This window comes from Gobio gobio, assembly GCF_949357685.1.
Source record: "Gobio gobio genome assembly, chromosome: 17".
NCBI classification, from domain to species: domain Eukaryota; kingdom Metazoa; phylum Chordata; class Actinopteri; order Cypriniformes; family Gobionidae; genus Gobio; species Gobio gobio.
Window position 1 is genome coordinate 9,612,855 of NC_137110.1, and position 144,179 is coordinate 9,757,033.

At 37.8% G+C, this 144,179-nt stretch overlaps 5 protein-coding genes across 6 annotated transcripts; 3 read left to right on the top strand and 2 right to left on the bottom strand.

The window, feature by feature from the left end:
- Nucleotides 1–438: 438 nt before the first annotated feature.
- Nucleotides 439–63,504, top strand: LOC307141261 (immunoglobulin-like and fibronectin type III domain-containing protein 1; the record flags this gene model as incomplete). Its single annotated transcript, XM_079841317.1, is given in 63 exon segments — nucleotides 439–484; nucleotides 698–820; nucleotides 1,673–1,812; nucleotides 1,905–2,004; nucleotides 2,097–2,132; nucleotides 2,223–2,268; nucleotides 2,574–2,760; nucleotides 2,838–2,951; nucleotides 3,040–3,086; nucleotides 3,088–3,206; nucleotides 3,286–3,481; nucleotides 3,483–3,557; nucleotides 4,716–4,723; nucleotides 7,202–7,500; nucleotides 10,217–10,274; nucleotides 11,851–12,042; nucleotides 12,171–12,470; nucleotides 12,615–12,783; nucleotides 15,891–15,910; nucleotides 18,087–18,185; nucleotides 22,249–22,386; nucleotides 31,468–31,590; nucleotides 31,879–32,018; nucleotides 32,140–32,239; nucleotides 32,380–32,421; nucleotides 32,507–32,558; nucleotides 32,671–32,860; nucleotides 33,040–33,153; nucleotides 33,227–33,395; nucleotides 33,476–33,748; nucleotides 33,856–34,269; nucleotides 34,395–34,519; nucleotides 34,589–34,730; nucleotides 34,843–35,121; nucleotides 35,210–35,509; nucleotides 35,597–35,776; nucleotides 35,956–36,084; nucleotides 36,157–36,236; nucleotides 36,330–36,522; nucleotides 36,935–37,228; nucleotides 37,315–37,635; nucleotides 45,310–45,432; nucleotides 45,703–45,842; nucleotides 46,188–46,287; nucleotides 46,382–46,405; nucleotides 46,506–46,551; nucleotides 47,304–47,490; nucleotides 47,572–47,685; nucleotides 48,038–48,206; nucleotides 48,418–48,690; nucleotides 51,171–51,875; nucleotides 51,971–52,095; nucleotides 52,706–52,847; nucleotides 53,202–53,495; nucleotides 53,740–54,036; nucleotides 54,148–54,327; nucleotides 55,200–55,328; nucleotides 55,447–55,755; nucleotides 55,842–55,927; nucleotides 57,806–57,998; nucleotides 58,264–58,560; nucleotides 63,029–63,355; nucleotides 63,500–63,504. Coding segments are annotated over 63 exon segments (10,437 nt in total).
- Nucleotides 63,505–65,982: 2,478 nt separating this feature from the next.
- Nucleotides 65,983–69,930, top strand: LOC307140570 (uncharacterized protein). The gene is made up of 4 exons (XM_079840175.1): nucleotides 65,983–66,400; nucleotides 67,795–68,273; nucleotides 68,367–68,514; nucleotides 68,596–69,930. Exons 1-4 carry the CDS (start codon nucleotides 66,134–66,136, stop codon nucleotides 69,568–69,570), a joined length of 1,869 nt encoding a protein of 622 aa, XP_079696301.1. The 5' UTR covers nucleotides 65,983–66,133; the 3' UTR covers nucleotides 69,571–69,930.
- Nucleotides 69,931–71,381: 1,451 nt separating this feature from the next.
- On the top strand, nucleotides 71,382–78,078 carry tarbp2 (TAR (HIV) RNA binding protein 2). Its single transcript, XM_079841242.1, has 7 exons — nucleotides 71,382–71,610; nucleotides 73,119–73,430; nucleotides 73,558–73,627; nucleotides 75,788–75,905; nucleotides 76,035–76,162; nucleotides 76,251–76,452; nucleotides 76,629–78,078. The coding sequence occupies exons 1-7, from the start codon at nucleotides 71,558–71,560 to the stop codon at nucleotides 76,784–76,786; spliced, it is 1,041 nt and encodes a 346-aa protein (XP_079697368.1). The 5' UTR covers nucleotides 71,382–71,557; the 3' UTR covers nucleotides 76,787–78,078.
- Nucleotides 77,948–98,898, bottom strand: tespa1 (thymocyte expressed, positive selection associated 1). Its single transcript, XM_079841241.1, has 12 exons — nucleotides 98,748–98,898; nucleotides 96,026–96,182; nucleotides 94,960–95,002; nucleotides 94,407–94,454; nucleotides 90,854–90,894; nucleotides 87,868–87,921; nucleotides 85,938–85,977; nucleotides 85,718–85,813; nucleotides 84,905–85,113; nucleotides 81,138–82,075; nucleotides 80,662–80,746; nucleotides 77,948–80,229 (listed from the first exon to the last, which is right to left on the bottom strand). Exons 2-12 carry the CDS (start codon nucleotides 96,168–96,170, stop codon nucleotides 80,135–80,137), a joined length of 1,794 nt encoding a protein of 597 aa, XP_079697367.1. The 5' UTR covers nucleotides 96,171–96,182; nucleotides 98,748–98,898; the 3' UTR covers nucleotides 77,948–80,134.
- Nucleotides 98,899–107,403: 8,505 nt separating this feature from the next.
- Nucleotides 107,404–118,295, bottom strand: oxtrb (oxytocin receptor b). 2 transcript variants are annotated; one of them, XR_013818335.1, is made up of 4 exons: nucleotides 118,168–118,295; nucleotides 116,197–117,256; nucleotides 109,580–110,391; nucleotides 107,404–107,659 (listed from the first exon to the last, which is right to left on the bottom strand). XR_013818335.1 is itself a non-coding variant. In XM_079841243.1 (3 exons), exons 2-3 carry the CDS (start codon nucleotides 117,116–117,118, stop codon nucleotides 110,165–110,167), a joined length of 1,149 nt encoding a protein of 382 aa, XP_079697369.1. In that variant the 5' UTR covers nucleotides 117,119–117,256; nucleotides 118,168–118,295; the 3' UTR covers nucleotides 109,292–110,164. The 2 variants fall into 2 exon arrangements, 1 of the variants encoding a protein (XP_079697369.1); XM_079841243.1 differs by lacking the exon at nucleotides 107,404–107,659 and having other exon boundaries at nucleotides 109,292–110,391.
- Between the last annotated feature and the right edge of the window lie 25,884 nt (nucleotides 118,296–144,179).

Below are 144,179 nucleotides of genomic sequence, written 5' to 3' on the forward strand. Positions count from 1 at the left end.
CAACGGTCAGTATGAATATAGTGGTTATTTGGAAATGCACATTTAAAAACAATTTATCATCTGTCATCGGAAATGGTTTATTTGCTTGGTAAATAAACAAAAGTGCAAATCTTTCACTGCTCTAGTTTGATAAATGACCCTATAATTAGCAGTACCAGCTCTGGTGATCACCCCTACAGGTTATTATAACGGACTATATTTACAATCATGCAAGAAATTAAAAAGCTTTTAACACCAGAATTTAAAAAAAAGAGTAATTTGCCATCTAAGTTACCATCCATTATAGATTATTCACACGATCAAACAAACTAATCAAATTTATAGCCTAAATGCCAGATAGATTGTAATTCTTTCTGCAAATAAGCCTTTTAGCTTTGCTATTTCTGTTTGCAGAAAAACTGCATTAAATCCTATTCCAGAGGAAATAACACAATCAAAATGTGGAAGAAATCGAAAGTATCTGACCAGACCGCGATAGAGCAAGGTAAAGCTTCAATGTTTTCATTCTTTTTCCTAATAAATTAATCTCAGGTTGGTACATTAATCTTATGAAAATCACTAAAGAAATAAATTCTCTCTCTCTCTCTCTCTCTCTCACACACACACACACACACACACACACACACACACACACACACCTATATATATATATATATATTATACTGTTTGTTACTATTCACATATTCTGTGTCATTAGTGGGCATCAAAAAGAAATCGAAAGTCCCGGGAGTCATGATCACACAGTTCACAGAAGAACTCCCTGAGGGAAAGAGCCATCCAGATTTTATCCGCAAACCTATAGCTCTCACCATTCAAGAGGGTGTGCTACTCTTTTCCTTGCTTACAAATGTTTTTACATACACACAAAATTTTTTTAGATTAGGGTCCAATTCTCACTACTAACTAACGATTGACTACGACTTTTGCCTAAATAAACTCCTAATTAATGTTTATTAATAGGTAGTTAAGTGTATGGTATTGGGTCTGATTAACGATGTAAAATATGATCACAATATGTAAGATTTTTTGATTAATTTATCCAAAAACAACTAGAACAATGTTATATATTTTGTTGACTTGTGTACTTACATTATCCCAAATGTTTCCAAGAATTTTTAATCCAGAGAAATAAGCAATTTTAACCAGGACATGGGCCGTCATTGACATAATTTCTGCTTTACCCTTGATTTCCGGAACCCCATGGAAACAGCAAAAACGCTTTAATTGATGTGTTTTATTAGACAGGTGAGCAACTGTTTGGATACATTCATCGACAGAAAACTTATATAGCTCAACACGGTTAGTCTTATTATCTTGTTTTCTTGATTTACCGCAAGTACCATATTTTACCATGCCTAATATCGATCTATCTTACTGCAGAGTCAACAAGTGCAAGTAGCATTATAACATATTTTCAACACACTCAAATAATGTATCTAATATGATAAAACAGCGCTGCGTTTCCCCACATACGCATAAGCGGAAGAAGCAGAAGCGCTCATCTGTGGCATAATAAAAGCTTGTGAAATCAAGCGACCTCTAGCAGCAAAAAAATTTAAGCATTGGACCCTAAACTAAAGTGTTACCTTTTTTATTAGTAGCATGCAATATCAACTAGTTAATCAAATGATTTGCATATACCAATTTCTGCCATATTTTTGTAAACTTGCAGGTAAATTGGCTAGTTTCAAGGCCATAGTAGTAGGGGATCCCACTCCTATTGCAACATGGGCAAGAAACAATGGTGATGTTTCAGATCCAAAAAAATATCAAACCAAATTTGACCCAGATTCTCCTGAACACACTATCGAGGTGAGCTGAGCTTTTCGTTTCATCTCACAAGGTAAAAGTATATTCCAGAATGTGCACTCCAAGTTAGACTCTACTCCATGTTCTTTTTCTAGATGGCAAATGTTTCTCCAGACCAAGCAGACACCTATAAATGTTTTGCTACTAACGAATTTGGAAAGGCTATGGTCACTGTTATCCTCAACGTCATTGAAGGTATGAAAATTAGGAACTTTCCATTCTCAACACAGCAATAAATCATACCTTTACCAAACATTTGATATGTGTGCGTGTCATTTTCTGTTCAGTGGGTTTCAAGAAAAACAAAGCAAATCAGGAAATTAGTGAGTATTAATAATAAGTGTGATACCTTATGTACTGTTAGAAACTTAATAACATCATTGATTTGATTTGATTTTTTGTGTATTTTTCAGCTGCAACTGATCCAAAACAGCTCAAGGCTGTCTTGAAAAGGAAAAGGTGTTGTAAATCTCATGCTGTTATTATAGAGAAAGTTATTTTTGGCAATCTCGGTGACTAATGCATTAACAATACTGCATCTTTGTTTTCATTCTAACATATGAACTGCTTTGGAGAGGTAGGGAGACATGGTCCCCCAAAGCTTTAATAAAGTTCAGTTGTTGAAAAAAAAATATTGTAAGAAATTAGGTTTAAAAGTTTGATATCCTTCTCAAACCTTTCCTAAAATATATCCCATATCCTCCTATATAGATATAGCTATACCTTTCCTTTAATCAAATGTGGGATGCCTTTTAACCCTGCAGTGAGGTTCGTCCGAAAACCGAAATAAGGAAAAATTGTGAAATTGACCCACAGTTCTGGGAGATTTTGCTGAGCTCCGATAAGAAAGATTATGAGCGCATCTGTGCAGAATATGGGGTGACTGACTTCCGCTGGATGTTGAAGAAACTGAATGAGATGAAAAGGGAGAGAGAACAAGAGCAAGCAGAAGTGCACTTTCATTTTTTTTTTTTTTTGGTGACACATTTTTATGCAAAATGATATTGTAATGATATTTCTACTCACAGTTCATCAACAGCATTTCCAACCTCAAACACATTGATGTGAATCCTGATGGAACTGCTTCTTTTGAACTTGATCTTAACCTTCTAGACCCCAGCAGTAGGATTTTCATCTACAAGGTAAATTGACTGGTTATTATAATATATGTGAGCTCATATCTCCATAAGGTTTCTGTGCATCTCTGTGAGCTTTTGGTTTGTCCCTCAGGATGGTGAGATGATGCCATATTCTCAAGATCCCGATATAGAAATGAAACAACCTGAATCAAGTAGGCAAGAAATACATCTTCACAATTAGGGACCTTGTCCCAGGTGATGCTGGCCTTTACCAGTTGGACATAGAGGACGTCAATGTGTTCTCCACTGAATTTACGAGTGAGTTACATTCAACCTTACCTAGTTTATTTGCAGAATAATTAAGAGATTACCAAGTAACCAGAGCACTTTTTCGTAGTTCCAAATGTGGACTTTCTAGTCAATTTAAAGGATGTGAAAGCCATGGAGAGGGAAGATGCCCTTTTTGAGTGTGTTCTCTCCAAACCTTTATCTAAAATCATGTGGGTTGGAAAGAACAATCAATTAGAACAGGGAGAGAAATATGACATCACTGTGTCCGAAGACAAACTGATCCACAGGCTGGTGGTGAAGAACTATGCAGGTGGATAAAAGCATATATGCGGCTATGGTTGGAATCAAGTCTTGCAACGCCTGGCTGATAGAGGAAAGGTATGATTTCAACATATCAAAACATCTTTGGATGTGACTGCAATAAGTGACTAAGATCAGTGTTGGGGAGTAACTGGTTTCAACATCAACATTGCTACATTCTAAAAAATGCTGGGTTAAAAATGGACTAACCCAGCAATTGGGTTGTTTTAACCCAGCGGTTGGTAGGCCTGTCGCAATAATCAATATATCGATATATCGCACAATATATGCACATGGCCTCAATCATTTTTTTTTTCAATAATTATGTTTACATGATAATGAATGCCACCAACATTTTACTCGATTGTGCTGTCATCTTGTATGCTTTCCGTGACGGAGGCGAAAGTGGTTCTCGGCAGTTCCTTCATACACAGAGCAGTTATCGACAGGTGAAAAAAAGGCACCATTAGAGGCATAACAGTGTTTTCCTGACAACTACTGACACTTTGGAAGAATAAGCCCACATGGACGCAATCCCCTGTTCCGGTGCACATATAAATGTCAATGCAGAATGATGAGTGTTAAAGCCATTTCACAAGGGAAAATGTTTATTTACTATTTATTCATTTTTTTTTATTTAGGATAATATATTTTTTACCCCTAATTTCCATGATCTAAAGAATTAAAAGGTTGTCATTTGAAAGTGTGTAGGTCTACTTGCATTATTATGCTGCAATATTAGGATTATATATTTAGTGGCATAAAATAGTCTTAAAATGACAATAATATCATTTATCGCAATTATTTCTGGGACGATATATCGCGAAACAAAAAATAGTTATTGTGACAGGCCTAGCGGTTGGGTTAAATGTTTGCTTAAAACAACCCAATTGCTGGGTTAGTCCATTTTCAACCCATTTTTTAGAGTGTAACATTTTTAGCAGCATTACAACAGTTCAGATGTTTTGTGAAAGGTTCTTCAAAGAACCATTTTTCTAACCATTTTAAAGTCTAAAGAACCTTTCTGCTTGTCTGGCTATATATTTAAGATTGAACATTGGTCCGGGCAGTCTGCTGTGTATTTTCTACTGCACAAGAGGCATGATAAACGAGCATAAATTAAATGACTCAATACGCAATTGGATAGTCCTTCAACCAATCAGACCACAAGAGGCGTGATCAACGGGCAATGACCCGTCACTTCTCTATCCATCATTGTGTTAAATCCGCTAATAGCACGCCAGGTGGATAAGCCAGTCTGTGATTGGTTCCCGCAAAAGTGTAACAGAAGCAATAGAAATGAATGTACTGGTTTCCAGACTGAGTTGCAGGGCGAAATCAAATCGCCGGCGGATCAGGCTGGATTTACCCTGTCTACCTTTCTGCGCTACGAAGAACCTTTTGTGCAATGGTAAGGTTCTTTGGATATTAACGGTTCTTCATGGAACCATACACCCCGCCAAAGAACCATTTAAGAACCTTTATTTTTAAGAGTGTAGCTCAGTGGTTTTCAACTGGTTTGGCCATGGGATCCTCAATTTCCCACCCAGCAAGAAATAGCCATCATTTCACCGTCTCTGTTAACTATAGACCTGATATAGCACGACTATGAGTAACCCAAAATAACTTTGAATTTGGTTACATGTCCTTTTTGCCTAAATAACTTGTGAGATGTATGATATTCCATCATGTAAGCAAAGTCAACAGTGATTACAAGGTGTTTGGTGTAATTTCTTTGACATGTAATAGACGTCTAACCATAGCCCAAGAATAGACTAGTCATAGAACATTTTCACTGACAGCCCAAATTTTGGCTTGTTTGCTTGCTGGGCAAGGTCATAATATGACTAATACTGATGAATAAAAAGTAAGGTAAGAATATTAAATAGTTGGTTTTTCTGAGGTGTTTTCTGAGGTACAAGATACAAAAATAATGTTAGAAAAATGACAGGAAATGTCAGGAAAACACACTCTTGTCAGGCACAGCTTCCACGTGACTTTTTAAATAAAAGCATCAGAAAAACATGTAACAAAGAAAAAAACTAAGTTTTTTGTTGTTGTTTCTTTGACTGCACATTCTGCGACTCACTCTAAATGGTCTTGCAACCCACCAGTAGTGAAACACTGGAATAGTATGTCCAGTAAGCTATTTTCCGAAAATTAACAAGGTTTTTATGTCTCATTGTATTGTGCATAATACAGACCAGTTGAGAGAAGAAAAAAAAAGAAAAAAAACACAAATTGTAAAAAAAATACTCATTTTAGTTAATCAGTTGATTCATATGATGAATCTTCACTCAAGAGCATGCCATTTATTAATCTTTTTTTTTAGAAACATATATTTGCTATTTTTTTTTACTCTTTTTTTAATCAGTATTTCAAATTTGTAGTTCTGTTAGTTGAACTGGCTGTTAATATAAGACTCATTATTTTTATAGCAATGATCATTATTTTTGTTTCAGATATACTGAGATACTGATGGTTCATATTCTTTAGAATAAATTATATAATTTAATAATTATATAATCCATATTGTCCCGGGGCCTGCAAACCCCGTTTGTGGTCCCGTTTATAGAAACAAAGTGTAACAAATGTAAAATAATTTAAATAAGACTTAAAGGGATAGTTCATACAAAAATGAAAATTAGCCCATGATTACCCTCAAGCCATCCTAGGTGTATATGACATTCTTCTTTCAGGCGAAAACAATCGGAGATATATTTAAAAGTATCCTGGCAAAAAATAGAATAAAACAAAACCACGGTCACGAATTAGAAGTCTAAAGCAAGAATTTTTAAAGAGAAATGTCAGAGGATTTCAATATAAGAGTAGAGGAGCTTGAGTTTGTTGCACAACCCCGTTTGTTTAAACCGCGAGAGGCGTCAAAGCTTACGCTACTCCTTTGTTAGCGCAAATCTACTTGCACAGTATGCATAGTTTATAAAGTTTTAAATATGAATATTTTTCTTACAAAAATCCATCACTTTGCTTCAGAAGGCCTTTATGAACCCCCTGGAGTCATATGGATTGCTTTTATGATGGATGGATGCATTTTCAAAATTCAAAATTCAAAATCACGACCGCCATTCACATTATAAAGCTTGGAAGAGCCAGGATATTTTAAATATATCTCCAATTGTGTTCGTCTGAAAGAAGATAGTCATATACACCTAGTATGGCATGAGGGTGGGTAAATCATGGTATAATTTTCATCTCTTTAAATAAATTATGATTAAATAATTTGACTAAAATGCATTAAACAAAATCAAATCAAATCAATAAAATTATAATAGTACAATGTTATAGTGAATAGAAAAATGCAATAAGGAAAAAAATACTTAAATATTTACAAAAAACATATTTTACACATTTTTAGTTTTTCACAATAGGTCTTTATACGGGAAAATATAGCTGCCTTTTAAAATGGGAGTCCGTTGCACTGATGATGATATTTGGGACCCCATGAAAAAAAAATGATATCTACTCTTTAGTCACTTGTTGTGAAGTTAGCTACTTCTCTAAAAGATTAGCTTTAATGTAGCTGAACTACTGTAAATTAAATGTAGCTTTTCCCAACACTGTAATAGTCCACATTACAGCAATGTTTCTGAAAAGACTTGCATATTGTGCACAATATATCTTATTTTTTATTCTTGTATGCTTTGTTGTTTTGTTTTGTTGTGTCACGTCCTATTTGTCATTTGTTTAATGTCACGAACCAGCCGATAACAATCTAGATTCTAAGGGCAAAAAGAAACCCCGAAAAACAACCCAAGCCGGAGGGCCAGGAGTTGACTTGGCAAAGGTCGCTGCAGAACAGCAAGTCAAGCTACAGAAGGTAAGAGATGAGAGAATTGCAGCTGTCAAAACAGCCAGTGCTGAGAAAGAGGCAGCAGGTGCGGTAGACGGCGGTGCTTTACCATCTTTTTCTGGAGATGATACTAGTTCAGATAAAGAGGTCAGGAGAGATGACTCTGTCAACACTGGGCCGGTGAGGAGTGCACCAGAGACACAGGGAAAGGTAGGAGAACCACACAAGTAATTTCAAAAAGGGAAATTGTATCTTTTGCCACAAAGACACTATACATTTGCATTGATCTTTATACTACAGGCATTCATACATACAAGTGTCCAAAAACAGAATTATTACTCAATTTCACACTTCAAATAGAGGTTGTAAGAAACCCTCATACACTGATTATTTTATGATTGTCAGGATTTTCAGTTGAGAAATTGTCAAACACTATTTGTGTGACTACAGGTTCGGATGAAGGCCTGCTTTCTGGAGACTCGAACGGTATACAATTTGATGGTGTACTTAATACATGATGTACATAATATGAGCAAGTGTAGCTCAGACGTTATTTCAGTGCCTTATTCACACTTAGCCACAGTGTGGCACTGTATGAATGATCAGCACATGATCAGTCTGAGACAAACAGTTAGAAGCAATTATTCACTACACATTCAATTGACAAGATTAATGGCCCTTACTGGGGAAGGGATGTAATTTAGGCAGTTTAGGCAAGTGATTTATAACTCAAATATAATTGATCTATCCCACTGTATTAATACGTTTCCATTTGGCTGGGGTGAGTAAATCTGTAAACTTGCATATTTTCGATGTTATTTGTTTTTCTTACAGACACAGAGCTTTTGTGTAATCCTTCTTTCTTTTCTTCCATTTTCTGTTAATTGCATAATTATGTTTATTCGATACTGTTTAAATCATGAATTACTCACCCCTAATGTCGTTCCAAATCTGTAAGACTTCAGAAGATATTTTTGATGAAATCTGAGAGCTCTCTTTTCAATTTAATTACAACTTTCAAGGTCCATAAAGATTGTAAAAACTATGTTAAAATAGTCCATGTGACTGCAGTGGTTCAACCTGTCTATCTGTCGGAAGCTATAGTTATTTTGGCTTGTAACGTTTTTTAAATATGGATATTTTTCTTACAAAAACCCGTAGCTTTGCTTCAGAAAGCCTTTATTAACCCCCCTGGAGTCGTATGGATTACTTTATGATGGATGGATGCACTTTTTTGGACTTCAAAATCAGGACGGCCATCATTATAAAGCTTGGAAGAGCAATTGACCTATCGGTAAGCCCCTCCCATCGAACGCCGATGAGCCAATGGCAGTTGAGTATCAGTTGCGCTGGGACCGGAACTCGGACATCTTTAGGTTTCAGCGCCATAGAGATGCATTGGAAAATCCGAAGCTCTCATCGTTTTGATGGTGTTTATGCTACAGAAATGGTAAACGTCGTGCCTGAGGTACTGTAACACTGATTCCAGGGATCCTGAGAGGATTTTCTGGTTGTCATACTCTCATTAAGTTACGATTAAAGTTAGTAATTCCCTGCTAACGTACAAACTGACTAACTATAACTAACTGTTCTCATGCAACGTTGTAACGTTAGGTCAGAAACACGAAGGTCTACATTTCAGTGCATCTCTCCATATTAAACTGATTAAATGTGAATTTATGTAATCTTACCCTGTGGTACATGAACAGTGTTGATCCTGGATGTTATCATCTGCGATCGTAACAAGAGGCTTCTCCCGTTTGCATTTAGATCTGTAAACCATCGCTTCCAATTAAATTAATCTCTCACCATATTTATTTTATTCCCGTTTTATTTCTGTGAGTTTAGATATGTTTAAATGTCTGCATTATCTGTCTAATAAAGAGTCTCTTATTTTGATGGGTATTATAGTCTCCGGGTAGTGAAAAGGAGAGCTTGCACGCAGTTTATCGGAGTTGTTTTGCAGATACAAAGTTCACCAGTTATTAACTGCACCCCCGAAAAGCATAAGGTCTGTGTATATGTTTGTTTACTGTTAATTAGTTTACTGTTTTTCTTTGAGTGAAAAACGATGTAATAAACTTGATAAACCATCAATAAAGTTTGGCCATCAATCGGACGGGATATACGCTACATTCTGTGTCCAAAAACATCTTGGGATAAGGTTTTCACACTGACAGCTGTCATTGTAAGATATAGCAACTCCGTTTGTTTGTCCGAGTTGGCAACAGTAACTAAGGGGGACGGGGCTTACCGATAGGTCAGTTATATGTTTCAATTCCAATTGTGATCGTCTGAAAGAAGATAGTCATATACACCTGGGATGGCTTGAGGAAGAGCAAATCATGGGATAATTTTCAATTTTGGGTGAACTATCCCTTTAAGTTTTAACCTGAAAGCACAGCTGCAACATGTTGTGTTAACAATATAATGAACTACTGTTGATACAAGACAAACATTTCAAGCCCACATTAACTTGCTTGATAAACTTGAGTCTTTCCACCTACACAATATTGCATTTCTCCTCCCACTTCTAAGCTCAAGACACTAAATCTCTGATCCATGCCTTCATTCCTTCTTTCCTCAACTGTTTCAGTTCTCTCTTAATCGGTTTGCTTGCTAAAATCCCTGCCAGATTTTAAATGCAAGTTGTCACCAACACCAATCAATCTGCCCACATCCCAGTTATACTCTGCACTGGCATTATTCACTAAAAGATTCTGTTAACTTCAACAAGTCTCAGTAGTTCCATATGTTTCTAATGTATGCCAGTTACATTTGTGTTTGTTCATAATTAGTTTAAGCAAACATGAGCTGTGAGAAAGGCACTGAATAACAAATTAAAAATAATAAGCAGCAATATACACATTATATAATTATTATTAATATTATTTATAATATCCTCTAAATATCTTGTTTTTTCTAGATGATAGATGATAGAACTCACTTCACCAGTGGAGAGTCAAGTGTACATATTGTCAGAGGTGAACCAGCAAAACTAGAACCAGTTTGTAACCTGAGCACAAACAGAGCCAGCAGGGATGGGGTGGAGGTGAATTAATGATACTATACACTATCGATTTATGTGTTAAAGTCTTTTGTAATTGTTCTTTATTTTTCATCTCTCACTTTGGCTAGTTGTACTCTAAAGTTGGAGATAAACAAGAGTTGGTAATACAAAGCTGCAAAGATTCATCCTCAAGACAGAATCGGGCTGAAGTGATTGAGTGCCCGTCTTGGCAACAGCTGGAGGTATAGCTATTACTTTTTCGCAATGGTATATTACTAGTTTAATCATCAATAAATGTGTATTATAAGAAAACAGACTCATAGGCCCAGTTTCACAGACAGGGCTTAGATTAAGCATTAGGCAATAGTTCAATTATGATATTTAAGTAGCTTTTATAAATGTGCCTTGAAAAAAAAAACATTACTGGTGTACATCTTGAGATAAACAATGGCAGTGACATATTTTAAGATATGTCAGAGCAAGTTACTTTCAGTTAAAACAGTTCAAACATGCATTTTAGTCTGGGACTAGCCTTAAGCATTGTCTGTGAAACCAGGGGATAATGTTAATCAATTAAAGGATTAGTTCACTTTTAAATCAACTTTTGCTGATAATTTACTCACCCCCGTGTCATCCAAGATGTCCATGTCTTTCTTTCTGCAGTCGAAAAGAAGTTAAGATTTTTGATGAAAACATTCCAGGATTTTTTTCTATATAATGGACTTCAATGGGCTCCAAACGGTTCAAGGTCCAAATGACAGTTTCAGTGCAGCTTCAAAGGGCTTTAAACGATCCCAGACGATGAATAAGGGTCTTATCTAGCGAAACGATCAGTTTCTGCGAGAAACCGAGCAGTATTTATGCTATTATTTTACCTATTATCAGACAAACGTGATCATCTCTGAGCTCCGCCATAACTTCCGCTAAGTGAGGTCAAAATACGAGCGTGGTCATAGATATATCGATCGTAGATGCCTCATTCTACTGATCCGTGCAAGCGCCAATGAGGCATCTACGTATACATCTATGACCACGCACATATTTTGATCTCACTTAGCGGAAGTTATGGCGGAGCTCAGAGATGATCACGTTCGTCTAATAATAGGTAAAATAATAGCATAAATACTGCTCGGTTTCTCGCAAAAACTGATCGTTTCGCTAGATTAGACCCTTATTCATCGTCTGGTATCATTTAAAGCCCTTTGAAGCGGCACTGAAACTGTCATTTGGACCTTGAACCGTTTGGAGCCCATTGAAGTCCATTATATGGAGAAAAATTGAATATTTTCATCAAAAACCTTAATTTCTTTTCGACTGCAGAAAGAAAGACATGGACATCTTGGATGACATGGGGGTGATAAATTATCAGTAAAAGTTTATTTAAAAGTGAACTAATCCTTTAACTTTGGAAGTAATTATGATGAATTAGGGTTAAAAACATCTCTAAATATTACAGATATTCCTAAATATCTCAAAGTTAATGTTCTCCAAAAATGTACTGGTTTAAGTTGGCCAGACTGCTTCCTTTAAAATGCCATTTCCACCTCAAGACTCGTTGGAGATCAACTGGTTTAAGGATGACACAGAGCTTTTTGATGGAGGCAGAATAAAAGTAGTAAAGGAACTAAACCAGAGCCGACTTCAGATAAAAGAATGCCTGCGATCTGACTCTGGGGAAATTAAGATCCAGCTTAAAAACTCCTTCGGTGCCGCAGAGGCCTTTTCTAGGCTCATTGTGGTCGGTATGTTTCTACTCCACTGTATTTTGAATGTATTCTGAGATAAATATTTATAAGCCTTCCGCCTTTTACATACAGACTCATACATTAACATTAAACTGACACATTAAGATTTTCAAAAAACTCTGCAGACAAACCAGGACCACCACAAGGGCCAGTAGAAGTGATTGACAGCTCATCTTCTGTCATTGAACTTAAATGGAATCCACCAAGTGACACCGGTGGCTCGGAAGTGACAAACTACTTTGTTGAGCGTCAGCAGGTAGGGCCGAGTGTGTGGAAGAAGGTGTGGGATACTTCAGCCGAGCGCCTGTGCTTTCGAGACAGAAATGTGTCCCATGGCAAGAAATACAAATACAGAATCTACGCTGAGAACTCGCTGGGTATCAGTGATCCTCTGGAGACGGAAAGCATCATGGCTGGAACTCTGAGTGAGAGACTTAAGGGACATAAATTAAACATATTATAAATAAACGAATACATAAATAATACATAAATAAAACTAAATGCTCTGTTTTTTGATAGATTTTTTTTCTTCTACTTCTATCAAAGTAATCAAAACTTTTATGTTGCAGCTTTTCCTGGTCAACCCGCCCCACCGAAGGTGGTCAGCACGTTCAAAAACTGTATTAACCTAACATGGACTCCACCAGAGAAAGATAGAGGAACCAAAATACTGGGCTACCAGCTGGAGAAACGCAAGAAAGATACAAACCAGTGGGTCACTCTGAACCAAGTTAAAGGGTTAGTTCACCCAAAAATGAAAATTCTGTCATTAATTACTCACCCTCATGTCGTTCGACACCCGTAAGACCTCTGTTCATCTTCGGAACACAAATGAAGATATTTTTGTTGAAAGCTGATGGCTGAGAAAGGCTTCAGATAGGCCTCCATTGGCATTCAGTACATTTACACTCACAAGACCCATAAAAGGCACTAAAAACGTCGTTACAAAGTCCATCTCACCACAGTGGCTCTACAATAATTTTACGAAGCGACGACAATAGTTTTTGTGAGCAAAAAATATCAAAATAACGCCTTTATCCAACTTGTTCTTGTCTTCCGTATGTGCCTCCACGACGCATGCGCGAGAATATGATGCAGATCCGGCGCTCGGACACATGAAGCGATTTGTTTACAAGCAGAGGAAGACGCGCGTGTCTAAGCTGTTGAATTCTACATTGATCGTGCTTTAGGTCTCGGCGTAGTTCTCAAAATGGGGCTTAAGTGTGCATTTCATGGATTCCCGAACGCTGGCGCTACGTCATATTCTCGCGCATGCGTCGTGGAGGCACACACGGAAGACAAGAAGAGGTTGAATAAAGTCGTTATTTAGATTTTTTTTTTGCGCACAAAAACTATTGTCGTCGCTTCGTAAAATTATTGTAGAGCCACTGTGGTGAGATGGACTTTGTAACGACGTTTTTAGTGCCTTTTATGGGTCTTGTGAGTGTAAATGTACTGAATGCCAATGGAGGCCTATCTGAAGCCTTTCTCAGCCATCAGCTTTCAACAAAAATATCTTCATTTGTGTTCCGAAGATGAACGGAGGTCTTACGGGTGTCGAACGACATGAGGGTGAGTAATTAATGACAGAATTTTCATTTTTGGGTGAATTAACCCTTTAATGACCCTATTCAAGGTACCTTTTTTCCCCAACATTGGATCATCAAAAGAGTTCCTCTACCTACACTTCTGCAAAACATACTGATCCACACAATCCACTGCAGTTTTCAGATTAAATAAATACTAGTGACAGTAAAACACCAACAACTTTTATTTCTTTCAGCAAATGGCTTTTTATCTTAAGTTTGCTATTGGTTAAAGTCCCGCTATTATGGTTTTTTGAATATTCCCTTTCATGCAGTGTGTAGTATAGCTGTTTGTGAATGCAAACATTCTGCAAAGTTGTAAAGTCGAAAGTGCACAATAAATAAAGTTAGTGTCTCCCAAAAGAAAGAATCGACTCTGAACCGCCTATACGTTCTATGACACTAGAAAATACATTTGCATAATGCCTACCTGTATTGCACAATTTCCGTCCGCAAACAACTTGACCAGCCCTCAAACGTCCTTTTATTGACGACTGCTTCTCAAATCTCAAGAGTTCAAGATGGGAATCGCAAAACACTTGCTCTTGAAAGATTGGTCAGTACCCAGTTTATTCAGCCTTTATTTGGACCAACTTGCTCCTCAGAATCACAACCTGCAAGCATGAATAATTACTGATGTATATATTTTCTACCAGTTGTTCAAAATATGTAGTTTTGTGTTTTATATTGCGTCAGTTTCCGGCTAACTCACAATACTGTCTTACTGAAATACTTCTGCTAATCAGTTGTGGGCCACTATTACCTAAAACTGTGTTTATTAATGCCATTTGTCTGTCGTTCTTACTACTTTGAATGATGTAACATAAGTTTGTAAAACAAATCTTGCTCCATCTTTTAACTTTACTCATTCACATTAGTGCTCGGCTAACGCATTCGCTGTTATTGATACAGTTCCCACATGTGCACCTCAATAAATTAGAAATATACACGTGTTTGTAGATGGACATACTCTGGTAAATGGTCAAATCGACGCCATCGTTACTGTCTTTACAGTGTGTACAATCGCTGAGCTTTAGGAAGCCTCTGGATGGAGCTAGAGTTCAGTTATGGTAATGGGCATTTAGCTTCCAACAAGCGCTGTAAGCGGTGGACCTATCACGACAGACTAGGCCATCTGGCCAATCAGAGCAGAGTAGGCTTGTGGAAGATTTAGAGAGACCGATTCATCCGTCGAGTCATTTGAGAATCATTGAAAAATGTGGTGATGTGCAATGTATATTATGAGAAAGTTTGTTGAACATTCATGCATGTAAGCCTGTTGTAGGAGACTACAAAATTAGGAGCCTTTAAAAATAGCATAATAGGGGCATTTTAAGTTTAGGGTAGGGTTTAGAGTAGGTGGTGAGTTATTAGAGCATGAATCTTTTAGCACCATTCAGACATTTAATTTCCGAACTGCGTGCGATACGTACAACAACCAACATAAAACTGTTGCAGATTTATGTTCATCTGTTTTGGATAAAACTGAACACGCTTTTAGCGGTGCTCACTAGACATTTCAGTTTAAAAAAAAGTGAGCAACTACGGTTACACAAGAGTCATATGCTTTAACAAGCTAATTGTCACTTCCCAAACCCTATAATTCAGCTTTATATAGTTGTCTTTGTAAAAAGAGTCGGCATAGCTAAAGTGAAAAATACCATGAGCTTTCCGGCTAATAAACCCAATGAATGTATAGCAAGTGAACTGGAAAACCTTGATTGTAATTACTGTCTATCTTTAAGTTACAATTAAAGAAGAATTATAGGGTTTGAATTGGACATTCATTTGTGGACAGAAGCAGCTTCCAAAGTAAATGGAAATGATTTTTCCGTACCTTTAAACTATGTAATTAGAAAACAATAGTTGTATAATTAAATGAATTCAATTTAGATAAAAACACCATATAATTCATGTAAGTAATATCATAATAATAATATATCTATATATAAAGAATGATAGGATTTAAATAAAACTAGTTCATTTAGAAGTTTTCCAAGACATGGCTAACTTTTAATTGACAAAAACCTTCACAGTGTTTAGAATCGTGATGTTAGACTGTTCTAATGATTTACATATTCTTCTGGGTCTCATAAATATGCATTATTTCGTAATGTGTTTTTATGAGTACTTTCTAAACAAAACACTTCAGCACACCAAGCAGCATCTTCTCATCATTACGTTTGTACATTGGTGACTGTTGACATGAAATCCTCCATAAAACTCAGTGATTATTATGATTTCTCTTCACATTTGCAGAAATAACAAGAATAGCAGCAGTAAGCGATCTGAGGTTATTTCGCTATGAATCCCTTTTATAGACACAAAAAAATCCTTTACATTAAAAACATCAACTTTACATTATGTATTATCCAATATGGCAATATGTAGCAATATGTGGCACTGAGAGCCCATGCACAAGGCTCTCAGACATGCACTCCATCTCTCATCTGAACACTCACCCTCCCAGTGAAATCACACCAATATGTCACTGTTATTGATACACCCTTAATTTATTTCATGCATTCAAAAAAAAGGAGCAAATGTCAATTGAGCAAGATTCAAACTTGCAACTCTTAAAGCAAGAAATGTTCCTCTGAGCCATAAGAGCTCATGTGTAGGTAGAAGGCTCAGGCCCCCTAAGACTGAAATGCTATAATAGCCTCAGGTAAGGGTCTAAAAAGCCTTGCACTTTACCTGAGGGATCTCTTAAAAATTCTCATAGAAACCTCCAATCAGTTTCAAGACCTTCTAGACTTATAAATTCTCATAGAAACCTTCTAGACCCCAAACCCCAGATGACGGTTCTCCCACGATTCTGAAAACAAAACATTAGACACTAAACAAAATATAAATGTAATTTACTTGAGGTTTTACTTGAAATTTACATTATCATTTGAAAATACACACTTGCGATACATCAACTACCTGCTAATGCACTCGCATTCACGAAAAGTAGCCTCATTGACAAATTTGGTTGAGTTAGGGCAAAACGCACAAGACATAGTACCTTTAGTGCCCTTGGATGGTGATATCACTACTTTATAGCAGAAACAAACTGCTGCAGAAAAAGTTAGGTGCCATGCAAAATGTAATGTGTAATTGCATTACTCAACACTATTGGAGTAGTGTATTGGACAGTATTGGAGTAAAAAGTGCATTTACTTACAAAAAATGTAGTCAAGTAGAGAGTAAAAGTTGCTAATATCTTTGTAACTTAGTACAACTACAAAGTAGCCAAAAAGATACTTAAGTACAGTAACTAATTACATTTACTCAAATACTTTAAACCAGCGTTCAGTTTTTCTGCTTGCAAACTCTGCCATGTAAATAGCGAATCCGCCATGGCGCAACTGGCTTTTAAAGGGAATGGGAGATAAGACTCTGATTGGTTTATTGCATGTCATGGCCAAAACACACCCACCATTCCCCATTAAGAGATTAGGGACAACCCTTTTAAACCAAGCGCCGGGCGCGCCGACCATTTTTAGCAAAAATGGATTCGGATAGGCCTAAGTGCACTTGTGCCGTGTGCTTTCAACGTGATCATTAAAATAGAGCCCAATATCTTGTGTGTGCAAAGTAAACTGTTTAATTACATTCGGGTTATGACAGTATAATATAGTAGAGCTCAACTCTAGTCGTATTCGTTGGCAAATGGTAATGTTAGTAGCGTTATACAAGTTGCATTTGGAATAAAAAGTATGTTAGATTCGGTGGAAATAACGATAGCAATGTTAAATCAAAACATGTCAGCCATGTCAGGCTATACTTATGGCATTTAAATTAAGGTTATTATAGCCCTACTTTAAGAGATTCTCGTTAGTGCATGCGGGCAGACCTAGTGGAGATGGCTCTCTTCAGTCGTGCATTCACTCTTTCCAGGAGCGTTGCACGTGCAAAGCCAGGAGCATTTTTATTAATCTTTTTATTTTTTGGACAACTGAGAAGGCATAATTCTCATGATTTCATTCACCGTGACCCAATCCAAAGACTGTCCTCCCAAACACTTTCTCATCGGACTTACGCAAATCTAGTAGGGGACCTATTTTGGTCTCAAAAAGGTGAAGAGTTTGCATCCATGTAATAAACGGTGAAACATTTTTTTTAAAATTAAAGCACAAGTACTTCCTGTTCTGATGATCTCATCATGTCTACACCTCATAAATGCAGTATAACGACTCTTCATTCATTCCAGGAATGCGCTGATATCAAAGCTTATTCTCCTAATGGAATTAACACAATCACCTATAATTAAAGGACCCTCTTTGATTTCCTGTGATACATCCTCATGCAAAAATAATCCCCACGTGATAAAGGCAAGATTCAAACATGTCCTAATGAGCACAATGGTGTGATCTAACAGTACTAATTATGCAGCTCCAGACATGTTGGTTACCAAATCACTGGCTTTGACATGTTACTATGACAATTAAAATAATCTGTTTCGTACAGCTCTGAAGTATGCAGTGAAGGATGTGTCTGAGGGGTCAGAGTATGAGTTCATGAAATCAGCCATTAATAGGTCTGGAGCTGGATGCTCCCTCTGTGATGGTCTGTGCTAAAAAAACCAACAGTAAGTTCTGTTCATAATAGTTTCTTAAAAGATATTATAAATGTACTGAATTTAACACTTGATCCTTCTTTCAACTTTCCAACCATTAATTTACAGTCAGACCCCGTTTCAAAGATCCTGCAGACTTCATGGTTGTGAGAGCAGAAAATTCTATCAGAATTAAAGTCGATTATGAGGTACTTTGATTTATTGTGCATGCTGTGAATTAAACTAATTGTCAGCCCTTATCCACAAATGAACATGTCTAACATTAGTAAGAACATGTACATTTGCTCCAAAGCAAATTAATGTTAATAACTTGATAAACGTTTGCAGTTTCTACCTTGTTTAATCATGCTACTGTGTAATTTAACAGCAGATAAAATGATTTGCAATGTCAAACTTCATTCCAGCCTACATTCAAATAATATCCATTAATTTTTTACCACTTTTAGCCTGTTTTACTTGGAAAAAATTGCAGAACGTTATAGGATGTTCTGTAAAGCTTGTCCATGCAAGCAACAACAGCCAAGCACTAGCAAAAAGGTACAGCGCTGTCACTGGGGCAGTACCCTAAGGTACAAAAGTTAAAAGGTACATCTTTATACCTTACTTACCCCAAAATGATATATATTATACCTACACTCTAAAAAAAAAGGCTCGTAATCATAGGGGAACCTTTTTTAGTGCTATATAGCACCAATTTTGGTGCTTCAGTGGTTCTTCAGCGGTTCTTCAGAGGTGCTATATAGCACCTTAGTCAAAGAACCGGTGAAGAACCGCTGAAGAACCTCTGAAGAACCACTGAAGAACCACTGAAGCACCAAAATTGGTGCTATATAGCACTAAAAAAGGTTCCCCTATGATTACGAGCCAAGAACCATTTTTGGTGCAATATAGAACCTTTTTTTTTTTTAGAGTGTACGTACATACATTACGAATGGGTCAGCCACCTCTAAAAATGTTCCTAAGAGTACGCTTGTTACACACACAGGGACGCGCAGCAGCACAAGCGTCTCTTCAGAAGCATTCAGTCTTTACACTCCATGGTGCAAGTGCAACTGGCTTTTAAAGGGAATGGGAGATAAAACTCTTTCGGACACACCCTAAGTGCACCTGCGCCATGCGCTTCAGACTAGGGCTGCCACTAACGACTACTTTTATATCGATTAATCTATCGACTAATTTAACGATTAATCTATCGACCAATTTAATCACAATAATTTTCAACAATTTTACTTAAAAACATTTCATTTAACTTGCAACGTTGGCCTTCAGTAGTGTACTATAAAAAAAGTATAAATGTAAACAAGCCCTTGACAAAATGTAAAACTAAAGGAGTAAACATTTAAAAAGGTACACATTTGTAAACCAACACAACAAAAAAAAAGAGAATATCAGCAAATTCTTTTGTCACGATACCAAAATTATGACTTCGATACAATACCAGACTAAAATACCTCAATCCCGATACTGAATCGATAACATGGCAAAAAAAATTTAAAGTAATTGAATAATATGACAGAACTTACTATTCATTGTTTTATCATTGTTTTAGGGTTAAAAAACCCTAAAAACTCACTTGGCCGGCATGTTCCTGCCCTGCTTCACACAGAATATTAGGTCCGGCCCTTTAAGAGCTGCACGGACCAAATTCATTGTAACACCCGATTTCTCATTTAACTCTGTATACGTTCACTAAAGACATATCCGACTGTGTTTACCCGAATATTCACAAGGACGTGCATTTTTACAGATTTTTTACCATTCAAACCCAATAATCTGCGAAACTGGCGTCGTGATCTGTCTGAGTGAAAGCGTGCAAGTGCGCGCTGCCGGACTCTGACCTGAATGAAGCGCGCGCACGTCCCGGCCGCGCCGCACTTTTCTGTTGCATGCTTTTTCCTGAGCTGCGCGTATATATTTGACTGTTCTGCTTCCATTGTTTAGTGAACGGTGGAAGCAGAGCTCACACACACGTCCTCACTCACACATTGACCCAAATTAAGAAATACTGCTCTAATTAGAGTGCTGTAATTTTTAAAGTACTGACACTAATACAATTTCATATCGTACCCAACTTACCCAGTCGACTAAAAATGTTGACATCGACTAATTAACAGCGTCGACGAAGTCGATTGTATCGACCAATCGCGACAGGTCTACTTCAGACCATGTGCTCAGATCGTTAAAATAGGGCCTTTTATGTTTAAAACATCAAAACATTATTTATGCATTTGTAGCTGCAGGCAAAATGCATTAATGTCCCCTCTGAGCTGCATTAAACAGTCTGTGTAAATGCATCTAAATGCCACTTCAGAAGCAGCTTCTTTGTTTCCTCTGCATTGCAAAGATGAATTTTCTTGATACTGATTTCACTTGATTAGTAACAGCCCTATTGTGTCTTATTATTCGAACTGGATTAATAGATTAGATGTAAGAATTCGCATTTATTTAAAGCATTTATTTAATTAGATTAAAAATGGCTTTAAATGCCCATAAAAGGTAAAAATGTATTTAAACTAGTGGTGGGCCGTTATCTGCGTTAATGTGCTGCGTTAACGTGAGACTCTTATCGGGCGATAAAAAAAATATTGCCGTTAATCTAGTCTCAAAGTTGGATTGGGAGCTGGGTCTATACTACGCAAGCTATGATGACTTTCACCTTGATATTCTAGCGTGGATGTATACCTAGCCAAATTGCACTGTAGGGGGCGAGAGAACGAGTCTTCGAACCTGTGTGTATGCCTACTAGTGTTGTAAAAATATTGATATTTCGCTATGTATCGATCCTGAAATATCTGAAACGATACAATACTCATTTTCTACAATATCGATATCAGCTGCGCTCTCTTCTCCTCTCCGACTGACAGTGAGTTGACACGCACCCGCCTCCTCTCATTCAGTCCAGTTAATCCTCTGAACATTGCGAACGGGTGTTCTGTTGGATTTTCCCTCATGACAGCGTGTTGTGACCGGTCTGAATTTCGCGCGGGGTTGCACATAACGTTAATTCTACTAATTCCCGCAGATTTCGCGCTCGCATCTGAAGCGCACACACACATACCGTAATAAAGCCGCCTCTGACATACAAGGGCAAAAATGAGCTCCTTTTTCCAGCTTATTAAATACACTCAAAAATGTCTCAATGCCCATCTTGGTGAGATTTAATGTAAACACAGTCGTAACCAGCTCACAGGAACAGTGTTTGGGATCCATGCATGCGTCAGGTCTTAAAGGGACAGAAGTTATTTATTATTCAAACTACAAAAAGACAAACAATCACTTACGGGTACACATATTATGAATGCCTTCGGCAGAATTCAAATGAGCCAATTTAATCTAGAATAATCTAGATTAATTCCAAGATTACAGTGGGATTAATCTAGATTAAAAAAAATTATCTATGCCGACCACTAATTTAAACGTATTGGAAAAGATCATTTCTATCACTGCTGCGAACTGACCACCGCACAGAACATGAAGAAAATCAAAAACCTACCAAGGTGTCAACACACACAATAAACACTCAGAAAAATATTGTCTAATTATCGTTATTGATACAATCCAGAAACTATCGAGATATATTTTTTTTGTCAATATGGCACACACCTAGTCATATGCACTGCTCTGCCGGGGAAGTCTCTTGCAGCACCTTAAGTGACATTTATATTATGTTGTGAACAAAAAAGCAGACCAAAGTGCATAACCACTGTGAATGTGACTGCACTGTCCAGTTTATCACACTAATAATTAGGCCTTGCTGCATCCAGGAGCAGCACTAAGCAGGGGCAATGACCTTGTGTCAACAAGCAATCCTGCAAAGTCCATAAATACAGTGCCCCTGTAAATTCGTATTTAATCAAGTCATTTTAATTAGTCTAGTTTTGTAAGGCTGACTAAATTAAATTGTGCACAATATGCACAACTACCGGCTACAAGGTCCTTTGGGTACACCGTTTTTATCTGATCACTCAAGTGCCAATTTATTTATTTCATTGCCTCACGAGTTTGCCAACCCCTGCAGCATGAAAACTTCCTTTCTTTTTCTTCTGGCTACAGATGAACCAAAGCCTCCAGGCCCAGTGGAGCTAGAACAGATTGTTTATGGTAAAGTCATTATTACATGGACTCCATCTCCAAACCAGGAGAAAGACAATCGACTGCATTACTTGGTGGAAGAACGGGATTCCAACACACGTATTTTGGCGCACAATAGCCGGCCGTCTGTTTTACAACGCTTACACTGCCACTGTCCACTCCGGTCGTGAACCACTACAGAGTCTATGCAAAAAATGATATGGGATTTTCTGATCCATCTAATTTCGCCAACGTGGGTGATTAACGAGATGAGAGGTGGGTTGCTGGAGAGCACAAACAAATTACTAAGTGCTCATTTCATTCAATTGTCATATCAATAAATTTTTTTATCATCACAGTAAATCATTGTAATCTGTTGCGTGAAAGGAACAGTTTAACCAAAAAAGAAAATGGTCATTATTGACTCACTCTCATATCGTTGGATGATTTCTTTTTTTCGTGGAACACAAAGTAGACATTTTTCAAGATTTGTACTAATTGCTCATTTTGATGCAATTACAATGAAAGTGGACTGATGCTTTTAAGATTAAAGAAGGATATACAATAAACGCACCATTAGTTCATATGACGCATGTATGATTTTTTTCTGAAGCCATTCAATAACCTAGTGGGAAACAGACCAAAATAACTAATAAAATCAGGAGTTATCCTTGGTGCATAATAGTGAATGTCTGCTTCATGAATAAACTATTCTTTTGAGTTACTATAGATCTTTTCAATTACTCAGCTGACCCAATTTTCAAAACTACTCTGAATGAATCATCACTGACTCAATGATCTGTTTGGTACAGTAAGAAGGACCAGTGCAATTCTCCATTTCTTAGGTTTGGGACGACATGAGAATAAGCAAACAATAACAATCATTGATTTTCTTATTTCTCATGCCACTAGTCACAAGCTCTCCGGCTACGATAACTCTTGAGAGACCTCCTTCCATCTTGGCTCCACTGAGAGTGCACAGGGATATCTCCCCACACCACATGTCACATGGTACCTTAATGGCAGCTGCATCAACTCCGACAACACCTACTACATCACAAATGCATATGGCGTCTGCTCTATGTACATCATCCGAGTTGGGCCAGAACATGGTGGCGAGTACAAAGTGGTGGCGGTCAACTCATTTGGCAGAGCAGAATGATCCACCAAACTAAGAGTGAAAGGTATTTTACATGTAATGCTTATTTTCACATGTGACATGCTCTTTTTTGTTGTTATTACTACCATGCATAAATTGAATTGTTTCAATTTTTTATTTATTCACAGATTGAAATTCAGTGCTGACACTCGGCTAGTTTGTGTACTGCAAACAAATATAGTGACTTATTCTATGTAAAGCTATTTTTAATGTGCATTATGAAAAGCAGTACAGTATTGGCCTGGAAGATATATAAATCTATCACTCTGTGATATTTGATTAGATAAAACCAGAATATATTTATTAACAGTAGGGGAGAGCGGGGCACAACCTAACGCTTTTTGACTTTCACAGTTTGTGTAAATCCACTTGGGGTTCAGAGTTTTTATTGTTTCCCACATTAATTGTACACATGTCTAGTACAATTATGTGGTTTTGTTCCATTAATACAGTGTATACTTTTTTCTTGATTTACCCCGAAATAATGGAAGTGAAATGTGACAACATGCCCCATAGGTGGGGTACATTGTAACATGTGGTGGGGCACAATGTAACATGACCAAATAACAGCTTAAAATGTTACCTGATATAATCAAAAAAATATACAAGACAAACTAAAATATTTTGTCAACAAAATACAATTATTAACTTTTTAAAATAAAATAATGGCATTTTTTAATCATTAAAAATATAAGCATTTTTGAGTTTGACTACAAACACATCGCTAAATACAGCTATACAGCATAGTTCAAAACATAATAATAATTAATAATTTCTGAACATTAACTCTCAGTCATTATTCACCCTTTTCTCATGGTTTCTCAAAAGAGTTCATAAAAGTATAGAAAATAATGGGATATTTCTAATAGGGGCTCATTGTAACGCAGTGTTACAAAGCACCCCACCTGCACAACTGGGATGTAAATCGCGGCTCGTGTCTTCTGCTGGTTAGATCAGCATTAAAGAACGATCTCAACTGTTAAATAACAGATATAAGATTAAAATAATATCAGATTTGTCTTATTTTAAATGAACACAAAAAACAGAGATGAAAACTTAACTTAAGTAAGAAATTTACTTTTGCTATGGTTAAATACATGTTCAGTAATATCTTCCAGAGTTTTTAATTTTGGCGCTATTTTTTCTCTAAATAATGTTGATATGGCAATTAGTAAATACGCTAAGTTTAGTCATTCTGGCATGTGTGGAAAGGGTTAAAACATGCACGTTACAACTAACCCCGCGTTAGGTTGTGCCCCGCGCTCCCCTATAATAGTGGTTAGCGCTGTGATAGCTATAAGACTCAAATGTGAAATGTGTTTAATGAAATGCAAATAAATAGCTTTCTGACAACTTCTGTGCATGGTGATTTTCACAAAAAAAAAAAAAAAAAGCTTCAAAGAAAGAATACGAGCATAGGTCATTATAGAGCAGGGGTGTCCAGTCCTGCTCCTGGAGGGCCCCTGTCCTGCAGAGTTTAGCTCCAACCCCAATTAAACACACCTGTACCTGCTAATCAAGGTCTTATTAGGCATATTAGAAACTTCCACACAGGTGTTGAGGCAAGTAAGAGCTAAACTCTGCAGGACAGTGGCCCTCCAGGACCGACTTTGGACAGCCCTGTTATAGAGGGTATGCATGGATGTCACTTTCCCGCCGGAACACGCCCCCTCATCCGGACTGAGAGGCAAAAGAGCTGCTGCATGACTGGAGCTAATAGGGGAAACTGCAAAAACACGACTAAAACAAACGATTATCAGTTTAAACTAAAGGTTAGACTTGATATAGTGTTCCTTACAACCAAAGATATATATATATAGATATATATATATTATAATATTGTCCAGCCCTAAAATTTGTATAGTTTTTGTCAGTGTTTATTTAAAAACATCCAATTATGCAGGATATAAGATGGTAAATATTTAACTAATGAGTTGTCAATACAGTATATAACAATACAATTTAGCTACATTTAGTTGGTTAGTTACATTCAGCTGCCTAGGATCCAGTTGTTTCTGTGAATTGCAGCGATCCATTTGCTTCTCTTTTCTGTAGCTTTCGGCATTCTGTAAAAATATACCTCAGACTTCTTGTCAACTCTATTTGTCAAAGCTATTTACCATTTTAGATGTGTTTTTCGCAGCATTCACGCTGAAACCAATGCTGCCAGTCAGTCTTTCTGCCCCTCAGTGGGCTTAAAGGCATAGGTCACCCAAAAAGGAAAATTAGCCTATAATTTACTCACCCTCAAGTCATCCTAGGTGTATATGACATTCTTCTTTCAGACGAATAAAATCGAGTTATATTACAAAAGTCCAGGCTAATCCAAGCATTAGAATTTGATTCATAGTTGCTCTGTTTTTGAAGTCCATAAAAAGTGCATCTGTCCGTCAAATAACGTGCTCCACGTGGCTCCGGGGTGTTAATAAAGGCCTTCTGAAGCAAATCGACGCGTTTGTGTAAGGAAAATATCCATATTTAAAACTTTATCAAGTAAACTTTCGGCCCACCGCCTTCCGTGGAAAAGTGTTGAATGTTGAAAGTGAAACTCTGAATGTAACGCAACCAGTCACAGTTTGTTTTGTTCCGGCGTCATGTTGAGGGCCGTGAAAATGCTAAGTCAATGTTGTGCATCTATAAATTATTAATTCAAGATCGTTGTGCAAGTTTACTGCAACAATGGAGTCACAGCATTTGTTTCCAGGTGGACCATTAAAGAGCGGACGTCTCATGGACATCCTGTAGAATTCGACCAATCAGACGACGACTTGGAAACTGTGTTTCCAGTGTGCCATATGCATCAGACGTTCAGCCAATGGTCCGTGCTTTACCCTCTATAGTTTTCCCTTATTCAACAGAAGCTTTTAGATATCGAAACACATGCATTTTATATACCAAAATAGGTTCAAGTACATTACTATACCGCCACAAAGATCACCTGCCCTAGGCCTAGCCAATAGATTTTGTACAAAAGTGATGCAAGTTATCGATGACTTTGCTGAAGAATAAACAAACTCATTTGGCTGCATACCTTGTAGCATTGGGAGGTGTTTCAGGTTGTAGGGTGATGTTTGTGTTGTCCAGAGATGTCTCCAGGCTAACTCAAGCACAGGTCCTTGCAATTTGCCTGGCTCCAGACTTTGAGACAAGCTGTCTGGGCACGTCAAGCTGGGTAAATCCCTGTCAATGTAAAATGAAACCTTCCCTCGGGGCTGTGAGGGAAATATGCTGCCACATGAATATATATTTTTTTTACAAGACCAAGCATTCATATCAGTATGAATCCCTGAATAACTGAATTATATCTTTAAAAGCTTTATATTTAGATACATCCCAAAGCAATAGTTGAAAATCACCTGCATTCAAATAACACTTTAACCAACCATTAATGCCTTAATTTTAAGAACCATTTAAGATACAATTTAATTGTCCAATAAACATGCAATATGTTTGGTCATGTTACAAGAGATCGTCATCCTACTGTAAATGGCAAGGCCTGTATAGGGCAAGTGTCTACATTTAGGACACATGTACGACTTTAATGCTAAATACTCTCTCTGTGGTTCTTCAACTGAAATCATAATTCTAACATATCAGCTATGCAGCTAAATAAGTGCTGGGATGGAGTTCATTATCAGTTTGATTAAGCAATGACAGTAATAGACAAATGTCTTACTTTCTACAGCAAGACTTTGAGAGAAGCTTCAATTCAAAAGATAAACATCAAAATAAGATGGTAAACAGCTTATTTTTGATATGACTGACATCCCAGAAAACAATAAAAGCTGGCTTCACATTCAGTCAGGATTATTAAAAGATATATGAATATGAATATCTGCTTCATGGGCTGGACATCCCCCCCACCCCAGCTTCTCAAATAAAAGCTTTAATGTGACAGCTGATTGATTCAACTGCATGGAAGACTTCCATTCGGTCCACCGAATGTTCTTGACGCAGAAGCTGAAGGAGCAGCGGGATTTTAAAGGTGAGTTTCCATTTTCTTTGACATGCAACACAGAGAACCATCAGGAATAATTCACCATTCCAAATTCACAGCTCATCTATAGTTAAGAATTCCATCAGTCCTTGAACTATGAATAAATAATGGCAACAAATGTGGTCATTAATAATGGTTTTTATTCACTGGGAACAAACTTGAGCACCTGATTTCATTACCACAATGGGATGTCAGATGCACATTTAACAGAGCAAGAACCTCTAAGGGTGATTTGCTACATCACACAGAGCGAGAGTTAGGGTAGACAAATATGTAAGTGGTCATCTACTGGCACACATCATTAATTTCCGCTATGAGAATCTCTCCCATCCACACCGGCTTAAACTTAAATCATTATGTTTGCCTGAGGATGTGTTATAATTAAAGGCAATTTGTAAAATTTTGGGACTAAAATGTCCAAAAACCACTAGAAAAATGTTGTACATTTTGTACCTGCAGTATCCCAAATGTATCCAATAAATGTTTAAATCCAGAGAAATCAGCTATTTTAACTGGTCCATCGCCTGTCAATGACATCATGTCTGTGTTACCTTCGATTTCCAGTTTTACTTCCGTAGAAACCATGGAAAGACCAAAACACTTTAAATATTATGTGTTTTATTAGACAGGTGAGCAACAGTCTAGTGGTGAGTCTAATTGTTTGATATTCGTGTTTTCTTGATTTCAACTCAGAGACTACACTATTTAAATGTCTAAACATAGAGTAATCAGAAAGCGCTTTATTTGTAGTAACAGCATTTTCTCCACCATACAATAACAATATTTTTTTAATTAACAAGTCATTTAGCAACACAAGTCATTAGAATGAAATAAAAAAATAAAAATAAAAATGTAAAGCTCCTTCTTCCCTGAACTTTGTTGCATTTACATAAAAAAAATAAAAAAAAAACATTGTATCAAATGTAAATGCAACAAAGTTCAAGTTCAGGGAAGAAGGAGCTCAGAGATTAAACTTTAATTCTAAAACAAACATACACGAATAAGCGAATTTTAAGCATTTAAGCATAATAAAAACAGTAACGTAAAGTGTGCCTTTAGTAAGACTTATATTTTTAAATGTATGCCATTTTATTTAAATCCAAATATGCACTAAAATTTTAATAATCTGTCAACAATTTTATCAAAATATCCAACCATCTTGAAAGTAAAACACATACTTGAGAAGCAAATTAAGATGGTATGAATTGTTTTCATGGAATTTATCTTAATAATGTTTTTCTTGTTTTAAACATAAATCTAACAAATGGTTCTCAATTTACTAACCCTCATGTCATTCCAAACCTCTGTGACTCGCTTTCTTCCATGGAAGACATAAAAGTTAGGCAGAACATTCAAATTACATTCAATGAAAGAGAATGACTGAGGCAACAAAACAAAAAAAATCAATTCAAGATAAAGAAAAAAAAAAAAAAATTTGAGACATTATCTTAAATGCACTCAAAAGGGAAAATTGTTTGGATATGTTTTGTGTTTGTGTACTGGAGAGAAAATGAGAGATAAAGTGAAAAGGAGAGCTTTTTGGATAGACTGTTACAGCTTGATGCTAGATCTCTCAAGATTGATTGATTGATAAATGTTCAGGAAAGATGAGCAATCTGAATGAGGGGTTAAAGTCAGGACCCAAGCTCCTCTTCATCCCAGCCTTATAGTGGAGGGCCATTGCTTCAGATGCTGAAGAAAGTCATTTCAAATGCGCTTCTTTTCCTTTACTAAGCACCGGAAGATTGTCAGATGTTTTGTTTTTTAACTAGGCAGACCGACTAGTTTTAAGACTCACATAATTTAGTTTTGTTCATGTGTGATCTGTCAAATGTTGGATAACTGTTTCTTTCCCCTTTGGCCTTGTAAATGCATTGCTGGGGATCCTGTGAATCTTGGAATGCCAATAAGTTTTTTTACTACAAGTCTAGAATTGCGCAACATGATATGCATCAAATCAAATTCTTAATATATCTTTATTGGTTAACTTTTTAAGGTCACAGCATGATGCATCTTCTTGAGGGCCATTAGGAGCAAAAAAGGAGAGCATATAGGAACACCTTTAAATATAATCTGCAGTAAGGTGCAAACGCTCTGTCTGGGGTTTAGAGTCCCAGTGAACCGGAAGTAGCAACTGGGCTTTCTTCAGTGTTGCAACGTATTTCCAAGTAAAACGGAATATTGAATAGAGGGCAGGGTTTTAATTCAGCGCTCCTTCTCTCCATCTCTCGCTCATAGCAGACTAACAGTTGGAGGGGAGTGGTTAAGGATATTCAAACCCAAGCCGTCAAACTGACGTCATCGGAAAAGGAACTTTTCAGATTTTGATTAAAGATTACCACAACAAACAATTTTTTTTTCAACTTGCACGGATTAATTGTTCACCCTAAGACCTGTAATGTGTGCTAACAAAGTAAATTGGGTCAATTTTGATTTCACAAGGACTTTAAGACTTGCCAGTTTCATTACTTAATCTATCCTAAAGGGATAGTTCACCCAAAAATGAAAATTATCCCAAAATTGACTCACCCTCAAGCCATGCTAGGTGTATATGACATTCTTCTTTCAGACGAATACAATCAGAGTTATATTAAAAAATGTCCTGACTAATCCAAGCATTATAATGGCAGTGAATGGGAGCCCAAAATTTGAAGCCCAAAAAAGTCCATCCATCCCTCATAAAAGTAATCCACACGGCTCCGGGGGTTAATGAAGGCCTTCTGAAGCGAATCAATGGGCTTATGCAAGAAAAATATCTGTATTTAAAACTTTATAAAGTAAAATATCCAGCTTCCGGCAGACTGCCTGAAATTGAATAAATTGAATACAGATGGCGGTCCGCCGGAAGCTAGATACGTTAAATATGGATATTTTTCTTACAAAACCCCATCGATTCGCTTCAGAAGGCCTTTATTAACCCCCCGGAGCTGCGTGGATTACTTTTATAATGGATACACTGTTTTGAGCATAAAATTTTGGCTAGCCATTTACTGGCCAATAATTTAAATATGCCAATTTAGAGAATATTACTGTTGTGATCCCAGGAATAGGTCGCTGAGATTATTAAATTATTAAATAAAAATCTATGCAAAAAAATTACGGAGAATGTAGTTAAATGATTTAACTTTAGGATAGGATTTACAAAAAAAAAACTTTTGGTGCATCAGCTCAGTATTCATTACTATCTCAACACTTCAGTGGTTGTGCAGAGAATTGAATTCAAAAGAAACAAACATTCATGCTCCACTTTGCTGTTCTCAGCCACATCACTTTGATGTTACTTTCATAACAACTTCTAAGTTAGTGTGTGTACGTTGTCTCACAAGTGGATGGGATCATCAGTGTGTTCTAGACTCTGTACCACATTGATTAAAGGACAAACCCTGACTGCATTTTTAAACCCTAGTTATAAATCAATGAATATATGTATAAAATATTTGTTTTTCATACACAGCGTAAATTCATAAAGTGACTATTGGAACAAGGATAAAACATTCGGAAGATGTCACAGCCTGCAGAAGAGACTCCTGTTGGTCAGGGTAAGCTATATTTGAACCAAAACACTGTATATGCAATTACTTACATGTAATGTAAAATGTTCATTAAAATACATTTAAACTTATTTCCCAGACAAACATTTAGGCTTGGGCTTATATTGCATGCGTTTGAAAGCTTTTAGTACTTCAAAACCTCAACAGCTGTTAAGCTAACAACCGATTTTTAGAGCAGCTTCAAGTCAATTGCTAAGAGAACACTCTGAATTTGACTTTTTACACACATATATAATAAATGCACCCTCAAGCCTGAAACATGTATGGTAGGTGGGTTCAAAGTGTTAGCTTGTTCTGTATTTCGATACCCCTTCATTTGTTTTGGTCCAAACTTTAAAGGAAACATTGCCCTCATGTGGTTAAATGAATATCAATTGTAAAGGCAGTTCAATTTTGAATGACATGCATATTTATATGTGGGTGGCTTATTTACACAAAACATTCAGTGTTTAATAAAGCACATCATTTAATGATTAATGCACACATCTTTCAAGTGGAGATCAAGAAGAGATCTAGAGTGCCTGGTGTTATGATCACCCAGTACGTCAAGGAACTACCACGTGGAAAAACTACACCTGATTTCAGCAGGAAACCAATCGCTGTGACAGTTCAAGAAGGTATCAATAATGTTAATAATTATCCTCATTGCAAGAGTTGCTAGTTTAAAAGTATATTTTAAAAGACAGTATTTAAATGAGTTGCTCTGCTCAGTTGTTAATAAATGTATGCTATAATTGATATATAGTCCAATATACTATATTCTGTGGATTAGATTAAACATTTATGTGTTAGTTGAGCAGTCATTTAGCTATAATGAAAAAGTAGTAGCTTCGGGTAGTAGATCCTTCATAAGCATAAAACTCAGAAATGATGAATGGGTTGCTTCTTTTTTTTTTTTACTGCAGGCAAATTGGCCATTTTCAAAGCAATGGTGAGCGGAGATCCAGCACCAACTGTAACATGGGCTCGCAACAAGGGCGACACTTCTGATCCGGAAAAATATAAGACAAGATATGATGAAAGAACTCGAGAACATACTCTAGAGGTAACATACTGAACCAAACACCAAAAAATCTGAAATTACATTATCACACAAAGCAGTATATTAAGAAGATGGGTCCTTCAACAGCAAATTCTTGTTTAATTTGTTCTGTTGAAAACAACAGATTCTAAATGTGCAAGTAGACCAAGGCGATACGTACAAATGTGTCGCTACAAATCCATTTGGAAAAGCAGTGTGCACAGCTACATTGAGTGTATTTGCAGGTAGGCAACATATTTTCATTTAACAAAGGACAAAATTCAAGAATATTACCACATTCAATGTGCATAACTGTGCAATTAGAATATGCTGTTTAATCTGAATGCATGATTATCTTGTGCTAATTACTTTCTCTGTCTTTTAGTTGGATTCAAGAAAAAGAAAACTGATACATCCTCAAACAAAGGTGGAAATAATCATCCTCAAATGAAAATGTTTTAATTAGATTTTGTATTTGATATTGTGTGATATTTTCTTTTGATTTGTTTAAGATGGCCAAAACAATGATCCTGAGGACTTCAGGAAAATGCTTAAGAAAGCCAAGTAATTGTTTTTCTTCAAGAAATCAAGAAATGTTTCAGAAATGTCTCTTAAAAAAATAATAATAATCACAGCTGCTTTCTCTCTCGTCGAAATGAAACCATCTTCCATCTAGCATTGTCAAGAAGAGAAAAGAAAAACCTAAGAAAGAGGGAGAGATTGATCCAAAATTCTGGGAAGTGATGCTAAGTGCCAAAAAGGCAAATTATGAGCGCATCTGTTATGAATTTGGAGTCACCGACTATCGCTGGATGCTAAAACAGCTTAATCTGAAGAAAAAGGAGAAGGAGGATGAACAAGCAAAGGTATCTGTCAGGAATTTAATCATCTGATGCTGAGCTGTCAGTCCATTTCCAATCTTTTCGATTTGGCTATAGTGAAACTCTGCCTTGAGACACTTCTGTAATTGCAACAGTGCTTTAGTCAATTTCTATAATATTTCTTACATTTAATTCTTAAAACCAATTTCTTTTATGTCTTGCAGGTGGTTGAAAACGTCGACAACATGAAGCAGATTGAAGTGAAGACAAGTGGCAGAGCTGAATTTGAGTTTGATATGAAGCTTAAGGACCAAAACAGTAAAATTCATCTGTACAAAGTAAGTTCAAACGGTTTTTACGTTAATAACGAACAATGTCATCCAGTAAAGAAAAACACTTTACTCTTTCCAGAATGGTGAAATGCTTGATTATGGTGATGGCAATGATGATTCCTCTAAACATAATATGAAGAAAACTGGTGATAAGTACTCGTTTAGCATCAACAAACTTGACTTAAACGATGGTGGACTATACCAAGTGGATGTTGAGGATGTCAACATTTTCTCAACAACCTTAGCAAGTAAGAAGGCATTTATTTTTTAGATTTTTTTAAATAGCATTTTTAGCACATCTGCTTCATTAGTGATCATTTCCCCACAGTTCCTGACGTGGAATTCAATGGCATGCTAAAAAATGCTAAAGTGGTTGAGGGGCAGGATGCAGTGTTTGAGGGTGTTTTTTCTGGCCCTGTCCCTCAAATCACCTGGTGCGCCAATGACATCTCTCTTGAGCATGGAGACAAGTACAATATCACAGTCTCTGAAGACAAGCTCAGCCACAGATTAGTAGTAAAGAACTGTAACTTAGAGGACAAGGGCGTGTACACGGCTATTGCTGGGATTAAATCATCCAGGGCCACCCTTACTGTTGATGGTAAGTCTTCAAGAGGAACAAAGAAACAAACCACCATCATCAGCATACTTCTGCACTGCAATGTATATGAATCAGAATAATATTCTATTGTTTCTCTGTCATATCAGAGGATCCTAACGCCAAGGGGAAAGGTCGAGGTGGTGCGATGGATAGAACAGATGATCTTGCAAGACGTCTGGCAGAAGAACAGGCACGACTGCAGAGAGAAAAAGATGAAGCAGCTAAAAGAGGCAAGGGTACTGGCGGGAGAGGTGATGGATCGGATGGGAGCGGTGATGGAGCGGGTGGCCGTGATGGAGCTGGTGGCCGTGATGGAGTTGGTGGCCGTGATGGAGCGGATGGCCGCGGAGGACTTGGCTTGGGAGACGGAAGTGGAGGAGATGCAACAGGGATGTACGGACAAGGAGGAGATGGTACAGAAGGAAGTGGGAAGAGTGGAAAGGGTTCTGGAATGGGTTTGGGAGCAGATGGACTGGAAGGAAGTCCATCAGCTGTGGTTGGATCTGGTGGAGACGGTACAGGTATGTTCATGGCAAAAATGTACAAAAAAATTCTGTCAACCTTTTAAATTGTTTATTCTTCAATTTCCATTTACCACTTAGTCTTAGTCAAGTTATTATAATTCATTCAAATGTATTCGTTGCAGATGATAAAGTGCACTTCGCAAGCGGATTATCAGACAAAAATGCCCTCCGCGGCAAACCTGCAGAGCTAGTGTGTAAACTAAATACTGACAAAATTGACGGTGTGTGGTATAAAGATGGAAAGGAGGTAAGTTTGTGTATTGTAGCAGTACATCACTGACAGAGTTTGACATTCATGTATATAATTTTTCATCAGCTGACTTCCGAAGATGGAGTGGTCATCTCTAAAGATGGTTGTACACATAAGCTCATTATACAGAACTGCAAGGATTCTGATGCAGGTCTATATCAGTTTGAGGTTAATGGTTGCAAGACAGAGGCCATGGTGAGAGTTGGAGGTAATTCAAATTTAATTTTCCTTTTTACATTTGGCTAAAGTATAAGGAAGTTACTGTCAGTTTGGAAATTACAACAATGTTTTCTGCTGTAATTTGCTTCTGTATTTCCCAGATCTTCCAGAATTCGACCTAGATGCCTTGCAAAAGTTCTCTAACCCCGTGATAGTGAAAGCAGGCCAGACTGCATCTTTTAAGATGTCATTTCCTCCACAAACCTCACTGGAGATTAAATGGTTTAAAAAAAGCTCTGAGCTTCTTGATGGAGGTTCAGTTAAAGTGGTGAAGGAATCAAGCCACAGTCGTCTTCAAATGAAAGACTGCTTGCGATCGGATACTGGTCAAATCAAAATCCAGCTAAAAAACCCTTTTGGATCTATTGAGGCTTTATCAAGTCTTATAGTACTAGGCGAGTACAATATTTGTAATTTAACTGTTACTAAAAGTATATTTTAAGTAACACACAACTTTGCACCTAACAGACAAGCCAGGTCCACCACGAGGCCCACTAGAAGTGAACGAAAGCACATCCTCAGTCCTTGAATTGAAATGGAATCCTCCGAAGGATGATGGTGGCTCAGCAGTGACCAACTACATAATTGAGCGTCAACAGGTTGGGCAGAATACCTGGAAAAAGGTTGGGGATATTTCAGCTAACCATCTAACCTTCAAAGATAGAAGTGTGTCCCTTGGCAAGAGGTACATCTATCGCATCTTTGCTGAGAATCTGGAGGGCATCAGTGAGGCGATGGAGAGTGAAAAAATCATGGCTGGCTCATTAAGTAAACTCCTTAAGTCTTTACTGAGTAATTTTTCAAATTAAGAAGCACTTAAATCATCTAATATTCATATTAACTATGTGTTGGCAGTGTTCCCTGGTCCACCAGCCCCACCGACGGTGGTCAGTGCGTTCAAAAACTGTATTAACCTAACATGGACTCCACCAGAGAAAGATGGAGGGGCTAAAATCTTGGGCTACCAGCTAGAGAAACGCAAGAAAGATACAAACCAGTGGGTGACTCTGAACCCAGTTAGTGAACCTATCCAAGGTATTTTCTTTCAAAGTTCCACCGTTAAGGAAAAGCGCCGACTTCTAATTCTAGACTGTAAAAATGTTGAGTCTGGAAAACAATTGCTAGGGCAAATCAATAACCATTAGCAAGCACCTTACTTGAAGTTCAAAGACCTCAAAGTACAAGATACAATAAGTGGTCTCTACTTCTTACAGCTCTGAAGTATGCAGTGAAGGATGTGTCTGAGGGGTCAGAGTATGAGTTCAGAGTAACAGCCATTAATATGTCAGGGGCTGGAGAACCCAGCGCTCCCTCTGTGATGGTCTGTGCTAAAAACCCCAACAGTAAGTCGCAGTCACATTATCAAGAAATCGAGATCATTTCAAATATATTTACAAATTTTGACCAATTTCTAGTGAAGCCCCATTTCAAAGATTCTGAAGACTATATGGTTGTGAGATCAGGATATTCTATGAGAATCAAAATTGATTATGAGGTAAAAGTGCACATCTAGACATTCACATTTTACACACCCTTTGCCTCTATGTAGTTAATCATCTTCTTCAAAAAACGGATTTTCTGCACACAGGGCTCTCCACCGCCAGAAATTACGTGGCTTAAGAATGGTGAACCTGTATCACCCTGGAACAAGATAATTCATACTGATGGCACGTGCACACTTGTCATACCCTCCTCAAAGTACGACGATTCTGGTGTCTACACCATTGTGGCTAAAAACTCAATGGGGCAAGCCAGCTTTGACATAGAGGTCAGAGTAACAGGTAAAGTCACGCCACATTTGATGTAAATTATAAAAAGCTTTGCTTTATTTATTCACTTTCATTCATTTCAGTGGGATCTTTTACTGCATACAAACATTTTATTTGAATTCTAACATGCAATTTTGGGTAGCATCATTATGGGATCTAAATTTTGATAGAAAATCAGCAAGAGATAGGATATGATGTGTCATAATTCATAAAAAACAGAAATTATACAGTTTAACTTCATCTCCTGTTTCAAAAATACGTTGGGTCCGGAGTAATTTTGTGTTCTTTATTCCTATGTGAGACAACACCTTCAGAGATAGAAAAAAACATTTGCCAAAGAAACAAAGAGTTACTTATAAGTGAAAATAACTATTGAATACATATTCCTATCACTATACAATTATCCTTCTTTATGTGGCTACAGATGAACCCAAGCCTCCAGGCCCAGTGGCACTAGAACAGGTGGTTTATGGTAAAGTCATTATCACATGGGGTCCGTCTCCAGACCAGGAGAAAGACGATCGACTGTACTACGTGGTGGAAGAACATAACTCCAACACACGCATTTGGCGCACAATAGCCGACCGCCTTCTATGTACTACCTACACTACCAGCATTCAACCAGGTCAAGAATATCACTTCAAAGTCTATGCAAAAAATGATATGGGACTTTCTGATCCTTCAGATTCCCCAACGTGGGGTGTAAACAGCAATAACGGTAGGTAGCGGGACCACTACCAATGTATCTTATTATATTGCACAATGCTAAATACTTGAACCTTTTCTTTACTTCCTACCAACCAGTTGTAGCACCCTCAACTGTGCCGCCCGTGATCGCTTTAGAAAGGCCACCCTCCATCATGGTTCCACTGAAATTCCACACTCCACCAAAAGGATACCAGTGCTACATGACCTGCGCTGTCCGCGGCTACCCCAGCCCATATATTGATTGGTACCATAACGGGATTTGTATCAACTCCGACAAAAACTACTACATCACTAATATATTTGGTGTCAGCTCTATGTACATCCTCAGAGTTCGACCCGAAGATAGTGGCGAGTACAAAGTGGTGGCAGTCAACACATTTGGCAGTGCCGAATGTTCTTCTACATTAAAAGTGAAAGGTATGACAGCTGCTGTGATCATTTCGAGGCTTGAGAAGTGTTTACCAGAGTCACCTGATTTACATACTGGGTTGTCCTTTGTGAATGAGTCACGTTGCTAATAATTTAGAACATGGTTACGTAATGCAAATGGGCAGGTTGGTCTATAGCCTATGCCAGAGCCCATTAAAATGTGACCTGCAGGGCAAATATGGACGTCTATCATTTTTATGCGGTCACAGATTGATTTAGACAAATTAGCTGCCCCGCTTGATGCATTAGAGCGCTTTCTGTGCATTCTATGGTGAGTTCTGAAGCACTCAGCAATTCAAAATAACAAAAATAATCGGAAAAGACAGATTACACTAATGTCCGCAACACTGTCCCTTTTGACAAAATTAAGAATGGCATGTGTACTTGCATTGCATTATCAATTCCAATATGACTTATTTTGAAATGCAACAACAAAAAAGCTTGAGTAACTATACTTGTATAAACTATGTTTTAGTTCTGAAAATGAAAGACCAAGAGCCCTGGTCAATGCATTAAACATGTAAATCCAATTACTTTGACAGATACGATTTTCTATTCAGCTTTTACAAATAAAGCTAGGTTTAACAAAAACAAAAAAACTCTTAAATCAACAAATCTTGTTTGCATAGGTAGTCATTCATTTTATTCTTCTTTTCTCTTCTCTGTGTTTCAGATTGATCTTCATTCTGCTGGACGTGGCAATTTTTCCTATGCTTCTGCCACAACTAATTTCATGCATACATTTTAAGATAGGGCAGTGCATGCATATAAATGAATATAGCTGCTGGGTATTGCAATTCAGAACCCTTTCGATTTGCTACTATACCACAATGTGAAATACTAAAATATAAGCAATTTGAATATATTTAAGTGTATGTGGAGTTCACAATATGAAAATACATTTTCTGACAAGCATAGTTTCTACCATATTATTCTTTATCTCTAATAAAGTCCAGTTATGCACCAGTGAACTATACTTTTATCCTTGAACATGGTTGAAAAAGCTTCACAGACATTTAGCCCCAGTTTCACAGACAAGGCTTAAGCCTAGTCCAGACTAAAATGCATGTTTGAGCTGTTTTAAGTGAAAGCAACTTGCACAGGCTTAATATGACAGTGCGACTGTTTTGTCTCAAGATGCACATCTGTCATTTTTTTAAGCACATTTATAAAAGCTACTTAAATGTCCTAATTGAACTAAGGCCTAATCCTGGGTTAATCTAAGGCCATGTCCACAATAATACATTTTCGTTTGAAAGCGTATATTTTTCTCTCCGTTTTGGCCTTCCGTCCACACTGAGACGAAAGGCAACGGAAACGTAGCTCTCCAAAGTGGATACATTTGATACACGTTGATTACGGAGGTATTTGAAAACAATGACACATGTTTAGTCATGTGACGCATATTGCACCAATAGGTATTCATGTTTATACCGCTATATTGTGCCTGTTATGTGCTATGTAGTAATGGGAAGTTCGGATTATTTTACTGACTCTGATCTTTGAATCTCGTTCAGCAAAATTAACTAATCTTTTTTCAAGTCATTTAGTTCATTTCAGCAGAATCTAATTAAAATGTCAGATGCTAAATTTTTAAACACATTTAGTATTTTTGGAATAAAAAATTAACTATAAGCTAATGCAGCCATGGCCAAACTTTGAGAAATAAATTATTAATTCATTGCTGTTCCGTCATCATGTCTGATCTGGGCCGTGACAGCCTCATATGCAATACATGCGTCCGGATACATAATTGATTAGTTCATCTCTCGAATCTTCGGGTTTGAGTCATTCGTTCATCAAGTCCCAGCCCCATAGGCAAGGCTATGCAGTCACCGGAAACAGAAAAGATTAGTTCATCTCTCGAGTCTTCTCGTCCAAGTCGTTTGTTCTTTTTTCACGTGACCGCTTCCCTGTTCAATGTCTCGCAACATATACAACATTACAGTCGTATTATTGACTGCATGTTGTAATATATTTATTATTATAAAATCATCAGAAGATATGTGCAATAAACATTTCTTATGCCTATCCGTTCTGAACAACCCAATGTGTCCAGGCTTCATAGGAAAATCAAGTAAACTAGCTAAAAAACTGAACTAAACAAACATAAAAAAACGACTCACTTGTTTGTAAGGAAGGTTGTGAATTAACCATAGACTGTAAAGGAATTAACTAATTTCTGTGTCCAACACGGCTGTCACGTCACGTGACAAAAGAACGAGACTCGAGAGAATTCTGAATTCAGCCTATGGGGACTTGAACGAACGATTAGAACGAGAAGACTCGAGAGATGAACTAATCTTTTCTGTTTCCGGTGACTGCATAGCCTTGCCTATGGGGCTGGGACTTGATGAACGAATGACTCAAACCCGAAGACTCGAGAGATGAACTAATGAATTCTGTTTCCTGTAGCCTACTGAACATATGGGATGTTGCGCATGCGCAGTCAACACAAAAATGAACAAATCGCTCTCTGTTACAACCCGTTGTTCTCGAGTCATATTAAAGATTAGTTCAAAATTAACAAATCTTTCATGAACGACACATCACTAATGCTATGTATAAAATGTGTTACTTCGCGCACTCTTCATGTCACAGACCTGCAAAGATAACACAAAATTTACTCGCAATTGCTGTCCTGTGTCAAAACATGACAGCAGTTGCGTTTTAGACCAAACATACAACGGTGAGTGAGTGTGACCTGGATGCATCAGTGAAAGGTGAGATATGCTGCTTAATAAAATGATCCTGCCAGAAGTATTGTGTGATAACTTGATAATGTCTTGTTCTTTCTGTCATCTCTGTGAGCTTTTATGAGGTTTAACGCATGCACAGTAAGGTGAATTTAGCGTTTTCAGATGTTTCAATGTGGACAAGAAACTTTTGGAAAACGCTTGGTGTGGACAAAGAGTGTTTTAAATTGAAAACGCTGTATTAATGTAGAAGTAGCTGTTTGTGAAACTGGGCCTTTTTCACACTCACACACACACATTCCCCTTCTCCAATCTCCAGCATTATTCTCCTGGTTGAAATTACAATTTGAAAAACTCCAAGACATGCAGCGTTCCGTGTCAAATCAACCAAAATTGGCATATAAGCCTAATGCAACAAAGATAGCTAAAGTCAACAGATTTTACTAATAGACCTACCAATCTCTGTGTAAAAATTAAATATGCTGCCATCTTTATAAAGCCATTTTACCCTCCATAATTTGGCTCCAAATCTTAGGGAAAAATTTGCCATTTCGATCCTTCTCTACAAAATAGTAGATTACTCAATAAATATTCATCCATGACATTTAATATTTTGCCTTTCTACTTTATTTATGCATGTCTTTCACCAATTTGAGCAAGGGACCTCTGCTGAGTTGACACGGAATGACCCAGCACTCAGTGACATCCACATCTGTGATTGAACATGGATTGTTTCAAATTGCAACATGAATAGTTCCAGTCTCAGCGTGGTTCCTTACATAAACAACTCCAATGTCAGTAGGCATCTCTGACTTCCTGGCAGTTGAAACTAAAACCACTATCAAAAAGCAAGTGTGTAGCGCATAATCCAAAATAAAATGTAACCTTTTAATTTCAGAAGCCTGAGATTTTTCAAATACAATTCAATGAATACATCAAATGAACAAAACAATGTTGCAATATTTGTACAATAACAAATATAACAGCCTAATGTTTTATATATATACCTACTGTATTGGCTTACATTTACATACTACTATAATGAATTTGTAAAAGGGACTGACTTAGATTTGTAGATGACTGTTCAAGGACAGTTGTTTTTTTTTTTTCCATAGGAGTATTTCAATATAATGTAAGTGAATGAGTGAGGACTGGAGCTGTTATACTTCAAAATGTCAAACAGACCCCCAAACATATAACTTAGTACCCTGTCATAGAAGTGAGTCTCCTTTCATTGATAATATTGGACACTATCTTCTTCAAAGATAATGCATGTTTCACATTGGAAAACATACAGTCTACTAGGTTGGAACAAATGAGCAAATAAATTAGGATGATTTTCTTTTTGAGTGAACTGTTGCTTTAAGGAATGTTCGTTAGATGTTGCTAGAACAGATGTCAGTCTCGCACAACCCACATTCTCACTTTGCTACTGTCAGCTTGTGATAAACGCTCACCTGAAATCAACACTGCCTCGTCATCGCTCCTATAAAAGCAACAACAGGTCGCATAATCCTACTGGATTCCGGTATTCCTTGTGCAGGGACGAGTGTTCTCATATTCCAGTCACTAACACAGCGCCCACGCGCACTTTTGGATATACCGCGCTTCTCTGTGGAATTTAAAGTATCGCGCATGCGCACTTGCTGCTGCGCTTTGGTCGCTCACTGAGGAAAATGTTGAGGTGAATGTAAAAGATAGGAAGAATTGTTTGTATTTTCCTATTTCTTTATGTGTGTTAAAGTTGGAATAATAATAAAAAAGAAAATAATAAAGAAATCGTTGCTTCTCTTAAAGATTGTCAGCATACATAAAACAAAGGCAAGGCGGAGAAGCTGGAAGAATAATGATAATAGTCAAAAGAGATATGTAAAGGTCGTTTTTACCATGGAAATTAGTACAGCTACTACTAGCCGCACTCCTCATCATGAACTTTTATAGCCTGTATATTGGCTTCCCTGATAAAGAACTGCAGTGATGATATATTTTTGTAGGCCAACTCGGAAGTTAGCATCACATTGGTTGCCTCGACAAACCCAATAGGATTTGTACATTGGCTTTTCGATTGCAGTAAATAAGCTCACTGACAAACAATAGCTACTTTATAATTCTTAAACTGTTTTGTCATAACAATCTTCACAAATGAACAAACCTTTTATGAATTTTGAAGCCTAAGTAAGTCATCAGAAGTAAAAAGATAGATGTAGGCTATAAATGAACTACACCACGATCACATGACTTTAAAGTCACCAGTTTCCGACAACTCTTTCAGTCTTTATTTTAAAAAATATCTTATTTCAGGCATAACTTAGGGTTAATGGAAACATAAATGCTAAAATGCTAACTAGTTTCAGCCAGCAAAAATACGTCATCCCTACGGAACTCTATTGGTATCGGGACAAAGTTTCAAGTCAGAAGGTTATATATGTGTTTTATTGGGCCCAAATAATATGACCAGTAATATGTGAGAGCTGCTAAGCTGTCTGGGCAAAGTGGGCATGTAAAACATGGTCAGCTCCTGTGCATGTGAAATGGCACCTGTGTTCTGGGGCTACATACCCAACACGTATAAGTCATAATATCAATATATTTTTTTGTGCATCATTGTTATAAATAGCATATCCCATTAACACAAGAATTTAACCTAGCCCATACGAAATATGTTGAATTACTGAGATGAGTGCTGCTATTGTGGTGCCTTCCAACATCACACTTAGCTTATTTCTTATTTTACACCTATTGTAAGGTCATTACATAGAGATGGTGTAGCTAACTAGTTCAAATAGTGTGATAATGAGATCCTTGTGTTTTCTGGCAAAGGTGAGGTTTCTGGCGTCTTGTCCCTGGCAATGGCAAGTGAACAGTCACCTTAAAAGTAACTTGAATGTCACTCTCGCTATTTAGAGAAAAAGTATGACCATGAACCACGGACAGGGCCTCTGTCCCTTTGCCGCTGTAAACCTCACCCAAATAACAGATTTAATGTGACAGCTAATATGACTGCAGTGCTTGAGAGGTTTCAATTTGGCCCACTACTGTTTTATTGCTGAACAAAATAGAGAGACTGCAATAAATTGAGAGTCGAACACGGTTGTGTTGACAGAGCAAGTTAGCTACACATGAAGGTGAGTTGCCTCTCTTTCTTTATTCTTTTACTTCCTTTTTTTTCAGATGAGAACATGAAAATATACATTATATATCATTGTGTACTAATAAATAATATGCTAAATAATTGAAAGCAGTTTTTCACAAATCTTTTTACAGGCTTGACTTATATGGGAAGATACCCTACAACAGATCTGATTCTAAGTTGTGATGCATAAAAAATAGATCAGATTCCAGATGGTACTCGTGTTGTGATGCTCAGAATGCACTAAAGTGTTTTAGATGCTAGCAAACAATGTTAAAGTGCTTTCACAATTGCAAAAGTCAGACTGAATAAAATTCTAACTGTATGTTGAGTGGGTTATCAGTGAAAGATCATTACCTTTTCTTGTAAATATTACATTGCCGTTCTCCTCGGATACAGATACTTTTGGGAAATAATGTTATATAATTGTATTATCTTATTATTTTAAACATGATTTGCACTCCTAAGCTAAAGCATAATTGCTCTGGTAGCACATCTCTGATACGTTTATGAGGTATGTGACCTATCAAAAGCTAAGGGGTAAAGACTAGCCCTGCTTGTAAAATCATTGGAAAAGATCCTGTCAACCTGTCAATGCTGTTAAAAAGATTTTATGTCAGTCTTGTGTTACTTTACATGCAAAATGTATAATATCACCTCCTAATATATCTTTATTGGTTTGTTGGTTCAGTTAATGGCATCGTTTTTGGTTATTGGCGAGACAGCATGCATCAAAACAGTACAAAGTTATTATTTACATGTATGTATAGCATTGCCCATGTGGTTATGAAATTAGTTATATAGGTAGGGTTTACAAAAATTTCAACAATGTTTTTTACAGAGGGCATATTGCTTGAATTTTACTATCTTGTAAAGGGCGCATTCATGGCACACCGATTAACATCCACAAGATACTTATCAGATAGTGTTTCATTTTCCTTATTTACACATAACAGGCCTTCATCAGTGGTAAGACCTTATGATAATAGGGTTCTTAATGACAGTAACAAGAGTCTCTCTGTGAAACAAGAAAATAAATGCAGCTGTTAGAGTGAATCATATCCATTTGCTAGAGTGAATATAAAGTGGAACACTTATCTAATAATTTGTCATTGACATTTACAATTTAATTTTCCAAATGTTTCTAATATGCTATTGGCGAACTGGAACAGGGCTTCAGTTGACATGACATGACATGCCCCCTGAAATGATGTCAGAACATGAAGCCCTTTTGTGTCATCGCATCTTAGTTTAGTGCTGATTTTAGTAAGGGAAGATAAAGATATTTACGCTTAGGTCAACCTTCGCCCTATACATTTTTATAATGACAATAATAGTAATCATGATTATGCAATTTAATGTTTTCTGCCCTCTCTTTTCTTTTTTTATAAGACACTGCAACCACTCTTAATTTAAAGGCAAATCTTGCATTTTGAAGATGTCGAAGCCAGCAGAAGGAAGGGGCGGTAAGTTAAAATCATGGCATTCCAAATGACACAATTCTTTAAACCATCTGAATCATTTATTGTAGATTTGCTTTGTTCAATCACCCATGGGCTTACTGTTAATCAAGCAGTTTAGTTGATGTCAGAATCAGGAAGCAGTCTATTCATGATGAAGGCTGTGATAAAACATCGCCATCATGTGGTCAACAGCAAGTCCACAGCTTCAGAGATCCTGCACTTTCCTGAAGCGTGCATGTCATTTATGTCATTACATAAATATGCCATTTCATGTTTGTTGGCCTTGACTCTGTATAGATCCGAGAAAACATGTTCCACTGTTTTACTAAATTAAACACCATGGAATTATGAAGATACTGTTCTGATATTTCAGTGGCAATTAGGAAGAGATCCAAAGTGCCAGGTGTTATGATCACACAGTATGTTGAGGAACTGCCACCTGGATTTACTACTCCTGATTTCATCAGAAAACCCATACCCTTAACGATACAGGAAGGTAATAGTTTTCTTTCTTTTCTTTTCTTTTTAGCATGGAACATTTCTATCTATCTATCTATCTATCTATCTATCTATCTATCTATCTATCTATCTATCTATCTATCTATCTATCTATCTATCTATCTATCTATCTATCTATCTATCTATCTATCTATCTATCTGTCTGTCTGTCTGTCTGTCTGTCTATCTGTCTGTCTGTCTGTCTGTCTGTCTGTCTGTCTTTGAACATAATATAACATCACAGCTACCTGTTTCGTTTAATTTGCAGGCAAATTGGCCTTTTTCAAAGCTGTTGTTAATGGAAATCCGGTACCAGAAGTTTCATGGGGACGTAACAAGGGAGACATCTCTAATCCAACAAAATATGTTTCACGGCATGATGAGAAGAATGGAGAATATATTCTGGAGGTGAAATGAAATTTTCAGCTGTTGAAGTACTATGTTATCAGCTGTTCCATTTTTATTCTACATGTTTAAATTATATATACAGTATATATATATATATATATATATATATATATATATATATATATATATATATATATATATATATATATATATATATATATATATATATATATATATATATACTATATATATATATATATATATATATATATATATATATATATATATATATATATACTGTATATATATATATATATACTGTATATATATACTGTATATATATATATATAATTTTTTTTTGCTTTCCTTAACAATATTTGGTATGGTTTTTACACCTTTCTCCAGATACCAAGAGTAAATTCGGATCAAGCAGACACATACAAATGTCTTGCTATAAATCCGTTTGGAAAAGCTGTTTGTACTGCCGCCCTAAATGTCATTGAGGGTAAGAAATTCAAGATCTTAGTATTCTTCCATTACTGATTAAAATAAAAAAAATATCATATAGGCATGAATCAATCTGTTTCTCTTCTTTTCAGTTGGATTCAAGAAAAGAGAGCCAGGTATTTAGCTAACTCAGAGCTAACGATGGTTGAAATGAAATAAACACTATTGGAAGACCTATTGATTGGTTAAAATAACTTAAAATGTCTAATTTTTCAGCCCCCAAAAGTGACCCTGAGGAGTACAGAAAAATGCTGAAGAAAGCGTAATGTATCACTGCATCATATATAAATTTTTTTGTATATAGATTGCATGTAGTCCCACCCCTTTTCAGCGCTGCTCTTGTTAAAGGGTTAGTTCACACGAAAATCAAAATTATAGCCCATGGTTTACTCACCCTCAAGCCATTCTTCTTTCAGACGAACACAATCAGAGTTATATTGAAAAATGTCCTGGCTCTTCCAAGCTTTATAATGGCAGTGAATGTTGCTCTGTTTTTGAAGTCCATAAAGTGCATCTATATCCATCAAAACTGCTTATGCTCATGCGTAAGCATTTTGAACTGCGAGAGGCGCGGGCACTACACTTTTTCCGTAAGTTGAATACAGAAGACGGAAGTTAGACATTTTACTTTATAAAGTTTTAAATATGGATATTTTCCTTACACAAAGGCATCGCTTCGCTTCAGAAGGCCTTTATTAACCCCCCAGAGCCGTGTGGAGCAGTTATGATGGATATAGATGCAATTTTATGGACTTCAAAAACAGCAACATTCACTGCCATTATAAAGCTTGGTGAGCCAGGACATTTTTTAATATAAGACTTGAGGGTGTGTAAATCATGGGCTAATTTTCATTTTTGGGTGAACTAACTCTTTAAGTTATCTTCTGGTTTGTATTTCCACAGTATGAAGTTAAGATCTTACGGATTTATGGAAGAACCGCTATTTTTTAATCTTCCCGGTCTATAAATTTTTTCAGTAACAGTCTGATCTGTTGTGGTACTCTATTAATTTAGGGTTGTGAAGAGAAAGCAAAAACTAACAACAGAGGGAGAAATCGATCCAAGGTTCTGGGAGGTGTTACTGAGTGCAGCCAAGAAAAATTATGAGCGCATTTGTCAGGAATATGGAGTCACCGACTTCAGGTGGATGCTGAGAAAACTGAACCAGAAGAAGAAGGAAAGAGAGACAGAACAGTCCAAGGTATTTTTTTTAGTCAATTGTACAACGCTGTTTTTTATACATGCAGTATGAACAATCTCTACCCTTGACTTTTCTCTCAAGTACGTTGAAAAAGTCAACAGCACGAAACAGATTGAGGTCAAAACGGATGGCACAGCTGAATTTGAACTCGACATGAAGTTGAAGGATCCTAACAGCAAAATCCTCCTCTACAAAGTAAGTGCCCTCATTAAAGGAACACTCCGCTTTTTTTTTTTTAATCTAATTTTCTAACTCCCCTAGAGTTAAACAGTTGAGTTTTACCATTTTCGAATCCATTTAGCCGACAAAACATCGAAACTCTTTGGTAATTTTTTTGAGCGAGATGCTAACGGTCTAATCAGATTCAATGACCTATGCTAAGCTATGCTAAAAGTGCTACCACCAGACCCGGAGATCGGCTGAATGGATTCGAAAACGGTAAAACTCAACTGTTTAACTCTAGGGGAGTTTGAAAATGAGCCTATTTTCAAAAAAAGTGTCATCAACAATACTTTAAGAGTAATGCAATTAAATTTTCCCTTACCAGGATGGGGAAATGCTTGACTATGGTGATGGAACTGATGATTCCACAAAACATAATATGCAGAAATTTGGTGAAACATACTTGTTCAGCATAAGAGATGTTGGCCCAGAAGATGCTGGGTTATATCAAGTCGATGTAGAGGAGGCGAACATGCTCTCAACTTCACTAGCACGTAAGAAATTTGAATACCAATGGTTTTGTTTTCTAATAGGTTAATATTAATATTGACTATTTATTATATTATAATGGGACAGTGTTGCTATTTGGCAACATACAATATTTGAAGCTACGGTCAAGCTACTTATTTACACTGTTTTATCTTGATTCAAATTCATGTTTTACTTGTTACGCATCAATGTTTAAGAGTTGTTTTGTGCCTCCAGTGCCTGATGTGGAGTTTAATGGCATGCTGAAAGACACTAAAGTGGTTGAGGGGCACGATGCGGTGTTTGAGTGTGCCTTATCGGACCCTGTACCACAAATCACCTGGTGTGCCAATGACATCTCTGTTGAGCATGGGGATAAATATGATGTCACAATGTCAGAAGACAAGCAAGTCCACAAACTAACAGTGAAAAACTGTACAAAAGATGACAAGGGAGTCTACACGGCTATTGCTGGGCTCAGGTCAAGCCAGGGGACTTTGGTTGTGGAAGGTAGGATTCTTTATTAATTTATTTAATTGTATTTAATGTTTTATTTGAATAGGGACAGACACAATAAACTTAGATAAAACTGTGATAACAGCTAATGCTTGTATACCAGGTAGGCCAGTGAATGATTTAATTTTGTTTTTGAATCATTTACGGATGATGCTATCGGAAGCTAAGTCAGGCTAGCTGGACAGAAAAGTGCACTCACTCAGTACTCTAAATATAAGGACATAATATATACATTTAAAGTTGTTTATCAAAGTAAAATCATTCTCTTGTTATACCAATTTGACGGTGGGAGAATGAAGGGACATGTTTTTAAATTGACCAAATAAGTGTGTGGATATATCTTTCACACTCTTGGCAGGCAGGGTGGACATATAATTACTTGACATGTTTAATCTTAGTGATTTCTTAAGTTATTCAAGCCTGCGGCTGTGTACGGACGTTTTTTTTTTTTTTTTGCCTCTATTTGGTATTGAATCTATGAAATAATGAATTACACCCTTCACTTTGAGCAAGAGATGCTTTGCAAAATAAAATTTTACAATTTCCACTAAAAGCCATTGCATCCCTGCAATTTCTAAAAAAAAAAACCATAAAGGCTTAATGGCAAGACCATTTAAACATTTAAACACAAGCTTTACAGACAAAGTGAGCAAATCTTAAAATCTTGTATTTTCCCTCTTAGCTAAATTGTTTGCTTGCACTTTAAATGCATACACTACCGGTCAAAAGTTTGGAATACATTTTTTTTTAATTCTTTAAAAATAAAAGAAAAAAGTGTTATATTCACCAAGGGCAAAGCTGCTAGACTGGGTAAGCCCAGCCTGATCTGCCGGCGATTTGATTTCGCCCTGCAACTCAGTCTGGAAACCTGTACATAGAATAGAAGCTTTATTGTCATTGCAGTACAACGAAATTATAGTGCCCCATCTGATCAGTGCAAAAAAAAACTTAACAAAAAGCACACAAACACACATAACAAACCATAAAAATTAAGTAAATAACACTAAATGAATAATAATCTAAAAAGTATCACATTATATGTTAAAAAGTATATTGCACCTTAAAATGTTATTGCATGTTAAAAACAGAATAGAATATATTAAGTCATTGCTTTTAAGACTCCTGTATCGCCTCCCAGAAGGCAGGAGGCTGAACAGTCCATGTCCAGGGTGGGTGTTAACCTTTATTATGTTGCGGGCTCTGTGGAGACACTTGCTGTTTGCGATGTCCTCCAAAGAGGGCAAGGGGTAGCCAATGATCTTTCCAGCAGTCTTGATAACTCTTTACAGAGCCTTCCTATTTGCAGCTGAACAGCCAGAGTACCACACTGTGAGGCAGTGTGCAAGGACACTCTCGATGGTGATTGGTTTTTCGGAGTAGTCTCAGGAAGTGCAATCTCTGCTGGGACTTCTTCACTATGGCTGTTGCATTGTCAGTCCTGGAGAGGTCCTCGGAGATGGTTGTCCCCAGGAACTTAAAGGTGGAGACCCGCTCTACCTCATCGCCATTTATCTGGAGTGGGACTAAAACATTCCTTTTCCTCCTAAAATCAATGACCATTTCCTTGGTTTCCTTGGTACATTCATTTCTACTGCTTCTGTTACACTTTTGCGGTAACCAATCACAGACTGGCTTATCCACCTGGCACGCTATTGGTGGGTTTAACACGATGACGGATAGAGATGGATCGATGCTCGTTTATCACGCCTCTTGTGGTCTGATTGGTTGAAGGACAATCATATTGCGACAGAGTCATTTAATGTATTCTCGTTTTTATCACGCCTCTTGTGCAGTAGAAAATACACAGCAGACTCCCCGGACCAATGTTCAATCTTAAATTGAGCTTGGTCTGGTGATAGCCAGACAACAAAGCTGCATTTATTTGATCAAAAACACTGTAAAAACAGCAATATTTTGAAATATTATTACAATTTAAAAGAATTGTTTTCTATTTTGATATATTTTTAAAGCTGCAGTCCGTAAGTTTTTGCACTCTAGCGGTTAATAAACAGAACTGCATGCGTCTTGCGGAAGAACATTGCAGTCGGAGGAGCTACTTCTCTCTGTTTATGTTAATTTATCACGCAGGGACTGTGCTACTCCGCCGCGGTTCCGGTCTGAAATAGTCCCAATATAAACACTTATTGTACCATAATGATTCAGGGTAAGACAAAACACGGTTTGGAAAATGGATTCATGTTGTTTATTCTCATTATATATTTTTTTTAAATCTTGAACACAAAAAAGTTACGGACAGCAGCTTTAAAATGTCATTTATTCCTGTGATGACAAACCTGAATTTTCAGCATCAGTACTCCAGTCTTCAGTGTCACATGATCCTTCAGAAAGCATTCTAATATGCTGTATTCCAATCTTTTGACCGTTAGTGTATATTTTTGCCTGATCAATGTATTTCAGTGACAATGTATTGCATAGTATAGTGTGTTGTATATTGTAACTGATACTGTTTTCAGATGATCCCAATGCCCGTGGGGAAAGTGCAGATAAACTAGCCAGACGTTTAGCTGAGGAGAAGGACAGACTGCAAAGGGAAAATGATGAGGCGGCCAGGAGGGCAAAGGCTGAAAAAGATGAAGCAGCCAGGAAGGCCCAGACTGAAAGAGCTGAGGCGGACAGAAGGGCTCAAGCCGAGCAAGCCAGGAGGGCACAGGCTGAGCAAGACGAGGCAACCAGAAAGGCTCAGGAAGAGCAAGATGAAGCAGCCAGAAAGGCTCAGGCCGAGCTAGATGAAGCGGCCAGAAAGGCTCAGGCCGAGCTAGATGAAGCGGCCAGAAAGGCTCAGGCCGAGCTAGATGAAGCATCCAGAAAGGCTCAGGCCGAGCTAGATGAGGCCGCCAGAAAGGCTCAGGCAGAGCAAGACGAGGCAGCCAGGAGGGCCCAAGTTGAAAGAGATGAGGCAGCCAGAAGGGCCAAAGCAGAGCAAGAAGCTGCTGAAAGGATGGCAGCCATGGCGGCAGGAAAGGGAGGTGGACAAAATGGCAGTGGGGGATCTAGCCTGGGAGATGGGAATGAAGGTGATGGAACAGGGAAGAACAGAAAAGGAGGAGATGGTACCTTGAGGGATGGGTTGGATTTAGATGGATCAGGTGAAGATGGGTCAGGTGATAAGCGCAAGAAGGGTGCAAGAGTCGTTGAACTGGTTCCTAACAGCATAAAAGGTACGTTTTCATGTCTGTAATGCCATATTAGTATAAAGTCAATTGATTCTCAGTGATGATGTAATTTGACATATTTCCTGTGCACTTTTATCCAGACCATGGAGTCCACTTCCTGAACGGGTTGTCGGATACTGCAGCCAACGTTGGAGAATCAGCAGAGTTGTCCTGCAAACTTAGCAGTGAAGATAAAACTGCATTTTGGTACAAAGATGAAAAAAAGGTACACCAATTTATTATATCCTAATTTGTTAAACAAATATTTAATGTCAATTATTGTTGGAGCTTAAGTATCAATAATGTCTCTTATTATATGTTTTCCTGCTTAATATTTTTGTGGAAACTGTGATACATTTTGTTAAGGATTCTTTCAAAGGAACGGAATTTATTTGAAATACAAATCTTTTGTAACATTATAAATGTCTTTACTGTCACTTTTGATCAATTTAATGCATCCTTGCTGAATAAAAGTTTTTTTTTTACTTACCCCAAACTTTTGAATGTTAGTGTATCACGGATTCCACAAAAATATTAAGCAACACAACTTTTTTCAACATTGATAATAACAAGAAATGTTTCTTTAGCATCAAATCAGCATATTATAATGATCATGTGACACTGAAGACTGGAGTAATGATGCTGAAAATTCAGTTTTGCCATCACAGGAATAAATAACATTTTAAAATATATTCAAATAGAAAACAGTTCTTTTAAATTGTAATAATATTTCACACTATAACTGTTTTTACTGTATTTTTAATCAAATAAATGCTGCCTTGGTGAGCAAACGTTTGACTTTTTATTATAATGATTTTGTTTTTCTTATGCATCAGTTAGAGTCCAGGGATGGAATTACAATTGTCAAAGATGGGGCTCACCACAAACTAATCATCCATGACTGCCAAGAAAGAGATGCTGGGAAATATAAGTTTGAGGTAGAAGGACGTAAATCAGAGGCTACACTAATTGTTGAAAGTAAGTGTGTTTTCTTCTTTGCTAAACATAAAACTGGCACTAAAATGGCAGTTATTTGCCTTAGCCACTAGAGGGCAGTGAGCAATGTGTGTGTTGGGTGCAGGTGGTTAGAAAAAGGTGTCAGCTGAGAATAACCTCACACATGTAGAATTAGACAGATATTCCTTAGATGATATTCTTTTTTGATGTAGTGCTTTGAATAAAATGTAATGCCTTCATTAAATGAGAATCCAAACTCATAAAAGAGACATTGCTGTGTAGACATTTATTTTTGTCTTCGAATAAACAACATCTCTACCACCATGCCCTGGTTTATAGCAAAGCAATTACAAATTCTCCTTTCTCTCTCTTCAGATCCACCCAAAATTGATCCAGATACCTTGAGTAAATTCTCAGAGCCTGTTATTGTGAAAGTGGGAGAAAATGCTTCCTTCAAGCTGCCATTTTCAGGAAAAGAACCAATTAAGATTCAGTGGTTTAAAGAGGATGAAGAGTTGCTTCAGGGTCACGGTGTCAAGATCGAAAAGTCTTCAGCTCTTACCCGTCTACTTCTTACTAAGTGTCAGCGCAAAGACTCTGGAGAGATCAAAATCAAAATCAAGAATGAATTTGCCACTGTAGAGGCAACATCAAGTCTTATTGTACTTGGTATGTACTGCAAAGCTTAAGAAAAGTGTATGAAAGGATATTTTGGAAGAATATTAAATGTGCATACATCATGCACAATCCAAAACATAATTTGTACGCTTACAATGCTTTAGCTGTGTGCATGCTAATTGAAGAACCACCACTAAAAGTATAAAATCTGAGACTGATGGACCTCAGCTATTTTGGTTGTTATCATTTGTGACCCATCACTACTCCTATATATATTTTTGTTTTGTTTTTCCAGACAGGCCAACTCCACCACAAGGACCTGTAGAAATTGTAGAAAGTTCCTTGTCTGCCATTGAGTTCAAATGGAAGCCCCCAAAGGATGATGGTGGTTGTCCACTGACTAATTACAACCTGGAGCGGCAGCAGCTGGGACGAAACATCTGGACTAAAATTGGAGACATTTCTGGACAGCCTACCTACAGAGACACAAACATAGATTGTGGCCGAAAGTACTGCTACAGGATCCGGGCAAAAAACTCGGAGGGCTTCAGTGACATTATGACAACTAATGATATTGCTGCTGGCATTTTGGGTGAAATTCTTATCTCTGTCCATATTTTGATACAGTAAATTATCAGTTGTTTGCCTTTAGAAAAAGGAAATGCATTTTAAACATAATAAAATGTGTTCTTTCTGTCCCCAGCATTCCCTGGTTCTCCTGCTCCTCCTAAAATAGTCAGCGCCTTTAAAGACTGCATTAACTTGGCCTGGCTTCCTCCCTCCAGCACTAGAGGGGGCAGTATCATTGGCTACAATTTGGAAAAGCGCAAAAAAGGCAGCAATTTTTGGAGTCAAGCAAACCCAAAAGATGAGCCAATCAGAGGTCTTAAAAATTAATTTAATTTTAATTAAAGCAACCTGGTCTCCTCTCATTTTAAATACAGTGCAATGTTAAAGGGTTAGTTCACCCAAAAATGAAAATTCTTTCATTAATTACTTACCCTCATGTCGTTCGATACCCGTCAGACCTCCGTTCATCTTCGGAACAGAAATGAAGATATTTTAGTTGAAATCTGATGGCTCTGAAAGGCATCCATTGACACAATGGCACGGTTCACTCTCAAGACCCTTAAAAGGTGCTAAAGACGTCGTTACAAAGTCCATCTCACTACAGTGGTTCTAAAATAACTTTATGAATCGGCAAGGATAGTTTTTGTGCGCAAAAAAACCCTAAATAACGACTTACATAGTGATGACGATTTCAAAACAAGGCATCATGAAGCTTCGAAGCGTTATGAATCAGTGAGCCGAATGATGATTCGGATCGCGTGTCAAACCGCCAAACTGCTGAAATTTGGCGATTCAAAACGCTGAATCGACTCGCTGATTCATACCGCTTCGAAGCTTCATGATGCCTTGTTTTGAAATCGTCATCACTATGTAAGTCGTTATTTAGGGTTTTTTTGCGCACAAAAACTATTGTCGCCGATTCATAAAGTTATTTTAGAACCACTGTAGTGAGATGGACTTTGTAACGACGTCTTTAGTACCTTTTAAGGGTCTTGAGAGTGAACCGTGCCATTGTGTCAATGGATGCCTTTCAGAGCCATCAGATTTCAACTAAAATACCTTCATTTCTGTTCCGAAGATGAACGGAGGTCTGACGGGTGTCGAACGACATGAGGGTAAGTAATTAATGACAGAATTTTCATTTTTGGGTGAACTAACCCTTTAATTTTTTCATTTAATATCTAGACAAAAAATATGCAGTAAAAGATGTCATCGAAGGTGCGGAGTATGAGTTCAGAGTGTGTGCTATTAACACATGTGGCCCTGGAGAACCAAGTGGGCCCTCTGAATGTGCAATTGCAAGGGACCCCAAAAGTAAGACACAAATTCATACTCAATGCCACCATACCTACAGAAATGATGACTTGTCAGATAAAGTACAATAAACATTTCTTCATTTGTAAGTAAATATTTGTGGTGTTATTGCCCCCAGAGCCTCCTGCTAAGGTCAAAGACCTCAAGATAACTGGATCGAGCTACACCAGTCTGTCTCTTTCCTGGACTAAACCTACAGAAGTCAAAGGTGAGGAAGATGAAGCAAAAGGCTATTATGTGGAAATCCGGCACGCAGACCAACTGGAGTGGAGCCGTTACAATTCAAGCGCAGTGATTCAGACTTCCTTCACTGTTTTGGGATTGAAATCAATGGCCATGTATTGGGTTAGAGTGATCGCCACCAATGAAGGAGGAGAGGGGCTTCCACAGAGCTTTGACAATTACATCATCGCCATGCCTCCTCCTGGTAAAGATTCATAGTTTTATATCTCTTTGACTTTTAGCTTTTAGTTTCACATAAAATAAGTTAATTGGAAACTTTGTTTTTTTCAGTAAAGCCAAAGTTCACTGACAAAAAAATGAAAAGCTTTATGGTTGTTAAAGCTGGAAACACAGTTCGTGCCAGCGTCAGTTTTGAGGTAGAGTATCAAATCATTATGACAAAGCCAAAATATTTAAAGAGGACCTATTATGCCATTTTACAAAGTCTTGATTTTATTTATTCTATTTTTCTCATATTTTGCATTGTTGCAGCACCTCTCTTCCCAGTCTGTCAGTAACGTCTCAGTTACGTATGTAACCCTCGTTCCCTGAGGAGGGAACGGAGACGTACGTCAGTGACTGACGAATGGGGGTTTCGCTTAGAAGCCAATCATCTTCGAGAATTTAACAGCGCCCAATGGTGTGCCAATGCCATGGGCATGCGGAATTTGCATGCGTAACTCCGCCCCACCGTGTGGGTATATAAGGAAGTACGCTGGCAACATCGCATTATGTATCTGCTGCGGAGCCAAGACCTGAACTCCGTGTTCCAGCAGCACAGCTGATGTGGCTAAGGAACGTACGTCTCCGTTCCCTCCTCAGGGAACGAGGGTTACATACGTAACCGAGACGTTCCCTTTCGTTCAGTCACTCCGACGTACGTCAGTGACTGACGAATGGGGGTTCCAATATAACCGCGCCACTCAGCTGTCGTCCAGTGCCCTGCATAAGTGTGAGATCCCGCCACTTAAGGCCGTAGGACTCCCACTTATCACAGGATTACCAAGGTACACTGGGAAGCATATCCCAGTGAGGGAATGCCAAAGATGCCTACCCGTGGGGAGGACTTAGAGAGTACACATATGACCCGCTGTGGGCTGCATATGGGAAACTCTAGGGTACCAGCCGAAGGTGGATTTTTAACCCTAGGGGTGGCAGGGGCTTGCCAAGGGAAAGACACCTGCTCACTGAGGAGGCTTACGGTGGAAATACTTGTGTGGGGGTCGCCGGAGGGAACCATGCACACGGGGCACCTGGCCGGACATGAGGGTCTGGGCTCGAAAGGGCAGACTGAACTGATGTCGACGTCGACAGTGCTGGAGGAGCTCAGGGCTCTCGGGGAGCTCACCTGAGGAGAATATCGCACGTATCCAGTCCGTGGAGTGGAGTGGCGAGCAAGCGAAGACACCTGAGCCTGGTCCATTACCGGCCCCTCGGGGGGGCGAGTACATAGTTGGACACTGGCTCCACTCGGAGATTGTAGAATCTGGCGAATGTGTTGGGTGTCGCCCAGCCTGCAGCTCTGCAGATGTCTGTTAGCGAGGCGCCATGCGCTAGAGCCCAAGAGGAGGCCACACTCCGGGTGGAGTGTGCCCTCACACCAAGGGACATGGTCGACCTTGCTGCTGGTAAGCCAAAACAATGGTGTCCACTATCCAGTGAGACAACCTCTGCTTTGAGAGAGCACTTCCCTTCCGCTCTCCACCATAACAGACAAAGAGCTGGTCTGAGGTCCTGAAACACTGCGTCATGTCTACGTAAGCACGGAGAGCGCGTACTGGACAGAGCAATGCCATGGCTGGGTCTGCCTCCTCCAAAGGCAGCGCTTGCAGGTTCACAGTTACGCATGCAAATTCCGCATGCCCATGGCATTGGCACGCCATTGGGTGCTGTTAAATTCTCGAAGATGATTGGCTTCTAAGCGAAACCCCCATTCGTCAGTCACTGACGTACGTCGGAGTGACTGAACGAAAGGGAACAGTCTTTTTAGTTCCGTTCTCTATGAAGCCCCTCCTTCCGAAAAGTGCATTGGGCTCTGATTGGTCAGTCAGCGCTTACTGATATAGAGAATATCCCTTTGGAGTGACTTTGTGCTTTGCAGACCTTTTTCATGCTCAAACAGCAACATACACAACTACTGTAAAGAAAGTTAAAAATATAAAAAATCATAATATGCCCTCTTTAAATGGTTTTCTATAACCTGTATAGGAATATTTTATCTTATTTTACCAAAAGCATATTCATTTTATCCACAGGCCTCTCCTTTACCAGACATCACTTGGCTAAAGGATGGTGTTCCTGTAGCCAAACATGCGACGATTACTAATTTTGATAAAGGTTCTCATCTATTTATTTACACATCAGAGCTGTCTGACACTGGCATCTATACTGTCAATGTGAAGAATATGGTGGGCCAGGACACCTTCACTATTGAAATAAGAGTCACTGGTAATGAATTCATTCTATCTATCTATCTATCTATCTATCTATCTATCTATCTATCTATCTATCTATCTATCTATCTATCTATCTATCTATCTATCTATCTATCTATCTATCTATCTATCTATCTATCTATCTATCTATCTATCTATCTAATCTATCTTTCATTTTTATATAAATGTATTTAACACCATGGTACGGTTCTAACTGTTTGAATGACTAGTTAATATACTGGTAACTATATGGGTACCTGTTTATTTTTCATCTTCAGATGACCCCAAACCTCCAGGTCCAGTAGAACTGGAGCAGAATGTCCATGGCACCGTGACTCTGTCATGGACTCCTTCTCCCGATGAGAAAAGAGATAACCATCTGCATTACATGGTGATGAAGCGGGACTCTGTCAAGCAAACATGGCGCACATTGGTTGACCGCTTGTTCAACAACCAATTCACAGTCATTAACATCTTGCCTGGAAGAGAGTACACTTTCAGAGTGTTTGCCAAGAATGATATAGGTCTCTCAGAGCCATCAGTGTCTCCAGTTTGGGGAACCACCAAACAAAGAGGTTTGTGGATGACGTTTAGATTTTTAGAAATGTATTGAATATATATATATATATATATATATATATATATATATATATATATATATATATATATATATATATATATATATATATATATATATATATATATATATATATATATATATATATATATATCTCTATCTATCTATCTATCTATCTATCTATCTATCTATCTATCTATATATATATATATATATATATATATATAGATAGATAGATAGATAGATAGATAGAGAGATATATATATATATATATATATATATATATATATATATCTCTATCTATCTATCTATCTATCTATCTATATATATATATATATATATATATATATATATATATATATATATATATATTAGGGGTGTAACGGTACACAAAACTGACGGTTTGGTACGTACCTCGGTTTTGAAGTCACGGTTCGGTACGGATTCGGTACAGCAGTTTTACAAAATTGCTTTTTATACATTTTTATTCAACAGTGGTTTAATGAAAAAAAATTGTGTCTGTCCTTAAATGAATTCAGTTATAACTAAAAGTTTATTAAAGATAATGCTGTAAACTATATAGGGAGCCCTTACATATTGCTATTAAAGATTAACAACAGAGCCCAAACTATTAGCCTAAATTCATTTGCTATTTATTTTTAGAAATAATAATCAACACTCATAAGCTTCACATAAGGCAGTTTTTGCATTAACATCTAAATCTAATTATTATTATTTTTTCTCCAATTCGTTGTTGAAATATAATCATTTAGTGGCTGTAATTTTCATGACAGGTTTATTTAAACATACATTAAATAAACAAGACATCACTAACAGGCTAAGTAGAATATAAGGAAGATATAAGCTAATATAATTAATATATAGGCTATTATAATGAATATATAGGCTAATATAATGAATATATAGGCTAATATAGTGCATGTTTTCAGTGAAAGAGTTAATCTCTCTAGTGAACTCACAGCTGTGGACACTGAATGATTTCTGAGGTAAACGTGATTCTACATGACATTGTTTACAAGATGTTTTATTGTCTTTCCGCGGTTGAAACACCGATCCACAACATATGATAAGTTTGCAGTAAGTTGCAATGTATCCTCAACATACCTTCAGATATTCATTTCTTTAGGAAGAGATGCTCGCGTTCACTCGCGCGCCGCGCGCACCTGCTTGAAGTTGAACTGATACGCGTCTATCTGTCACGTCACATTATCGAGCGTTAAAACGGCATTATATATATATATATATATATATATATATATATATATATATATATATATATATATATATATATATATATATATATATATATATATATATATATATATATATATATATATATATATATATATATATATAATATGCAGCCAAAACAGCCCTGACCTGTCGAGGAATCAGGGAATACCGTTTCCATGAAAGGGTGTACATGGTCTGCAACAATGCTTAGCTAGGTGGTACGTGTCAAAGTAACATCCACATGGATGGCAGGACCCAAGGTTTCCCAGCAGAACACAGATCACACTGCCTCCACCGGGCTTGCCCATAGTGCATCCTGGTGCCATGTGTTCCCCATGTAAGCAATGCACACACACCCGGCCATCCACGTGATGTAAAAGAAAACGTGATTCATCAGACCAGGCCACCTTCTTCCATTACTCCATGGTCCAGTTCTGATGCTCACATGCCCAATGATGGCACTTTCGGTGGTGGACAGGGGTCAGCATGGGCACCCTGACTGGTCTGTGGCTATGCAGCCCCATACTCAACAAACTGCGATGCACTGTGCATTCTGACACCTTTCTATCAGAACCAGCATTAACTTCTTGAGCAATTTGAGCTACAGTAGCTTGTCTGTTTGATCGGACGACACGGCAAGCCTTCATCAATGTGCCTTGGCTGCCCATGACCCTGTCGCCGGTTCACCACTGTTCCTTCCTTGGACCACTTTTGATAGATACTGACCACTGCAGACCGGGAACACCCCACAAGAGCTGCAGTTTTGGAGATGCTCTGACCCAGTCCTCTAGCCATCAAAATTTGGCACTCATCAAACTCGCTCAAATCTTTATGCTTGCCCATTTTTCCTGCTTCTAACACATCAACTTTGAGGACAAAATGTTCACTTGCTGCCTAATATATTCCACCCACTTCATAGGTCATAATGTTATGCCTGATCAGTATATATATATATATATATATATATATATATATATATATATATGGATATATATATATGGATATGGATATATATATATATATATATATATATATATATATATATATATATATATATATATATATATATATATATATATATATATATATATATATATATATATATATATATATAGCATTTCACATCAACTGCTCTTTTTAGTTTTTTATATATAAGAATATATATATATATATATATATATATATATATATATATATATATATATATATATATATATATATATATATATATATATATATATATATATATATATATATCCATATCCATATATATATATCCATATATATATATATATATCCATCCATCCATCCATCCATCTTCTTCCGCTTTATCCGGGGCCGGGTCGCGGGGGCAGCAGTCTAAGCAGAGATGCCCAGACTTCCCTCTCCCTAGACACTTCCTCTAGCTCTTCCGGGGGGACACCGAGGCGTTCCCAGGCCAGCCGGAAGACATAGTCCCTCCAGCGTGTCCTTGGTCTTCCCCGGGGCCTCGTCCCGGTTGGACATGCCCGAAACACCTTCCCGGGAAGGCGTTCAGGAGGCATCCGGAACAGATGCCCGAGCCACCTCAGCTGACCCCTCTCGATGTGGAGGAGCAGCGGCTCTACTCCGAGTTCCTCCCGAGTGACTGAGCTTCTCACCCTATCCCTAAGGGAGCGCCCAGCCACCCTGCGGAGAAAGCTCATTTCGGCCGCCTGTATCCGGGATCTTGTCCTTTCGGTCATGACCTAAAGCTCATGACCATGGGTGAGAGTAGGAACGTAGATTGACTGGTAAATCGAGAGCTTCGCCTTACGGCTTAGCTCTTTCTTCACCACGACAGACCGGTACATCGACCGCATTACTGCAGAAGCTGCACCGATCCGTCTGTCAATCTCCCGTTCCATCCTCCCCTCACTCGTGAACAAGACCCCTAGATACTTGAACTCCTCCACTTGAGGCAGGAACTCTCCACCAACCTGAAGTGGGCAAACCACCCTTTTCCGACTGAGGACCATGGCCTCGGATTTGGAGGTGCTGATCCTCATCCCAGCCGCTTCACACTCGGCTGCAAACCGTCCCAGTGCATGCTGAAGGTCCTGGTTAGAAGGGGCCAACACGACAACGTCATCCGCAAAGAGCAGAGACGAAACCGCGTGGTCCCCAAACCTGACACCCTCCGGCCCCTGGCTGCGCCTAGAAATTCTGTCCATAAAAATTATGAACAGAACCGGCGACAAAGGGCAGCCCTGCCGGAGTCCAACATGCACCGGGAACAAGTCTGACTTACTGCCGGCAATGCGGACCAAACTCCTGCTTTGGTCGTACAGGGACCGGACAGCCCTTAGCAAAGGACCCCGGACCCCATACTCCCCGAGCACGTGATATATATATATATATATATATATATATATATATATATATATATATATATATATATATATATATATGTAAATAAAACTAAAAAGAGCATGAGAAATGCTTTTAAAATCTATTTCAAACATCATTTTACTAATAATTTTATGCTTACTATGCATGAAGATTTTAGGACTTCATTACAACAGGGACATTTAAAATGCATAAGCATTAAGCAATAATATACATTTTAATCTAAAATCTTGAAGGTGATACAAAAAATCCATAGTCGCATTATGCGTCAACTACCCAAATAAATAATTCTGAAAACAAATGGTGTTTGGGCAATCTGTGGTCTAAGCTGCAAAACCAACGGTGCAGTAGGCTAGGCTACTTTCCATTTAACAGGCACCTTTTCCCAAAGCAATTTACAGAACACTAATTGCAGTGAGTCCCTTGGAGAAGCCAGAGATGAGTGTCTTGCTCAAGGGCAGTGATGATAGAAGATCTATGAAACTCTCTTTATGGGTCACCCTTATCCAGGTTCACACCTCTGGGATTTGTGCTGCTGTCTCTGACACATAGCCACTAAACTATCTCCGCCTTGTCTTGCTCTGAAAATTGTTGTACCAAGGATGACAGCTGCAGTGTAAGGCTGTCTATTACACTATTGCTCTGGATAATTCTTTTGCCAGTGATGGTCTGCACTTCTTGTGCTTCATTTGCTCGCATCCCTCCAGCTTTCATTGTATCTTCAATTGGACAGTATTACCCAGAAGCTCAAAACAGATAATGCAGTGATGTAACTTTTCTTGTGAGGTGACTAAAATGCACATTATTAAACTGAATTCAATAGAATTACTCTCTTTCGTTTTCAGACAAATTCACATATAACATGCCTGTTTTAAGGACGCTTGACTTCCAGGCAGCCCCCAAATTTATTGTCTCGTTGAAGCTTCACTCTGCTCCACCGGGTTATGAGTGCTACATGAGCTGTGCTGCGACGGGTAACCCAACCCCACATATTACCTGGTACCATAACAATGTCAGCCTCAACACAAACCCCAACTACTACATAACAAACGTGTGCGGTGTTTGTTCTCTGCTCATCCTGAGGGTTGGACCCAAAGACACGGGAGAGTACAAAGTTATAGCCGATAGCCCTTTTGGTCATGATGAGTGCTCCACCAAACTTATAGTCAAAGGTATGCCTTCTATTTGAATAATAATTCTGCTATTTATAATTATTAGAATTTTATATTTTTGGAATGAGGTTTGTCCTTAAAATGACTTAAATGTTGAACTTTTAGGCATCTAACTACAGCTTTTTTTGCTCTCTTGTCTTACAGAGTAAAGAAAGGATGACTTCAAAGAACAGTTTATGTGATTGTATTTCTTGTGAAATAAATGTAATAATTGGAGTCTTAATAAATAAATAAAAAGATATCTCATAACATGTATGTATTCAACACCTATCTATCTATCTATCTATCTATCTATCTATCTATCTATCTATCTATCTATCTATCTATCTATCTATCTATCTATCTATCTATCTATCTATCTATCTATCTATCTATCTATCTATCTATCTTTGTGTGTATTACTATTCAGCATTGATATAGGCTAATATATATATATATATATATATATATATATATATATATATATATATATATATATATATATATATATATATATATATATATGTATATATATATATATATATATACACACCCACACGTTTTGTGTTGGCTTGGCACGTATGTTTTATGGGGACTTTCCATAGACAAAATTATTTTTATACTGTACAAACTGTATATTCTATCCCCAACTAGACATGTGCCGGTATACCGTAATACGATATACCGCAATAATGAACATGCACAATATTGTTATCGTGGGCACTTCAAAATACCGTGAATAATTATTTCTTACGAATTATACAGATTTTTGGAATGAATTTTAAGAATACTTTACCCATCAACCGTTTAAAATGAACAATATGTCAAAGAGGAACGCGCACTGATGTTAGGACTAAATTACATGCCCTAGATATTGTTTGAATATGTTCTGATTGTTATTCAATCACACACTTTACAATAAGGCTCTATTATTTAACATTAGTTCATTCATTAACAAACTGACAATGAAAAATACTTTGAACGCATGTATTAATCTTAGTTAAATGTACATTTCAGCATTTAATAACACATTATTAAAATCAAAAGTTGTAACTGTATTATTTAATGGAACTGAGCTAACACTAACAGTTGCTTTTTTAACTAACATTATCAAAGAATAATAGGCTAACTATAAAAATGTAGCTATTCGCTCTTTGTTAAGTTAATGCATTAACTAGTGAGACCTTATTGTAAAATGTTACCTATTGTTCTTTATAATTCTTTAGCACTTTAATCTGTTTTAAATATTTAGTTTACTTTATACATTTGTGTGTATTGCTTTATTGTATTTAAATGTTTTGTTCTTTTTGTTATAAGAAAGTTATTAAACCTGTTATAGTATGACACCACTTTTTTTGCAACAAATTTCAATATCGTGATAAAACCGTATACCGTGATAAAAGCTTCAGCAATTAATCGCAACACGGAAATTTGATATCGGCAAATGCCTATCCCCAACCCATATTTACAGAATTTAGGACCTCATTACCACAGGGATATTTAAAGTGCATAAATAATAAATAAATAAGCACTAATATAAATTTACATTATATATAAATTATGTGTCAACTACCCAAATAAATAATTCTGAAAACAAATTATGTTTGGGCAATCTGTGGTCTAACCTGCAAAACCAATGTTGCCGTAGCATCAGGTTACCTCTCAAAGACTAAAGGCCATGACAAATTCACATGAAAGGTCACCGGACTTATCTATCAGTACATCAAGTCACAGCAGCCTACAAAGACAATCCAGCCATTAGCTAATTTCATTTACATCCAATGAAACTGTAATGGTACCAAGATGTAAAGATCCATAGCATCAGTGTTTATCATCAACCAGTCTGAAAGCTTTAGAGAGTCTGCAAAATAGGAAAAGAGAAACAAAATTAAATTAAATGAACAAAAAAATATATATATAAATTACCAACATGACACAAAGTTCTTAATATTAATATTTCAGCAAATTATTTTACTGACTAGATCCTTGGATCAGTATCTATAAAGATGGATGGATGGATGGATGGATGGATGGATGGATGGATGGATGGATGGATGGATGGATGGATGGATGGATGGATGGATGGATGGATGGATGGATGGATGGATGGATGGATGGATGGATGGATGGATAGATAGATAGATAGATAGATAGATAGATAGATAGATAGATAGATAGATAGATAGATAGATAGATAGATAGATAGATAGATAGATAGATAGATAGATAGATAGATAGATAGATAGATAGATAGATATTAACTATGACTATTATTAGTATAACTATTAGTAGTTCAATTAGGATTTTGCACAATGTAATACATATACTAAAAAACAAGAAAATGCAATATGCAGTGCAAGAATAGGCAGAAAACCAGAAAACCCATAGGCCTAAATTCTTATCTGAAGCCTACACTTAAAAATGATTTTGTGTTATGGTAAAATTATTTTTAAAATAAGTCTATAACATTAAACCAAATTCTTATAACAGATTTTTTTCTTAGTTGAAACGATGCAATATTCAAAATAAGTGAAACTTTTTATGACATTTTCTGTAAAAACATAAGATAAAAACATGGGTACCTAAGTATTAGTACGTGCTGCACAGCTCCGTGAAACTGACGCCGCCTCCAGTGCGCAACGCCCCCTACTCACGGTCCTCGTGCTTGAAAGTTCACTTTTGATTGTTCCCCGTAGTAGTCGGCCAATACAGCGTTAAGGTAGAGCGTTGACCAAATCACTGAATACATAGTAAGTGGGAGTGTTACAGTCTGCAGTGCAGATCCTCCGCGAAAACAAGATGACCAAGCGCAAGGGGAAAAGTAGCAATAAACAGGACGACAGTTTGCTGCTCTTGGAGACGCCAACTGTAACAACACCACAGAGGGGATTTAAAGAATATGCGGTCCCTGCCATTGTTATCTTTATTTTCGCTGTCGGCGGATCAACGGCACTCTGGTTCACCATCCAGCAACAGCAAACCATCGACAGTCTAACAGAGACAGTCAATGCAATGCAACTGAGGATAACCAAGTTCCAACAGCAGTTGGGGATGGGTAATGCACAGGTATTTGATTTTGAGATACTCTTGAGTTACTTAACACGTGATATATAGGAAATTCATTTTTATTTTCTATAAATTAACTTTGAAATAAAATAATTAAGTTTCCTTATACTTTTACGCACAGGAAAACAATTTGTGCCCATTGGAACATTTTGTACTAAGCGCATAGTACTTGCTCAAGTTTATATATCAAGGTGTTCATATTATTATAATAATATTATTTGTAATTTGACTGTAAAAATACTTAATACTGACAGGTCTCAATGCATGCCACATGTGCCCTTTGAATATTCCATTTGCTGAATTGTGTCATGTGACTCCCAGGCCATTAATAGTCTGTTCTGAGCAGGATCATGTTTCCTTTTGCCAGGCTGGCTTGTTTAAAGGACATTATACAAATTGAACTCAAAGCAACAAGTAAAAGTGAAAATATATCAATAAACATGTTAAATCACTCGTCCATCTGAAAGGTGGTCAGCTCTGCTATTAGTGATCAGAAAAGCAATGTATTAAAGAAACACCAATTGTCAAGCATTTTTTCTTTCACTGATGGTCATTGTAGAACTGCAGTACCAAATGATGTCAATCACTTTAATAAAGAAATAAGTCTCGTTAACTCTGCATCCTATAAAAGATGTACAATTTTGGATTAAAGAAACAAAATCTAGCCTAAATAATGTTATTGTTAAATTATGAAGTCTTTAGCATAAATAGCACTTTAAATTCATATAATTTAATTTGAATGAAAGGAAAGTCACTATTTTAAATGTCAGTGGATTTACAGCAACTACACTCAATAGGCCCTTTGTGGAAACACTAGGGAATCTTTCCTGGTCAGCTGGAGGAGTGAGAGGTTAATCATAGCCACATGGCTTTTTTGAGAACACGCGTTTAAATTTCATTTAAAAATGTTGCTTTAAAATGTCAGTGGTGGTGGGCTGTTCAAATGTATAATATTACAATTATAATACAATTAAAATGATGCATTGTAATTACAGAAGTTTTGGTAACTATCTAATAATCTAAAGAGCAACATCAGCATTGTTTTTATAATTCCATCGTCTTGAAAATCAGCTGAATCATAAAATGATTAGTAGTGTAGCTGGCTGGCAATACCACTGACAACAGAGCACTTATAAATTCAACTTATTTTTTATATCCTAAATTATTTACGGTGACCTTGTATGCAATGATAACTGAATTACTATAACACTGTAGATTGAATGTATGATTGATGAATTTTCAGTTGCAAATTGCACCATTGCACAAACTGAACCAATACTAACAGAGGCAGCTAGGTTAGGCTCAAGAAATGGCTAAACTTGGTGAAATGTTGCATATTGATCAGATGAATAATTGAGCTTCACTGCAATTCAAATATTTTGCCTTATATTTAGATCGCCAATGTTGGTGTTTTTGAGGAGCGTCTACAAACGCTGGAAGAGGCCTACACGCAGGCCCAAAAAAAGGCAGACGTCGCACTGGCCACCTCGGAAAAAATCAAATCTACTGATTTTCAAAACCAAGTCTGGTCTCTTCAGTCTGAGATGAATGGCAAACTTTCCGAGCTCCAGCAGGAGTTTGTTTCCACTGCAACATTGAATGCAGTGGTCAAGAATAAAACTGAAGAGATTGAAACTCTGAAGCAGAGGCTTAATTCTATCCTCACTGCTAACTCTGAGGTAGCGGTTACCATTTCTGGGCTCACAGACACGGTTTTGGTCACCAAATCACAGCTCGACGAGCAGATGTCGACTGTACAGGGTCTCACATCTGAGCTGGAGGAACAAAGGATGGAACTTACAAGCCTGAAGGAATATTATGTTAGAAACAAGAAGGCTCTTGAAAGACACAGACAAGAGGTGAAAGATATCCAGTGAGTAGGGGTTTTGTGGGATTCTCTTTAGCATTTTGGGTTACTACTGAGACTTATTATTCCTAATTCATCTTTAATTGGTCTCTCTCCCAGGGATCTGCTGCAGATGGAACAGACGAGAAAATCCCAAGCTCTTGAGGAGCAGCTTGTGGCTGTCCGTAGGAGTCTGGAGGACCATCAGAAGAGTACTCACAGCCTTCACTCTCACCTTGCTTCCCAACTTGAGATCGCCCAGAATCAGGTATAGTACTGACTGTTTCGCATCTTTCCATATGTGATCCTTTTGGCATTTGGCAGAATGTTCTTTCTTTATGTATTTCAGATGGTATCTGAAAGCCAGCAGTCCAGTTCAGAGGAAAATATTCCAGTAGAAAACCAGCAAGTGGAGCAAGCAGCAGCTCAAGAGGAAGTTCCAATCGAGGATCAACAGGATCAAACCCTTCCTGAGGAGGAAACCGTAGCTGAGGAGGTTCATGTTGAAGAAGGGGAGCAAGTAGTACCTGAGGAGGAAGAACCAGCTGAGGAGGTTCATTTTGAAGAAGGGGAGCAAGTAGTACCTGAGGAGGAAGAGCCAGCTGAGGAGGTTCGTGTTGAAGAAGGGGAGCAAGTTGTACCTGAGGAGGAAGAGCCAGCTGAGGAGGTTCAGTTCCATAGAGAAGAACCTGCTGAAGAGCAAGCCGGTGAGAAGGAAATTCCTGAGGAAGCTGAAGTATCTGAGGAGCAAGTAGTAACTGAAGAGGATGAACAAGCTGATGAGGTTCCCTTCCACAAGGAAGGTGTTGAGGAGGAAGCAGTAGCTCAACAGTATGAAATACCTGAGGAGCTGCAGGTATCTGATGAGGAAGAACCAGCTGAGGAGGTTCAAGTCCTGGGGGAAGAAGAGGCTATTGAGAAGCATGTACTAACTGAGGAGAATGTGATACCTGAGGAAGTTCAGGTAAAGGATGGAGATGTTTTTGAGGAGCAAGCAGTAACTGAGGTGGATGAAATAACTGAGGAGATCCCAATCCAAGAAGAAGAAACTGTCATGGAGCAACCAGAAAGCATTCTTCCCGAGGAAGACCCAACTTCCACGGAGGAGACGGAAATTGACGCAAGTGTGGCTGAGGCTGTGGAGAACTTCTCACAAGATCATGCAGTTGAAGAGGAGGAGATGCCGCAGGAGCCACTAGATGAAACTGTGAAGCAGAAAGACTTCGAAGAAGATGTGCCCGAATCTGAGGAGGAAGAAGAACCGGCTGAGAACATTGTGGAAGAACTAGATGAAAAAGACATTTCAGCAAATGAAAGTTACTGAGATAATGATTCAAAATGAAAGACTTTTTCTGAGGACTTGAAAGGATCCCAATTCCCCACTGAATGATCTGAAAATGATTCTTCACATTTGTTGAAATGTTCCTCAGTCTTACTTTGTACTCAAAAGTGAACTTTGAACCTAGCAGCGAGGATTTTTTTTTTAATCCAATGATGAATTTGTTTTTCTAGTAATATCTTAAAATCTTGAATTGCTCCGTTTACACTGAAATGTAGAGAGGGTTGATATTTTACTAGGTTACACATTTAAGGAATTGCAGCGTTTTTTCATACAGTGGTTTGCCAGCTCACTATAACCTCAGGAGTGTCACTTGAATAAAACTGCTTTTTATGTTTTTTACTATTTCCCTTTCCCTGCCTCTCTTCTGGTGTTGAGTTGTCAGTTGAAATGGGACACGTGCTGTGTGTGTGTTTATTTGCAGCTCTTAGGTCAGGGGTTCAGGAATGTGCCGCTGATCCTGGGCACTGGGGACATGTGTGTCCCATTTGTAACTATAGTGCTGATTTAAGCTCATCAAATGCCTGAAAGACGAGATGTGTTGTGCCCTTAAGCAAAGCACAATTCATGTTGAAACTTAGTTATACGTTCTAAGGGAAGAGATGTTGCTAATTTTGATTGTCTACAGTAGAACAGCAATAGAAGTAATAATGAGAATGGACTAAGATTTAAGAATAATGCCAAAAAGGTATGCATATTATGCCTTAATTAGGAGTTGTTTAGCAACAACAGCTGTGACAACATTACAGTGATCTAAACCTCCAAATGATGCATTTTGAATATTGGAATATATTTGGGTCTAAGAAGCAATAGCAATATAACAAGTCTGCCTCTAATATATGCATTCAATACAGCAAATACACTATTTGTTGCAATGCACAAGTATACCTAAAACATTACAGTATTAGGGGAAAGGCAGCATTTGATTGAATTTGAATGTGTTTTATTAAGACAAGTTACAGCCGGTAAATGAAGTAGGCCATATTTTGATTATCTTCAATGATGATTCTCATTACATTAATTTTTAATCATCTTAATGATGCTGAAAATGCTTTATTTTCTTTATCCATGTGAACCCCAAGAATTTTTTGCGTGTGCGTTGAATTGTATTAAATCCAGATCAAAAATCCTAATAATCAAACTAATAATAATTATTATTATTAATGTTAATAATAATATAGGGAGCCCACAACAACATGCAACAACAAAATCATTAAAAAAAATTATTGTCCCTGTTTTTAATGAAAAGATAATAACAAATGAGATTTTAATGAGATTTTGACCACTCAAATAGGAAATGTCCCTGGTTTCCTTATTATAATGGCCATTTATGTCTCTATTATAGCTTATATACTAGCATACGGATAAGCGTTAGGCCTGATAGCTTATTTTATACACACATTTGCACTTATATTCTCAATCATCTTTACTGGAATTAAGTGTTAAATGTCCAAATATTTCAGTTATAAATAAAATAAATTAATGATGTTCAGTTGTTCACCTAATAGGCTATTATTATTTATTAATTAACAGTTAATCAAGTGTAAGAAATTACGTTCAGTTGGTTTTATTATGCACTAATGTGTTTTTGTACGCATTATATGCGTTATATAGTAAGCTATGCGTATTTTAAATTAATACAATTCGTATGGGAAAATCATTAACTGACAGTTTGGGGGGAGACCCGATTTTTCACGACATCGGATCATCGGACATGTTTCAGACGGGCTTCGTGGCATCCGGATGTCGAGACTTTTATTATGAAATACAATAGCCGCCCTTGTGGTCCGCTTTATAATTCAGTCCGATTGTGTTCTGTAATGCGGGACGGTGTGAGAGAGAGGGGTTCACTGTCTCCTCGTGCCTCAGTCCTCCCCGCATTGAAACCTATTAATGATATCAGGGGGGTTACAGTCACCTCGGGGGGTTTCTGCAGTCCGAAACAAGTCAGCTCTCTATCTGTTATTGGGGAATGAACGACGAGAAAAGCCCGGATAACGGCAAGAGAAACTCTGGGTATACCAGGTAAAAATTAACCACTCACCGGCTTTTAGCTCATAAATGACCACGACAAACAGATTTGTTTTTATTATTTTGTAATGCATGTTTTTAATGAGATTTGTTTTTATTATTTTGTAATGCATGTTTTTAATGGCAAGACAAACAGGACCCGTGTTTCCTGCCTTCCAAAACACATTAAATCTAACGTTTGTGTCGCTATGATTAGAACATTCGAATCACTAAAAACGGTCCTTCGATTCACTGTCTAAAGACTGAAATACACCGCACGACTTTTAAAATCTGAACCGATTTTAAAACACTAGGCATCATACACCTGCCGACTTTAAATGGTTACATAGGAAAAATTGCGCGTCATACACAACGACTGAGGACACACACCACTAGTGATGGGGAGTCGACTCCAAAAGAGTCGATTCCTCGACTCTCAATAGCCCTAGTGTCAGAGTCGACTCCAGCACAGGAATCGACTCTCGTTGTGTTTAAAATCGCTCGTAAGAGAGCTGGAGCTGGAGCAGAAGCAATGCGACACCCACTAATACTGTGATGTAACAGATACATGCATCTTCAAATGAAGGTGAAGACATTTGTCTTTTTTTTCTCGTTATATTTCATCACTTTTCTTGATTGATTTGAGTTTCTATTGTATTTCTAAAGCTAATATTAATCGTAATCGTTGCATGAAGGATGTTATTTGTTTTTTTGTTTTAAAAAAAAGTAATAGAGTCTACTGTTAACTGACTTATTCTTGTGGCAATTTTATTTTCACAAAGGTTTCTTCAAAAAAGATCTACTTTTATAGAATTCTTAGAACATTTAATCAAATCATTAATAATAAAAAAAATACTTATTTTTTTAATATGTGACGAGATCTTTCATGTAGGCCTACTGTAAATGGTAGGGTATTTTATTTATATAAAAAAAAAAACAACTTCATAGTTATCCTACATGTAGATTGTTTACAATAAAATCAGCCAATTACTCTACATTGTAATTATATACATATGCATGCCTCCGTGCCAGCTTTGTGCTTTCATCGGTTTTGTATTAATTTGGTTTGCCATGGTGTCCTAATTTGTGTTCACAATCATTAAACGAATCGTATTTAAATAAATAAGTTTTAGAAATGCATTAACCAACAACAAAAATATAGGCTCTTTGGTCAAAAAAGGTTCTTGACCCCTGGTTTAAACGGATCTCATCAGCAGTATGACTGTATAATTCGAAATGTTGAATCATAGTCTTCATCAAGCGTAAAATTAGTGATCCACAAAATGCATCTCATTAGGTTTTAAGACAAGTCATTGTGATTTTACTTCTCTTGATATGACCCTGAATATCTGGCATCTCATTATTTTGATAAATGACTTTTACTTAAGCTTGTACTGTTATTATTCAACACAGGGTGGCAATGCATACTAGTTTTGCGTAATTTCTTGACACAAGTCGTCTTCTTACCTGGAAAACTGTCTAGCTTAGACGGTAACATCCTCCATGTGTTTCTCTGTTCACAGTATTGAGCAAATGCTGGCTGTGAACCCCGGGAAGACGCCCATCAGTCTGCTGCAGGAATATGGAACGCGGATAGGCAAGACTCCAGTGTACGACCTGCTGAAGGCTGAGGGTCAGGCCCACCAGCCCAACTTCACCTTCCGCGTGTCTGTGGGAGACATCAGCTGCACCGGCCAGGGCCCCAGCAAGAAAGCTGCCAAGCACAAAGCCGCCGAAGCTGCCCTGAAAATGCTGAAAGGAGGAATGCTGGCAGGGATCGGAGGAAATGGAATGGAGGGAGAAGGGTTTGTCGGGATTGATATGGAGGCAGAATGGTAAAGATCTGATTGTGTGCTTGGAGCCCATTTGAACAGAAAATGCATTACATGACGTATAGAAATAAGTTGGCGTAGTCAAAAAAAAATGAACAGAGGTTTCTGTCTTTACATCATTGTGTTTTAGCACTCAGTCAGAGATGAAATCATCCAATTCAACACAACAAGCTGAGTGCAATCCAGTTGGAGCTTTGCAGGTGAGTGATCATGATCAAGATCCTTAGCCTTTATTGAACTGCAGATTTTATGTTAAAGTTAATCTACCCATTTAGTCCAATATTGGAAGTAGATTATATATATATATATATATATATATATATATATATATATATATATATATATATATATATACACACACACATACATATACATGCATACATATACACATACATACACACTCACCTAAAGGATTATTAGGAACACCTGTTAAATTTCTCATTAATGCAATTATCTAATCAACCAATCACATGGCAGTTGCTTCAATGCATTTAGGGGTGTGGTCCTGGTCAAGACAATCTCCTGAACTCCAAACTGAATGTCAGAATGGGAAAAAAAGGTGATTTAAGCAATTTTCAGCGTGGTATGGATGTTGGTGCCAGGCGGGCCGGTCTGAGTCTTTCACAATCTGCTCAGTTACTGGGATTTTCATGCACAACCATTTCTAGGGTTTACAAAGAATTGGTGTGAAAAGGGAAAAACATCCAGTATGCGGCAGTCCTGTGGGCGAAAATGCCTTGTTGATGCTAGAGGTCAGAGGAGAATGGGCCGACTGATTCAAGCTGATAGAAGAGCAACTTTGACTGAAATAACCACTCGTTACAACCGAGGTATGCAGCAAAGCATTTGTGAAGCCACAACACACACAACCTTGAGGCGGATGGGCTACAACAGCAGAAGACCCCACCGGGTACCACTCATCTCCACTACAAATAGGAAAAAGAGGCTACAATTTGCACGAGCTCACCAAAATTGGACAGTTGAAGACTGGAAAAATGTTGCCTGGTCTGATGAGTCTCGATTTCTGTTGAGACATTCAGATGGTAGAATCAGAATTTGGCGTAAACAGAATGAGAACATGGATCCATCATGCCTTGTTACCACTGTGCAGGCTGGTGGTGGTGGTGTAATGGTGTGGGGGATGTTTTCTTGGCACACTTTAGGCCCCTTAGTGCCAATTGGGCATCGTTTAAATGCCACAGCTTACCTGAGCATTGTTTCTGACCATGTCCATCCCTTTATGACCACCATGTCCCATGACCCATCCTCTTATGGCTACTTCCAGCAGGATAATGCACCATGTCACAAAGCTCCAATCATTTCAAATTGGTTTCTTGAACATGACAATGAGTTCACTGGACTAAAATGGCCCCCACAGTCACCAGATCTCAACCCAATAGAGCATCTTTGGGATGTGGTGGAACGGGAGCTTAGTGCCCTGGATGTGCATCCCACAAATCTCCATCAACTTCAAGATGCTATCCTATCAATATGGGCCAACATTTCTAAAGAATGCTTTTAGCACCTTGTTGAATCAATGCCACAGTGTTAGTATGGTGTTCCTAATAATCCTTTAGGTAAGTGTGTAATATATATATATATATATATATATATACAATATATATTTTTTTATAAATATACTATATTTTTATGCAATAATATATTTTATGTTAGATGCGATTAATCAATTTGACAGCCCTAATATATATATGCTAATATAGTGCATATTTTTTGCGAAAGAGTTCATCTCTCTAGTGAACTAACAGCTGTGGACACTGAATGACTGCCTGAGGTAAATGTGATGCTATGTGACATTGTTGCTGTTTTATTGACCTTTCCACCGCTGAAACACTGATTGAGCGATTACACGACATATGATACGTTTCAGTAAATTGTAATGTATCCTCAACATGCCTTAAGATATTAATTCATGTTTATTCTTTAGGAAGAGATAATCACGTTCACACGCTTCACCTGACGCGCCTATACAGTGATCAGTCACGTCACATTAAAGAGTGTCAAAACGGCATTTTATCGTTTGAATTTCGTGATAAAATGGACTGAATACTTAATATGTTCGTGTGGGAACTAGGATTTAAGTATGTTCCGCGCTTAAAACAAGCCTACAGTTAAAGATTGCATTTGGAACGGTACACATGTGCACAGAACCGAAAGCCCTTTACCGAAAAGGTTCGGTACGAATACGTGTACCGTTACACCCCATATATATACATTTATTGCTCCTTGATATATCTTTTCCAATCTTTTTTATTGTAAAGAAAAAAAAGCATACCTATTGATAATATTATTGTAATCAGCCATAAAATAAAATAATGCAAAATAAAATGCAATTTCCACAGGAACTAGTAGTGCAGAAAGGCTGGCGTTTACCCGAGTACACAGTCACTCAAGAGTCTGGACCTGCACACCGCAAAGAATTTACAATGACCTGCAGGGTGGAGAGGTTTGTTGAGATAGGTACGTACATCTTTATGTCTATAGTCGTTATTTCTAAATATTCAACCCATTCAAAGGATTGAATGTCTTTTGTTTTGATGTTTCTTTGTCAAAACTGTAGTCTTAATTGTGCGTTACATTGTTTTGAAGGTAGTGGCACATCAAAAAAGCTTGCTAAAAGAAATGCAGCAGCAAAGATGCTCTCTCGTATCCATGATGTACCAGTGGACATGCGTAGCAGCCATGAGGCCGAAGCAGAAGATGACACCTTCAGTACGGTAAGACGTGCATTATTTAGTAATGGAGATTATGCTGTAGCCTCAATTTTAGTGTGGTTTTAAGAAATCACCTGGTTTTTTTCAATAGCAAATCGGTGGCAGACTAGAGGGAGGGAAGTCTAAAGGTCTCGGCTGCACATGGGACTCTCTGCGGAACTCGGCAGGAGAGAAAATCCTACAGTTGCGCTGTCATCCTCTCGGCCAGCCCGACTCCAATGACTTCAATTTTTGTTCTGTCCTTCATGAACTTTCTGAGGAACAACGCTTCGACGTCAGCTACCTGGACATAGGTGAGATTCAAGGCCAGTCTAACCAGCCCGTCAAATCATTTAAGTGCTTTAATGAGATATTGAAACCACTAACTACTCTGCTCATGTCAATAAGCAAAACGAGAACCAGCCTTAGATTCTGAAGTTGGATGTCTTTTAGAAATTGACTATTATTTGGACTTTATTTGTTTATTCAGAGGAGCGCAGTTTGAGCGGCCTTTACCAGTGTCTGGTGGAGTTGTCCACGCAACCGATTACCGTCTGCCACGGATTTGCCTCCAGCCTGGATGCGGCACGTGCCAGCGCTGCCCACAATGCCCTTCAGTACCTCAAGATCATGGCAGGGGGGAAATAAGCCACAATAATGGCTCACCTGTAACTTTTTTTTTTTTTCCTTCATTTTGTTCCCGAGTGGAAAATAGGAAAATCAGGTGAATTTAAGTTGAACTCTCCTACCACCAGTTCTGCGACGGGGCTTGTTTGACACAGTAGATGCACTATAATTGTCTGCAAGGCACCTGTGTTGAGTCCCAGCTGGAGGATGTACTGATTGCATAATTTTCTCCTTAAATATGACAAAAAAGTGTACCCTTGCTCCACAGTGCCTCCAAACAAAGACTGGGTACACTATTCATTCAAAACCTGAGGACAAATGTTCACAGGTGTTCCATGTGAATTTATTTCTGAAATGAATGAGGGAAAAGTCATATTTATTTCTCCGCAAATAATTTGCCCAGAAGAATTTTCCCTCAATTTTTTTCTTTCTTCTTTTATTTAAATTATGGCATAGATACTTTGTGAACTTGATGAATTGATTACATTAAAATAGACGGTATGACTTTTTTTTTTTTTTATATTTTGTAAATATTTCACTTTTGTATACTTATTTTAATTTCATTTTTTTTGTAATAGAAATTATTCATTAACATTTATTTTGTCTCGTAGAATATATGTGTAAAATAAAGTCTTTTTTCCTTGGCCATTGAAGCTATATCATTTTTAATATGAGCCCGACAGTTTGTGGTAAATATCTACCTCTGTGTAATTGTTTCTGGCTACATGATTACATTTGGACTCTGTAATGTTCATATTCAGTATAATAGCATTTATGAGCAACAGTAGTACTGTGACGACAGATGTGATTTGTACCAAATTGCTTAATCTGTAATCTATTGGATATTTTATCTTGGAACAATAAACTGTTGAAATTGACATTCTTATGTATTGATTTTGGCAATTAGTCATTTAGAAAATTGTATTCATCCTAGACAACAGTATATTACTAGAAAGTTTATTGCAAGCGTGGCCCTGTTGTAATCACTTAACAGGCTTGGGGGTCCTTGGCATCATAAAGTTAGAAAATCCCTGCCTTATGGCACCACAAGGGAAGTAGAGTTGACTTTAAATGTGTCAGTTGTCAACCTGAAGAAAATGTATGCAAATACTGCATGTAGTTGTGTTAGTAATTGTTTGACAAGACATACTGGCACAAAGGCTGTCAGTTAACCAAAACTCCATAATTCAAATAAATTATTTATTACCATTGAGGAATTACAAATAAAGGCAATATGTACTGCAGCTCATTCATCTCAAGAATACGACCAAAAAGTGCACAGAGTGAGAAGCCTAACACAAATAAAACTACTTAAAAACCATAAGTTATGTCACTGTGTTGTTCATTTACACGTTAAAATCAACATTAATACATGCTCGGGGCCAGCTGCATGTTTCTTAAAGCTGCTGTCCGTAACTTTTTTTTGTGTGTTCAAGATTTACAAAAATTATATAATGAGAATGTACAACATGAATCCATTTTCCAAACTGTGCTCTGTTTTACCCTGAATCATTATGGTACACATGATAAGGGTTTATATTGGGACTATTTCACACCGGAACCCCTGCGGAGGAGCACAGTCCCTGCGTGACTCACCATAGATATAAACAGAGAGAAGTATCTCCGGCTGCAATGTTCTTCCGCAAGACGCATGCAGTTCTGTTTATTAACCGCTGGAGCGCAGAAACTTACAGATTGCAGCTTTAAAAACTAATATGACCAACTAGCAGGTAGTAATCTTACTTTTCTAGATTCAAATGAGATCAATCAAACTTCATTGGTTCTTGAGGAAACTCAATCGTACTGTGTAACACGAGAATGAACCTCATTGGTTCCTTGTAGAAGCTCAAACGTGCTGCGTAACACGAGAATGAACCTCATTGGTTCTTGATGAAGCTCAAACGTGCTGTGTATCACAAGAATGACCCTCATTGGTTCTTGATGAAGCTCAATCTTGCTGCGTAACACACGAGAATGTACCTCATTGGTTCTTGTAGAAGCTCAAACGTGCTGCGTAACACACGAGAATGAACCTCATTGGTTCTTGATGAAGCTCAATCGTGCAGCGCAACACACGAGAATGAACCTCATTGGTTCTTGTAGAAGCTCAAACGTGCTGCGTAACACACGAGAATGAACCTCATTGGTTGTCAAGCGAACATACTTGAGCTTCCGTTTACCACAACTGATGTGTGAGTAGATGAATGTTTATATGTACGAAGTCTTGCAGGTTTGGAACGACATGAGGGTGAGTAATTAGTGACAGAATTTTCATATTTGGGTGAACTATCCCTTTAAAGGGGTACTTCAGCTCTGGGAAGATGAATGTGTATTTAAACTTGGTCATTTATGTAGTAGAAATGTGAAATTATTTTTGAGTTTGGTGCCTTCTAGACTGAGAAAAGACAAGAAAATTTATTTTTGTCTCATGTGGATGAAAGACACCAACTCCCATAATGCACTTGCTTCACTGCCCAACGAGGCCACTCCCAAAGCCACGGCCACTGGTAATCACTTCCCCACTGTCGTTTAGTTTTTCATAGTAATACAATCATTTTGTTCAGTTAGAGAATAAACACTACATTTAAAAACTGAATGTGTCTTTTCAAAAACGTGCGAGTGAGCCGAACGAAAGTCACGTCTCAAACGCAGCAGGAGTCAGATTTCATTCATCATGAGAGAGAAGATCTGAGCAGAGCTAAGGTAAGTGCGACTGTCATTCACGACGCGTGTCCAGTCTGGCGCGTTTTCAGATCATGCCTATGGAAGCTTAACTTTCATAGGAATTAATTGAAAAGTTTAAACACTCACTTTGCTCTGCACCGCTCCTTTATTAATGCCCGATGAGAGCGGCCGTGCGCATTTACATTCTGTGAGTGAGATCCCTCCCTTATGGGCGGGTTGATAACATGCAGAACTAGCTCCTACTACTGGCTGTAGTCTCTAGCCTCTGGCCAAAAAATCCTCAGATGACGCAAAATTACGATATTGTCGTCATCTGAGGATTTTTTCCAGAAATAAAATGCATAATTCTCTCGTCTCAGGGGGACATGGGGGGGAAAAGTACCATAATTAGAATATACTACCGGGTTTCTACTGATACAAAGCTTAATGCTAAATCGCTGAAGTAACCCTTTAAAGAAAAAGAAATAAAAAGATGACTAACTTGTAAGATTAGTCTTAGAAGTTTATGCAACAACGGGCCACTGGTCTTATTGTGCTGGATTCATCTGTACATGAAGTCAAGCCAATCAATTTACTGATGGCTAAAACCACTTAGGAAAATGGGTTTGCTAACACCATTTCATGTTGACTTTAAGGGTATTAGTAGACACACTTTGTGCTTCTTCATTAGGCTACGTTTTGATGTTATGTTTTCTCTGGGGTAAAGAGGGAATGGTGCACATCCTCTTCAGCATATCCACTGCTGTCTGACTGAAAACTGTCCCCTCGCAGAGGCGTCGCTGGAAAAGAGAAATGGTAAATGCGTAAGAAAACTGACTAGGAAAACGTTAAAAAAACTCTTTTTTAACGGTGTCTGTGAACAAAAATGATAGTATGCAGATTTTCTTGCGGCTTCCTGTTAGGTTGTTTCCCCGGAAATGTTTTAGCGATAAAGCAGACAAGATCAGCTGGACCAAATTCTTGCGTTTTACTGCATGCAATGTGTTTTTAACAAGTCAGCACCACACCTCCCTTTCTCACCACATCAACACATGCTGCTTACTGTGAACTTGTAAGGGCGATTTTGCTTATTTGGCTGATAACACTGCATGGCTGATTAAAACATGTTCAGTTGATTTGGGTTTACTAATCTGATCAAGAATTAGTCAAATTGGTGGCTAGAATTTGCCTCGTGAATTCTGATCATGTTCAAGACTGCTCATGTTACTTACATTTGGAATGCTGCGTCGAAACAGACAATGTGACTGTGGAGCAGAATTCTGATGAAGTGGCTTCCTCTTCCTCTGCACTGTGAACCTGAATTGAAACTCTATACTTAGTTATGATACCACAACAGTATTAAAAACTAGATTTTTGCACTGTCAGAGGATAATGTGAGTGCTGCTTTCCATTACAAAACTACTACGCTCTTGCTAAGGTGTTCTTTGTGGTTTTTAAATCCCTGACATGAAGTATGAGCAACTGTGATAGTGTAAAAAGTATTAGTACAAAAGCTTGCAGCAATAAAAATAGCAACGAGCCGCATAATCTCTATGCAGGGGTGGAACATGAAGAGGAAGTTTGGAGGTGGATTCAGCAATAAAGAGTTGAGTAATATTCTGTTAATGACGTCTTATGGGAGAATTTGTGTGGGCAAGCTTTTGCTCTTGACATAAAAATGCATTAAAATGATGAGATGATAACGTACCTCTTCCAGCTCAAAGGAGTTGCCTTGTTTGCTCAGGATTACTGGTTTCAGAGGGCTTAGGTACCTCTCGACGGTGGATGAACACTGCTCCTGTTTGTCTCTGTTGGGGAGGGTGGCGTCATCCTCCCATCCGGTGACTGTGATCTGACATAGTGACTTGGGTAAATTCATTGCGTTAGATTGTCTTACGGAAGGTGTATTTGTCATCTGGTGTGCAAAAGGCGAGTCTTTGCCATCCATACTATTTGTGTGTATGCAGCGATAAGGTGCCTGATTGACATATTCAACAACCTGAGGGCATATGACATCATGAGTAACGATAGGAACAGGTTTCGCGGTAACTTTGAATGTATTGGAGTGAACAGAATGCAGGGTACAACCTTTGGACTCCATGTCTGTGTTTGGCTCCTGACAAGGTGTACACTCTTCTAATGTATGCCTGAGGTTGTGTGCGTCTTCATTTTCCGTCTCGGATAGTGGATGGCAAGATATATGCTCAAAACAATCAGTCCTTTCAGTGTTTTCCTCGTACGTCTTCTCCTCAAGTTCTTTCTTGCTCTCTGTAAACCAGTCCAAGTCATCTACTTCCATTTGAAGGCATAAATCTTGGTCGTTAGCGTCGTCATTTTCTGCACTCTTCTCAATTACACCCGACAGACTATATTTACGCTTACGAGGGGAATTGCTTGGAGACGTGGAGTCTGAGCCACGGGACCCCGTGTACAAGCACATCTTGGAGATAGTGTCTTTTAGTCTTTCAACAGGAGAGCGTGGTTCACTGCGGACACTGGTTCGAGACATGGTCCTCTCCACGATTGGGGAGTTGAAGGTCAACTGGGGTGGCGCAAGCTTCTGGAGTGGCGTTCGGGACACGTGGGAGTACAGCGAATAGAATGCGTTGGCCATTGCCGTCAATGCCTCTACTTGTCGGAAACGACCTGTGCCAAAACAAGACGAGTGAATGTAACAATGTTTCTAAGGCCCTGTTCACACCTGGTATTAAGATGTATTTTGATCAACCGGATCACAAGCGGACGACGCTTTCGACCACTTCCAGAGGTTGTCGAAAACGTATTTGACCGTATTGCTTTCGTAGTGTAAACCCTCATGTGGTCGAAAGTGTTTGAACAGCCGCAAAAGACCGCCTACTCTTCGCCTACTTACCTAATGCGTAAACATTATGGGAAGCACACTAGCCAGACGGGATATAAACTTTGTTGGCTGGAGACCCAAGTTTGGTTTGAAGAATAAAAACGTACCAAGCTCAATGTACTCTCACCATTCCACGTTCGCCGTGGTCTTGTGGCTGTCAGAGCAGAAACGAAAAACTCCTGCTCTCCATATGTTTTTCCGTCGTCTCTGGCCGTGTTCATATGTACACTGAACAAAATTATAAACGCAACACTTTTGTTTTTGCCCCCATTTTTCATGAGCTGAACTCAAATATCTAAGACTTTTTCTATGTACACAAAAGGCCCATTTCTCTCAAATACTATTTACAAATCTGTCTAAATCTGTGTTAGTGAGCACTTCTCCTTTGCTGAGATAATCCATCCACCTCACAGGTGTGGCATATCAAGATGCTCATTAGAGAGCATGATTATTGCACAGGTGTGCCTTACAATAAAATGGCACTCTAAAATGTGCAGTTTTAAAAGAGGCTTGGTCGTCCAAAATTGTATTATTTGGTTAGTCGCAGAAAAAAAAAAAAAACTTAAGACTTGAGAAATATATCTGTAGAAAGCTTGAAATGTCTACTTTTAAATGAGCCAATTTAAGTAGAAAACATATTCTCAGATTATGTCATCTGTATGAAACGTTTAGGGGAGCGCGGGGCACAACCTAACGCGGGGTTAGTTGTAACGTGCATGTTTTAACCCTTTCCACACATGCCAGAATCACGAAACTTAGTGTATTTACTAGTTATCATATCAACATTATTTAGAGAAAAAATAGCGCCAAAATTAAAAAATCTCTGGAAGAAATCACTGAACATGTATTTAACCATAGCAAAAGTAAATTTCTTACTTAAGTTTAGTTTTCATCTCTGTTTTTTGTGTTTATTTAAAATAAGACAAATCCGATATTATTTTAATCTTATATCTGTTATTTAACAGTTGAGATGGTTCTTTAATGCTGATCTAACCAGCAGAAGACACAAGCCGGGGTTAAATCCCAGTTGCGCAGATGGGGTGCGTTGTAACACTGCGTTACAATGAGCCCCTATTAGAAATATGCCATTATATATACTTTTATGAACTCTTTTGAGAAACCATGAGAAAAGGGTGAATAATGACTGAGAGTTAATGTTCAGAAATTATTAATTATTATTATGTTTTGAACTATGCTGTATAGCTGTATTTAGCGATGTGTTTGTAGTCAAACTCAAAAATGCTTATATTTTAAATGATTAAAAAATGCCATTATTTTATTTTAAAAAGTTAATAAATGTATTTTGTTGACAAAATATTTTAGTTTATCTTGTATATTTTTTTGATTATATCAGGTAACATTTTAAGCTGTTATTTGGTCATGTTACATTGTGCCCCACCACATGTTACAATGTACCCCACCTATGGGGCATGTTGTCACATTTCACTTCCATTCTTTCGGGGTAAATCAAGAAAAAAGTATACACTGTATTAATGAAACAAAACCACATAATTGTACTAGACATGTGTGCAATTAATGTGGGAAACAATAAAAACTCTGAACCCCAAGTGGATTTACACAAACTGAGAAAGTCTAAAAGCATTAGGTTGTGCCCCGCTCTCCGAGTCAACATCGTCGATTTTATCTCTGCAGCCGAAAACATTATCGCTAAACTATTAAAATGTTCAGACAGTCTCCTTCTGTTTTTTCACGACACACTCTTAATCATTACTTTTGCTGGTGCGCTTTATGTGTGTGTTTGAGAGCCGATTAGGCTATGTATTAAAGGGATAGTTCAGCCAAAAATTTAAATTAGCCCATGATTTACACACCCTAAAGCCATCCTAGGTGTATATGACATTCTTCTTTCAGACAAATACAATCGGAGTTATATATAAAAAAAATGTCTTTGCTAATCCAAGCATTATAATGGCAGTGAATGGCAGCCCAAAATGTGAAGCCCAAAAAAGTGCATCCATCCAATTATAAAAGTAATCTGCACAGCTCCGGGGGTTAATAAAGGCCTTCTGAAGCGAATTGATGGGTTTGGTGTAAGACAAATATCCATATTTAAAACATTATAAAGTAAAATATCTAGCTTCCGCCTTCCTCTTCAAATTTTGGGCTCCCATTCACTGCCATTATAATGCTTGGATTAGCCCGGACATTTTTTTTATATAACTCCGATTGTATTTGTCTGAAAGAAGAATGTCGTATACACCTAAGATGGCTTGAGGGTGACTAAATCATGTGGTAATTTTCATTTTTGGGGGGACTATCCCTTTAAATGTATGCAATTAAAGGCTTATTATTATGATTTTTGACTTATGCGATTAGTCGACAGATCGCTTGAACAACTACTAGCCGACTAGAAAATTATTTAGTCGAGGACAGCCCTACTTATTTCATCCATTAGATTGAAAGATCTGAAAAAACATACTTTTACCCACCCATAGACCCTCCCCTCAAAGAAATCAGGACAGAAGTAGTTGAAAGTGGAAGTGTCTCCCTCATCTACTTGTGATCCGATCGACCAAAACGCATCTTAATATCAGGTGTAAACAGGGCCTAAGGCTGTAGTAGAAGCAAGATTCTGTAATTCTGTGATTCCTTACTTGCTAATGAAAGACAAGGATCTTCCTGGCGTATCCTGGTGAGTTGGGATTCAAGGAACAGGCGGAAATTGATGCCTCTGAGCTGGGATGGAAAGTTGAAGAACCGGATTGGGATGCGGGCGGTCACCTGTGGTTCCTCGCAACCAAAACCCAGCTGGAAAAGGGTCTCTTCTGCATCTTCGGCACGCATCTGTAGGACCTCAGACACACTGGTGGATTTTTTGAGATATCATGAATAATGAAAGATGTTTAAAAAAAATAAAAAAGTATGTGAGAGAACTCAGGTTCAGGTAGACATGCATGGAATCTATGCCCACGGAATTCCAGTGGCTGTCATTCGCAAAGTTCTACACATTCTTCATCCCTTGCATGTTTATTTTTTGAATAATTCGCATAATTTCATAATGCAGATACCAACAGGAATGTGGTATGTCAGTCCAAGGAATTTTGCTTATGTTAGAAATAAACAATTCAGAAAATGTGAAAAAGCAAGCAGATTCAGAGCTGCCCTTCTTATCAGTGAGAGCCACATACAGGTTATTAATATGACGTGTCTTATTGCCATGCAAGTAGCATAAATGTACTACTTTATCATGCATCATTCTGCATTTGCAACCACCTTGTTTAGTTTTGCCAAAACCATTTACAGTTCACCTTCATCAGAAGAATAAATCCATCTTAAGCATGAAAGCAAAGTGCACAGTGGAGGAAATTGTTTTGCTTATTTCCTCCAAGCTGGAAACCTTCATCCAAGAGGCCAGTTAAATGAGGTATTATTTGGTTTGTTCTGTTTTGTCGCAGCAATGCCCTTACCTGGAAGCAGTCCTGTTGGTAGTGGTTGAGAAGGCACTAGATGCGACGCTCTGGCCCATGTTGAACAATGGCAGGTTAAGCTTCTGTTGAGGAGTGCTGGTGATACACAAACAATCCATGTAAATACAATAAAAGAAGGGATTGAGAAGCATAAATGAGTAACCCTGAGCCAGAGAATGAAGGTAAGTCAATGGTACGGCAAAGTCAAGCTATTTCTTACTTAAAATGTGGCACACCTGATGCAGCATACAATGCTGTGGCTGTGAAATAAATAATAGCAGGTATAAGTGAAGGAAAGAAAATGATGATGTACAATACTGTTCAAATGTTTGGGTTCACATTTTTTTCATTATTCAGCAAGGAATCGGATGCATTCAATTAATCAAAAGTGACAGTAAAAATATATTTGAAATAAATGAAAGAATGAAAAAATCCTGGTTTCCACAAAACATTAGGCAGCACAACTGCTTTCAAACATTGATGATAATAAATGATTTTTCATTAAAAAAGTTGGGGAGAAGAACATTCAAATGATCTATTAAATCATTATGTCATTCCGAGCTGTCAGCAATCAGTAATCAACATGTCTATCCAATCAGCACAAATGGAGGATCACATAAATACCCTGTCAACTAGGGCTGTGCGATATTGAAGAAAAATGCGATATGCGATATCCTTGTTAAATAATGCAACATTCGATATGTGATACGATATTGCTTTAAGTGTGTAAAATCTATTTCTTTCCCCAACTGATATCTTTCACTTAAAGCATAACTGACTGTGTTAACATGAATACTCATCAAGACAGCCATTTTGACATAACTGTGTGTGTATTTGACAGTTCGAGTGTGTAACAACACACGAAAAAAAGAACGGCTTGTGCGCACATTTCGGTGTGTGTGTCAGACAGCAGACAGCGCGAGACAGCAAGGAGTTGTTTTTCGCAAGTTATTGCGTTTAATAACTCTTTTTAACGTCAAGCAAGTCCCATAAGTAACAGTCGTGTGCCCAGTCTATTCTCTGCTATATGCATCAACCTAAAACGTACACTTTTCACAATGTTGAAGTAGCCTATTAAAATCATTCAGATATTGCGTGCCGTTGCGATATGCATATTGCGATATTTCGATAATTTCGATATATTGCGCAGCCCTACTGTCAACTCAGGTTTTCAGCATCCCTCCACCACCCCATCTTCCTCACACTCTCTTGGTTACTTCCCAAACCAGAGATCCAGGGGAGTACTCTGGATTCGGGCCAAATACCGAGCTCGCAGCCCTCTGCTCGGACAGCACGCCAAATATGCGTACCATTTATTCTATCTCACTTATTTGTAAGTGTGAACTTGTGAATAATATCTCTTGCACACCAAATATGCATAATAGAATTATTTCCGAAGGTTTATGTGACACTGAGGACTGGAGTAAAGATGCAACAAATTAAGCTTAAGCTAAGGAATAAATTACATTTTAAAATATATTAAAAATATATACTAAATTTTAAATTAAATATTAATATTACATTGTAAAAAGCTATTTAAAAAGGTCCCCATATTACTGTGTTTATTGTATTTTTTATCAAATAATAGCCTTGGTGAGTCTTCTTTCAAGAACATTTAAAAAATCTTCCACTTCAGACTGGTAGTGTATATCTTAAAATAAACACACCCCTGTCTTAAAAGACCATTTATTCATTATCATTACTTGCTGTGGCCTAGTGCATGTGTGTTACTTTCCAGATGTAGAAACTTTGTATGTTCGCTCTCAAACATAAATGCAGCGTCGCTTCATACAGTACATAATCACTGCCATCAGACTGATTATGAGACCCTTGCTGACAAGTACAAGGATATCACTCAAGAAAGAGGTTTGACATTTCAAAGAACCCATTATTCAAAATGCATTGTGCGGCACAAGGGTCTAACACAAAATTGGCTTTAATTAGCAGTTAGCCAATATGTTGTGCAGACCTGGAATATAATGCATCAAGGGTTGAAAACAAAAGTTCATATGGAACTATTAGTCATTCAGCAGACATTTGTAGAAGAGAACTGCTCATCAAAGTGATGTGTGTGTTCTTTTACATTGTTAAAACACTTCCAGCTGTCATTATACCCGAGTTGATGTTGCTATTGTGTTGCTTCTACTCACCTTCTGCACCCAGACTCAGATCATCCTCAAAACTGGGGCCTGTCTTCAAAGGGCCTGTAGAGTTACATTTGACAATCTTATGAGGATTTAGACATGTCTCAAAGGAGTGATCAATTAGTCATTAAACACTGGCATGCCAGCACCCGCAGAGGTCTAAAAAAAAGCACAGATTTCTGCATAATTCTATAATGGACATCATTCACTATTTAAAGCTGTGCACATCCCGCACCTCTTGCATGTTTGTTTTCTTAAAGGGGTGATGAATTGAGAAATCAACTTTACCTTGAGCCTTTGATATACACTCACCTAAAGGATTATTAGGAACACCATTGTAATACTGTGTTTGACCCCCTTTCGCCTTCAGAACTGCCTTAATTCTACGTGGCATTGATTCAACAAGGTGCTGAAAGCATTCTTTAGAAATGTTGGCCCATATTGATAGGATAGCATCTTGCAGTTGATGGAGATTTGTGGGATGCACATCCAGGGCACGAAGCTCCCGTTCCACCACATCCCAAAGATGCTCTATTGGGTTGAGATCTGGTGACTGTGAGGGCCATTTTAGTACAGTGAACTCATTGTCATGTTCAAGAAACCAATTTGAAATGATTCAAGCTTTGTGACATGGTGCATTATCCTGCTGGAAGTATCCATTAGAGGATGGGTACATGGTGGTCATAAAGGGATGGACATGGTCAGAAACAATGCTCAGGTAGGCCGTGGCATTTAAACGATGCCCAATTGGCACTAAGGGGCCTAAAGTGGGCCAAGAAAACATCCCCCACACCATTACACCACCACCACCAGCCTGCACAGTGGTAACAAGGCATGATGGATCCATGTTCTCATTCTATTTACACCAAATTCTGACTCTACCATCTGAATGTCTCAACAGAAATCGAGACTCATCAGACCAGGCAACATTTTTCCGGTCTTCAACTGTCCAATTTTGGTGAGCTTGTGCAAATTGTAGCCCACAGGACTGCCGCATACCACAGGACTGCCGCATACTGGATGTTTTTCCCTTTTCACACCATTCTTTGTAAACCCTAGAAATGGTTGTGAGTGAAAATCCCAGTAACTGAGCAGATTGTGAAATACTCAGACAGGAGCCAGAGTTCAGGAGATTGTCTTGACCAGGACCACACCCCTAAATGCATTGAAGCAACTGCCATGTGATTGGTTGATTAGATAATAGCATTAATGAAAAATTGAACAGGTGTTCCTAATAATCCTTTAGGTGAGTGTATAAAAGTTCATCTTGATATAAGAATATCCTGTACGTTCCAGAGCTGAAAACTTCCTTGTTAAGTCAAAGAAAAGCTTTTATTGACACCAGGTCTAGCAAACGATCGATTTCAGAATATGTCGACCACTGACGTCATAGAGTGCAGAAACGCCACCTCAACAGATAAATATGTACGCCTGACTCTGTAGCCCTGCCCACCGATTCGTGGAGCTAAACAGGTCACGCTAACGAGCAATAAACATGCCGGTTCCAGCTCACGTGTGTAAGACATTGCGCGTTTGTTCGCTTAATTTCACCGCGGAATCGCTTGTAAACAAGACACAGGTAGAGACTGGATTTGCAGACATATTGAGATTCAAACAATGCTGTGCCTTCTATATTGGATCCGATAGGATTGGTACAACACACTAATGTGAGTAAAACATGTTTTTTATATGTGATAGTATTGCATTGCCACAGATCGTATTGATTATGTGTACGTATCTAACTTAACATACCTTAGCACGCTGTCACAGGCTGGAGAATCCTTTATTTGAGGTGTTATTGGTTCATTCGTGATCAGACTCGGACTTGTATCGTTATAGGCCAGGGCTCGCAAAGCACAACGTCCCGGGCCTACATATTTATCAGACGGGCTACCGAAGCATAAGCCCGGCCTGTCGACGGGCTATTTTAAATAGTGAAAGAACATTCCTTTCTTGCGCGTGTGTGTGTGTATGTACGGGTCACGGTTATTCACCGATCGAGCCGGCCAAGTAATAAAAAATAACATTCCAATCAATCGCGGGTGGATGAGAGATGAATCTTTGTGTTTGTTTGATAAAGGCATTTTGCGAGCCCTGTGAGCGTTTCTCGCTTTCAAAACAATTCCCACATGTACTGAGGGGAGCTGAAGCTCATTAAATATACTAATCTTATCCAATCCTAGCCGTGGGCGTTTACTTCCAAGTCTTCAGTGCGGCATGCCCATCAAAACCGAGCGTGTCTTGAGAGAGCCAGAAACCAGGGCAGAAAATAGCCTATTACTTATTCATTATGATGTTTTTGAATGTAAAAACCACGCAAACGTCATAAGTTGACCTCAGACAACAGTATACATTTTTTTTTTAAAAAGCCAGTTCATGACCCCTTTAAATATTTTAGCTAATTTGATCATGCTTTTAGCTATGAATTTGATCTATTTGAATACAGTCAAAGAATTCCATGAATTTTACTGCACAATCATCATGTAAAATGTGAAACAGTGTACTGGTTTGACCTACATTATTATTATTACCCACCTAATGTCCTCATAATGTAGTGTAAATAATGCAAAATGTAAAAATGCAGAAAATATTCTGTGATGGTTATGTTTAGGGGTAGGGGATAAAGAATATCATCAGCTCAGTATAAAACCCATTAAGCTCATATGATAGGTGGGTTACACTTTATTTTAAGGTATCATTGTTACAGTGTAATTATATATTTAAGTACTATATATTATATGTACTTAGGGTAAGGGTAGCATTAAGGTGCATCTACTGTTATTACTATGGTAAGTACATGTAACATATATAACATGGACACTGTAAAATAAAGTATTACAGATATGTGTAACAACATGTTTGTACAGGTTCTGTGTAGGCACCCTTATCTTTATGTAAAATGTAAAAGTGACATTTTGCAATTCTGCTCATGGTTGTGCAGGTTCTGTGCATTCATATTCGGCATCAAAAACTTGTTTCGCACTCTACCTACCTGTTGTTAGGTGACTGCTTTTGGCAGAACTGGCTTCATTCCTACAGATAAGATGGAGCAAAGAAAACAGAGAGAGTGAGCGTGAGAGAGAGTGAGTGAGAGAGAGAGAGAGAGAGAGAGAGAGAGAGAGAGAGAGAGAGAGAGAGAGAGAGAGAGAGAGAGAGAGAGAGAGAGAGAGAGAGAGAGAGGAAATACAAATGAAAAATTCACTTTTATCAAGTCTGAATCAGCAACGGTCTGTGGGCGGGTTGCGGGCATGCAGTAAAATACTGCGATAAAAATAGAAACACGTAGATAGAACGTCTTTCAATCCTCGTGGCACAATCTACCGTTATCCCTTATTAAACAAATGTAAGAATTATAGATTATTAGATTTTTTTGCAGCATGTCACAGAGACAAAGGTCTTAAAGTGCCCTTATTATGCTATTTTAAAGTTTCCTAATTTATTTTTGGAGGTCTTCAACAACAGGTTTACATGCATCAAGGTCAAAAAACAGATACATTTTCTCATAATATACATTGCACATCACCACAATGTGCAATGATTCTCAAAAGACTCGATGGATGAATCAGTCTCTCTAAATCCCTCCTTTCCACGAGCCTACTCTACTCTGATTGGTCAGATGACCCAGTCTGTTGTGATTGGTCTATTGCGTACAGCGCATATTTCGGAAACAAATGCCCATAACCATAACTGAACTCTAGCTCCGTCCGGAGGCTTCCTAAAGCTCAGCGATAGTACACTACACACTGCAGACAGTAACAATGACGTAAATTGTACACCAATCCCAGCGCGAGTCCGAATCGATGATGAAAGCCGAACCTTTCTCAGTGCAGGACGTTTCTCAGTGATGCTACTCAGTTTGAGGTACATTATGAGATGTTTCAACTGTAATTCCTCACCATCAGCATTAACAAGTGTGCGTCCATCAACAAACCCGCATGTGTGTGTGTGTATGTTTCTAATTTATTGCGGTGCACATGCGGGAACTGTATCAATAACAGCGCATGCGTTAGCCGAGAACTAACGTGAATTCATGATGTAACGTTACAGTTTGCAAAACAAATCTGTCTCCATCCTTTATCTTTACTCAAAGTAGTAAGAATTACAGACAATATGCATTAATAGACACAGTTTTAGGTAATACTGCAGCCCACCGCTGATTTACAGTATTATTTCAGTAAGACGGTAATAACGTCAGTTAGCCAGAGACCTACACAATATGAAACACAATAAACACATTGTTTAGTACAGCATCTTCTCGACATTCCCTGGTGTCTGCGCACTCAATAAGTAGATGGGCAATATGCAAATGTTTCGTCCTGACGTCACAACGAAACGGCTTGCGACTCGTTTGACAAACGATTAGTTTAATTGACTCTAGGGCTGAAACGATTCCTCGAGTAACTCGAGTTACTCGAATTCAAAAAATCATCAAAGCTTTGTGTAGTCCATTTAACTACACGGTCATGTTTCAGAAAGACTTTTTTGTGTAAGGACTTGCGCATAGTTACTACGCGGATTGCGGTTATATCCGCGGGTAAGGTGGGAAAAGTAAAAAAAAGTAGCATTCCTAAAAATTGCGGCGTGGATGAGAGATAAATCATTAATGTGTTGATTTTAATAATGACGCGTAACTCTCATTTCACGGTAAAACGTAATGAATGTGTGTCATTCTTTAACTTTCGGTTTCAGCTCATTTCAAGATCAAAGTGTGTCAACTGTGTGTTGAGCTTCTGAATGTGACGCTGAACATTTAAGCTTCATTTGCGGCAGTTCGCACGTCAGCTGAAGAGATACGAGCACACATGAACAGCATGAATGGAGTTTGCACATGCAAAACCGTCATTGTGATGTGTATGTGAAATGTTTAATGGGACTTTATATATACTTGATATATCCGAAATACACCATTAAAATGTTCTCAACGCTAAGGGCAACAAATAGCAGAACAAGCTGTAACTGTTGTGTGCTCCTGCTTTCAGAGCTGCGTGCTTTCATTGATTAGCGTCATTTAAATCTCACATTTTAATCATATTTATAGCTCCTAACTTAATAAAAACAAGCTGTGTTACTATGATGAATGATTCGCTCAAAATGTAGATCTGTATGTGCGATGTACATTATCTGAATGTACTTAACCCGTGTGCTAGGTTATCGACCCTGGTTTAGGTTATTTAAATGTAATTTCGCCAAAGAAGATTTTTTTAAAGCAACCCACATCGGTGTAGCTAATATGTTACGATAGCATTGCGTTTACCACGGAAAATGTGAATAATTGTAATGTGACAATCGGGTGCGGATAGAGATAATCATGTCCGGGTGGATGGTTTGTTTTTAACAATGGATTCGATGACATTAGAGCTGATCCACGCATCTAGTACCCATCTCTACTCTTGTTCTTGTTCCAAGTTTCCTTCCTGTCCAATATTTGTTGCTTCTTACAAAAGCCACAAAGCCTTCAGAAGATAGTAAAGGCTTATGTCATACCTGAGCTGAAGCTGAAACTTGAAATTTAAGTTGCACAACATAAATGCAATGTTTAGGCATTATTATTATTTATATTACTATTATTTTGATTTATAGGTTGTAGGTTTTGTTTTAGGTTACCTTTTTAAAGTAATTTGAAAATTATTTGTATATTTATATATTTGTATTTGCATTTTGAATATAAAATATGGCAATTGAATGCACTAAATTGGTTTAGTTTTCACAGATATTAATGTATGCAATTTCAGCAATAAAACTTTTTTTAAGATACCTGTCTTATTTTCTCTTGTATGTTTAGTATTGCTCTTTAATAAATAAAAAGTACTTATTATCCGATTAATCGATGGAATAATTGGTAGAATACTCGATTACTAACTCGAATACTCGATCGTTCGCAAAGACCCGCCCCCTTTAGTTACTGTTGCTATGTCCGACAAGCCATGGTGCTCTCACATCACACACATTCTCACGTAGAGAAAATACATTGCGGAGCAAAGAGGACACTGACAACAAGCCGAAAGACAGGACAGAGCTAGTTACTTTTGCTATGAAACAAAGTCTAAACTTTGAAAGGGTCATTTTTTAAAAAGAAATTTAAACAATAAATACCGTTTTGTGGCTCTTTAATGTGTCGTGATCGCCGTAGCGCCTGCTTGTGAACCGATTATCTCTTCCTTCTAGTTCATTGATAAGCACAAAATAAACACGAATGAACACTAAAAGAAATGTTGTATCAACCGCGGACGTCAGTACACACCGTTTTTCCAACTTCAAGTCCGCCCACGTTAATCTATTAACTCTCCTGACTGCCTGGTCGAACAAAACGGCAGATTCGGCGATGTGATTGGTCAGATCGCCTGTCAATCAAACTTGCAGCGAAGGGTGAATTGACTCAGGGTCGACTTACTTTTGAGAGACAATAACTTTATATAAGGTGCACTTTCATATTTAAAACTTTGCAGGATGTTTTCATTCACTTTGAAAAATGTTACACACTACATGAAAGGTAGTTTTTAAAAATCCATAATAGGGGCACTTTAAGAAGCCAGAATAATACTCACTTTCCAAGCACTGTGGATTCTGTTCTGTCTCGCATCTGACTACTGCTGCTGCGAATGTGATTAGAGAGACTATTTCATTTACAGGCTTTGCAGGATATAATTCCAAGTCAATAACCTAAATGTGTTAAACGTTGTTTCAATTCCTAATAGATTGGAAAAAATGTGTTGATCATTATTCTTGGAAATACTTTTAAAAACAGATTCTTCATGGCTTGCAAAGTCCTAAACAGTGAGAAACAATAACAACGATTTATCAACACGTTTTTCTGCTGTTTCCTGATCCAGAAAGGAAAAATTCTTCCGCAGCACAATCTATAAATAGAGCAAAACACTGTTGCTCAAATATTGTTCACTATAAGCTTCCAGGTGAAGGTACAGTACCTTGTGAAAACATGGTATTTGACCCTCAGAGGTTAATGTTTTTTTTTTTTTTTTACCTGTATGATCTTCAACAAACAAGCTAAAAATAAATTGTGGTTTTCCACTCACTTTCTGTTATTTATTACAACTGACACACAATGACTGTCTTTTATAGAGACACACAAACACTCACCCACAACCTTGGAGCCAGGTTTCAATCTTTCCTGCAGAGCATCCTGTGGAAACAAAATAAAGACGCACATAGTGATCTTAGCCTGTCTGTTTGAGAATGTGTGTGTGTGTGTGTGTGTGTGTGTGTGACAGAGAGAGAGAGAGAGAGACAGAGAGAGAGAGAGAGAGAGAGAGAGAGAGAGAGAGAGAGAGAGAGAGAGAGAGAGAGAGAGAGAGAGAGAGAGAGAGAGAGAGAGAGAGAGAGAGCGAGAGAGAGGTGTAAATGAGCTTTCTGTTTTGGAAATAGAGTTTATCTGCTGGTAACCATGTACTGTTTGTGGTCTGTCCTTTATCTCTCAAAGCAGCAGTTATAATGCGAGTTGAATTTAGAAGTGACCTAAATCAAAACAATTTTATTAACATTTTAATGCCAAACGACCTTGTTGTACATTTTCATTGCTGCACATCTGCTGATTTACTACATAAAGCACACAAAAAGACTGGACTGCATGACTATCGCTCTATCAGATAACAAAACACGGTAACACTTTACAATACGGGTGCACTAAAATGCATTAATTCATGCTTAACTAATAGCCAGAGAATCATGAGTTAATGTATGACTCATGAAGAACTAAACCATTTATTAATGATTACTGCATCAGCAACAAATGAAGATTATGTATGATTAATAGGTTAATAGGTTAAATGTGTCATAAAGTATTAATTGCCTAACAATATTAATCATACAGAATCTTCATTTGTTGCTGATGCAGTAATCATTAATAAATGGGTTAGTAATCCATAAGTCTAACATTAACTCATGATGATCTGTGCATTAGTTAAGCTTGAATGAATGCATATTATGTTGTTAAGTGTTACCCAAAATATCAAGCCATGTGGTGTTTTATTGAAATAAATATACCACAAGTGCAGTTTTCAAGCAAAACACACAAAAGTGAAGCCTTAATCCCCCTTGCGTGTAGCTTTAAATCGCTTGGTTAAGAGGAAATGAGATATGCCGCTTCTTTCCATATCATGGAGCTATTAACATAGCTGAATGTGTTAAACATTAACTTGATGCTCACCATCCACAAAGACGTCATCTTGGAGAGAGAAATGAGGCTGCTGTTCTGCTGTTGGGCTGCGGTGTTCTGCATCTCTTACGGTACACTTGCGGCTGCTGCTGAGCGCCCACGCCTGTCGCCTCTCAATCTTGGAAGGACTCTCCATCCCTGCGGCCACCTACCATGAGAAAGCATTTCTTACAGGATTATTTAACCAAAACCATCTGCAACATTTTTAAAGTAAAAAAATAAGCAGGAAAATAGGCAAAAAGAACACAATATAGAGATCACTCTCAAGTGAAGCTTTACAGAAAATCATGATGTTGACGTTTATAATACCCTACATTAATGCTAGATTCATTGAGATAGAACGTTTTGATTCTTTCCAGGACTAAAATGCATAAACAACTTTAGCTTGGAGTGGGAATTATGGATTTTTTTTTTTTTTTTAAATACTGGCATCACAATAAGTGTATTGTGAATGATTGTCAAACATATGGTAACTAAACAATTTCATTAAGTTTAGTGACAACATATTACAATGTTTACATGGTACGATGACCGGTAGACTATTATTTTATTAGTGCTACCTTTATTAGTTACCTACTCTTGATATTGTTAATTCAATATTGATTAATTTGGATAAATATCAGATACAGTAACTACATGTTGATTTTTCTAAAGGAAAAAATCTCTCAATGCTGCCTGTCAGCTGGTACTATTAAAGGGTAAAATTAACAACTTATTATTTATAATAATAACGTTATAATATTTTAATGATATGAGTAAAAATATAATAAAATATTAATATAGTTCACATATTTAGCAAAATACTCCTGTTTATAGTTTTTTAGCTAACTAACATGCTATGGTCATTAAATGGCTTTCCTGAGGTAAATGTAATGGTACATGACATATTATTCTCCAGCTGTTTTATTGACCTCTTTCCACGATTGATCAATTACATGAGACATGATAGATTTCTATATGTTGTACTGTATCTTTCAACATACCTTCACTCACGTTTATTTATTAGCTAGTATTAAAGAGGAAGAGATGATCAGTTTACGTGTCGTAACTGAGGCGCTACAGCGATCTGTCACGTTTAAGAGCGCCAAAATGGTATTTATTGCTTGAATTAATAAAATTAACATAATTGGAAAGAGTTTGTTTCATATCAGAGTAACCTGCTTTTCTCTTTTCTGTCGTTGTCAGTGTCCTCTTAGCAAACATTTGCGAAAGAATGTGTCACTCTCATGAATTCAAACGTGGTATCGTGATAGACACCTGTGCAGGTCCATTCATGACATTTCCAAAATATTCCACAGTCAACTGTTAGTGGTATTATAACAAAGTGGAAGCAATTGGGAACAACAGCGACTCAGCCACAAAGTAGTAGGCCATGTAAAATCACAGAGCGGGGTCAGCGTATGCTGAGGTGCACAGTACACAGAAGTAGCCAACTTTCTGCAGAGTCAATAGCTACAGACCTCCAAACTTTGTGTGGCCTTCAGATTAGCTCAAGAACAGTGCATAGAGAGCTTCATGGAATGGGTTTCCATGGCCGAGCAGCTCATCCAAGCCTTACATCAGCAAGTGCAATGCAAAGCGTGGGATGCAGTGGTGTAAAGCACGCCGCCACTGGACTCTGGAGTGACCAATCACGCTTCTCTGTCTGGCAATCCGATGGACGAGTCTGGGTTTGGCGGTTGAACGGTACTTGCCTGACTGCATTGTGCCAAGTGTAAAGTTTGGTGGAGGGGGAATTATGGTGTGGGGTTGTTTTTCAGAGGTTGGTCTTGGCCCATTAGTTCCAGTGAAAGGAATTCTTAATGCTTCAACATACCAAGACATTTTGGACAATTTCATGCTTCTAACTTTGTGGGAACAGTTTAGGGACGGCCCCTTCCTGTTCCAACATGACTTCTGCTTCTGAGAAACACGGAGATGTGAAAAGGGTCTATTGTGTGATTTAATCGCAATTGCAAGTTATAAAGTCCAATTCTGAGGGGAAAAATTACTGACTATTTTTCTACTTTATATCACGCAATTCTGACTTTATATCAATCAATGATGACTTTATAATATGTTTAAAATAAGAGAAAAAAATAAATAAAAAGTCACAATTAGCCTACCTTTTGTATTTTTTATTTAGTGATGGAAACAAGCGTCCATAAACCTGAATGTCATTTTAAACAAAAACTTTAAAGTTTTGTCATTTAAATAAGTACATCTATTCTAAAGTAACAATGACAGTGTCAATATGTTTGGACTGTTACGGTAGCCTTCGCGATTTATGTTCACGAGCATCTTTTACCGAAGGTGATATGCATGGCTAACCTTTTTGTTACTAAAAATAGTTAAAGGCAAAACTGATACACATAGCCAACAAAAAACATTACTTTTAAAAACCCGCCAACCTTTTGTTTTGACTTCCTGGATGTTCAAGCCTAAATTTAGCGTCATACTCAAACCCTGCATAATCATCTTTCTCACCCTCTCCATTCTCAATCTAACTTACATAAAAACAGCTTGCGTTATAAAGGAAATCACGCGCAAGCAGCAATCACGTTCGATGGAGTAACTCCACATTTACCTTATCACTTTCACTTATAAAGATGCCGTACATTTTGTTTATTAGTGAATAATGAGTACACACAGAGACAATACGGAAGTTTACAGTTAAAGGCTATTAAACAATCTTTTCTAGATGAAGGTTTACGTTGCGCATCATGTAGCCTACCTTAAAAAGTGCCTCGATCAGTCCATTCTCATGGCAACGGCATAATTCACCGCTCTGTGTTCCTGCACCCCGCTCACACTTGCATCTTAAAGGATGTCCATCGCAGAAAAATAACAAGGGAACTTGAGAGCCACGCTTGTTGAGCCGCCAACGCAAACTTTCGTGCTGCTTACTGTCATGACGCGCTCTAACTGACGGAAGCGGTAGGAGGAAGATGAGTTGCTGAGAAGAATAGAAAGAGAACTCTGTTGTGGCCACACATTGTAGTAGGAAATACTGTTACACATCATTTATAAAGCAAGTTTTATCGACTGAAGCATGTGCAAGATAAAATTGAGGCATAAACGCACGTCTAAAATTAGAGCTATAACCTATAGTCTATTTTTCATTTAAAAAGCCACTTCTGTATCTGTATCTTTGATCCGTTTAGTCATTGGCCTGTGTGACAGTGACATACTTTACTGTAAAAGAAGCGTTAGATTTGAAGATATCAGTTACACTGCCAGTAAACAGCGACTCACACAGCTCACTTTAACCACTAACAGCCAACACGTGTATGTGGGGCCCACATGGGTTAAACATGGGCTACAGGGGTACAGAGTGGGCATGGGCTCAAAATGGGCATCTTATCTGGGGCCCACTTGGGTTAACGCAGCCGGGCTCCCTATGTCCCAGCCAACACACCCATGTGGGGCCCAAAGGGGTTGCACAAAGGGCTGATATCTGGGGCCCACCTGGGCTACCCAACTGGGAGCCAGCTAATTTTGCCCTCAGTTTCCATGGAAGCCCCATATGGGTTAGCCCAGATAGGTCTCTTGATGGGCTCATTCCGGGCCCATATGGGTAACCCAGGTTTACCGGCACGAGGGGGACAACATGTCACTTCCATGAGATCGTCCAATCAAGAACCAATGAAAAATTAAGTAAAAAAAATATTAAGTCCCGCCCAACAAGACGTTTTACTAGGATTTATATGGAAGCTTGTTTCCGCCACAGAATAGAAAATTAAAAAAGTAATTTTGACTTTATATCTCACAATTCTGACTTTATATCACACAATTCTGACTTTATATCTCACAATTCTGCCTTTATATCACACAATTCTGACTTTATATCACACAATTCTGACTTTATATCTCACAATTCTGACTTTATATCTCGCAATTCTGACTTTATATCTCGCAATTTTGACTTTATATCACGCAATTCTGACTTTATATCTCACAATTCTGACTTTATATCACACAATTCTGACTTTATATCTCACAATTCTGACTTTATATCTCATAATTCTGACTTTGTATCTCGCAATTCTGACTTTATATACCACAATTCTGACTTTATCTCACAATTCTGACTTTATATCTCACAATTCTGACTTTATATATCGCAATTCTGACTTTATATCTCACAATTCTGACTTTATATCTCACAATTCTGACTTTATATCACACAATTCTGACTTTATATCTCACAATTCTGACATTATATCTCGCAATTCTGACTTTATATCACACAATTCTGACTTTATATCACACAATTCTGACTTTATATCTCACAATTCTGACTTTATATCACACAATTCTGACTTTATATCTCACAATTCTGACTTTATATCACACAATTCTGACTTTGTATCTCGCAATTCTGACTTTATATACCACAATTCTGACTTTATCTCACAATTCTGACTTTATATCACTCAATTCTGACTTTATATCACACAATTCTGACTTTATATCTCACAATTCTGACTTTATATATCGCAATTCTGACTTTATATCTCACAATTCTGACTTTATATCTCACAATTCTGACTTTATATATCGCAATTCTGACTTTATATCTCACAATTCTGACTTTATATCTCACAATTCAGACTTTATATCTCACAATTCTGACTTTATATATCGCAATTCTGACTTTATATCTCACAATTCAGACTTTATATCTCACAATTCTGACTTTATATCTCGCAATTCTGACTTTATATCTCACAATTCTGACTTTATATCACACAATTCTGACTTTATATATCGCAATTCTGACTTTATATCTCACAATTCAGACTTTATATCTCACAATTCTGACTTTATATCACTCAATTCTGACTTTATATCTCACAATTCTGACTTTATAACTCGCAATTCTGACTTTGCATCACTCAATTCTGACTTTATATCTCACAATTCTGACTTTATATCTCGCAATTCTGACTTTATATCACGCAATTCTGACTTTATATCTCACAATTCTGACTTTATATCACACAATTCTGACTTTATATCTCACAATTCTGACTTTATATCACACAATTCTAACTTTATATCACACAATTCTGACTTTGTATCTCGCAATTCTGACTTTATATCCCTAATTCTGACTTTATATCTCACAATTCTGACTTTATATATCGCAATTCTGACTTTATATCTCACAATTCTGACTTTATATCTCACAATTCTGACTTTATATCTCGCAATTCTGACTTTATATACCACAATTCTGACTTTATATCACTCAATTCTGACTTTATATCTCACAATTCTGACTTTATATATCGCAATTCTGACTTTATATCTCACAATTCTGACTTTATATCTCACAATTCTGACTTCATATCTCACAATTCTGACTTTAAAGAGGTGGTAAACCACGATTTCACTATTCTAACTTTAGCTAGCATGTAATGTTGCGACATCTGCAAAGTTACAACGTTCTGAGTTTAAAGCAAAGGGAGATATTTGCTTTTAAATAAATCAGTTTCTAAGGACTACAGCAAACGGACAGTAGGCGACTACAGACATTCCTCCAGGGTTGGTGACATCACCAGCCTCAATATTTACATAAACCCCTCCTCCGAGAATATTAAATAAGGGGGGGTGAGGCCATTTTTTATCGCGCCGCTGTTGTGGTTAGTAGGCTGGAGTGTTGTTGCTGCAATGCCGACGAAACGCTGTTATTTTCATCCGGATTGCAGGTCTGGGGTACTTGCTTTGTTCAGCCTTCCTAGGGACGGGGGTGCGTTGCAGAGCGTTTAACATACAGCATGTTATATGCAGTGTTGGGGAAAGTTACTTTGAAAAGTAATGCATTACAATATTGCGTTACTCCCTTAAAAAGTAACTAATTGAGTTACTTAGTTACTTTTTAAGAAAAGTAACACGTTACGTTACTTTTGCGTTACTTTTTCTCACCTGGGCTGGGCTTGTTTTTGTTGATAACAAAAAAGTTATATTTTTGTGCAACGGTAAAAACCTCTTCATACCAAAATTGAAATAATAAGCCCCAGGCTGAGGTAAAAATGCAAATTCCCGCATGAACAGTAGAGGGCGCAGCTCTGCTGCCATTCTGGATAATGGTAGAATAGGATGCAGGAGAAAAAAGTTTTACCAATAAAAACAAAAAAATCTAGTAATTTTCATAATCAAAGGTCAGCAGCAAGACATTGGTACATTAAATATAAAGGTAGATTATGCATAAAAATAGTTGTTTTATTTAACATTAAATTATTGGAGGTTTGCATAGTACTCTGATTTTGCATTTGACTGATTTTAATCATTTTGGGGAATACAGAATCTTTATTGTGCAAGTGAGATAAATAAATGCTCACATTTAGTCTGGAACTACAATAACCATCATGTTTACACACAACACCTCTACACTTATTTTTCTCAACATGGGGGCAGGAGAGCTGTCAGTCAAATTAATGTGAAAAAGTAACTTGCGTTACTTTTTTGAACAAGTAACTCAGATATTTTGTTGTTAATTTGAAAAGTAATGCGTTACTTTACTAGTTACTTGGAAAAAGTAATATTATTACGTAACTCAAGTTACTTGTACACTCTAAAAAAAAAAGGTTCTATATTGCACCAAAAATGGTTCTTGGCTCGTAATCATAGGGGAACCTTTTTTAGTGCTATATAGCAACAATTTTGGTGCTTCAGTGGTTCTTCAGCGGTTCTTCAGAGGTTCTTCACCGGTTCTTTGACTAAGGTGCTATATAGCACCTCTGAAGAACCGCTGAAGAACCACTGAAGCACCAAAATCGGTGCTATATAGCACTAAAAAAGGTTCCCCTATGATTACGAGCCTTTTTTTTTAGAGTGTAATGCGTTACCCCCAACACTGGTTATATGCATGTGTGTTTGAGACAGAGGGCAACAGGACGCAGATGCTGCCCATCATAAATCACGAGACAGACAGGGGTCTGAGGAGAAGAGTGGAAAATGTGACATAATGGACAATATTCATCTGTATTTGCAATTCATGAGCCGCGGTTCATGCACGACGGGCTTGTGGCTCCCGCTGCACATTTCACGGAAGAAAACTTCCACAATCTTCGCGAGTTCAATGCAGGATTCGCACAACGGCTTGTCCTGAAAGCTGGATTTACAAACAGAAGCTGTTTACGGGCCACAACCTGTAAGTCTGATTTATTTTACTTCGATATGTTTTCCAGTAATAGGTTAATTGTACGATGTAGCAAGGAAGTAAACAGATGACAACGCTGTTCTGCAAACCAGTCTGTTAAATGCTTATTCATACTTAACGTTATCCGGCGAACACCTAACGTTACAAACACTAACGTTAAAATCTCAACAGCAAACTTGGCATTAGTGTAAAAGATTCTTTGATTAGAGCTTTTGTGTATTGTTTATCTACAGGCATGTTAAACATGGTTCTGTGTGTGATTTGGCTACTAGCAAAGCCAATGTTAAGTGTTCGTTTTGGGTTAATAGTTCTTGCGACAGATATTTGGCTATAATCGTTCTAAAAATACAAAAGTGCCATTCAGTAGCGATCACTATAGATCCGCAGTCTTTACTCTTGAGGACTGAACAGGGTCTGCTCGATCATCTTCACTAAAATGTTCTGGGTCTGATTCGGGCTCAGATTAGTATGGTTTTATTCACGCCATTGTTTCTAATACTGACAAAAGCACAGTCTACCGGTAAAGGTAAGGGGCGTGGCGTTTCCGATAAACGTGCACTAGGCGGTTAGCGAATCACAACACACTGGGCCAGCTAACCAATCTGAGCCCATTGCGTATTTTTGAGGGACTGGCTTCATACAACCCGGAAAGCATCAGACCGTTTTACAAGGAGGGACAGAGCAGTGTAGAATAAAGGCCAAATATATGAAAAATAATGCAATTTTTTTAAAAACGAAGCATGAACACATGTTACAGTGCACCCCACAAACACAAGCCTTCAAAATGTGTTTTACCACCCCTTTAAATCTCACAATTCTGACTTTATAACTCACAATTCTGACTTTATATCACTAAATTCTGACTTTATATCACACAATTCTGACTTCATAACTCACAATTCTGACTTTATATCTCGCAATTCTGACCTTATATCTCACAATTCTGACCTTATATCTCACAATTCTGACTTTATATCTCGAAATTCTGACTTAACATAACATAGCGACATAACAACAGTGAACCAAGAAGCATCAATGCAGGTGTGGTTAAAAATAGGCAAGATGTCCTGGCTTCCTCTCTTCCACAAATTTTTTTTTTTTTGCACTATTAAAATATACAATCTTGTGTTGTTGTTTTTTCAACTTTGAGGGGGCAACTTTGATATTTCAAAAAGTGGTGTGGGTAGAGGGAAAGGACAGTGAAGAGGTGAAGAGCGGAGGAGGGAAAAGAGATGAAGGGAGAGAAATAGCAGAGATGTAGGAAGAGGAGCGAGCGAAAGAGGTAGGCATTGAAAGAGCAAGAGGAGAGGTGAGCAGAAAGGAAGGGTGGAAAAGGAGAGTTGAGAGGGAGCGATACTGAAGAGGCTCAAATGAGATGAGAGCTTCTCTAATTAAGCATGTTATGAAACACAGAACAGAGGGTTCAAAAAAATGTGAGCAGCACAGTGGCCAGTCTGGACACAATTTAAACAAAAACAAGAGGAATGTCATAAGTATGCCACAGTCAAGAAAAAAACAAAGTTTCATAACTTAATGAGAGACTAAGCAGCTGTAGTAATTTGTGTTTTTAAAGAAGACTTCAGTTCTTTGAAATTGTAAATAACAGGCCTACTGTAAATATATACTATTCAAAAGTTCGGGGTCAGTAAGATTTTTTTTTTAAAAGAAGAAACTATTACTTTTATTCAACAACGATGCATTAAATTGGTCAAAAGTGGCAGTAAAGACACTATTAAAAGACTTCAAATGAAATCAGATTGTTCTTCTTCTTTTTATAAAGAATCTTGAAAGAAAAATTGTATCACGTTTTTCACAAAACGTAATTAGCAGCACTGTTTCAGCATTGAAACAAAAGAAATGTTTCACGATATTACTGTTTTTTTTTCAGCCTTGGTAGGCCAAGGATATGAAACTTCATTAAAAACGTTGAAAAATCTTACTAAAACCAATCTGTTGAGGAGTGTACACAGGAGTGATCTTTTTTGAAAATATCAATTAAAATAAGTTCAACTGGAACACCATTCTAATTAGGAACTGATACATTTTTAGCTGGGTTGACAAAGAATCTTTATTCAAACATCACAATATCCATTTTCATTTTAATGGTTAATCTCGTGATAAATAGCAAAGATAGTGTTTGCAACATTATACTGTCAAGAGAAAAACTGAAGAGCACAGCAATAGCACTTTCTTGCTGTAAATTTGTATTTAAACACTAGGTGTCAGTATGTGTTCATTTGTGATCAATGAGGCACTACATCAGGGATTTTTTTGAGAGCTTAGAAATCATACTGTGATAAGTGATTTATCATTTGGCTGATAATTATCTGTCAAATGATGTATAATATTGCTTAATCTGATTTTTGTCAAAGGAACTCTTAGTACGTTCACTGATTTTTTATGAGATTTTAATGTGCTTCTGTCCCTATGTTAGACTTAAAAAATATGACTGATGGATGTGTAGGAAGTGTAATATTAGATGATTTATAATTAAAACGTACTGTCTCTCATGAACCAAACATTATTCCAAGATAGATTTCCAAATACGTGAACGGTTTCATCCTAGTTTTAATTGCATATTTGGTTTTAATGCCATTTCTTTCAACAAATTGTTTCCTTCCGTTCTTTAAAAACAAAAGATTGGTTTCATACTAAGAATAATTGACTCTTATTTATGTGGCTGCACATCTTCTCATTGTTAATAAAGGAAACTTGAATGTCTTGATGCTATAGCCATGCCTGCTTTGAAATGGATTGTTTTGTCAGCTAGTGTTCAAATTCAAAATCAGTTGAAAAGGTTGTCATGCAAGAAGAAAATACAGTTTCCATCAGCATTTTATCATTCATATCCGCATCCACAGTCAAAAGCTTTTGTTACAACACAAATATAGTTAATAAATACATTTTATCATTCTCAAATGAATCACAGCGACAGCCTTATTTACAGAATATTTCTACAAAATATACTGATGTGGGAACATCACAAAAAACATAATTTCCCTCACATCCAACTCCATATGCCTTCTCTCTGACTAATCTCTGAGCTGCTGTTTTCTAACTTTATGAAGAAATCATATTGCGTTTCCATGTTGTAAAAAAAATTATCTTTGGGTGAACTATTCCTCTTCAATAAAACAAGGTGTACACGTTCACATACAATGAGGAAAAAGTGCTCATTCTGAATTTATATTTGTTACTGTATTTCATAAAGTGTGAATCATAACTTCATATACTAGAACGAAAGATGCTGACATGGCAAAGCTTTAGATAGATACAGTCAACAGGTCAAATGCTGTTTTTCATTGCAGTGTGTTTACCATGGTTAAAGCACTTAAAGCTACACTATATAACTTTTCCGTCCACTAGAGGTCGCCTGTTCAAAACAAAGGCGTAGTTTGATGACGCCACGTTTGAGCGCAGAATCTTGGGACATGTGGTCTTCACCTCACAGCCGGTGGAAAAGAATCGGGATAGGACTCGGGCAGAAATCATGTTCATGTGTGCGATTATTAACGTTACTGTAGTATGAAGCAGAGCAGGACCGAGTGTTGTGGAGCTGAGCAAGGCCGCAGGAGCGATTGAAATGCGGGACTTTTATTATGGCATAGTCGCCGGCGGGACTTTTATTATGACACGGACGCCGGCGCCACTTCCACTTTTCCAGTCATGAGTTTGAGGTAACGCAGCTCTGTTTATCGTATTAGATACATCTGAGTGTGTTGATGATGTTATGACGTTACTCTGCCGTTCTCTCTGCGGCTGCTATGACACTTGTTCAAACTGCAGTGAGAGTACAGCGTTTCTGCTAAATAAAACCGAGGGTAACGCAGATATGACGCCATTGACAGGCGACTCCCTCACACGTCCCGGTTCCTTGGTTAAAATAGCAATTTCTCACGATTTACAAATAGTTGGAAACATTTGGGACATTCAAAGTACTCAACTGAACAAAATATATAAAACTGGCCAAGTGGTTTTTGGATATTTTTCCGCAAAAATCTTACATAGTTAAAGGGTTAGTTCACCCAAAAATGAAAATTCTGTCAGCGTTATGAATCAGTGAGTCGATTCAGCAGTTTAGATCGCCAAATTTCAGCAGTTTGGCGGTTTGACACGCGATCCGAATCATGATTCGACTCACTGATTCATAACGCTTCAAAGCTTCATGATACTGTGTTTTGAAATCGTCATCACTATAGAAGTCGTTATTTAGTTTTTTTTTGCGCACAAATACTATTCTTCTCACTCCATAAAGTTATTTAGAACCACTGTAGTGAGATGGACTTTGTAACGACGTCTTTAGTACCTTTTAAGGGTCTTGAGAGTGTAAAGTGCATTGTGCCAATGGAGGCCTTTCAGACCCATCAGATTTCAACTAAAATATCTTCATTTGTGTTCTGAAGATGAACAGAGGTCTTACGGGTGTCGAACAACATGAGGGTAAATAATTAATGACAGAATTTTCATTTTTGGGTGAACTAACCCTTTAAGTGTTACCTGGGGCCGGTTGCATTAACTGCCAAGACTAGTCTTACAAGTTCGTCATCCATTTTTTCAGTCAGTTATATAAAATGTAGATTGGTCTAATTTGATACCGAAAAGTAAAGATTGATTACCCCATAACTAACTGCTAGTTTGAGACTGTAAACCCGAATAAGTTGGCAAAACTCAAAAAAATTTAGGCAATCGGTTACCTAAAATTTTTGAAGTTAAGAAATGTAAAGTTTAAGTAAGCGGAAATTACAGCTTTTTATTTTGTAATCATACATTTTAATTGCTCTGGACTTGAAATATTTGAGGAAGCTAATTCATACATTTAACTTAAAAATATCATCTAATCTCACATTTTTAGTAGTGGAAACTTAGCTAGCTTTAACTAGCTAATTCAATAAATGCCACCTTGCTAATTGGTTACACAATGCTTTGGTAGCATTAGCATAGCACTTGCTGAATGGGGACAACAATATATAGAACATTTATCTGTTCTCAAACTAAGCTCATGCTCCACTCGTCACCATGGTAACCCTACAAAAAAAAACATAACAGAAACTCTTCTAAACTAGCATAAAACATTAAACACTACTAAATCTCCCACTTAACGTAAAAAACATAATATAAAGGCCTGTACACACCGGGACGAATATCGCGCGCACTTAACGCCAGCGTTTTTCGTGACGTTTTTCGGCGCGTCTTGAGTGTTCACACCCAAGCGATTTCCACTGGCGATGCGCCGAGTGAACGTGCACATTCAGTAGATGGCGCTCCCGGTACACAAGGTGGTGGTGCTGCAGCACTTTACGCTTCTGACACTCGCTTGTCACACAGAAGAAGAAGAGAGACAGTATTTACGTGTTTGCCAAAACCATAGACATATTATGTCTATGGCCAAAACCATTCACACACACTTTTTACTAACTGGCAAGCAGCATTAGCTGCTCATCTTCTTCTTTGTCTACTTACTACTTCTTCGTCGTATCAATGTGTGCTCGGCAAGACCGTTTTGTGCTTGAGCGCCACCAAGTCGTGTTTTACTGTCACTTCAACAGCTCCAGGCACGTGAACAAAAGTGCCGATCTCATTGGTCGGCCAGTTTTTAACGCGCCACGTCAAAATAAAAAAACGAACCCGAGGCGTTTTTTTAAAAATGATGCTTTTACGCCTGGCGTTTTGCGCGTCGGTGTGTACACTAACATTGGCTCCCTTTGTTTAGTCACGAGGCGTTAAACGTCGGTGATAAACGCGTGCGAAAATCGTCCCGGTGTGAACAGGCCTTAAAACTTACATTTTGGCTGAAAATCTACTGTCCCTTTTGAATGTCATGGCAAAGCATGTTGGGAAATAGAAATCCCAGCTCCAGTTCAGTTACATTTAAGTTTGTCTAAATTAAAAGAAACAAGTTCATAAAACTCAAAACAATTCAGATTACTTAAAATGTGTCAGTTTTGAGAACTCAAAAGAAAAAGAATGTTCTAAATACTCATAAAAATGTATTAGTTTAAACTAATTTGTTTAATTTGAGTTGGCTCTACTCAAACCCATTATTTATTTTGAGCGTTAGGGTTTACAGTGTATGTTTAAGCAAAATTTGACTTCTGAAAAAATACTTTTTTGTACCAGATCTCACAGTTTAATGGAGCTGTTAACTTTGCCAGGAGCTTCATAACTCATATACAAGCAGCTGCTTACCTAACTGTTGCGAGGATTATTCGTCCAGCATCCCTTCATTCCCTCAACTTTTAATTAATATAGCCTACGCTTTTAAACAGAATACATTATATCCAAAAGCAAAATACTGTCCATGTGTTAAATTATTGTGTTCCACAGAAAAGGGACAAAATACAGGTTTGGATGGATATGACTGTGAGTATTTAATGACAGAATTTTCATTTTTGGTGAACTGTTTCTTTAAGCATACAACGATAAACGGCTTCCGTGACCCTGCAGAGGATAAAGGCCTGATCACACCAAAGAGGACAATAACTACCATATAACGATAAAGATATAGTTCTAAAAATCATTCTAAATATAAAAGAATTGCAGAGTCCACACCACAAACATAAATATTACGGCACAGAGAAGCGATATCGATGGAATCACTACAGAAGAATCTTTTTCCAGCTGATGAACGATAAAAACAATGACAGCCAATCAGAATCCATCCTGCGTTAAAGAAACGGCAGACAAAATTCTGCAGCGCGTGCTTAGAATAAACAGATTGATATTGTCCGCTAATGTAGTTATCGCTATATTTATCTTTATAGTTATCGTTCTTGGTATGAACGGGCCTTGAGCGTTTTGGAGAATGCATGGGTCAAGCATTACTTTTGTAAAGGTACATATTTTAGGCTGAAGAAGATTGCATGGCTAATGTTGCTGAGGTCTGCCCCACATCTGTAGAAATCATATTAATGATTCCTTAGCTTATGTTATCTTATTGTTCTGTCCATGACGGTTTTACGAACTGCAGGTATTCCAACGTTCTTTCATGTGGTAGAGAATTGTGTCACACTCTTCTGGCTGCTGGTGTTCCTCATTGCACCCGTGCCTGATTGGCTCTTAGATCTCCATTGCCTCTTACAGCCACAGTGTGATGGCATAAGACAGGGCTGCATGAGATCCCGGAACAGATGACCAGCGAAAAACATGTAGATCCAGGGGTTACAGCAGCTGTTTAGACTGGCCAGAAGCATTGCAATGATGAATGCCATAGCTATTAAAGAGACAAGTTAAAAAAAATTAGTGACACACAAGTCATGAGACTCTTAAATATGAACATTATGTACTTATTTAAAATACCAAATATTATACTTCTCATACTATGCATAGACAGACAGATGACACACAGACAGACAGACAGACTGACGATAGAAAGACAGACAGAGATAGAGAGACAGACAGACAGACTGACAGACAGACTGACAGACAGACTGACGATAGAAAGACAGACAGAGATAGACAGACAGACAGAGACCAGAGACAGAGACAGATAGATAGATAGATAGACAGACAGACAGACAGACAGACAGACAGACAGACAGACAGACAGACAGACAGACAGACAGACAGACAGACAGACAGATATAGATAGATAGATAGATAGATAGATAGATAGATAGATAGATAGATAGATAGATAGATAGATAGATAGATAGACAGACAGACAGACAGACAGACAGACAGACAGACAGACAGACAGACAGACAGACAGACAGACAGACAGACAGATATAGATAGATAGATAGATAGATAGATAGACAGACAGACAGACAGACAGACAGACTGATAGACAGATAGACAGATAGACAGATAGACAGATAGATAGATAGATAGATAGATAGATAGATAGATAGATAGATAGATTAATTTGCAGTTTTTAATTTTGTCATTCACTTACAGTATTGCTAATCATTTACTTATTATATATGCTGCTCTAAAATTTCTGGAGGCACAATGTGAAATAAATGAAGAAATTTATTGGCAAGAAGAAGCTATTACCCCGGTCCTGATAGACCATAATCCATCACTGCTGTCCTAAAATTGAAAAATGATGCCATAACTTTTAATAATGTTTCTAAGACAAATATTTTCCCAGGAAGCATAAAAAAATCATGATCCTAAAAGAAGTCTTCCTAGGTTTCATAATGTAATTGGCTAATAAACGGAAATGGACAACGATGTCTATGGTCATTTAAATCTCTGTATTCATTACACGGTTGACGCTCTGAAAATCATCATTGAGTAATTTTCCACAAAAAAAGGTAGCGCTTTATTTTACAGTCCTGTTTTGCATGTACATACACTGTAAAAAAAACAAAAAAACAACAACAACAAAAAATTGTTGGTTTAACTTCAACTACCTACCCCTAACCTTAACCCATGTAGTTCCCTTATTACTCAGTATTTTCGTTGGTACTGTAAGTACATTAAAAGTGCACATACTGTAAAATAAAGTGACACCAAAAAATCTTAATGACAATAATTTAAAGCTATGTCTCTAAATTAAGTCTGAAATAAGTTTTAAATGACGGATTGATAAATATGGGTAGAGGGTGGATGTGCACGTACATTAAATGTATTGTTCACTCAAAAATGAAAAACCATGAGCAATATAATCTGCCATTAAGAGCTGCGTGCAGATTCACAGATGCTGAAAGATATGAGCATAGTAATGATTAAAATAATAAGTAATGATAAAATCTTCTCATATAATAATAAAAGTAGCTCATTTTCGGATGAGCTACTTTATGTGAGATTTTAATATCTCTATTGTCCTTTCAATGCCTTTTGGAACTCCAATTATTCTGAATCCGATTATTTTAAATGTATTGTCCTATATAATTGTCTTTCAGCTAATACATTTAAAGCCCAGACTATATGAGAAGGCATACGTGTCATCTTAAAGGGATAGTTCACCCAAAAATGAACATTTCGTCATCTTTTACTCTCGATTTGTTCCAAACCTGTATAAAAAGGTTCTAAGATCTGCTTGGTTACAAACATTCTTCCAAATATCTTCCTTTGTGTACACTACAGCAGAACAAAGACATCCATATAGGTTTGGAACAATTTGAGTGTCTTTTAGTTTCTTTTTTGGGTGAACTATCCCGTTAATGCAGTTTACAATGAGGTCCAAAAGTCTGAGAACACTAGTGATATTTATGAATATACTTCTATTGTGCATTCCCTAAAAAGTGTACAAGTATAAATAGATTCTTTTCCAAAAAACATTGCTTATGGTTTTAATTTCAAGTGAAAATGGACATTTTCTGCAACCCCCTCTGAAAAAGGAAATATGTAGCAGATGGATCCCTTGCAGTTGTCTTCTTCATACGGGCCTTGTGGGTTTGACAACAGCACAAGACTCCTCACAAATTATGTTATGAAATTACAGGGAAATGATACGCCTAACGATCTTGTCAGGATAAAGTAAGACCGCTTTGATGTCACGCTACATTTACTTTACCAAAACCACCTGAGGGTTTATAGCTTTGAACTGCTATTCCAAGACTTGTTTTCATCTTTCTCTGTCTAAATTCTATTCTGAAGGATATTTTTGGGTTATCAGTGGCAATTTTTACGAAGTTAAAAAGAGATAACTATAGAGGAATGGGGGAGAATACCATTACAATAAAGAGCACGAAACATCTTGTTTTTGTATTGCCATCTTGTACATGAAACATCCTGTTGTATTGCCATATAATAGATTTCTCATGCTTTTTGAAACTCTTAGACCAGAAAGTTGCATAACTAACATATTACATGGATGTAAATGGTTATTTCTGTTTGAGGACAAGATCAAGGCCTGCCTTTATGGGCCAACCTAAGTATTCCAGGGTTCCCAATGAATTTTCATGAATGGTCTTACAAGTTGTTTGCAGAACCGGATTTTGGTAGGAAATTCCGTTCTTCGTAGCTTGCTTAATACATCTGAGATGATTTGTCAGATCCCAGATCTTTGAATCATGATAACTGATCTCTGGCTAATTTGGTTCTTCAAACAAATTTGCGGATTGGATTAAAATATCTGGATTAAATGATCTAAGATAACTGCGTTCTTGTGTTCCCACATCGATACTCGAAACCATGATCAGCAATGCAATGATTGGCTGGCTTCAAGACAACGTAATGACATCATATATTTAAAAAAGCCACCTGGCAAAAAACTTGACAAATTACACAAAAAAACCAACAAATTTCTGGACCTTTATAAGCAACCAGCCAAACGACCAAACCAACATAAACGCTATAATAGATAAATTTATAAAAAAAAAGTTTTAAACATTATTCCCAATTAAATATAGTCACGCTTTTATAGTATTTGTGCACCCTTTACATTTTTATTTCAATGTTCTAATTAGCTATTTATTTGATTTTGAATTCAATTTGAAGCAGATTTGTTATGTGACAGCATTAATTAAAGTTTCTTAAGATCAAGTACTCTGCATCTCCTGCGCTGCATCAAGCCATCTCATAATATCCGTCATCACTCAAATTAATGCAGAGTAGCATGTGTGTAAGACTGTGATAACATTATAAAGTAATCATTCTGTCAAAAATATTCTGTCACAGCCAGTCAAGTGGCTGTGTCTATAGTATTATACACAACCAGTGTTGGGGAAAGTTACTTTGAAAAGTAATGCATTACAATATTGTGTTACTCCCTTAAAAAGTAACTCATTGAGTTACTTAGTTACTTTTTAAGAAAAGTAATGTGTTACGTTACTTTTGCATTACTTTTTCTCACCTGGGCTGGGCTTGTTTTTGTTGTTTTTTATAACAAAAAAGTTATATTTTTGTGCAACGGTAATGACCTCTTCATACCAAAATTTAAATAATAAGCCCCAGGCTGAGGTAAAAATGCAAATTCACGCATGAACAGTAGAGGGCGCAGCTCTGCTGCCATTCTGGATAATGGTAGAATAGGATGCAGGAGAAAGAAGTTTTACCAATAAAAACAAAAATTCTAGTCATTTTCATCATCAAAGGTCAGCAGCAAGACATTGGTAAATTAAATATAAAGGTAGATTATGCATAAAAATAGTTGTTTTATTTAACATTTAATTATTGGAGGTTTGCATAGTACTCTGATTTTGCATTTGACTGATTTTATTCATTTTGAGGAGTACAGAATCTTTATTGTGCAAGTGAGATAAATAAATGCTCACATTTAGTGTAGAACTACAATAACCATCATGTTTACACACAACGCTTCCTCACTTATTTTTCTCAACATGGGGGCAGGAGAGCTGTCAGTCAAATTAATGTGAAAAAGTAACTCAGATATTTTGTTGTAAATTTGAAAAGTAATCCGTTACTTTACTAGTTACTTGGAAAAAGTAATATTATTACGTAACTCATGTTACTTGTAATGCGTACCCCAACACTGTCCACAACATTATAATATTTTCAAATACATTTTTATATTATTTTTATTATTTAAAATTATTATTGCCCCTGGTTCAGGAACCCCAGGAACTCTTGTAATAAAGTAGCAGTGGTTGGGACAAATTTTAAGTATCAACGCTGCTAAAATATTTGCAATCTAACCCTGTTTACATGAAATAATCCTGCTCGCGAGCAGGTTTAAGCTTCTGGACCTGTTGCTATGACAGCAAGTCCAGGATGAGCGTCGAAGAACCAAACAATCCAAGATCACGCCAAATCGTCAACAATCAAATCCAGCTAACTAAGTTAGCGACGTACGAAGAACGGACCCATGATCTTTGTTGATCCTGGAACAACATTCCAATCAACCAATCAGATTTGAGGGGCAAGTTTACAGTTTATATCGGTTTAGACTTACAACCAGGGCTTAGTTCTTCTACATCAGTGTAATTCACCTATAGGGGTACCTTATGGGTAGGGTAAGGTTTAGGGGTAGGAATATCGATTAAAGCTGCACTATGTAACTTTTCCGCCCACTAGAGGTTGCCTATTCAAAACAAAGGCGTAGTTTAATGATGATAAGTTTGAGCGCAGAATCTTGGGACATGTGGTCTCCACCTCACAGCCGGTGGAAAAGAATCAGGATAGGACTCGGACAGAAATCATGTTCATGGATGCGATTATTAACGTTACTGTAGTATGAAGCAGAAGCAGGAGCGATTGTTAATAAGAAGAGTGGAACACAAGCCTCGCAAGCAGCGGGACCTTTATTATGGCATAGTCGCCGGCGGGACTTTTATTATGCCACAGTCGCCATTTCTGCTTTTCCGGCCATGAGTATGAGGTAACACAGTTCTGTTTATCATATTTGATACATCTGAGTGTGTTGAAAATTATGTTATGGCGTTACTCTGTGCATTCGCTCGACGGCTGCTATGACACTTGTTCACACTGCAGTGAGAGTAAAGCGTTTCTGCAAAATAAAACCAGAAACCGAGGGAACGCAGATATGAAGCCATCGACAGACGACATCCTCACACGTCCCGGTTCCTTGGTTAAAATAGCAATTTTCTCACGATTTACAAATAGTTGGAAACATTTGGGATAACTGAACAAAATATATAACACTGACCTAGTGGTTTTTGGATATTTTACTGAAAATTTTTTTACATAGTGCACCTTTAAATCTTTAGTCTGGAATGTTGTTCCAGGATCAACAAAATATGGAACGTGTCTAACTCGGCAAAATCAGGATTTTTTTTTTTCATAAATATGAGCATAACTAAAATGAAAACCATATTCACTACAAAAATTTCCACTTACAAAATATATTCATTACTTTGTCAGGCACAAATTTCCTGTTATTTTCGGGTTTTCCATGACTGTTGGAACATCTTTAAAATGTATAATTTTAATTGAATTGGATATAATATCAACCCATGTCATTTTTGGAGAAATATTTTGCTTGAAAGTAATTGTATTATATTTGCTTAAAATAAAGAGTTTTACATATTTAATTTGATATCAGTGATGTTGTACTAGTGATATAAAAATTCATTTCATTAAAAATGTTTATGCACACATAGCCTACACATTTTATGACCTGCTGATCAACAGAATTTCAACGAACCTTCTCTTGGAGCCATTGGATCCCAGGCTGACCACATCTGAACGAAGAAAAACGGCGTCCAGCAGATAATATAAGCCAGGACGATCACAAACGTCATTTTCACCGTCCTGATCTTAGCTTTGGAGATCAACTTGACGCTGCTGACGCGGGAGAGCGCGTTGCCCTTGGCTGGTCGCGGGGTCAGCGACAGGCATTGGTCGCGTCGGGTCTTCAGCTTAAAGTTTTGCCATATTTTAAAACTTATAAGTCCATAACAAACGCTTAAAATAGCTACAGGAATGATATAGATGGTGAGACTAATCCATGTGACGTACGCCTTTGCGCCCCAGGGCTGAACAAAATCCCCCCAGCAGTCGAAAACCCCATCACCAACTTCTCTGAGGGAGAAGATGTAAACCTGAGGTAAACTGAAGAGCAGGCTTATAATCCAAGAGGCCAAGACGTAAAAACGGTCATTTCGACGGCGCAAGGATCGTAGAGGCTGCCATATAGCCAGAAATCTGTCGATGGACATCAGCACGAGCATGTAAGTGGACGCGAACATGCCAACCACCTGTAGGTACTTCACCAGGCGGCACAGAACGTCTGGTCCATAAAAGCGAAAGGTGATGTCCCAGATAAGTTGAGGGAGCACTTGAAAAACCGCCACCACCAGGTCAGCAATGCTAAGGTGTTTCATAAAATAGTACATCCGCGACTGACCGTGTTTACTCGTCTGGATAGCCACAAGGACGCACACGTTGCCGGCGAGCGCCAACAGCAGAATACACACAAGGACGGTTACTTCGACTTTAGCCACTTCTTCGTTGCGCTTGAGAGGGTTTACGGTTTGGTTCGATCCCCTGCTGTCGTTTCCCCTGCTTGAATTCGCCCAGGAGTCGTTGAAGGGCCAGAGAATCACGTCTTTCAGCAGGCTCTCCATTGTGCGTAAAATCCGCACCGTCCGCGCTGTTGTAGCGGCTCTCACGCGCTATATATCATGACACATGTGTCGAAGGATGCCGTTATGATGTGCATGTGGCAGCACTATATGTCGATGATTGAAATTCGGTCCAGTTCACTGCAAAATAAACGTTAATTAAGATGGTTAAAATAATCTCAAAACTATTATTATTATTATTATTATTTAAAGAAATTTAGGTTGAGCTTCGCCTAAAAGGGAATTCAAATCATCTCTACACACACAAAAAAAAAGGTTCTATATTGCACCAAAAATGGTTCTTAGCTCGTAATCATAGGGGAACCTTTTTTAGTGCTATATAGCAACAATTTTGGTGCTTCAGTGGTTCTAAGGTGCTATATAGCACCGCTGAAGAACCACTGAAGCACCAAAATTGGTGCTATATAGCACTAAAAAAGGTTCCCCTATGATTACCAGCCCAGAACCATTTTTGGTGCCATATCCTTTTTATTTTTGTGTATAGCGCAGTTAGCTAACTGTCAACTATCTTGAAAACCTTTTAAACAAAACAAGTTTTATGTGATATATTTGTAAAATAAAGTTATAACGACAGTTTTGTCGATGTTCCGTCTGACAAGGATTCTGACACTGTTGCTATGGTAATCTCGAACGCGATTGCAGTTCGCGTGCGTCTATTCACCGTCAGGTAGAAAGAAAAAAAAAGCGCCCTAACTTAATTGTGTTTGATGAAATATTCGAATCGACAATTTAACCTTACATAGTATATACATAGGCTACATGTAAACATAATACTATTAAAAAAAGCCTTTTGTTTTGACTTCTTTTAGGGGGTTTGCAAGCCCCCTTAGTGTTTTCTTGACCACGGAGCATATAATAAACAATATTTATTATTAACAGTAGGCTGCTTAAATTTGAATTTAATAGGAAATACCAAGCCCAGTTGGCTATAGTAGCCTATAGCCTATATTAATATTATATAATTTTAAATATTCATACTATTGTGACAATTAAGCTCCAGTTAAAAAAATAAATGAAAAAAAAAAACTTACCTGACATGTATTTCGGGAGAGATCCATTCTGTATGTCTTGGGTTTGAAATGGAAGGATTGCTGATGTATAGCAAAACTGCAGCGTTTACTTTCTCTCATGGGTTCTATGGAATACAGCAGCTCTGTGTGCACAAATCTCAAAGCAGAGCACTGTTATAGGAGAGTGCACTGGGTGGATTTGTCCTGCTGCACTTACACATTTATACCACTGAGTGGTGAGTGCCATTGTGCTGTGCTGGATTAATTGATGTGTTTTACCATGCAGAAACAATAAGGAGCTAACATGTGGCAATGTCCCAATATACTGTGACAACATGCTTTGCTATTGGGGCACATTGTCAGAAAAGTTCAAAAGCTGTTTTGAAGCCAGAACCTTAAAGGGATGGTTCACCCCAGAATTAAAATTCTGTCATTAATGACTCATCCTCATGTCGTTCCAAACCCGTAGAACTATAGTTTATTATCGGAACACAAATTAAGATCTTTTTGATTTTTATGAATTGAGTGGTTTAGTCCAAATTTTCTGAAGAGACTCGATCACTTTATATGATGAACAGATTTAATTTAGGCTTTTATTCAAATATAAACATTAATCAGCTAACATAAACAGAAGGTCCGAACCTGCTTGATGTGTGTGAACAAACCTCTTGCGGAAGATCAAACATGCTGCGCAACACACGAGATTGTACCTCATTGGTTCTTGCTGAAGCTCAAACGTGCTGCGTAACACGAGAATGAACCTCATTGGTTCTTGCTGAAGCTCAATCGTGCTGCGTAACAAGAGAATGAACCTCATTGGTTCTTGTGAAAGCTCAAACGTGCTGCGTAACAAGAGAATGAACCTCATTGGTTCTTGCTGAAGCTCAATAGTGCTGCGTAACAAGAGAATGAACCTCATTGGTTCTTGCTGAAGCTCAAACGTGCTGTGTAACACGAGAATGAACCTCATTGGTTCTTGTGAAAGCTCAATCGTGCTGCGTAACAAGAGAATGAATCTCATTGGTTCTTGCTGAAGCTCAATCGTGCTGCGTAACAAGAGAATGAACCTCATTGGTTCTTGCTGAAGCTCAAACGTGCTGCGTAACATGAAAATTAACCTCATTGGTTCTTGTGAAAGCTCAAACGTGCTGCGTAACACGAGAATTAACCTCATTGGTTCTTGATGAAGCTCAAACGTGCTGCATAACACGAGGATTAACCTCATTGGTTCTTGCTGAAGCTCAAATGTGCTGCGTAACACGAGAATGAACCTCATTGGTTCTTGTGAAAGCTCAAATGTGATGTGTAACACGAGAATGAACCTCATTGGTTCTTGCAGAAGCTCAAATGTGCTGCGAAACACACGAGAATGAACCTCATTGGTTCTTGCAGAAGCTCAAATGTGCTGCGTAACACAAGAATGAACCTCATTGGTTCTTGCTGAAGCTCAAACATGCTGCGTAACATGAAAATTAACCTCATTGGTTCTTGTGAAAGCTCAAACGTGCTGCATAACACGAGAATTAACCTCATTGGTTCTTGATGAAGCTCAAACGTGCTGCATAACACGAGGATTAACCTCATTGGTTCTTGCTGAAGCTCAAATGTGCTGCGTAACACGAGAATGAACCTCATTGGTTCTTGCTGAAGCTCAAACGTGCTGCGTAACACGAGAATTAACCTCATTGGTTCTTGATGAAGCTCAAACGTGCTGCATAACACGAGGATTAACCTCATTGGTTCTTGCTGAAGCTCAAATGTGCTGCGTAACACGAGAATGAACCTCATTGGTTCTTGCTGAAGCTCAAATGTGCTGCGTAACACGAGAATGAACCTCATTGGTTCTTGTGGAAGCTCAAATGTGCTGCGTAACACACGAGAATGAACCTCATTGGTTCTTGCAGAAGCTCAAATGTGCTGCGTAACACGAGAATGAACCTCATTGGTTCTTGCAGAAGCTCAAATGTGCTGCGTAACTCACGAGAATGAACCTCATTGGTTCTTGCAGATGCTCAAATGTGCTGCGTAACACAAGAATGAACCTCATTGGTTCACATGAAGCGAACATACCGTTTACCAGATCTGATGTGTGAGTTGATGAATGTTTATATGTGAATAAAAGCCTAAATTAAATATTTTCATCATATAAAACGATCGAGACTCGAAATTTGGACTGAACCGCTCAATGGATAAGTTTTACGATCTCTTTATGAACTTTTTGAAGCGTCAAAGTGATCGTTGCGTAGCTGTCTATGGAGGGACAGAAAGCTCTCAGATTTCATCAAAAAGATCTTCATTTGTGTTCCGAAGATGAACGAAAGTCTTATGTGTTTGGAACATCATGAAGGTGAGTAATTAATGACAGAATTTTAATTTTGGGGTGAACTATCCCTTTAAGGCATGTACCTTTGTGACATTGCTTTAAGATTCCCACTTGAAGAGAATTCTCTACCAGTTAATTAAAAAAGGCTTATCTCATTCCCTTTGATTCCCTGCTTCATTCTTTTATCTCATGTTCAGTTCTGTCCTTTCATTGCATTTTCAACTGCACTAAATATTCATTCCCATTGTTTCTAAACAACACTGACATTTTCCTCATGACTTGATGCATGGCTTGCTTCTTTCAGGAGCAATATCCTGCCCCTACACTTAATGCCCTGTCAGGTACAGTAAGGAGTCTGCCAGCTGAAAATAAATCCATTTTAGATGCATACTGAGATACAGTAAGAGTTTCAGGACACACTGTTTACTTGTGTTAAACTTTGCCACAGCCAGTTCGGCCACTGCTTAAAATGTATAACCGGTCATACATATTGATTAAAATATTCCTGCTGGACAAACCCAAACCAAGATGGACAGCCAAGTTGTTTATTACTGACATTTCGGAATAATTTTGGTCTCCGTTTCAAAGATGAGAGGATGAATTTAAAACAGTGAGGGAACAATTGGTTGGGTTACTGCGACAAGAAATAAATATTTATCTAACAATGCAACTCAGCTCCAATTATTTTTCAAGGCTCGGAAGTTGAACATTGCTTTCATACAGAGAAAAAATGTAGTGTTCTTACGCAAATAGTTTCTTTCCTGACAAATGGAGGATGTAACCCCTCCATGTTTTTTTGTCAATACATTTATAAAAACATCTTTGTAGGAATCACAAAATATACTTTTTTCGCCCTGTTTGTTAGTGAAATAACAAATACAATTATGCATCACCAATTCAGACCATTTGAATTAATGATATGGGTTGCACTGTGAATAGTAATTATGATGTCTCTCTCACAATGAGCCTCGACAAGGAGGACACGTGTAATTAAAGCACTGATTAGCACCACTTATGATTGCACCATCCGGCTGAAGGAAAAGACCACATTAGATCAGCATGAATTTCCAACTTGATGATAATGGTTGACCAAGGAGGTAAACTGGTCAAAAGGCCTGACGGGAGCATCATTTAAAACATGCAGGTCACCAGGTATGTCCTGTGTTTTCAACAGGGTATCTTATTAAAGACAGCTAGTTTACTCAAAATAACTCTATTTTGGTCAGGAGTGAGCTTTAAAGGGGTGATGAATTGAGAAATCAACTTTCCTTTGAGCCTTTGGTATATAAAAGTTCATCGTGATATAAGAATATCCTGCAAGTTTCAGAGCTGAAAACGTCCTAGTTAGTCAAAGAAAAGCTTTTATAGACACCAGGCCCAGAAAACGAGAGATCTCACAATATGTCGACCATTGGCGTATTAGGACTAGGGTTGGGAACCGAGAACCGGTTCTTATGCAGAACCGAAACTGATTTTTGAAAAATACCAGAACCGCGCGAAATTCCTAAGTTTCGGTTCCGAAAACGGTTCTGGTGCAATGTGTGTGCGAAACGCTGGTAGCGTATCCTTTAATAGCGAGCGACAGCTCACCTCATCATGAATATTAATTACGTTGCCTGCCGCTTCCAGGAGTGCAACCAATTAACGCAGTTCAGCACTGAAAGCCCTCGCACTACACATTCACGGTTTTGCGTCAGATATTTTCGCATGGTGAAGAGAAAGTCACAAGTATGTAGACACATAGATATGGATATCTACGTGTAGACATCCCAAGTCTCCCGGAAGTTCCGGGAGTCTCCCGCATATAGATAGCGGCTCCCTGATGCCCGCAAATTAGTTAAATTCTCCCGCAATCTAGAGCGAGCGAGCAAGAGCGCGCATGCGAGACACAAACTGTGTACAAGCGCATGGCAGAGAGGGAGAGAGAGCGAAGGACCTTGCGTGTGTGTGCTGGTGTGCACCTAATGAAGCGCATGTAAGACAGCGAGCATCCTGATTGGCCTGTTTCGGTAAGTCAACCAATCAATTGTCAGTGTGGGCGAGCTACAACTAATTAATAAGTATAACTAATAAATATAATTTATAACTTGGTTTTATTCAGAGACAGAGAGAGAAAATGTAATAAGACAATTTCAGAGGTGTTCATTTGAACATTTAATTTTAATGTCCATAAATTCCTTTTTTTTTTTTTGCAAGAATGGCTTACTGTAATACTGTAATATGTTCAAAACAGTACTTTTTTTGATATTGCCAAACTGTAAATTAATTTGAGAGCAAGTAATAAACACAAAAAGGATTGTTTGAGTTGCATATTGTGCCTTTTCCTTTACCACTATTTATTTAATAATTTTAATGGAACCGGAATCAGAACCGGAATCGTTAGGCGGAACCGGAACCAGAACCGGAACCGGAAAATTTCTCACGATTCCCAACCCTAATTAGGACACAGAAGCACTGCCTCAATCCGGCCCACCGACTCGTGGAGCTAAACGGTGCGGAATCGATTGTAAACAAGATACAGGTCGAGACTGGATTTGCAGACATATTGAGATTAAAACACAATGCTGTGCCTTCTATATTGGATCCGACAGGAACGGTGCAACACACTTATGTGAGTAAAACATGTTTTTTTATATGTGTTAGTATTGCATTGTTACAGATCGTTTGATATCTATTGATTACATACCTTAGCACGCTGTCACAGGCTGGAGAAGGTGTTATTGGTTCATTCGTGATCAGACTCGGACTTGTAACGCCAGCTCGCAAAGCCCCGGGGCTATGTGCTTTTGTGTGTGTGGTTCGCGGTTTTATTCACTGATGATCGTGCGAAATTATACAGAAATAACATTCCAATCAATCGCGGGTGGATGAGAGATGAATCATTGTGTTTGTTTGATAAAAACATTTTGCAAGCCCTGGCTGTGGGCTGGGCGATTCATTCCGACTGCCGTTTGCCACACGCCGTCACTGACAGGGGAGCAGAAGCTCATTAAATATGGAAATCTTATCCAATCCTAGCCATGGGCGTTTACTTCCAAGTCTTCAGTGTGGCACGCCCATCAAAACCGACCGTTTTTCAGAGAGCCTCAAAACCAAGGCAGAAAATAGCCTATTACTTATTCATTATGATGTTTTGGAATGTAAAAACCACGCGAACGTCATTAGTTGACCTCCGACAACAGTATAAAAAAATTAAAAAAGCCAGTTCATGACACCTTTAACACTGTTTAAAGGTGTCATGAACTGGCTTTTTTAAATTTCTTATACTGTTTTGTAGTTACATTGTACTTACTCAAATAAGTACTGAGTAATATTAAAGGGTTAGTTCACCCAAAAATGAAAATTCTGTCATAATTTTTTTTTTTCTTTGACTTACCCTCATGTCGTTCAACACCCGTAAGACCTCCGTTCATCTTCGGAACACAAATGAAGATATTTTAGTTGAAATCTGATGGCTCAGAAAGGCCTCCATTGGCACAATGCACGGTTCACTCTCAAGACCCTTAAAAGGTTCTAAAGACGTCGTTACAAAGTCCATCTCACTACAGTGGTTCTACAATAACTTTAAGAATCGGCGAGAATAGTTTTTGTGCGCAAAAAAACCCTAAATAACGACTTATATAGTGATGACGATTTCAAAACACGAAATCATGAAGCTTCGAAGCGTTATGAATCAGTGAGTCGATTCAGCTGTTTGGATCACCAAATTTCAGCAGTTTGGCGGTTTGACACGCGATCCGAATCATGATTCGACTCACTGATTCATAACGCTTCGAAGCTTCATGATTCCGTGTTTTGAAATCGTCATCACTATACAAGTCGTTATTTAGGTTTTTTTTGCGCACAAAAACTATTCTCGCCGATTCATAAAGTTATTGTAGAACCACTGTAGTGAGATGGACTTTGTAACGACGTCTTTAGCACCTTTTAAGGGTCTTGAGAGTGTAAAGTGCCATTGTGCCAATGGAGGCCTTTCAGAGCCATCAGATTTACACTAAAATATCTTCATTTGTGTTCCGAAGATGAACGGAGGTCTTACGGGTGTAGAACGACATGAGGGTAAGTAATTAATGACAGAATTTTAATTTTTGGGTGAACTAACCCTTTAACTACATGTACTTACATAGAGTTACGGTTAGGGTTTGGTTTATGGTTAGTTACTTGTAACCAGTGTTGGGAGTAACGCATTACAAGTAACCCGAGTTATGTAATCAGATTACTTTTTTCAAGTAACTAAAGTAACGCATTACTTTTAAATTTACAAGATATCGGAGTTACTTTTTCAAATAAGTAACGCAAGTTACTTTGTTTTCCCATTTATTGACTGACCGCTCTCCTGCCCCCATGTAGAGAGAAATCGTAAGTGCAGAGGCGTCGTGTGTGAACATATTGTTATTGTAGTTCTAGACTAAATGTGAGCATGCATTTTCTCATCTCACTTTCACAAACAAAGATTCAGTATTCCTCAAAATGAATAAAATCTGTGAAATGCAAAATCAATGCAAACCTCCAATAATTAAATATGTTAAATAAAATTAACATATTTACATGCATTTAACCTCACTTTATTGACCAATGCACTTGTTGCTGACCTTCGATGATTCAGTTAAAACATAAGCAAAAATGACTTTAGATTTCTTGTTTTTTATTTGTGAATAAGTGTTAAACTTTCTTCTAATTAGTCCTATTCTTCTGCAATCCAGAATGGCAACACAGCTGAAAGTTTAGTTTGAGCTGTGCCCGCTACTGTAGACATGTGAATTTGCATTTTCCTTCAGCCTTATTATTTTAATTTTGGTGTGAAAGGGCCTTTACGTTTGCCCCAAAATAGAACTACTTTGTTATAAAAAAAACGCAAAAGTAACGTAGCACATTACATTTATTAAAAAGTAACGAAGTAACAGAATTAGTTACTTTTTAGGGGAGTAACGCAATATAATGCATTATTTTTCAAAGTAACTTTCCCCAACACTGTTTGTAACTATGCATAATTTACTGTTATTACTATAGTAAGTACATGTATTAACGTGTAACGTGTAACTACGTCACCTTAAAATCAAGTGTTACCAGAATATCATAAGGTTTTCTCGTCAAATCAATGATACAAATCAGTTTCTTGTTTACTGGTTAACACCAATATTTATAAGCATTGTTTGTCCAAAAATGTTATGTACACAAAAAGTGCATGCATGTAGTGCAATCAGGATTTGCCTTAGAAGACAGCAATTCAGGAAAACCACACATCTCTGGGGAAAAAAGATTTTTCCTTTAGATAAAGAGGTTGATTCTGCAATAGTGCCACAGTTGTGTGAACCATTCTGAACACTTGTCCCTCAGTTATACCCACAGCAAATTTCAAATTTCAAAACCTGTTTTCGTAAAAATGGAATAGACCTATTTGTCAAATTGAGCAGTTTGGACTTTAAATGCTCCATCTTTACTAACAGACAAAATGCTAATTCAGAGGCAGGGAATGAAGGAAATTGTTGTATATTCCTGTGTTGGAGAGCTGTTTATTGCTCTAGAGACTGAATACTAATCAATGTAATGCTAAGTACACATGTCACGCTCTATCCACTGCACGGATGACAAGAAAATAGACAGGACAAGACTACACACAGGATAATTACACCTGTGTGTGACTGTAATCTACCGGGTCCTTTAGGTTCCTGATAACCATAATTACCTAGGACCTCAAATAGCAAAAACATACAAGAAAAGAAAGGCGCAACAGTGTTCTGAAGCAGTGATTTTCATAGATCAAACTGCTGCAAGCTTTGATGATTCAGATCAGTACATTTCCAGCAAGATTTGGTCCAAATTGGTTTGATACAGCTCTACTTCAAAGCACTGGTTGCACTATGCCTTCAGTTCGGGACCTTTACAGGTTGACAAGATCATCAGTGAGTGACCCATCACATTGTAAGCACTGGGATCTTTCAGTCTCTATACCTTCCAAGATGTATTTCAAAACCATCACCAGTCCCCCCCCCCCAACCAGTCCAACCATCACCTGTCCCCCAGCAAAAGAATATTAAAACATCTACATATATCTTCTGTGGAAGTCAAAGGACCAAAAATTGTTCGTCCAATCGTCCTACCTGCCTATCAGTTTATGATACACAGAAATCACACGTCATGCATCCCATGAGGCCATGCAGAGTTGCAGACAGACAGTCACAGAGCACCACAAACAAATAACAGTTCCACAGTTTACAGTTCCACCTGAACCAAATATATTATGAGTGTAAATTTGATTGGCCAATGAGCTTCATTCTGCATTTTGATTCGAATGGCATTGCTTTCTATTATGCTGCCTGAAATCTTTGGTGCAATAAACAACCATTTTACAGGAGGCCTAAATCACTGGAAATAAAAGCACACAAAAATCCAAATAAATGAGTGAGTGCATAATGGAAATAAATTCTAACCTGGCACTCTGGGAAACGTGAAAAGAACATACACGGATCAGGCATAACATTATGACCACTGACAGGTGGAGTGAATAACACTGATTCTCTCTTCATCACGGCACCTGTTAGTGGGTGGGATATATTAGGCAGCAAGTGAACATTTTGTCCTCAAAGTTGATGTGTTAGAAGCAGGACAAATGGGCAAACCTAAGGATTTGAGCGAGTTTGACAAGGGCCAAATTGTAATAGCTAGACGACTGGGTCAGAGCATCTCCAAAACTGCAGCTCTTGTGGGGTGTTCACGGTCTGCAGTGGTCAGTAAAAAGTGGTCCAAGGAAGGAACAGTGGTAGAACCGGTGACAGGGTCATGGGCGGCCAAGGCTCATTGATGCAGGTGGGGAGCAAAGGCTGGCCCGTGTGGTCCAATCAAACAGACGAGCTACTGTAGCTAAAATTGCTCAAGAAGTTAATGCTGGTTCTGATAGAAAGGTGCCGAGTTAGATTGCAGTTTGTGGCGTATGGGGCTGCATAGCCACAGACCAGTCAGGGTGCCCATGCTGACCCTTGTCCACCGCCAACAGTGGGCATATGAGCATCAGAACTGGACCACGGAGCAATGGAAGAAGGTGGCCTGGTCTGATGAATCATGTTTTCTTTTACATCACGTGGATGGCCGGGTGCGTGTCCTTACCTGTGGAACACATGGCACCAGGATGCACTCTGGGAAGAAGGCAAGCCGGCGGAGGCAGTGTTTGGGCAATGTTCTACTGGAAAACCTTGGGTCCTGCCATCCATGTGGATGTTACTTTGACACGCATCACCTACCTAAGGATTGCTGCAGACCATTCATGGAAAAGGTATTCCCTGACTGTCGTCTCTTTCCGCAGGATAATGCGCCCTGCCACAATGCAAAAACGGTTCAGGAATGGTTTGAGGATCACAACAATGAGTTTGAGGTGTTGACATGGCCTCCAAATTCCCCAGATCTTAATCCAATGGAGCATCTGTGGGATGTGCTGAACAAACAAGTTTGATCCATGGAGGCCCCACCTCGCAACTTACAGGACTTGAAGGATCTGCTGCTAACATCTTGGTGCCAGATACCACAGCACACCTTCAGGGGTCTGGTGGAGTCCATGCCTCAATGAGTCAAGGCTGTATTGGCAGCAAAAGACAATATTAGGAACTACAACAAAATATATGGTCATATTGCCTGATCTGTGTATGCATGATTTAATTAGATTTTTACATTTTCTGAAGAATACAGAGTTATTCTAGGGCATTGCTATGCAGTTGCTAAGGTGTTGAGTGGTTGCTAGGGTGTTCTGGGTAGTTGCTAGGGCTTTACAGGCCTTCGTCAAGTCTTGTTTCAAAGCAGCTTTACAGTGATAAACAGGAAAATGATTCAATGATGCAAACATAACTCAATTCTGCTGTAAAGCGGCTCTAAGAAGACACATTTACTCTAAGAGTCACATTTACAAGGTGGCAATTCAGTATGAATTTGTTCAATGTGATTTGTATGGAAACATTTTTTAGAAAAAACAAGCATGAATGTTCCAGCCCTAACCCCAATCGTCAGGGGGGCGTACGCAGATTGTACGAAAACATATGAATAAGATCGTACTGACTCATATGAATTAACCACCAATTTGCCAAAATGTAAACTAGTTATAAATTGCCAAGATATTTAGTAAAAATCTTATTTCTGAGCACTTTAGGCAGTAACGGCACATCTCTTCTTAATAAGCTGCATGGTTTGAGGTATCATTCATGTCAGCAGCATGAACAGGGGACCAGTTACACATCAAAGTTTAATATTTAAAATGAGAGGTTCTAGAAATATCTCAAGCAAGCACGACTAATGATAGCAATAAAGCCCTCTGAATTTCAGTATCAAGACGATCAGATCCTGTGGTCTGGCTCCTGATGGGCCAAATCTGTTCTTCGTTGTCCCGTTTAGCTCTGGTTTTTGTGTATGCTTGAAAGTTTATTAACAGAAAAATCAAGAACAATGACATTTAACCAAACTAGAGTGATTAAACACAATATGTCATGGGAAACGTTTCTTCATCATATTTGAGAAACTCTGTTAAAGCCGGACAGGACAGATCCATCTGGGCCTCATTGCATGCGTGTGAATTTCAGTTTGGGTTTTGAGGAGGCATCTGTTGTGCTGTTTTGAATTGTACAGCATGTCCCTTACTGTCAGAAAGCTACTGGATCAAGTAATGCGTAGCCAAGAACAACCAAGCACACTCCATGCTCCTGTGTTCACTTTATTGGCATTGATGGTTCCATGAAGAACCTTTAATAACCATGGAATCTTTCCCTTCTACAAAAGGTTCTCTTTATTTCGGCAAAGTTCTTTCACGCTTAAAAAAATAAAGGTTCCACAAGGTTGTTGTTGTTTTTTTTGCAGCGATGCAGGACCATTTTAGGTTCTTCAGTTCTTAAATTAGTCCGTTTTTTCTTGGCGTGACAAACATTTTAATGATCTAAAGATGCAATAAAAAGGTTCTATGGATGTTAAAGGTTCTTCATTGAACCACTGGTGCCAATAAAGAACCTTTATCGTTAAGGGTGTTCCTGCATTTTAGGGGGATAAAAATCGGTTTAGCTTATATTTTGAGATTTGTAACAGCTTGTAAAAAATGCATTGTTGTCCAAAACAAACAATGTATGGGTTTGTTTAAATTTTGCACATAGTAAATAAGTTATATAAATGAGAAATACACTATACTGTTAAAATAGAATATTATTTTTATCCAGCAAGGATGCATTCAATTAATCAAAAGTGACAATAAAGACTATTACATTGTTACAAAAGATTTCTATTATGGTCTTTCGAACTTTCTATTCATACGTTCCACAAGTTTCTACAAATAATAATAACTGAACTCTTTTCAACTTTGATAATAATAAAACGATATGTTTCTTGAGCAGCAAATCAGCATATTATAGTTTTTCTCAATTGTTTACACACAAATACTGGTACTTGAGACACAATGACCACAACATGTAACTCATGCACCAACCCCCTGAACCAATTCTGCTAAACTACAAGCACAATTCCTGCTTTACACTCAAATTGCAGTTCTAAAACACACTTTTTTCATAACACTACACACAATTCTCTACATTTGGCACAATTTTCATGCAGAAAATCTCTTGTTTTCACAAGGAACACACTGCCATTCAAATATGTACACTGACTCTTCACATGGGCAAACACCTGTCACACAGTTTTACAATTCCCAAACAGAGCTTTAGCACAAAAATGGCAACAGGTGTGGCAACATTTTACAACACACTTATGCATGCACTGTCTATAGTAAGTGTAACACTGAACCAAAAAAGACCTAAGTCATTATGAGGAATGGAGAAGTGTTTTCTTTTCATCATACTGTAGTGTTTTACATTAAGCAATTTGAGCACATCAGTGCTCAACTGGTTCTTATAAATGTCTATTCATATGATGGTTTGTGTGTGTCATTTGAAAACAAAATACCATTTTGAGAAGAAATAACACTGTTTTGAATGTAAAGTGTCATTTTGCAGGAGAATTGAGGGGTTTTGCCCATTGTGTGTGTGTTTTTTTTTTATTTGTGTGTAGAGTTCTGAGAATATGAGGTATGCTTTCAGAAAATGTGTGTAAACAATCGAGAAACACATGTAGAATGATTTCTGAAGGATCATGTGACACTGAAGACTGGAGTAAAATGCTGAAAATTAAGCTGTCATCACAAGAATAAATTAAATTTTTAAAATGTATTAAAATAGAAAACAGTTCATTTTAAATTGTAATAATATTTCACAAAATTACTGTTTTGAATGTATTTTATGATTGAACTTTTGAATGTTAGTGTATCCGACTTGTATAAACTCACTTAACTGAATGAGCAAGGAGGAATGAGGAGAATTTGACCTTTCCAAATATATTTCACATCATCCATATCTTACATCTTCATAATCCTCATGGGTACAAGTTGTTTTGACTGTTGCGCTGCAAATTATAAATCAGTCAGTTAGATAAATGTACAGTTAAACAAGTCAGTAAAAACCAACACAATCATAAACTACCTGAAAGGGAAACATTTATGCTTGGAAAATCTTGTGGAACTTTTGAGAAATTAAGTCTCTGATTGAGTGTAATGCACAGATCTGAAACTGAAACACAGACTGTCCTTATTGGATTAAGCTTAAAGCCCCTCTCTCTCTCTGTGTGTGTGTGTGTGTGTGTGTGTGTGTGTGTGTGTGTGTGTGTGTGTGTGTGTGTGTGTGTGTGTGTGTGTGTGTGTGTGTGTGTGTGTGTGTGTGTGTGTGTGTGTGTGTGTGTGTGTGTGTGTGTGTGTGTGTGTGTGTGTGTGTGTGCTCAAATAGCACACGGGAGCTGTGTTGACGTGCGAGTGAGCAGTAAAAGCAGTAGATGGTGTACACGTGCAGACTTTCACACCTGTGTACTCACATCCACAATTACCCTCTTTCTCCCAGGGACAGGACAATCAGTTTCCAGTTTCCTATAATGGATAGTCAATTTTAACTCTCTCTCTCTCTTTCTTTCTCTCCGCACAATATAAAAAAAGACCAATGCCCCCTTGTAAATGCCAGTACAAGTCAAAATACAATCACTGAATGAGAGATGCAAGATTTTCATAGTGACAGAAAACATGTTTTTTTTTGTTTGTTTGTTTTTTATCAGAATCACACTATTGTTACAGACTGCTCTTAGGTGACTCATACATACTAAAGAGTTTCAATATATACTTAATTTTTTGGTTACTTAGCTCTGTTGACAGTCCAAATATTCAGATTTATGTGATTTGAGGCTCTAAGTTAGTCAGAAAACAAGCAAAAAAATTATTTTTTAAAAACCCATTCCATTAATGACCTCCTTACCTTTCCACTTAGTGTTGTCAAGTAAATGTAACATACGAGTGCATTTGCTATCTCAGTGGTTTTCAATATACAGTTTCTGTGGCAAAGCATTAACGTAACACAACCGTGCTATTCATTTTCACCTGGTCAACAGCCTTTTGAATTTGTTGAGAGAATCAGTGTTTATGAGCAGCCATTTGCTCAGAGTGGACATCTCATCTGGCCATCTTAACTGCTGTAATCTGTTTAAGATCCATAAACCTGTTTCAGGAAGAGGAAACTGTGTGACCTTTTACAAATGCTATCTATAGCTGCAGGTAATACAGACATTAGTTTTCCAAAGAAGTGAGATTTAAAATATATATATATATATAAATAATTGGGGTGTAACGATACCCTCGTGTCACGATTCGATACATATCATGATACTGAACTCACAATAAGATATTATTGCGATACTACAAGACATGGTTAAAGGTTAGCAAAAAATGTATAGTTATTTAAAATGCCAAATGTGGTATTACATTACGGGTGGAAATGAATAGGTTTGGACTTGGTGCTGGTAACCCAATGCACAGGTCAATGGTGACACCAGATTAAAAATATTCATGATACTGAAGCTGAAAATACAGAGTTATTGTAGACAAATATGCTTGCACTCTGTCACAGACTAGATATTTTTTTAAATAATGTAGGCCACTCTTTACTAGTAACATCTGGTATTATCAGGACCCACAAATATTCCCCTATTGCATTATTATACATCATATTCAACATTATATATATAGTAGTTTAATGTAGTACTGACACCAAAACTCTGTAAACTTGAATTTTTTCTCACACAGTAATTTTCATTTTGGGTGAACTATACACAATTCAGATTGTCACGATCCACGATACATATTGTTGCATTTTTGTATTGCAATATATTGTGACAAGTGTGAAAGAATGATTGGGAGGATTTTGGTCAAGATCTTGTATTGCAAGAGTCCAGCACTCTGTAAAGTCTCCTCCAGCACATCCCACAGACTTACATTGAATTCAAGGTCTGGACTCAGAGATGCCGATTCATGTGTGAAAATTATTCTTCATGCTCCCTCACAACCATTCTTTCACAATTTGAGCCTGATGAATCTTGACATTGTCATCCTGGAATATGGCCATGATGTGTCTTCCTACATGGTTGTTTAAGTTGTGACGTATTTCCAAGTGAAACTGAATATTGAATAGATGGCAGGGTTTTACTTTAGCGCACATCCTCTCCATCCTTCACTCATAGCAGACTGACGGTTGGAGGGGAGGGGATGGGGCGTGGTTAAAGGGTTAGTTCACCCAAAAATGAAAATTCTGTCATTAATTACTTACCCTCATGTCGTTCGACACCCGTAAGACCTCCGTTCATCTTCGGAACACAAATGAAGATATTTTAGTTGAAATCCGATGGCTCAGAAAGGCCTCCATTGGCACAATGCACTGTACACTCTCAAGACCCATAAAAGGTACTAAAGACGTCGTTACAAAGTCCATCTCATTACAGTGGTTCTACAATAACTTTATAAAGTGATGAGAATAGTTTTTGTGCGCAAAAAAACCCTAAATAACGGCTTATATCATGATGACCGATTTCAAAAAAAGGCATCATGAGGCTTCGAAGCATTATGAATCAGTGAGACGATTCAGCGGTTTGAATCGCCAAAGTCACGTCATTTCAGCAGTTTGGCGGTTTGACACGCGATCCGAATCATGATTCGACTCACTGATTCATAACACTTTGAAGCTTCATGATGCATTATTTTGAAATCGGTCATCACTATATAAGTCGTTATTTAGTTTTTTTTTTCGCACAAAAACTATTCTCGTCGCTTCATAAAGTTATTGTAGAACCACTGTAGTGAGATGGACTTTGTAAGAACGTCTTTAGTACCTTTTAAGGGTCTTGAGAGTGTACCGTGCATTGTGCCAATGGAGGTCTTTCTGAGCCGTCGGATTTCAACTAAAATATCTTCATTTGTGTTCCGAAGATGAACGGAGGTCTTACGGGTGTCGAACGACATGAGGGTAAGTAAGTAATGAAAGAATTTTCATTTTTGGGTGAACTAACCCTTTAAGGATATTAAGCGGAAGTACATTTTCAGATTTCGGATTAATTGTTCACTATAAGACCAGTAATGTGCGCTAACAAAGTAAATAGGGTCAATTTTAACTTCATGACGACTTTAAATCCAAACAGCAACTTTTTTTTTTGCCCTGCAGTATTATTAATATTTTTAATACATTTTATATGTATTAATTTGTATTATTTATTAAATAAATAGTATAATAAATAATAAATGTGTTCAATAGACATTTTTTTTGTCTACAGGTTTGTGTGGTTTAGGAAACCTGTTTGAAGAAATCATTATTTTAGCAGTTCTGATTGTTGCCACTAGAGGGGCAGAAAACACCACACAACTTTAATACAAAGTTTGCTTCTTGTTTTCTGAAACTGTTTTCTTTCTGGCCTTTTGTTTATGGAGAGATCATTTGTCCTGGAAAGCTATATGACTTTAATACCTTGAGTACCTTAAATGAGAACTCAAAAGCTCAGCAAAAAATGTATTTGGTTGGTCATCTTGACTATTGGGAAGGAGCATATGAAATATGGCTCTGCTGTGGCCAATGCTCCTTCTTAAATTCTTTAAAGAACTCATGTGAAGATCACCACAGTAGTAAACTTTGAGTTCTTGCAAATATCCCAAACTCCTACAGTCAAATGTTTAATCCACAAAACTGGCCAGAGACCAGATGTGAAGCTGATCAGTATCACTGAGTTGACAAAAACCTTACATCACTTTGATTATTAAAAGCTTGTATGTCCATTTAGGCCTTGCAAGTAATCCGACATTGCACCTCATACCACAGGCCTCCAATAGGATATCAGGCCACTTTTTCAGTTTGTAGCACTAGCGTAGCTACGGGTGGGCCTGACAGCTTGCCCATCCTGTCCGATCCAGGGTAATACATTTTTTTAAATAATACTATTTTCTAACGTTTAACAATTCTTCAGTAATTATTTTAAATGTGATTTATTTTGTCATGCATTAGAACTCTATTATAATATTAATACAAATATGCTAATTCGTCTCTTCAGTTACGTCACGCCAGTAGTAGCTAACGTTATGTTCGCGGCAATATGCGGATTCAAATCCAACTAGCAGCGCCTTTTTTTGTCTTTCAAAAAAATGGCTAAACTGTCAGTACTCCGGCCCACCCCTCATATTGGAGGCCCACCCATCATCAACTTTCTGCCTACGCCACTGGTTTGTAGTACAACGAAATTTAAATGAATTCTCTTTATTTCCTGACAAGTATCTCAAATCAAATCACTAATGATCCTCTCATACTTGTCTAAAGAGACATTAAATATTAGCCTGACGTCGTCATACTCAATTCTAGTCAGAATATGAGTCTGAAACTGCTCAGTTGGGCTGTGATTATGGGGCGTGTTTCAACCGAGCCAGGAAAGACCTCAATTGGATAGACCTACAACCAATCAGAGCAACGGAGCGACGCATAACGTTAGTTCTCAAATGTCAACAGAACTCAACTGCACTGTGTTGCCATGTCCGCGGGTTGAAGCGACCCCAATTATGTGATATACAGACCCAGGAATGCGAATTTTAGCAGGCAGCCCTGCCAAAATAACACATATGTTACCCCCCAAATGCCATTTGTTTCCCGGAGAACCCCCCCGGAAAGCTATTGGGCTTGTTTTTGGCTAGTTTTGAGTAGCAATTGCCAATTGGGCGGGTTTTGTTGTAAAAACTTGGCAACCCTGTCAATGCACGCACGCTGGAATAAGTTACGTTAGAAGAAAAAGATGAGTGTAAACGATCTTTGCCAGTGTCGTACAAAAAGAATTTAAGGATACACAGAGTAGGCCTACTTACCAACACGATCATCATTTCTGAGAGAAATAGTGAAGGTGAATGCATATACGAACAAGTTCTCAGTTTAGGATTACAACAAAATCAACCCAAGCGCCTTTGATGACGTGGATGATTACGTTACTGTTTATCATCTGTCCATCATCGTCTAAAGCCCGCCCTAACGATTTCATTGGTCCGAACAGTTTCTGTTCGGGCATAATTACTTCTCTATGGAGAAAGTCCAGACCGAACTGCCCGAGCACAATTGTTGTGGGCGGGGCTAAGTTCGGCTGGCATCCAGGCTAATTAAATCGACGTTCTTAGAGATTCATCAATTGAGATTTGCATCAGACATTTAGACAGGCAGTGGCAACACTTTCTCTCATCAGTTAAATGTATTGGGAGATCAAAATGAAGATGTGTGTATTTCTGTCAGGGTCTAAATAAATGACAGAAGTGATACATCTTCAGAATGTAGAGTGGTGGATGTGAATGAATGATGTCAAACAGCAAAAGAACATTGAAAGTCATACTGCACCAAAAGAAAACGGAATGAGGAAAGATGGAGGAAATTGTAGTTGTTTTATATAATGATTTAAAGCATTTATCAATTCAACACCCCCCAAAAAGCTAGTTGGAAACACAAATAATTAGTGCTTGCCTGTGCAAAAGTTTAGGTGTTCTAAGTGGTTTCTTACTGACTAGTCAAAAAAGCCCATCTTCCTGTCTTATTCCGGTCTCTAGATGTGACTCTCTCCTTAAATTATAAAGACCAATATAAGTACAATCAGAAAAATAATTGCGAGGCACCTCATCTCATCAAACTACACAATTTGAGGCATCCTTCATGCATTAGCACAAACAGTGCCAGATAATGCACTTCACAGATGATTTTAATAATGTTTCATTCAATGTCAAAACTGCAAATTTCTACATTTGACATTGCTCATTCCCTTCACAGAGCTGCCACCCACAAAGAAGTGCACTGGTGGTGCTTTAATCATAATCAACAAAGAAGTTGTTTGACTTTGGACCTTAAAAGGAAGTGAAGTCTTATATATGTTTAGCACCTGTGTGGTTCATGATAGAAAATACAATTAGACACGCTGATCTGACTTCTCCCTGCCTTGAACAGACTGTTCCTTGGAGTGCTCCCAAGCCTTTTTATTGCACAAACAATTTACATCAGAAAGACTTTTGAAGGTGTTCTGGAAATATGCTTCACCATTTGCATAAACCTGATATACTGGTACAGTATAATGTCAACGAGTTGATAAGTGAAGAAATTCAAGGCCAAGCCCAGGTTGCAAAGTACATCAGTTTATTATATTTGTATGAAATACAATACAAGTATATATATTTAAAGAATAAATAAAATGTATTACATTAACTTGTCTGGTCACACTTTAGATTAGGGTCCAATTCTCACTTTTAACTAACTATTAACTACGACTGTTGGCTCAATAAACTCCTAATTACTGCTTATTAATAGTTAGTAAGGTAGTTGTTAAGTTTAGATATTAAGCAAAGTAGAAGTCATGTAGAATAAGGCTTTAATATGTGCTGTCTAAGTACTAATAAAAAGTCAATATCCTAGTAATATGCATGCTAATAAGCAACTAGCTAATAGTGAGAATTTAGCCACGTTTCGACCACAGGAACCAGAGTCTTAATAAAGTTTCGGGTAAAGATTTCCCCCTCAAAACGGCCTCAAATACTCAGATTCTAGTCAGAATATTTGAGCGAAGCATAGTTGTCAACAGAACTCAACGGCACGCATGCTGGAAGAAGTAGAAAAAGAAGATGAGTGTAAACCATTCTTCTCAATGTTGTAAAAAGAATTTTAGGATACACAGAGTACTTACCAACAAGATCATCATTTTTGAGAGAAATAGTAAAGGTGAATGCATACACGAACAAGTTCTCCGTTTAGGATTAGAACCAAGCGGGAACCTCCCGCAGTTTCTCTTGAAGCCAATACGGAAGTGACTTAAATTGCAATTCATCGACTGGCCACTAGAGACAGGCTCCAGAAGGGAGCAGAATCTCATTGAGCCCCATGTTAAAATGCCCAACTTTACAGCAGAAAAAAACATGTTTACAGCCTGGTACAAATTGTGGTTTTGGTCAATACAGCTAATTTTGCCCTTCATGACAACTGTGAGGGGGGTGATTTTTTTTATAACTCATTCGTTTACATTATATAAAAACTTAAAGTTCTGCATAATTAAGGGCGTGGCCACTTTGAGTGACAGGTGGATAGCCGTTTATCTGCTGTCTGTTAGTCATCATGTCACCTCAGCTCCGCCCACGTTTACCCATTTTTTGGGAGTGACGAGCGATGACGCGCTGCCAAGATGGCAACGACCAGCTCGACCATACTTTACGCTTCAAAACTGCTCTTCAGAATCCTATGGGTGACGTCACGGACACTACGGCCATATTTTTTTTACAGTCTATGATTAGAACGAATTCAACCCAAGCGCTCTTTGGTGTTTAAAAATACTGCATATGGACCGAAGACGAGGTTCAGGCTTTATCACATTTATTTGCGGAGGACGAAATCCAGAGGGCTCTGGAAAGTCGCACACAGTCCTACGTCACCGGACTAATCTTCACGGTACTTTAGACCGCGATGGAAATGCAGACAGCAACAGGTCTGGGGGAAAAAGAGTTCCTGGGACAAATTGTTCTGGGTTATTTAGGTGGAAACGGGGCTACACTAAACTATAGTGTTACCAATGCAATTATGACTACCTCCAAATGTGGTTTGAATGATCAGATCATAAGTTTAAAGATGGCGTGATCAGGTCATAACACATTTACTCCTGTATTTAGCGTATCCTAATGTGGCCTGTGTTGACTGTAAAAATCCTGCCAAGAACCTTCTCATTCAAGAATATTTACACAAGGATTGAAGGGCTGAGGATGAATTGCCCCATTTGAACAAGATACATAAATATTTTGAAGCTCTACAAAGGATAAAGTTAGAGATGTCTTGCAGGTTTTTGAGACCTGCTGGAGCCTGGGAAATACTTCTTGGCAGATGAAGGCTTCACCAACAATGGGAATTTCCAGTGGTAGAGCAATCCTTATGAAGGATTTTAAAAGAACCAGAATGTGCTGAGAACGCATCAAATAAACAGCCAAGATGATACTTTTGTGAACCGGGCTAAATCTATATCTAATAAGACTAGTTTACAGTACATTCAAAAAAGGAATACAAAAAGGAAATAAAAACGAAATGAGAATCAGCCACTATGATATTTTCACTACCAAACATGGTTCATCTGTGTAAGTGATCCTTTTATGTTCAGCGTAAATTCAATCCACAGTCAAATCATTCTTGATAAGTACAAATCAGTCTTGTAACTGCCATATGCCAGCGGGATTTTGGTCATGGTGGTCTGACTATTTACAATGTTGAGAGATGTGAAAAGATCCCATCACTATTCATGTTAGGATTTAGGGCAAACACTAAACTGTTGTAAAGTTGTGCAAAATATCTTCGTCATCATCAAATCTGATTCTTGCAGTTTATCCGGATTGCCAAAGGCAAGTTTGATGACTCACTCTGCCCGATGAGACATGCTTCACAAAGTCAACTAAAAGTGAGATGAAGCCAAACTTAGTTCAACAGAGGACATTTCTGCCAGCTCTTGGTTCACTTACAGGTGAAAAATGTTACCTGTAAACTTATGACCAATGTATTGCAATACAGTTGCCATGAAACCGTGATAGACTTTTTCCCCTATTGTGACGTATATTTGAGTGAAACTGCTTCTTGAACAAGAAAAAAAAGTAGAGCGGGACTATAGATTTTGTCCATCGGGAATTGATCGTTGGATTGTTGTGGTTTGTTACTGCTGTGATGTCATGTGAGTGACAGGTTGCCCCGCCCTCACGCCATTAAACGTCATCAGAGGAAAAAAAAGAGATGTCGCTGCAAAAGGAGGGGAAGTTGTTTTGATTAGATTTTGAGGGCACATTCATTTTTAAAAGACAGTTATGTGTATGGATAAATCATTTATGATAAATGCTGCAATATTCCATAAAAACAGCAAAATACATTAGTGTCCATAAGGAGCAAAACTGTTAACAAAAAAATTTACTTTGAAACTACTTTTATTCAGAAATTTTTATTAAATTTCACAAAAAATTACAAAAGATGACAAGAAACACATTAAATTATATATGAAATATTTAAGTAGAAAGACTGAAATAGTATTTTTAAACTTTGATTTATTGACAAATCTTTATATACAACGATCAGGCATAACCTACTGGTCCTAATATTGTTTAGGTCCCTCTTTTGCTGCCAAAACAGCCCTGACCCGTCGAGGCATGGTGTCCACTAGAGTGCTGTGGTATCTGGCACCAAGATGTTAGCAGATCCTTTAAGTCCTGTATGTTGCGAGGTGGGGCCTCCATGGATCTGACTTGTTTGTTCAGCACATCCCACAGATGCTCCATTGGATTGGGATCTGGGGAATTTGGAGGGCCAAGTCAACACCTCAAACTCGTTGTGCTCCTCAAACCATTCCTGAACCATTTTTCCTTTGTGGTAGGGCACATTATCCTGCTGAATGAGGACACAGCCACCAGGGAATACTGTTTCCATGAAAGGGTGTATATGGTCTGCAACTATGCTTAGGTAGGAGGTATGTGTCAAAGTAACATCCACATGGATGGCAGGACACAAGGTTTCCCAGCAGAACATTACCCAGAGCATCACACTGCCTCTGCCAGCTTGCCTTCTTCCCATAGTGCATCCTGGTGCCATGTGTTCCCCAGGTAAGCGACGTACACGCACCCAGCCAGCCACGTGATGTAAAAGAAAACGTGATTCATCAGACCAGGCCACCTTTTTCCATTGCTCCGTGGTCCAGTTCTGATGCTCAAGTGCCCACTGTTGGTGCTTTCGACGGTGGACAGGGGTCAGCATGGGCCCCCTGACTGGTCTGCAGCTATGCAACAAACTTCGTCGCACTGTGTATTCTGACACCTTTCTATCAGAACCAGCATTAACGTCTTGAGCAATTTGAGCTACAGTAGCTCGTCTGTTTGATCGGACAACACGGGCCAGCCTTCGTTCCCCACATGCATCAATGAGCCTTGGCCGACCATGACCCTGTCGCCGGTTCACCACTGTTCCTTCCTTGGAGCACTTTTGATAGATACTGACCACTGCAGACCGGGAACACCCCACAATTTGGCCCTTGTCAAACTCACTCAAAACCTTACACTTGCCAATTTTTCCTGCTTCTAACACATCAACTTTGAGGACAAAATGTTAACTTGCTGCCTAATATTTCCCACCCACTAACAGGTGCTGTGATGAAGAGATAATCAGTGTTATTCACTTCACCTGTCAGTGGTCATAATGTTATGCCTGATCGGTGTATATAGTGTACTTGAGTCTTCTGGCATAGGTAGTTAAATAATAAACGGGCCGCAGGAGACATTATCAGCCTCTTAATCCATGTTGTGGGGTAGATTTTCAAATATTTCATGATTTTCCCAAAAGAAAAAGGGGAAACCCTGAATTTTTCTTCCCATACTCTATTGTACTCCTCCCATGCTCTTTTTAATCTTTTGGGCTTAGCGTCACACCCATTTCTTTGCTGAAAGACAGTCTCAACTGTATTAAGTAATATGATGTACTGTATTACGATTTGATGAACAGGCTCCAGTCTAACAATTGTTAAATTTTGCAAACATGTTATCAAAGAAACTTAAAGAACTATGAAATAGCTCTGTTTTTTTTTTATATTGACTTCATAGGAGGAAAGGCAATCAATAAGAACAGTGCAGAATACTGCGTTTAAGTCTAAAACACAGCTATGATAAAGCATGTGTTTTAACTGTCGGTTTGGCCATTTTAAAACTGACATTAAAAGCTTGTTTTGCTCTGAATAATTGCTCCAAAATAATTGCTAAAGTGCTTGCAACTGTAATTCAGTACAAACCCAAGGTGAGTTTGGGCGGCCAAAGACTGTACACCATCAATTTAGTGCTGCAAAAAAATCAATTTATATTACTTTGTTGTATCATTTAGCAGACACACACACACACACACACGCACAAACAAAAAAACAGGAATTGCAATGACATTAGGGGGCATGAACAGGCAGGCAAGCACAAATTTTAAGAGGGGTAGCATAATGTAAAATAATAAAAGAAACATTATTATTGTTGTTGTTTCTATAAACCATGTGGTTGCCAGTATCAAAAAATGTAGCTTGGTGACCCAGGTCAATTCCGGAATACAATAATTATGAACACATAAAACACAAGCACACATACTGTACACTCATTAGTGTACTAGCACAGGATCAGTGAGGTGCAGAGCACGTAATCATGTGTACCATGGAGGCTGTTCGTCCTTTGTGCAGTAAAGATAACCTTGCATGCAACCCTCATGCTCTGCAAATATACGCCGTGCTCATGTTTCTCTTCTCGCTAATTGGTCTCAGCTGCAGATTTTATCTTCCAAGATGTTCTGTTGTCAACAACTGGGGCTGAATATTAATTAAACTAAAATAATGTCCAGGGCTAATTTAAATGTTGTCATATGCAACATAACATAGTTTATTTATAAATTAGCATTTTTATATAGGATATGAGTCTTACAGTGATTGACTTATTCCCTGAGGAAGCATTTGCTTATCCTTGCAGTAAAATAGGTTGCTTACAGCATGAATATTTTTTATTTTTTTTTATGGGTACAACATGCATAAGTGACGAAGTTAATTAGTCCATTTGCAACTTCTCTGGCAAGGTAAAAATTTAGCTATTTATAAACTTTTCTAGTTTAGAAATGTGCAATAATTTTATGCTCAGTTTAGTTTATGGAAGCATGTTTCTGCCACAGAATACAACATTTTAAGAGATAATTGCGACTTTTTATCTCACAATTGTAAGTTTACATCTCGCAATTCTGACTTTTTTCCCCAGACTTTTTTTCTTGCAATTGCTAATTTATATCACGTAATTCTGACTTTAGACTATAACTCGTAATTTTGACTTCTTTGCACAGAATTGTGAGATATAAACTCGTAATTGCAAGTTATAAAGTCAGAATTGCGAGTTATAATATCCAATGCTGAGGGGGGAAAATATTTTTTTCCTCTCAGAAGAATTGTGAGATATAAACTCGTAATTGCGAGTTATGAAGTCAGAATTGCGAGTTATAATATCCAATGCTGAGGGGGGGAAAAGACTGACTTTTTTTCTCAGAATTGCAAGTTTATATCTCACAATTCTGACTTTATATTTCTCAACTGCATGTTATAAAGTCAGAATTGCGAGATATAAACTCACAATTCTGTGAAAAGTCAGTCTTTTTCCCCCTCAGCATTGGACAGCATTACTCGCAATTCTGACTTTATAACTCGCAATTACGAGTTTATATCTCACAATTCTTCTGAGAGGAAAAAAATATTTTCCCCCCTCAGCATTAGACATTATAACTCGCAATTCTGACTTTATATCATGCAGTTGAGAGAAAAGTCGAAATTGGGAGATAAAAAGTCACTATTACCTTCCAACAAGCTTCCATAGCAAGTTCGTAGTATATGTAAAAAATAACATAATGTATATAAAACTTTTTTGTTTTTTGTTCCCTGTCCCTCAAATTAACTTATGAAATGGCAGTTTCTTTCAGTTTTTCCACTCCACTTGGCCTAAAACACCGTGTTCGTAGTCATCCCATCTGAAATGTTAACTACGAACATGGAGGTTTTTCAGATTTTCCGTTGTGGCGTTTTAGTTATTTTACACTTCTTTGCAGCATTTAGCCACTGCCTACAAAGCGTTGCATCTTTCAATGGAAACTGAAAATAACTCACTCCAGCTAAACATTTAGGCTGCATCCGAAATTGCATACTTCCCTATTGTATAATAGGTGGAAAACAGCATTAATTTGCAGGAACTCATAAAGAGTAGGCAAAAAAAAAGTACCCGGATGACCTACTTTTTCCGGCGAGATTCTGAAGTGTGCATACAATGGACACTTTACTATCCCATGAGGCCAAAGGAGAGGATTTATGAATGGAGGTGAAGCGACTTAACTGACGCTGGTAATAATGACAACATGGTCAATGTAGTACGTCTGGATTACATTCGTACTACACATACTCATACTATTTAGAACATTCTTTAGCGGTCATGAAGTAATTACTTATTCAAAATAATTACCTACTCAGGATAGTATGCGATTTCGGACACAGCCTTACTCTTTCGGTGCGTCCAAAATTGCATACTGTCTATGTGAATTTGAACTTACTTCGCAAACTTTCTCACCGGAAGTAGGTTATATGGGTACTTTTGCTTAATGTTTTTCGAATACTATATATATATTCAGACATACTACTCTATTGGCATACTGTTTTTCGCATTCTATATAGTAAGTATTCAATTTTGGACAAAGCTTTTGATTCTTGCACCCAGGAAAAATTTAACAATAATAAGTTGACACCATTGTGACTAAAAGTTTCCTAATAAGTATTT

Excerpts from the sequence above, each read along its gene's own strand:
- LOC307140570 (XM_079840175.1), top strand. The coding sequence starts at position 66,134 with ATGACCAAGCGCAAGGGGAAAAGTAGCAATAAACAGGACGACAGTTTG. Across the intron at positions 66,401-67,794 it reads TGGGGATGGGTAATGCACAG|ATCGCCAATGTTGGTGTTTT; the intron begins GTATTTGATTTT and ends CCTTATATTTAG. Across the intron at positions 68,274-68,366 it reads CAAGAGGTGAAAGATATCCA|GGATCTGCTGCAGATGGAAC; the intron begins GTGAGTAGGGGT and ends TCTCTCTCCCAG.
- tarbp2 (XM_079841242.1), top strand. The coding sequence starts at position 71,558 with ATGAACGACGAGAAAAGCCCGGATAACGGCAAGAGAAACTCTGGGTAT. Across the intron at positions 76,163-76,250 it reads AAGATGACACCTTCAGTACG|CAAATCGGTGGCAGACTAGA; the intron begins GTAAGACGTGCA and ends TTTTTTCAATAG. Across the intron at positions 76,453-76,628 it reads CGTCAGCTACCTGGACATAG|AGGAGCGCAGTTTGAGCGGC; the intron begins GTGAGATTCAAG and ends TTGTTTATTCAG.
- oxtrb (XM_079841243.1), bottom strand. The coding sequence starts at position 117,118 with ATGGAGAGCCTGCTGAAAGACGTGATTCTCTGGCCCTTCAACGACTCC. Across the intron at positions 110,392-116,196 it reads TCCAATGGCTCCAAGAGAAG|CTATGGCATTCATCATTGCA; the intron begins GTTCGTTGAAAT and ends TCTCTTTAATAG.
- tespa1 (XM_079841241.1), bottom strand. The coding sequence starts at position 96,170 with ATGGAGAGTCCTTCCAAGATTGAGAGGCGACAGGCGTGGGCGCTCAGC. Across the intron at positions 85,978-87,867 it reads TCTGAGTCTGGGTGCAGAAG|CCACAGCATTGTATGCTGCA; the intron begins GTGAGTAGAAGC and ends TTTATTTCACAG. Across the intron at positions 80,747-81,137 it reads ACTCCTTTGAGCTGGAAGAG|GTTCACAGTGCAGAGGAAGA; the intron begins GTACGTTATCAT and ends GTTTCAATTCAG.